We start from the raw sequence: 144,179 nt of genomic DNA on the forward strand, positions 1-144,179 counted from the left end.
TCACTGTCATGTTGGAAGTCAAAACAACGACAAATGTAAGTAGCGTCTCTATGCCCAGAGAGCTCTCGCTTCATCTCATCTGACCAAAAGCACTTGGGAAAATTTTGACAAAACCTTTACATTTCCTAGCACGGCTACAAATTTTATTGTGCCACAACACTCACTACTACGTAACCAATTCAGCAAATAAAGATGCAACGGAACAATTTGTATTGAACACAAGTGCTTTTTTATTGCAAGTATTTATTGGTACCTCAAATGGTTCCCATGCCAGTCACTGAACAGAAACCGCTCCAAGGTACTGAATGAGACAGTTGGGCTGCTGGTCAGGGGCAATTTAAGTTTTACATATTTACATTAAAAGGTGGAACTGTTACAAATACTGAACTAAACTCATGGCAATGCAAAATTAAAGCTCGTCCCCATATCCCTCTGAAAGTTACACTAAAGACATCATTAGCATAGCAATAAAGGCACTCTGCTGTTTGTTATCCACATACTGATCTTAAATAAGAGAAGTTCACTTCTGGGACTATTACAGTAAGACTGATGATAGAGTTGATATTTTAAAAGAAATAATAAATGGGAATTTCAATTTGTTAAATGCACAATTTACCAGGCAAACGACAACAGAAGGCTAACGCACTTCATATATTAAACTGACTTAAATTAGAAATCTAAAAAAAGCAGCATGTCAAGAAAAAAAAAGCAGGCATTCTTTACACAAGGTTCTACGCAACAACGCATACAATACAGCACTTTGAATTCAAGGCCCACGGGTCTTTCCATTACAAAGGAATACACACTCATTAGAGCACACTGCTTCAGCACAATGGGGAAGAACAGAAAATAAGAAAAAATAAAACATGGAGGCCTTGAATCTTAATGTCACCTTAGACACTCTAGCTGACTTTTTTTGTGTGAGATATTTCAGTATAAACCTGGTGCCATAATCAAAAAGTCAGAAAATACAAACAGGTGGAAAAACACCACTGTAGTTAAACTGTATTATTCAAATATATTAAAGCCTAAATGGTTTAAACCCTGTTACTTGGATAATACATTTTACATGTTTGTATATTATGAAACTGCCCAATCTTTTTTGAAGCAAGTTGCTGAAATCAAATCAATTCTGTAGGCTTTCACTTACAGCTATTTTGGAAACGAGGCTTCAACATTTATGAGCATTTGCCTCCTTTTCCTCCTCTTTGGTTTAATGTGTCCGTTGCAAATTTACTAAACGTCAATAAACACATCCTGTCAGGCACAATATGTGACTGTTATAAGCTAGAAAAGGCGATCGAGTAGACATGAGCTCTTAGTGCAGTCCCTTATTAATTTACCAGCCAACTACGGACCTCAAAGTTGAAAAGACAAAAAATAAACTTGAAATTGATATTGAGATGCTTTTTGGCATCACGATGTTCAAATAGATTCTGTAATTAAAAATTAAAAATTAAAAAAAAATTAAAACTTGTTTACCTCAAACAAGCAAAAGTTAGAATTTTAACTGGTAATATCAGTTTTACACAAGTCAATAAATAATTAGAACGAAAAATCTGCAAAATCTCGTGCCGTTTCAAATGTTGGCTTTATTTAATTTATTGATACTGACTTTTTATAGCCTGACAGATATGTGAAGTCTTTAATTATATATTTTTTTCTATTTAATGTGCTTATTTTGACTTAAAAAACGCAACGCCTAATGTTTTTTTTGTTGTTGTTAAGTAACCAAAATTATAAACCAAGTTGCATAGGTATTCACCTTGGGATTTTTAATCACAACTTTTTCGTCACTATTATTGCATCCATTTTCAACTGTTAAGTTTAATTTAGGATAAAAGCAATGTAATGGACAAATCTTAAAGAACATAGCAATAAGCCACACTTACATGCCATATACAGCAAATGTATGGAGGATATGGTTGTTCTCTGTTACAGTCACCTATACCAGGGAAAACAGTGGCTGAGAGACTGTGACAAAAAAAATTAATTGAAGCCACATGCAATAAACTTGTGGTCTTGTTGCCTTTGTAACGGTTGCTTCAACCAGATGTAGTAAGTTGCCATTTTTAAAGCAACTTTCGTTGGGGTCAAGTTGGCACGCAATAAATCGCCAAAAAGAGAAAATCTGTTTCCAACAACATACACAGAAATTCACATTAACTACTTACATTCAGAGTCAAGCCAGAACCTCACAGATATGAAACACAGATTCCTGCAAAAATAGTGACATAGTTTCTGTAGGACAGTAATTTAACTGCAAAATAGCATGGGTGCTTGACAACCTATCAAGTCCCCTAATGCAAAATGATGCAAGGCAGCAAGACTGACTCAGAACGACTGGAATATGTTTGCAGTCTGCATTTATAAATCAAATGGCAGATATTTGTCAGCCTTTGCTAATCTAAGAGTGACTGCAGTCAGTCCAACTCAAATCGTTACTGCTTGGCCCTGTTCAAATGGCAGAGGAGATCTAAAGTGGTCACCCACAGGTTGAGGGTGTTACACATTAAACCACTGGTGGCTTGTGACCATAACTACTTGCAGTCCAACAGCAAACAAATTCAGTGCAATCAAACTGTTGCAAGAAGGTTGCCATCCTACTTTTACTCATGTGTGACTGAGCCATAAGACAGACATTATAATCTGTTCTGTATTGGACTTTTTAAATATATTTTTAAATACATTAATAAAATTCCTACACTGGGTTGCAAGAATGGGTTCTTAAGAAGGTCTACACCGAGTCAGTAGTATATAATATAACGAACAAGCAGTCTGATTTGATGCCTCTAAATAAAGTTCTGAGAAGTGAAGTATTAAAAGCACTTTAAAGTCACAAACATTAGCGTCCAGAGGGCTCTTACAATTAATGAAAAAAAGCAAACAAGAATCAGCCCTATCGAGGAATCGGATCGTCTTCACGAGGGGCAACGCTTCAGCTTTAATTAGGCTTAAAAGTAGCAATTTAAATACTTAAATAGATAGAAATTTTTTGCTGTATTTTAACACAAACTGTACACATCTGGTATCAATACATATAAAAATTACAAGTGCAGTTATTTTAGAAAGCAAACCCTTTGATAAGTCATTATCAAAAATACGTAGCATTAGTAGCACTTTTTGTTCTTGTTTTCTAGTAAACTTTACAATGCTACATTACACTCCAAAAAGAAAATGAGATTTTTCTTCTTCAAGTCCAACTTCACTGCAGCCGTGATACAGAAGTCAATGACCACTACTATAATCTTCTGATGCTGGATCCACCTTTTTTCTTGCCTCCTTATCCATTCTCCTTTGTAAAGCACTTCCTCTTCACCATCCACTTGCTCCTCAGTCCATCATACACTGGCTACTCGGCTCTCTCCTCTTTAAAATTTAGTCAACTTTTTCTACTTTGCCAATGATCTTCTCCTCAAAGATGGGCAGGATAGCGTCATCTTCACGTACCTCTTCAAACACCACCCCACAGTCAAACTCATCGCTTACCTTCTTGAAATAATACCTAAAAAGAGAAAAAATAATAATACAAGGTCAACTTGACTTTCTTTGATACCAGAAGACACCCCACATGTTACCCAGTAGCACCGTGAGTCTCACCTGTAATTTCCTTTCTTTGTTAGCAGTTCTTTGAACTGGCCCAGCGTGACAACCCTCCCTTTGACAGAAGTCCTGTAAGGTATCAGCTCCTCACAGAAGTAGTACGCCACAGTAATGTTTTCACATGGCTGCTTTTTAGTAGCTTTGTGTCTGAAAAGAGTAAAGAGAGGATTTTTTTTTTAGAACATTTGAAGTTCTCTCATGTCCAAAGCTATGTAAAACATTTTTCACTTAAAAGACACACAGAGGGAAAAAAGTCTACTTTGAATAGAGTTTGCTGAGACTTAGAGTAGTGACAATTGTAAGTTACTCAAAAAAATCACAGCAATAGATGGAAGAACAGGGGAAAAAAAGACTAATTGAATTCATGGACTGGAAAGGAGGTTTACATTTTTGCTACAAACTTGATCAATTGTATAACTTGATTCAAGTTACGGAAAGTTTCAGATATAAACTGATTTTTGTCCGCAATTTATAGCCTGTGATTTCATGATGAATCAAGGCCAATAATCACAGCTGAGAGATGTCAATGAATAAGCAGCTATCATTAGTCAACACGTTACTGTAGGAGTGCATTTACATAGCATCGCATCCATCTGGCCTCTAACAGATGGCAAAATGCAGGTGGCCGTTTTTCCATCGATCTAAACACACAGCTTTCATTATAGGATACATACATTGGTTTTGATGCATTCGTATTAATACGTCTCTGCCGCATGATTTTCTCTTTTCTGCAAGAACTGCGGATGCAAATTAAGCCTGATATTCACAATTTGCTTCCAAAATCCTCATCCTTGTGAGTCACAGCTGGTCATGCAAACACGACACGCATGCTTTTGGATTCAGTGTCACATTTACCAAAGATGTCATTATCCACCTCAAACATGCTCCCTCAAGTAAACATCCATAAATCTAGTTAGAAATCACAGAAAGATTAGAGAGAAGATACTTATGACTCCAGAATTTCTGTGAGAACCTAGCCTTTAAGCTTCTTTAATAAGACACTTCAAATAATCTAATACCAGTACACAGCACAGAGAGCATAAAAGCTTCCGAGTCTCAAAAATGAAGAAAATCTAATCTGTAGAAATCTGAGGTAAAACTGCTCTCAGCTCTGACCTCAGTAAACACTTTCCTGATGAGTTTAGAGCAGCGGTGTCAAACATATGGCCCGTGGGCCGGATATAATTGTATCAGGCGAGTGAGATAATTTCATATGTCAATTATTAATGGCCCATTGGTATGTGCGAGCCGAATCTTCAGCCCTGCTGAGAATCCAGGAAGGAGTGGGACTTTGTTTTGATGGGCACACCATCCGGCCAATCACATGCAAACCTTTATGTGAAACAAGAAAGGGGTGCAGACGTTCTGAAGCCAGCCAGTATAGGCATACAGGCCAGGTACACAGAAGTAAACTCAAAAGTGTCGGGAAGAAGTGAAGAAAGGAGCAAAATGTAAAATGAGCATCATGAAGCCATTTATAATTCTTAACTTGTTTGATCTGCTGCTCACCACAAACAAGCACAAGCAGACATTTTGGACTTTTAACTGTATTTTCATATTTTTTGCAGCTTTTCCTATTGATAAAACCCTCCCTTGTAGCCATTCATACTACACAAAGTAATTAAACAATAAATAATCAAATGACAGAATAGTTTCTGCTTTTCACTTTCTACTGTAGACATTTTTTTACGACTACAGCTGAAAAAAAGGACAGTCTGGGCAATGAGCTAACAGAACTTGTTTTGTAATTTTACACATTTATTTCTTACAATTTAAGTCCAAAGAGTCAAGACAGATTTCTTTCTTTGTCGCAGGAGCCTTTTCGTTATCGTGTAGAAAAACGGACATGGAATTTCTTTACACTGACAGGAAGGCGGAGTTTCACTCGTCCGGCCCACTTAAGATCAAAGTGGGCTGTATGTGTCCCGCAATGTAAAATGAGTTTGACACCTCAGGTTTAGAGGCTCCGTCATTTTGGGTCACAGTGAATAAAGTTCATTTTGTAAAATACGGCCCATCTAAAAGGACTGGTGGATTCTCCAGTTTATGCTCATGTGCTAATGAATCGTGAATAACAAGTTCAGTTTCAAAATATTAAGACGGTGATGACAAAAACGCTTTCGAAGAAAATAAGTGACAACAGTGGCTACGCCCAGCTTTTATACTGCCAGTGATGCAGGGTTTCCAGTATACGCCCCAGCCCACAGCTGTCTCACCAAAAGTATCAGAAATTCTATATTTATAATTTAGATTTATGTATAATTATAATTCCTAAATACTATTATTATTAGTATCCTATTGTCCTTCATATTTTCTGTATTCCAATTTTGCTGTCATCTTTAAGTAATTTTTTTAGAGGTGCGTACTCGAGTTACGGAAAGGTCCGGTCAGTAAACGAATGCCAGACCTCGCAAATCTAACAGGAGGATTCAGGAGGTGGTGTCACATAATCTTTCTTTCATCTGCAGTTCTCATGCTCTTCCTCATCTGGTAGGCAGCTATCAGGCAGTCAGACATCAAACAGAAATACATGTTTCTCAAATAACATCAAAAACAGATCCTTTTTGTAACACTCTAGCTAGTCTGCCGCTCCGGGAACAGAGAAAACATACACTCCTACTTCCTCTGTGACCTAATTTTTTTTTGGTCTTCACAGAAACTAATCACCAAGAAATCTGATGATCTCAGCCTTCAAGTCTGATCAATTTATTTGTGAGCAGTTGAGGAAATGATAAACCTTAGATCATGAAAATATTCTGCCACATACAGTTAACAGTAAAACCATTGTTATTAAATCAGTAATAATCCTGCAATAGGGCAGTACTGCAGGAAAGTGCTATTTGTCCATTATTTTCCACTGACTTAACATGTCGCACACAATGTTAAAAGCTATTTGTGGAACACAGTGGACGTACTCGGGCTCGGAGAGCTCGCTGAGCTGAGGGAACTGTACGGGCCTGACTGCTGTGCGATCCCTCTGGATCACCTCCAGCACATACCTGAGAGACCAAAAAACCCCGGTGGTTAGACACAGACCAGCTTAAAAAAAAAAAAAAGAGGCACACGGGCTAAAGATTTTCACTAGATAACAGGGAAAGGACTGGCTTTCTCTTTTGTGGCTTAACTAATATATATAAATTACAGTCTGTGACATGCAAACCCTTTTCAAACCGTTTACACAAGCTTGTCTGTGCCTTTTAAATCTCTTTGTATTTCACAATATATTTGAGATTTCTATCTGCTGACAGCCAGCAATGACTTAGCTCCCAGAGCTGAAGAGGGGAGCAATTGTCACAAGTACGACAGAGCAGGGTACAGATATGGCAGAATATTATATTCTTTGGAAAAACTGAAGAACTAAACAAGTGGACATGAGTCATATCTGTTCTTTTACCTTTGCTTAGGCTGCAATGTTCCGGACTTCATCTTCTCCTCCTCGAGTCGCCGGCAAACCTCCTCCAGCTGAATGAGGGGGCTGGGAGCTGGGTTGGGCGGCATGGTGGGATCCTGGATGAAAGGGTGAGACGGCTGCACACTGTTCCGCAGCTGACCACTGATGCACGGATGCATCGACCCCGTTGAGCCGAGGCGGGATCCCTCATGTCCAACAGTCCTTTTGGACCCAGTGGTGCTCCTATGATAAAAAACATATCAGCAATTTATTTAATAAAATAAAGAAACATGCTTATTTTAGCATATTTTAGCTTTACTTGTGCACTGGTGACGTAGTGGCATGAGCACATGTCTAAAATGTTTTAGTTTTATTTAATTTAAAAAAAGGAAAAAAAATTATGTTTTCTAATAAAAGGTAATCACTGACCCATATGGGCTTCTCTTATGCTGAACCATTTCTTTCTGTCCTTCCATCAGCCACAAAAGGATCTTCTGGTTTTTCTCCATCTCCTCTCCAGGCCCCGGCATGTCATAAGGCCGCAATTCCTCACCTCTCTTTGATGCTCTTTTACACTGTGTGCCACCTCTGCCGCTGCAAAATAGAAAATAAATAACTGATAAGTAGAAAACAACAGGTATTTTTCATGTGTGAATTCAGTTTTTCTTAGTTTGTTCCTTACATGTACCCTGCATAGTCCATGGGGTTGGATCCCATGCCGTCTGCATAGCTGCGAGACTTTGATCCGTAATGACTTGACTCGGTGCTCCAGGGAAAGCTCCCATGCACATGCGTGACTAAATCAGCCTCCACCTGCTCTTTGGGCTTGCCCACGCTTGTGTGGTGGCCATGGTGTTTGTGGTGGTACAAGTGGCTAGTTTCTCCCTTGAAACCGTGCCTGGATGCATGTTTACCCTGGCCTGGCATCCCAATCCCTTTTATCCCTGGGAAACCGTCTGGTGAGCGCGACTTCGGAGAATGACGGCCGGTTCCCGGCGACTGGCAGCCCGGGGTCTTCATGACTCGCTGCACGTGGTCGTCCAAGATGCTCTCTGGGTTTTCTTCATGAGCATCTCCGACAAAAGGAGCGCTGTAGGTGTTGTCAGCATAGCGAGGGTTGTAATTCTGTGAATAAGCACCAGGGGGGAACCTGTGACTGGATAATGATGTTGCTGTGGCCATCATGACTTCGTCAGCCTCCTCTTCCTTTAGCACAAACACATATACGCACAATGTAAAAGATAAAACCTTGAAATAAAAATCTAAATAAAGATAAACACAACATATAACACAAAGAAAACACAAAAAAGGCTAACCTAATTTATAAATAATGTATATATACTCGTAGCATGGATTACAATGAATGTTTAAATCATATAGCAAAGAAATACAAAATATGTAAATGTGCATTTTATTTATTCACCAGCTGTGTTCCATGTGCACTATCAGCACAACTGATGCTATTCCACCAGGCTGCAGCTGCAGTACTTATTTCAACCTGAAGATGGCAGGTTTAACCTTAAGTTGAAATGTGTGTTCTCCTTCTTAATGCAGCAGTTTGGAGACAATCCATGAATACAACCGTTTCAGCATCCAAATAGCATATTTCTGTGGCTTCGTGTCATGACAAGCAGAATTGCTACAGCTCGAGCGCTGACTGACTGGGACAAAACTCTCTGACAGACTCGTCTCCAGGGGGATTTAAAGGGTGGGGTGCTGCAGGCTTTCATAATAGGTTTTGATAAGCAGGCACTGTAGGAAGTGCAGGACGTGCAATGTTAAACGGAAAGATTGAACGGAGAATGCCGGTCAAGAACTGCATGGTCATGTTGTTATTCCTATATGGCCCAGGATCTCACGCCTCTGTTAACAGAAATACTTTATTCTAAATGAAATACTGACATAACAAACCATCATAAAACATTACTAGATTTTTTTAATGTAAACTTCTAGGAGTGTAATGTCTCTAGAAATCCACACTTGAGCTCGAGCATTTTTATTTGATACTCGTGGTTGAAAAAATAAATCCCTATCAGAGATTACCGATCATGACAGGATCACGAATGATATATAATTTCCCCTCTTCTAACTTGTTTCCACATAATCCTTGATGTGAATGATATTTTAGCTTAGCACTAGCATGCTTCACTACTATACAATAAGGCCCCGTGGCTATTTAAACGAAGCAGCATTAAGCAAAGGGCAGATTTACATGAGCACTTTAAAACTATTTCTCCACCTATTCAAACACATGTTGTTTACACCAAACCAAAATGAGCACCTATTTACAACAATGGCTCTTGACTTGTGGTTAAAACTGATGACACAGTCATCATGTAATCCTACTGCCCCCTGTAATCTCAACAGTCATGCCAGTAGGTTGTCCAGGGTGACAGTAAAGACCTTAAGCATTCAGTTTTACCCTGATAATAATATATTCATCATAATTTCCCGGGGAAATTTGGATAAAGAGAAAACATTTTATTGTAGGTGGAGAAATGAGCACCATACGCCTTTTATTTTGCCTCCTGTATAAGGGTGGGAACATTTTGGCAGAGAAAGAAGGTAAAGGAGAGAATATGTATATATGGAAAGACAGATTTTACTTTTCATTTTTAACCAGCACAAGCTCAAACCTTTCATGCCAGCTATGTCAATAATTAAATCAACCTTCAATAGATCTCCACTTGTAAACATGCCAAACCATCTTTTGAGCGCTGCCTCTGTGCTCGCCATCCTCTTACTCCAACTGTGTGAAAAGGAAACTCAGCCTGTTCATACACGCAGTTAACTTTCTCATGCCCACGGCTTTCTTAGATGCAGCTGTATTGCAAAATATGACCCATGCAGGCCAAGTATTTTTTGGCAAGTTTTTAAGTAATTGATGTTTCTTTACATCTCCGCGTTCCATCCGGATATCTGCGCTAGCCGAGCCCACAAAATCCACACAGAACAATGAAGAAGAGACGAGCAGATATTTCGAGGAATCAATGAGAGCCCTGCTCACAATCTTTTGCCGATAATTTGCTTACTCCGTACAATAATTACATTATGTGAAGTCCTAATCAAATTTTGTGCAGAATGCATGACGGAGCTGTGGAAAGCTGAAAAGTTGCATTGTCATGGAATCAGATTTTGGATTTTTTAACAAGATGGCACACCCTTAAAAATCTAATTTTATGCTACAGACACCATAACTATATCACATTTTACTGCTTCTGATATCCTCATTTACAAGCTAAAACCCAAGCTCACATTTCCAAAGTATTACTTGATGAATGGCGTCCTCGCCTCCCGTTTCCACAGGCCAAACCTTCAGCTGCGTGATGGCACCTTCTTTCCTTTCATAGCTACCCACATAAATTGCCTGCCTTGAGACTTAATACTTGGCACCGTACACTGAGGGAGATTTCATTTGTGGTTTCAGGAACCATTTCATCAACATTCAAGTGACATCAAACAGGCGGCTCACTGTTCCAGGCTTACAAGTGGCGGAATGTGCAGGTGCTCCATCTGATTCACAGACAAAGCCAGATTGCTGACAGGCCAAGGACAGAATTCTCCAAGTGATTCATAATGTTTTTTATTCCCTATTCAAATGGTTGGCCTCATTAATTTCATTAAGGCCAGGTGGATTTAAGTCTCCTTTGTTACTGAAGACTTAAAGCTCAACGGCCGAGCACACACCTCACAGTCTGGCTCAGAAATAAGCATCGGTAGAATCTACTGTTACACTTCAACCAGCAATCTGCTTTTCAATAAGCTTTCACAATCTATTCAAGTATTCTTTTATTAAAGTAAACCAAACTTAGTAAATTGGGAAAACAGAGCTCTTTGATTTTACCATTTGCACTGTGAGGACTTTAAATGTGATCTTTAAAACCAGCCCTTCATGTTGCAATCACAAACAATCTCTGACTCAAGCTTTGCAAATGAAAAAAATGTTTTAAGTTTAGTTCTTTAGGTCACTGTACTGCATTTTTCATTATTAGCTGACATATTACTGATGATATAGCAAATAAAAAAGAATTGTTCCTTTGCCCCAAAGCATTTTTAACTTTAGGAACTCATACTTTAATTTCCCCTATCCCCTCATCACTAAAATTCTTCAGTTGTGTTACACAGTAGTAGCAATATTCAGCTCCTAACACTTCCTCACATGACTTGAATGTGTAACCAGTAGCTCTGCACTGTTGAGACTATATTAGAGGTCATTCAGTGAACACGTGATTCCATTGAGCCTGAACCTCTGTAGAAACCGCTAAAGGATGCTTCTTATTCATATAAATTAGGCAGAATTAACAAAATACAGCTTCTGATTGTTCTTTCAATAGTATACGCTTCTTCAGAAAACAGAGAGAACATACCAACTGTACTCTCTTCAGTCGTTCCTCTAGTTTCTCCTGAGCCTCCCTCTCTTTCAGTACGCCCTCCAGTCTCCTGATCAGCTCTGCAGCAAACCTTTCTGGCTCCACGTGTATATCCTTTGGAATCCGGTTTGGGCGCTGGAGAAAGAAATGTCAAAATGTAAGCACTGCTGCATTACTGTCAAAGCCACTTCAGCAGTCCCAGGATGTTTTCCCACCTTGGCCTCCAACATCCTTTCAGCAATCACATTAAAGTGCTTAAACATAAGCAGGAAGACATTAAACTAGATGGTGTTGAGTGTTAAAAACACCAAAGGGATAATAAATTTAAGTATTAGCAAATGTGCCACAACTTTACCACTAAATATCACTAATGCTTCATTCACTGCTGTAAAATACTCTTAACCTTGCAAGTCTGAGTATTTGCTCAAGACTGATTGGTGTGAACCATGAAAAACCTTAAAATAAGTATTAACAGTAATTATTTCTGAAGATGTGGGTTTGCTCCCCAGCAGTAGGGACTCACCAGTTTGGTATCTGAATCATTTAGTCTTCAATTCAGTTAATAATATTTCATTGACAAGTGTCTTGCCATATTGTACAAAGAACTTTTACAGAAGAATATCAGGGCAGCACAACCTTAGGAGAGGTTGACTAATGGAAAAAGACAATGACAGAAAGAACATAAGTATGAATGACAAGACGTTAATCTTATTGAAGTTTTAAGGCATGAACTAAAAATATTAATGATAATTTTAATGAGCTAAAACTGTTTTGTTGGAATAAAATGGCACAAAATTATTGTTTGTGCTGCTTAAGGAGGTTCTCTGACATAAAAGTAAGATAAGATAACTCTTAATTGTCATTGCACAGTCATACCTCGTACAATAACACAACGAAATTGGAAAACTGTCCCATGTCGGCACTAAACACAAAAAAAAAAACACAACACAGTAAACCTTAAAGTGCAAAAAAAAGATATGAATAATAAATTAAAGAATGAATGTTCATTGTGCATTATTGCCCCCCCCACAAAAATAGCTAATCAGGTCAGCTGTTAGCACTGATTAGGGCTATTGCCCCGTTGTAAAAACAACAGGGCAATGTAGTTCATATATTTAACTAACATAAAGATCAAATCACATTTTCTCATAAACACAGTTATCTTAGAAATACATCACTTACATTATTTTACTTACTTACATTATAATACATATATTTGATAAAGGTGTCTTTCTTTGTGAGGACATAAAGAGATTTAGACCAGATTTAATAACGGCCTCATTCTACAGATATGTGACAAATTCAATTTAAAGCAGGAATGCTTGGTCCCTACAGTGAGGGGGATCCACCAGAGCTGTTATGCTGTGGGAGCATTTTTCTGGCATAGCTGGGCCCAACTAGACCCCTGCTTTTCCGGGTGTTCGTCTTTCATGTCTGTCATGATGGAAGTAGTCTGCTGAATTGAAAGACAGTCATGCGTAGGTCTTGTGGGGGTTGGGATGAGTATCAAAATGATGTAAAACATATGCTACTGCTTTTACCATAGGCATATTTAAACCTTGTTAACCGACTGCAGATTTAACACACCACAGTCACAAAAACTCTAAATGGAGGCTTTGGGAGAACTGTCCAGTAGAGTTCCTGGGACCTCGAGAATTAACACCAATGAGCACTAAAGCTGTTGTGCCAGCATTCATTAGCCCAACACCTTAGAAAGACAGTTAATGTTGTTTTTTGTTCTTTTAAATAAGGTTTTAAATAATATTAAGTACTGCATGATTTCCTTCCACTTTTCCACCACTTTAATTTATTTCCTTGTTTGATTGCTTTTTTACTGTACCTACCTTTAAGTATTTGTATGTTAATATAATTACATTGTCATTTCAAATAAAATAAATTCTACTGAAATTCTACTTAATTACACAGGAACTGCAACTTTAGTCTTGGGATTTTTTGTAAAGTGTACAATTTCTTCTCCTGTCAGTGTATGCAATTACACTGCAATCTTACCTATTCAAACTGTGCCCCCGATTTGAATCCAGTAAGTGCAAAAATAACTTGACAAGAGACTCTTCTTTAAACATATTTAAAACATAATCTCTGTTTTTTCTTATTAAAAAAAAACTGAAGAGTAATTTGTTAGGGGTAGAGATTTGGGCTCTTCTATATAGTCAATTCTTACATCTTAATGAGAGGCTGGATGAGGCATTTTAATTTGACGCTTTACTCCAAGGCCTAATTAGAGCTCGAGTTTCCTACCAAGAGAGAGCAGGAGCTGCAGAGGGAGGCATCAGGCTGTCACAGGGAAAGGTTCATGTCTACTAGGCTTCAAGCGCACGCAGCTTAGGAAAGCATCAAGCTGCATTTAGACAGACTACTCTTTCACCATCAGCTATTCTTATACTCCATCACAGGACCCCGCGACACAGCAGAGCTTAAATATGCACATCTCCAATGGCGGAGCAGAAAAAAATAAGCCAGGAACCGACAGCTAAAGGTGTCGAGGCAGAAATGGAGAGAAAAGGGAAATAACCCATGAATAACTCACTGGAATATGAGGTAGTGGCACTAGCCCATTTGCTCTGGCACTTTCATGCATCTCGCGGCGATGCTGCTTGCGGTATCTGTAGGGTGGAACCCCATCTCTGGAATTAAACAAAGACATTTTCATAAAACATGCTCATGAATAAACAACAGAGGCAGCTTTGAAGTTGAAAGCTTTTCACAGAATTTGTTCCTAAAATGAACACCTAGATAGTGATTAATTCGTAAAGCAGGACAGGTATGCTCACAGGCTAATAGTGTCCCTTCTGCACAAGCGGCGTTGCACATTATGGTCACATATCACATGCAGAAGAGTGTCATTTTATATGATATTACTCATTCTGGGGTTTTTTTCCTGTTCTGGAAGTCCTGGATCAGTTAGCTGATAACAGCCTCTAATCCATTCAGCTTCAAAAACATTTTTGTGCAGTTGTGCATGCTTTGAAGCTTCGTTGGCTGAATTCCCCAGTGTCATATCTGCAACTAAAAGTCTTTATTTTGCATATCTTCATTCAAAAGCACACAACTGGCAATGACTTAAAAACACTGAAATCCAAGTTGCACTAAAATATATACTATTCCCACATATAATAGGATCCTGTCTATTTTATTGGTGAAGGTAAAACTGTCATTCCCCTAAAAGTTGTAACCTGCATAGCCTGTTTTAACTGGTACAACTGTGTGTGAAATGTTTGGATGATTGGATGAAGCCAAAATACATACACACTGCTGTCTGTAAGGGAAATGGTGTCTGCGTCACTGGACATGCTCTGTTGCTCACTGTCATTGGCGCTGGTGGCAGGAGCCATAACATGGCCAGTGTTGACGTAGTACGGGTTGATTGTCTCCCGACATGGTGCATGCCTGGAAAAATGAGGGGAAAAAAAGAAAGAAGAAAAAAACAAAAAACAGGACATGGTGACAAAAGGGTAACAAACAGAAGTAGACCGAGATATGAAAGGCATCCTCAAGTTTTTTGGATGATTTCTAAGGTAGTTAACATACCAACATAAACAAGATTAGAAATGCTACATCTTGTAAAACACCAGCCTTCAGGCCAAGAATCAGTTGAACTGAGTGCATTAATGAGAAGTCAGTTTTGTTTTGTTTTTTGTGCAGTATAGGCAGCAGTGTGCTGTCTTCACAACTTTGAAGCAAAGAATAAAGGAGCAGAGGACATACAATTTGCATATAAAAACAAATCAATACATGAATGAATATTTGTTGATTGATTGATATTTTATCTTGCTTTTTTTTAAACTGAGTTTGCCTCAAAGTAAGGATGAAGTAAGCAGGATGGATAAACTCTATGTCACTACATTCTGGAGTTTATTTGTTCCTGCTATTTATTTTCTGTAACATACTCATTTAAATGTTTTCCATCTGTCAGAAAGCTCTACTATTATAACAGAACCTGCAGCTCTTGTAGCTGGATGAAGATTTCTATCTTCAACCACAGGAATGAGGATAGGAGAACATGAGAGTCCTTCGATTTAATTCTTCATATTTGCTTAATTTTTTGCCATTGTTGGCATAAGTGAGATTGGATTTAAGTTCATATAGGCCCACCAATTATACACAACTTAGGTCATTTGAAAATACTATACAGTGTTTTCCCAAGTTTGACAGTGAGCCTAATGCTAGTTTATATCAATCCCCTGACCCCTCGCGCCACCTGACTGCCAGTGATTCACATCTGAAAAATGTCTGGCACAAGGAAGCAGAGGCTTCAAAGGCCATAAACAGCCATTAACTGCGAGTTATGAGTGACTCCGTTTGTTCATACAGTGTAAAAGGTTTTTATCTTTTTTATTTATTTTTTTGCTGCTGTAATATCCTGTCACTCGCACTTCTATCTCTTTGGCATGGCTTACACAAACAGGCTCTCAACCAGAGTAAAGTAAGAGCAACAGAGAGCAAGAAAGGCTAGCAACAGCATTTTTGATAGCATTTCAGCATGTAAAATACTCAAATGCCCTGTGTGCCCTGTGGCTCAAATCAGAGTCACAGGGCATTGGGGCCTATTCCAGCTGTCATAGGGCAAAAGGCAGGGTACAACCTGGACAGACCACCAGTCCACAGCAGGAACACAGAGATGACCATTCACGCTCACATTCACACCTACGGACAATTATAGGATCACCTTACGTGCATGCTTTTGGATAGTCGGGGGAAGCTGGAGTACTTTGGGAGAACATGTAAACTCCAGATGGCCTGATCAGGGATCTTATTGCTCTGAGGCAACAGTGCTGACTGCTGCACCATCATGCCATACTCTTCAAATTCAATACCAGAGTATTGGACAGTCAAATGTCAGACACATCCAGATGCAATTCTTCCTCATAGATTTAATGAAATTTAGGGAAACTTCTTTTAAAACCTTTTACATTTTTAGAAAACATTTCTATAAATGTTTTTCTGTAACTGTGAGACACCTGCTGCTGCCTATCTTGGCCAGGTCTCCCTTGAGAGTTAAGAGTTTCCTTGTTAAGAGCCAGAGTTCAAAACAAAATCACTGCACTCAACTTCATTAACATTTAGCTTATAAATATGTTATAATTATGAATAATTAGAACGCCAGGTTAGCAAAGGGCTAGTACAAGTATAAAAATTGCATTCTATCAAAACCTTTAAACTGGTAATTGTGGAGTATGTGGTAACAGTTTTGATACAACTGAAAGAAGAAAAGGTGTTATCTGTTTACTGGTTTCTTAACCCACCACCTCTGTTCAATGATAGTCATTCACTGGGTACATAGATGCTTTCTTTAAGGCCAGATTTTCCCGGCCCAATTGTCGCTTTTCTCGCCACTGTAACATTGTCTCAAATTGCAGTATTCTCCTGAATGATAGGTGTTGCAACTCAGATAATACTGGCACATAAATACTGATATACAAGGAAAATAAGCCAAAACCAGAAGCAAAGATTTGACTTTTTGTTTTTTTGCAAAGTTTTCGCAAATTCACAAATTCTCAAGTTTTCAAAAAGTTGCAAAATCTTCCTCTGTATATCTGTAAGTCTTTGAGCTTCTGTGCTGGAATATCATTAAAGTGGCCGTAAAAAACCCGACACGATCGTACACTCGTGTCTTCAACCCAGCTTTGGCACCCGGTTTCAAAAACGGCGAGGTACACGACCTGACTGGCTGAAGCGCCACAAAGATTTTGGCATGCAACACACGAAGCTACGTCAAAATCAGCACACGACACCCGCGATAATGAGCGTAGGGCCATTAGTCGTATCGAACCATCTCTGTCACCGAACACTGAACACTCGTCTCTTCGATACATTCAGGCATAGCTCTCGAAACATGTGCATTTCAGCATTCTTTGCCAGCCAGGAAGAAAGCATGGGTGGCACTGGCAGTTCAAGATTTTAACTTGAAAAATGCAATACAGTATCTCAGTATCTCTATCTAACTTACACAATATAAAAATTGTGACTAATATTATTATTCCATGTGCAACTCAACTCTACTTAAGCCTGGTGATTGTTGTGGGGTGGCTTTTAATATTACTCAGAGGCAACAACAACTTTCATTGAAAATAACAAATATAGTGAAGTCGTGCCTTTGAAATATAACTTTAACTTTAATGAGAACAAATCTGACTCGTTCACATTGCAAAAATCTCCCAAAACATTAACGCACTTAAAGGCTATTCTCTTTCAAGTCATCTGATTTCTTAAAGCTGTTCTGAAAGACTATTTAATGTCTCTTGTTGCCTGTCTCTGAAGAGATCTGACAAAACTGCTGTAAAATTTAGTTTCACAAAAACCCAATGGGTGATGCTTTAAAAATGAAATGCTTTTTTGTAATTCTGGCCAAATGCTTGATTGCTGAAATAATGATGTGGAAATAAGCTCACAAGTGTGTTTCAATCACAACTTAAAACCTCTTTATCAGTTGCCGTGTAGATTTTCACCAGCAAACGCCCGAAATGCCTGCGGCAGAAGCTTTTTTTGTTTTTTGTTCCTTTCTATATTTTGGATAAGATTTCAAACATTCATATCCTCCAACAGAGCCTTTTGCATTCTGCAATCTTCAGATATCAGCTAGTAAGAGTCTAGGTGCCCACAGTGAACGAATTTGGAAAGAAAGGGTAGTAGTCATGCTCACGCTATTTAACTGACCAAATGATTATCGGGATTTTTTCAGTCACAGATACATAGTACAGGGCTGTGTTCAATATTGCTGCAACAGAGAACTTTCTATCTGTAAGGTATTCTATGTTCGTCAGCTGATGTAAATTCCTCTCCCCACCATCATACCGCTGCTACTGCAGGAACAGAGGTCAAACATGGCAACATTTTTGTAGTCTGACAGTGATGCAAATTGAAAATTATACATAACAGCAAATTAGGCAAATTAGGCAATTGCGTTAAAGTCTTACAATGTAGCTATTTACGTTGTAGCAATAACCGAACAATGCTACAAGTGCTCCTTGTGAGATTTCAACAGTGACGCACACCAAACATGCTTCTGTTGGCCATTTTTACTGCAAGAGTCCTTAACCCTCCGCTGAAGCCGTAACCTTAGTTCACACTAAGTTTTAGAAGTTGACTTCCTATCAGCCCTTGTAACAAAGTTTCTGTTTCTAAGCTGCTTTTTTTTTTAATTTAACAGGATTATAATTTCCTTTGCCTTTGAATCATCTAGATCCTGGTCTAAATACTCAGAACCTACCAAAGCCAATAAAATATCACTTCCTTCTGCCAGTCTCTCGACTGCTGTATGTTGGAAAGGTTCCATGCATAAAATATCACTGAGATCTACCCACATATATCCAGTACATTCTGTAATATAACCAACCTTAAACCAAAGTTTTCTTTCCCTTCATACAGCTCCAAGCTATTAATTATTTGCACTATTATGCATATTTAAAAATCAAGGAAAAGATTACCAACAACCTAAGGCCAGCCTATACAAAAAAAAAGAACAAGAAAGAAATCCAAGTGTTGCATCAGTGAAGATTTGTCTTGTTTGATTAATCAGACTTGGTCTTCCGGGGCATTTCCAGTTCACTCATGCAGACATTACCAAATATAACAGCACATAGCTATAGGTAATTTAATAAACCACCAGTTCTGTTCAGCTGTTAACAATGCAATCAGAAATATCAGCACTGGAATAAATACTGTGAACAACAAGAGCATGTGCAGGAGCATGACAGGCAAACACAAAACAGTACACCTCGACTCAACACTTGACTGGCGCTAAAAAGCCAAGACTTTGTAGACCTGGACATTGGTATGCAGCTGATGTGCTTCAGAATACAAAAAATGAACTTTGTCCCAATTCTACATAACACATTCCACTTTTTATTAGCATATTTTCTTTGACTTTAAGCTGCACTATTGACCATGTAATGTACTGAAAGCTTGTAGCAGATGTGTAAACTGAAAAAAGATCATATAGGATTGTGCATTCCAACATGTCATATTGTTGTGAAGATTTTAATATTTTTGTGAATTAAAATTCAAAAAGGATCCCTACTTTAAGAATCTATTAACAGCCCTGGCTAACAGTAAAAAAATGTTTGGGAGCTCTAGACTAAACAGTCAAACAGGATTTTTGCAATATTTTATTATGGAGCCCTCATATACAGAGGAAAGGGAAGGCAAAGATTACAAACTCCAGGGTCAATGATTTCAGGAGAACTCCTCCTTAAACAAAATCATTGTTTGACCCTTTCAATACAAAGTCTGTTCCAGTGCCTAAGCAAAACACATGATTATTAGAGCGCCCTCACAAGCACCACAGAGATTTCTGCTGCAACCTCCAAACAGTCGGTAATGCAGCCTTATTATCTTCTGAGATTTGTTCACCACCATAAGTGCAAATACTTAAAACTCTCTTCACACACAGTCTTTGCCATCTCCTGAGCTACACTCACATTCACATCAGCCCAAGTGCTGGTGTGCAGTTTCAGGGCTTTTTTATTTTTCTAATTCAGCAGTTTTCAGAGGAATGCTGTGCAGCTAAAACTGAAGTGAAGCTTTTTCGATTGCTCAGAGGATTTACCTGTACTCGTGACTGTCCTGGAATCTTGTGCTGTTGGCAACTCGTTGCTGTGCCGTCTCCATCAGCAGCTTCTGAGTCAGACGGCTGCTTGGCGTGGGGTCGCACTCAGGCAGCTCCTCTGGTCCTTGGTCGCATCTCCATTCCTCATACTCCTTTAAAGGTGGTAAATAGCTCGATAGCCCCTTTCCATTGCCAGAAACCGAGCTCTGGTCACTGTACAACTTTGGGCTTTCACCCCCTGTCCGTGTGTATTCCAAATATAGGTCAGATTTAAGGAATAATGGATAGGTATTTTCCTCCATCATAGTCTGTATTTCAGTCTGAGCCTGATCAAACATGGCAGGATCAATGTGAAGCTTCATCACACAGTCTCTGATGAAGGACTTTGTAGCTGGTTTGATCTGTCTAGAGACAATCCCATTGTTGTCCAGGATGTATTTTTTATATATCAGCTTTGCCAGTTTCACCTTCTTCTCCTCAGTAACCTCACTGGCTTCAAGTTTCCGAAAACCACTGCAGGCAAACCAGAAGTCCAACATATCTGCACATTCCTCTTGCTTGAGGAACGTCCTAAACAGCAGGATGCCATCCTGGTCATCCAGGAGAGAATGAAGAGATTCCGCCCACTTTAAGTAGGGTGGTGTTGGCGAAGCGCTGCCCTCCGGCTCGTAACCCAGGTCCAAGTCAGATCGCCTGGGTGTAGCCACAGACGGCTCACATTTGAGGCTCTCATTCTTCGAGGAGAAGCTGAGGTTGCTGTGCTGGCGACCATCACTGCATATGAGCTCTCCTTCTTCACCGGGGACAGGAGGTCTGGGAGCATCCTCAGTGAAGCTGCCTCCTAGGTCTGCTAAGTAGCCCCGTTTGTCGCTTATGCTCATAGTCCCAGCATCCATATACCACGTCCCCGTAGAGCCCACACTGCACAACTATTCGATCCAGAGTTCTACTTATGCCACTGCAAAAGAACTCCTGCAAGGAGGAAAATTTATAATGAGATGCAGCTTCAACACGTCATAGAAAGGCAGTCTTTTGCTACTCAGTGACAGGGCACTAACAGTGTAACATTGCTCTGAGGTTTTTACAATACAATTTATTCCACACTGAGAAATTCACAATCAATAGAATACCAATGTGGTTTTTGGGCTTTTTCTTTTGCCGGATTTTTTTAAAGCAGGTAAATAAATATCACTTATTTCTGTGTCAGCTTTTGAAAACTACTCTAAAGCCCTAAAGCACATTGATCTCACATTTGAGTCATGTCCAATAACACACCCACAGTAAAAATCAGTACAGCGGTACTTTATAATCAAAAAAGCATAAAGTGAAAGAAAAGCATTCATGCGCTAGGATCAGATATTCGACATTCAATCTGCAAACCTGAGCAGAAATCGAAATCTACAGCTATTAGGCCTTTAATATGCGCCGAAAGTCTAGAGGCGTATTTTTACTAGACAGCAGTATGAATACAGTGTAGCAAATGCATATCATTAGCTCACACATCTATTCCAGTTTCATTCAAATTAGTATTGGAAGGGTGAAAATTCACTTGGGGTTTACAAAATTAAATTGATAATGAAGCAGCCCAAGTCTATTTCCCACTAGCTGACATAGCAGTACTGCAAATGACACATTCTACATCCTTATGCCATATTCTCGTTTTATATGATACCCCCTGGTGTTAGGGAAGGACCTGGGATGGTGTATCAAATGATTTTAGGGATCAAGGACACATCTTAGTCTTTGTGTAATAACCAAGTGTGCTGCTTTTTTGCTGAGGAAGGACACCGTAGAGCCCGGATCTCCACCTCTACGCAGTCCGGACTGCTTAGCTTATGGCTAAGCTTCCCAGATACTGTGTCAGGATTCAATTTAAGGTCTAATGCAGCCACAGCTGACCCTTTAAATTCACATATCCACAGCAGCTCCACTACATATCCACTACTTCTTGACAGCTGCAAGCAGATCCAAATCACGGGTAGAGAAGCTGAACGCAAATAGCCCTGACTTCAGCCTAAATCACTTCCCAATCGAAATCCCAGTGCAGCCTACTTGTTGACTAATAGGATTAAATATAAATGTTGCCAAATTATGATTTCAGAACAAATGACAGGTGGGTTTACTGTAGCAAGATCACCCTTCCCTTTAGGGCACACCCACTCTCTTGTCTGGTTCAGTACTGATACAAATCTTTTCTTTCTGATTGAACAAAGGCTGTATGAAGACAAAACTGGCAGCAGCGGCTCTGCTCGCTGCAGAGCCCTGGAGTGTGAGCAGCACGTGCACTGTGCATCAGGCCAGATGTGCTGGAATGAAAATTAGCCCTCCCCTCCAAGAAAACGAGCGTTTCAGGCCTATTAACGATGCTGGTAGGAATAAATCACCCGGGCAAACTGCTGCTACCTGTAAAGACGATGCATCCGCGTATTAATATATAAATGAACCTTCTGTGCTCTCAGGTGTGCGGCTCCGGCGGAGGTATATTTAGAAGGGATTCCATACAATTTCCGCCGGTCAGAGTCGAGTTAAAACAGGGGGAAAAATGACCCTTTTTTCTGAAACCGTGTCAGTTGGGTTGTTCCTTTGAAGTGAGCCTCTCATCACATCCATGTCTTGGCCTCTCCAGAATGAGCAGAACGACAGCGAGTGGGGGAGGGGAGCCAGAAACAAACTCCACACACACACACACACACACACACATAGAGGGAGAGAGCGAGCCAGGCCTATCAGCAGCCGACCGACAAGTGCACAACTTTGTCACACTAATAATATCTGTGGTGTACCCGCTAACAGCTGCTAAACTAAACACACAGCATAAGCACCCGTAAACATTTCCCCTACCGTCAGAGGACACAGAGGGAATCCCAGCAACCATTTCCGAACACATTTACAATCAGCAAAGCAAAGCGATGGTATATTTCCCCCCCGATTACCGCAATCCCAATCTCTGAGCAAGGGGGGAGCCATTAAAAAAAGTGACATATACTTAACCGGTGAAAATCTTTCTGCTTGCGAGTGCATCGGGCTATCGGACCGACACGAGTCCCAGCCGACAGTGTCATTGTTGCGAATTGCAAGAGTTTAAAAATAACAAAGAAAGCAGCCCGCTCTCCGCCTCTCCATGGCTGTCTCTCACTGTCTGTATGGAGCTGAGGCTACAGGAGATGATGCACAGCGCCTCGCCTGTTCACTTCACAAACTGCCGGTGTTAAGCTTCGGTACATGTGGTACACCGATTTTTCCTCTCCACCCGCCTCCTCCTCCCCTCTCTCTCTCTTTCAAGTGGTGAAATACATGAAAATTCATGCATAATGCACAGAAATACGACATAACAACACATTTAAAAAGTCAACCTAAAATAAAACCGCAGTGCAATACGACTGATTAACTGCTACACACATCAGCATCACTGTGCACATTAAGCTGAAAAGCCGTTTTTTTGTTGTTCACATCAGATCTACAGCCAGTATGATAACCTGTGATGTCAGCGTTGCCCTGATTTTTAATCCCTGGTATATATAAAGATTCAAAAATGCTCAAATGTTTACCTTAATGGGTTTGAGGAGCCTTATTTTGTCAGAGTGTGTCTTGCCAGGCAGAAACCATGACACAGACTCAGAATGTATCCACAAAAGACACTAAAGAACTTCTTCAGGGAATGAGTAGCACTTATCAGCAAGAGTAGACTACACTTCAGAGCAGGTTGGGCAACCACTTGTTTCGGAGTCAGAGAGTCTACAGGTTTCATTCCAACCACAGACTGCATCAGATGACTTTACTGATTATTCTACAAGAGCCGCTTTGATCAGTTAAAATCAGCAAAGGTTTACTCTTCCTGTTATGTGCTGCATTCAGGCGGCCTTTATCATAAACTTTTACCACCAGGAAGTTTCGCTAGAACATCTGATAAAGCAGACATCAAACGTACCGGTACATAACACATAATGATGAGGCCATCAGCTAAACTTTAACATACTAATAGTGTGAAAACAATGAATCTGGCTGGCCTCATTATTCATGACACAAAAAAATATGGTACATTTTCTGTGTAAATGCAATTTTTGCAAGTATTTTTAAAGCAACTGGGATAAAGAGATCTTGTTCGAGTGTCTTTATGAAGAAAACTGAAATGCATGAATTAACAAATATAATAAGCAGTTTGCAATAGCCAATGTGCAGCTGCTGACTGATTGTGTCATTTGAATTCCTCAGCTGTCACACTGTTTTACTGAGCCTAAGATGTAAAGCTAGTGGGACACTATAATAACATATTGTTTTTGATTAGTAAGTAATTACATGAAATCATAAAAAAAAAACTAGAGTAGGATAACAGGATACAGGTGTATACAACAAGAACACAAACATTTCACACTTTGTCTCAACGTATCACTCCAAACACCGGCTCAAACCTGGAAACCTTTCAAGTGTGAACTGTAGTTCTTACAATATTTATGCGGGCAACATAAAACATGAAAAAGGCCCAATGCACTGCAGCCTCCTCGAGGCAAAATTGATTTTGTGCAGAAGCAGTTTAAGCATTTTAAGTACCCTGACAGTTCTCTCTTTATAGCATCAGTTACTCTGTGTTATTGTTGTTTCTTCCAAAAGCAAATCAGAATAATTCCAGCACTGTCAATTTTTTAACTGGTACTTTCTTTGAGTGAAACAAAAATAATTTGGTCCTCTAGTCACATATGTAGATCTGTAGTTTAAATCTTGATGTTTTTATGGATTCATTCTTAGCTTTTAACAATCAAACAGGTAATGTTGTGAAGAACAGCTTCTTACGAACTACAAGTGCTAATACAAATAGTTATCCAAACCTTTGTCACTCCTCAGCTGGTTAACTGTAAATCCCTGCACATATTCGTGACATATCGATATCAGAATTTGTAATGGCCGATGAATATAAGATGGGAGATGTTGCATAGTCTGTCAGCCAGGGGGCACTGTGTAACTTCCCAGTTGGCAACACTTGTTTGGAATATCCCAATCATAACAACCAGTTTGTCCGAGCAGAGTCGGGCAGAGCGTAAACAGAGTGTACACAAGTAATCCATGGCTTGCTGTGACAATAATCAAGCATTGTGATGTTATCTTAATAAGGACTCGTGAATAACTACTCCTATCAAATGATAGGCAAATCTGTTTATGTTTGAAAGGGAAAAAAATGGCTGATTATATTTGTAAATGACCATATATCAGTATTGGCCTTAAAAATCTTGCATTGGCCAGGCTATAGTATTATAGTCTTATAGTATTATAAGACAACGCATCACTGTTGTTTTTACTCACTGGCCAGCTGTGAAATAAGGAACTGATTTTAAACATTTTAATTGTTAAAGCCCTTCATGAATCAGCTGCACAAAAATATTACAGGTTTTTTAATTCCATATTTTGCTCCTTAAGGTCATCCCAACAATTTCTCTTCGTCTTGTCTATAATCTAAAGGCAACCATTCTCTGCCACCAGACTCTGGAATCGTCCCACATAAGAACATATTTATGTGCTTATTTTAACTGACAAATTAATCATTTTATCCTAGGGTTTGCATACCATTTTATTTATTTATTGTATATTTTATTAGTTTTTTTTTTATTGTTATCACATTGCCTTGTTATGGGTTCTTGCGTTTTGTACCTGTTTTTGGAGACTTGAGAGTATACTATGAAGCAAGATCAATGGGTTAGCGATGATGAGTTTAAAGTCAGAGTTTTACATGAGCAACTTGCTAAGGCGTACATTACTAAAGCTATTTTAATATCCCCTTTAGTGGGCTACTTGGAATAGTAACATGTGATGTTACTTGTATCTAATCTAAAGTTTCCAAGCTCCAATTAAAAATCCAATTAAAAACAACCAGCAGCACCAAGAGTGCAATCAGCTTTAAAATAAATACATGAACTCCAGTCAAAATCTTTATTTTAACGCTCTTGTTGCAGCATTACTCTCTTTGCTTATTTCCAGTAGTGTTGTACTTTTTGTCGGATTGTTTTTGAATCATCATGACCTGATAATGTCTACGATTGGAATCATTTTGTGAAAAAGAAAAGTCATATGGCGAGTGAAACGCCTCCTTTTATGTCAGGACACACAAAGCCTGAACCAGAAAACCAAGTTTAACGGAGAAAGTTGAAAGATACCCCTTATCACTGACTGAGAGTTTCAGGTTTAGTCAAGCCAGCTAGCGCAAAGGAAGTGTTGCTATGTCAAACTTCTTTTGTAGTATACTCCTTTGTAGTGTTAACTGGAAATTTTCTCCTCCAAGGGTCAACAGCTTCTGGGTCTACATGTTTATATTTGGTGAACACACAGATGGAGAAAAGGCAGATCTGCAAGCAAATCCACCTGCATTACCTTGAGTTTGATTGACTTCCTCACGCATCCTCCAGTAGTGCATCCTTTTATTGAAGATTCCATTGTATTGTTACTCAGCACACATTTCTTCTGCAAAGGTAAAGCCCTTCTCACCCCCGTGAAATGGAAAGTCCTGGCTGAAGCAGAATGTCGCCATAATGGTTTGCCATTGCCATCCATTTGCTTCTGAAAAGAAAGAAATATTGGTTAAGACTAGTTCCTACATAACTGAAAAAATGCAGGAGTTCAACATTATGGAACAGTTACATTTTCATTTGAAGATGTTTCTGCTGCAATATATCTGAAACCAAAACCATTACTGATCTACATTCGAAATATTCTTGAAAAAACAAAGCTAAAGCTCCTAACACTAGGGTAGGGTGGCCTCATGCCCAACACAATGACCCAGTCCATTACACCGATAGTTTAAAATTGTAAAAAACTATAAAATTGTAGGGTCTTTACTTTAGATTATAAAGTGCCTTGAGGCGTTGTGATTTGGTGCCCTATAAACAAAACTGAATTGAATTAAAAAGCTCAACTTTTTACAGTTTAATGATTGGAGAGAAGAGTCATTCAGTCCCTCCTGAGATAATTTGAGATGTTTTCTTAGTCACCACCCAAGTAGGATCTGTTGCACTACAAAAACCACTGACACAAGTTGACACTGAGGAAAGTACAGGAGTAGGTCAAAGAATCAAGAAGCAGGCAAACCATGCACAATATAGCATCCTCTCTAACCTTAGCCCTGCTGCCACCTTTAGTTCAAAGATGAATAACAATCTTACCGTAAATAAATCTCCCCGTTTGTACAAACTCCTCTTGTACAATCAGGAGTTGTGCAACCACAATTGGCACACAGATACCTCTTGAGCATCTAAAGGTTCTTATCTATACCACATGTAATGATGTTGTCACATTGTCTTGCAACTTTGTAACAGGCTAAGATGATATGATGACAACATTACATCTGATATAGATAAGAACCTTCAGATGCCCAAGAGGTATCTGTGTGCCAGTTTTGGTTGCACAACTCCTGATTGTACAGGAGGTGTCTGTGAGTAATCAGAGAGGGATTTCTCATATTACAGTTAAAGTAAATAAGAGGAGGTTAAAGTCCCCAAAATTAACAGATTTGATGGTTCCCAGAAGTCAGTTATCTGCTTTTAACTTCAGCAATTAACAAGAAATAAAATGTGCCTTTCTGCATAGAACTGTCCCTAAAAATAAGTGTGCTTTATCATAAAAGACAAATTCACACTTTGACCTCTTTTGGCATGCTGTCCAAAACATAACACCACAAACTGTAAATAACTGCAACAGTGAAAAGGTTTAAAAACATAAGCTCAAGAAGTCCTGTAACCAGAAGGCTTTTCAAACTGGACCTCTTTGATAGTTTGAAACAGCTGGGTGTGAAATTTGTACAAAAAAAATGTTCTTCCCTTTCTTTTTAACTACAAATAAATAACCCTCAAGCAACTGGCTCGGCCAAGCTGCTTAGTGCACAGAGGAACAATAGAAGAGGCTTCTCTGTGCCTAACTCTGAAGTGTGAACAAGTTTTCACTAAAATCAGCAAACCTATTGTAAAATAAGCACTTTGTGTCAGAATTGTTATGGAAACACACTTGTATAAAACCTTTAAGGAGAAGATTTTACATTTTATTCTTAATTCCTTTATGCATGCACCCATCCTTCATACTAAATTCTAAAAATGCACATTCACTATTCTGTACTTTGCAGGGGGGATTTTTTTTTTCACAACCCTACAAAGCTACCTTTTAAAAACTGTTCTCATATTTTAAAATATTCTCAAATTACTGCTGCAGTTAAGCATTACCAGAGGACAACTTCATGTCTCCCAGTTCAGCTCTTTATGCATTCTTTTGTTCCACCTGTCAGTGTGGATTTAGGCTCTTTTGTAGGCTTTGGCTGAAACAGGCTTATCTCTGCTGAAGACTCTCTGATGAACAAAGCCACATTAAGATATTTAAATGGAAGCTCCCATTTTCAGTGCACACAATAAAGATTTTTCAAGCTGGCTGTCTTCAAAGAGTTTGCCAAAAGTTAAGAAGTATAAAAGAAACAACGAAGAGGACAATGCATCTTTCAAAGCTCTCAAAACTATAATGTAAAGCAATCGCGGGGCTTATGGACTAAAAACATTCAAAACCGTTGATATGACGAACGAATATTAAAGCTTTTCTGTATTTGTTTTAAGTTCTGGAAATGATCCAAAGAGTAATATCAAAAGACTGTCAGAAAATGTATTCTGATGTCCTGCTGATATCCTTTGTCCAGGCTGAATAGATCATGACTAACAAGTCTTGGAATGGATTAGCCACAGAGGATTGAGCAATTTGCAGACTTGAGTTTATTTTGCAGGATATTATAGCTTGCAGAGCACCATATTCCCAGAAAAAGGGAAAATAAAGCTTATTAAAAGGCCTACATTTCCCATGGTGATATAATACCAAAGACATACATGCAGAACCATGTACCAAATGGCGAAAATACATTGCCAGACATCAGCCGGCTGGAAGAAATCCAAATTAATTTAAGTGTTCAATCTATCGTGGTCTTCACTTGTCTGGTCATCCGATACACACTCACTGGTCAAATCAGATGATGTGCTTTGCTTTTGATGAGAGGGCTGACACAACAAAACAGTACAGCACAGACATGAAAGACGGTAACAGACGTAAGGGAACGATACACAAGACAAAGGAACGTAACACCAATTTTCATCCTCACAGATTCCAAAGCAAACATTAGACCTGCTGGTTTACCTTACTGTGTGCTTCTTGGTTTTGTTGTGCTGAATCGCAGACTACTCCCACCGCTTTTCTAGGCATCGAGTATAGTCCTTCATAGTCTGCAGTAAAGACAGCCGCCATCTTTAATCACAACAGAGTCCATCTGTCGATGGTTCTTCCCTTTCTACCCTCTCTTTCTCTGTTCCAGTCTCTCTGTTCCAGCCCTCTGTTTGTTGTGGGGGGGTTCTTATTTTCCATCCAACATCAAACCACCATATCGACAGGCTCATGGGCCGCCCAGTAGGGGAGCAGCTTGAACATGCTGCATTGGCTGTTGTCCTTTTCCAAGCTGCAGTTGAACTGACCGCATTTATTTTTCTCTGACTTATATGGATAGCTCGCGTAACATATTTCTGCTCTCAGGCCTTTGATTTCAACAAGCCTGGCCTCAAAGCTCCTCCATGATTGGTCCTGAATGCATCTTTTCTTTGGATGTTCTGATTGATGTGTTTTGGGGTTCTCTTTGATTTAGGCCACATCTGTGTAACTACAATTAAATTCATGTATTTTTATTCAGGATTCAGATCGTTTAAGCCTCAAATCTGTTTTAATGTTTTGGGTCTCTTCCCCTTATTTTCAGCTATTCCGTCATATGAAATGTACAAAGAACATCGTTCCTTTAAAGCAAAGCTCAGCTGAAATTCTTTGATCTCACCAACTGAAGCTCAGTTTGACTTAAGAACCTTCGGACACAATTATAAGTCTAAAGACTGTATCTGCCAGCTTTCGTCCAGCTAATGCATTTCATTTAAAGTGACATTTCTTTTTTGCTCCTTTTTGGCTTTCAAAGCTTGAATGCAAAGCCGTATATTGTTTACTGTCACTGTTGTTGCACCAAACTCTTTGAATGAACAATGAAAGGAGTTGAATTTCAAAATGGTAGATGCTCTCACCTTTCTCTCCTGCTGTTTGGCTCGTCGGATCTTATTTCTGTTGTCCGCCATGACTGGGCGCAGTCCCCTGTCTGCCACTCTACAATACTTTCTGCTCATAATGATTCTTACTAGTGTGTTGCTGAAAGATGAGCATCTTTACTTTATATTACAGCTTTAGCCGTGCGACCCTATTGGAGGAAACAAGGACCAGATGATTGCATGCACAATGGTATTGTAGCTATGGTAACAGACCCAACAGGCATGAGGACGTGCACCTAATTGCTTGTACAAATTTTAAAAAGAGAGAGACAGAGAGAGAGAGAGTAAGGAAAAGAGTGAGAGAGAGGGAGAAATATAAGTATTCAGTCAAATTGAATTGTTTCTTAGACGTCTTGCAGGCTTTTCAGCCATGAGAGGATTTGTTATTTAAACTTACACGTATGTGCTGTGTAAGGCGGTGGAAACAGCCCCGTTAATAAGCAAATGAATGCAAAGAAAAGAGAAGAGATGTGGGTGAACAGAATATTTGGAGAGAGAAAGAGAGATGATATTCCCTTTGTCATGCAGCTTAATCAGTTGCTTACCTTTCAAGTGGATTTCACACTTGCATGTCTGTTTGCGACCAGGGTCAAATTCGGCATACCCTTCGCACAATGACCAATTTTCCCTTCAAACTACACCAGCAGAGACCTGCAGCGTTGGCTGCCACTTCATCACATTTAATTTACACTATCTACGCTTAAAACTTACATTTAGGTTGCTCTATTTAAAAAAAACAAAAAACATATTTGTGCAAATCTGTCAAAATTACTATCACTTTGTTACTTTGTTCTTTTTCTCAACAAAATTCCAACCGCTTAGCTGTCCAAGTAACTTTACTGTGTATTGCTTTAACAGAGGTTAGTGCTCTTTTTATGTGATTTTCTACAAAAAACGGAGGAAACAATTATCTTTATTGAGGTAATCTAACATACTTCTGCACTTCTAAAGTTTATTTTATGGTTCTGCATGTATCTTCATTTCCATAAGTATTTGCCTATGCAGAGGGACTTACGCAACTTACGCAAACACGCTTGCATCCAGCTCTCCAAGGAACTAACAGTATGAAGCTCAGTCAATGAACGTGCGCTGACTGACTGAAAATTGGGCCATAACAGAAATGGGAGGAATAGAAGAGTTCACCACAAACAGTGGAAACACAAAAAAGCAAAAAGCACAGTTGGTTGCTACAGTGGATGCTTTTCCTTCTTTTTAACACTTCATTTCACATCAGCTTTTTGTATAACTTTGCTCTTCTCCATGGCATTTTGCTTGTGACAGTGACCCCCAGTGATGGGAAGCAGCTACAAAGTATCAACACGCAGCCAAAGATGGTTGCAATTACTGATAAGTCAAAGGAGCAATGTATTGACAGCATTTAGTAGAAGCCCTCAGGGATTAATGAAGGTCTGTTATCGTGATGGTGGTGCTAATGTGCATGCTCTGCATGTACATGGTTATTAAGGAAAACATCTCTAAGCGTTTTATGCATGGACAAGGAAAATAAGAGTCAACATCAGCTTTGACTGTGCATGCTTTTATCTAATTTTTAACTTCAGACTGTGCACAGTATTCTCGACAGCACTTTTCTACAGTTGACCACCTGATGTGCTACGATGTTCTTGACAGCACTTCCTTTGCATTTTTCATGGATGAAATGAAAACAGAAAATCCTTTCTTTAAAATAACTCGTGTTGACGTAGCCCTTTTTAAGGAACTATAAAAGATAGAAATAGCTACAGAGATGTCACCCATTGGTTTGTGAAGTCCCATTTTGAAGCCTTGAGATCAGCCTTTCCAGGAAAACAGATGTGATAAGAACAGGCGTGTCTGAAACATCACTTGCTCATTGGCTCATTGGCCATAGCTTGTTAGTAACAAGTCCTTAGCCAGAGAGTGGGGAGAAAATGCCACGGCATGACCAAAATTTCCAAAATAGATTTAGGTTTTTATTTAGTGTGACACAAAATAAGTTACTGAGTGCATAAACACAGCAGGGAAGTGTTTAACGGGCCAAACAGAAAAAAATATTTTCTGATAAAATTCTACAGGATCAGGAGTCTTTTTGCAATAATAGCCATCACCATCTAGAGGCACTTTTACATTGACTTCAAACTAATTCTATAAAACTAATTTTAAAGGCACCAAAGGCAATTGATTAGCTTTTCTGCCACAACAAAAAAAAAAGGTTAATAACTATATCGATCAAATCAAAACAAGAATGATAACTTTCTGGTTCGGTCGAATTTGTCAATTTGTTGGCTTTCTTTTATTCCATACTTTCTGCTAAAGTACAAGTGCAAACTTTAAACATAGTGCATAAATGGTTAGCACTTGTGATCTCTGCAATATGAAAGAATATACAGGGAATTATTTTTTTATGAAATCAACAACTTTTTATCAAAACCAGTCTAGCGTGACTGCCATAAAAATGCTTAAAGATGTAAAATAGAAAAACAACCAGAAGGTTAGTGCAGACTATTTATTTTTATATTTATTTATTGTCCACTTACTGTCAGTTACCAGAACTCAGACAAAGCAAATGTGCTTCAGTCTAGAGGGAAAAAAAATCTTGTCTGTTTACCACAAAAAATAAATAAATAAATATTCTCATAGTTTCAGGGCAAAAGAGTATTCATTCACAGGCAGCATAGCAAAATAGGATTTCTCACAGCAACAGACCAATAAATAATTAAACAGACTGCTACAGTGATACTACTTATTCTCTCAGGGAGTAAGATGCTTGGTGTTTCCTTCATAAAGAAGAATGCACACTGTAATCTTACACTGGAAAATATTCTATTTCTCAGGTTGTAATGTTGCAGGGGTTTATGATTTGAAAAAGAAGACCAGGGAAAAAATCATCTATGAGCTATAAAATAAACCACAGGCCCTTTGAGCAGTTTGAAATCCTTTTGATTCAATGCTGGATACTTATCTGGTTTTATTGTAGAAACCTGCCCGTAAGACAGTTACAGTCTGCTCAATAAAAGTTCATCTTAAGAGCATGCAATCCAAATCAAATCACATAATTCCCTAGATGGGAACTGTAGTTCAACAGTCACCTTTGTTAAATACTTGAGAAACTTAAAAAAATCTCACAGTCTGAAAAAATATATTAGTATATTAATAAATGTAACACTCTTGTTTTTAAGTACTTTGCTATTTATTTTAGATGAAAGTTTGCTGCTTTGGTCTACTAAAGCACAGAAAGAAACTGGCACGTTTCAAGGCACTCTGAATTCAATTTACCTGTGTGTTTTTATTCCACAGAAAGCCAATTTTCAGTCTGTAGTGCTGTATGTGCTATAAGCAGGTCAAGGTGAGTACTCTACATCTGCAGTTTCCACTGCTAACACACTCCCACTGGAAATGAGTCTTATTCATTTTTCAAACAGCCTCTAGCATATCTGATAAAATAAAATATAAAAAGCAGCTCGGCCAAGCATTCATCTTTGATGTTTTGCAAAGAAATACTGTGGAAAGCTGCAGTCTGATTTCATGCATATTGTATTCCTTGTATTCCTTAGCAACGAATTGCAAGCAGCTCACTGGTTTTTGTAGCTACTTCTCATTCATGTCCATCTCTGTCAATTCCATACTGACTAAAACAATAGGACTGCACAAAATTGGATTCGATTTAGATTTGTTCTGATCATACATTTTCTGTAGCACCACTGTTAGGCCAAGCTGGGAAATACAATGTTTTTGAGTTCCTGAGCTTGCAGACATTATTTCAATCACTTACACTTTATACATTGTTTGATAACAGTTTTTTGTTTGTTTGTTTGTTTGTTTGTTTGTTTTAAGAAAAATAACTTTATCAATAAGATAATTATTTATATATAAGAAGGGTAAACCTTCAGGTAACATCATCTTTACTTTTGCTTGACCCCATTGCTTAAATTAGTTCAATTCTACATTGTGTACTGTTTTAGTTTTGCAGAGTGTAGCAACATCACCATTTCTAGTAGCTTTCAACAGAAACAAAGAGTAACAAAGAGTAACAACAACAGCAAACCTACCTTCTGTGTAGCTCTCTGTTGCTAACACTAGTCATAGGAGAGCAGAGACCTCTGCCTGCCAAAGATTACAAACCGATCTTGTTTTCACGGAGTAGAGAACAGCGCCCTCTTGTGGCCAAATGTCGACAATACATTTGTACCGATTGCATGTTTTATCTCAGCAGCATAATGGCGCCTGTCTCGGGGGGAAAAGACCTGAAGTAGCAGCTCTCCACAATAAGTCATGGAATATAAACTCACAATGAAAATACAGCTATTCTTATAACTATTAAATGATATCTTGATGACGAACACAGCGCAGGCTCGGTGGCCAAGTGGTAAGGCGTCGGTCTCGTAAACCGAAGATCGCGGGTTCGAACCCCGTCCGTGCCTTTTGTAGTATTAATTACTTTTAAACGTTAACTTTAGTGAGAGTAATTGCATTTGGGACCTTTTTCATTATTTTTCAAACAGTATATAGCTAGAAAATTAGCCACTGTAATCCAGGATGTTGAATACTTGCATTAATGTCTTGTCATACATTGAAAATACTGTACAAATAATACTTGGCTTGAGCTTGATAACTAAAAAAATATGTTTTTTTGTCATTTATAAACTAAAATAGCAGTTCAACATTATGAAATTTGAAATTCTGTACCCCATATCTGCTCAATAATTCTCAATGAAACACATGTTGGTCACATAGCACTGTGATCAGCTCTGAGACAGAATTAAATTCAATTTGTTACAAAATGTATTCAGAATCCACCCTCTTTCCTATATAGATAAAAGGTCCATAAATATTTGGACATGTTGTTTACATCACCATGGCAAATTTTAAATGAAACAATCGAGGTGTGCATATTTTCATCTATTTCAAATAATGCATTGATGAAAGTATTGTATTGAATGTTTAAGAATTTAAATACATATTTTTCAAAAAGATTTTGATATTTGACTGACAAATGAGACCTGGTACTTTGTAATTCCATTACAAGCAGATAAAAGGTACTTGGCATCTGTTCATGGGAACAGGTCGTGCAATCAAATTCTTAATTATAAAAGACTATACTTACATATCGCGTAAGCAACCCAAGAGTTTCTAAGGACAGAGAAACAGGATATTCTTCAATAGTCAAGCCAGTCACTTGGTCTGAACTCAATATCACATTGTTCTCATGTACTGAAGACAAAACCAAAGACAAAGGCAGAGAGAGCAACAAACAAGCAGCAACTGCAGGAGGCTGGAGTAAAGGCCTAGCAGAGCATCTCAAGGAAGTAAATGCAGCATTTAGTCAAGTCTATGGATTCTACATTTCAGACAGTCATTGAGTACTTATATATAGCCCGTTATATTTAAAATTATATTAGCTTGTCCAGTTACTTTTGAGCATTCAAAAATGTATAAAGGCTCAAAAGTAACTGGACAAGGTGTGATGTCTCTATGTGTATAGAGACATCACACCTTCTAATTTGAATTTTGGGATAAGATCAAATTACTGGCGCAATCAGTATCATGAGAACTCATTTCAATGCAAGGCATAACTGCAAAGAGCCATGGATGAAGATTACATGGAAATGGAAAAATCTGTAGTAGATTTGCATATTTACCCATGTGTTTAAACAGCTCTAGCAGAGATCCACATTTTCTTATTGAACACTATTATGACATCACGAGTGTACATTTTATTCCCCAAAAACATTTCATTAGCTCAAAAATATATATTTGTATTTTTTATGCTCTGCAAACATACCACTGATGGTAGACTAGTGCAGTTTCCTGGGTAACGCTTCGTGTTGCAGCATCAATGATTCATATCTGGTTCATGTTGCATTGCAATCACGTTCTGTGTGCTGAAGTGACCCTTTGTGAAATGAGAGGTGATAGAAGGAAAACAACTGGAAAATGCTGCAGTGCTTTGCAAAAGCTTTAATCAGTGATGTTGACAACACACCGCTGACGGCTGATTTTCAGACTCTGGCTACAATCACTGAGACTCAGTGCTACACTTCCTTGGTCCTAAATCAGCACCTTTGTCACTAAAAAATATCACATGGCATATTCACTGGTTCTGGAGGGTTTTCTTGTCATGATTGTGAAGTGGAAATGTCTTTTTGACTCTATGAGCAGAAGTTTTCAGGAACATGTTTACGACAAATTTTCTAAGATGAGTTTTTACTTACATCCATCCAAGTATATAATGCTGTGGGCGTTTTTTCCATCCTAAGATTTGTTGCCTTCAACCTTGTGCTTAATGCTTTTAATTCAAGATTCAGCTCAAGATCTATACTAGTCACCCAAGATGACATATACCAGCATGTACGCATAATGACACAGTCTCACCTTAGTGCCTATGAGATCAGAAAAGCAATTATCGCCTTCAAAATAGCTTTGGCTTTCACAGCAGCTTTTAAAATCCTAATATAGTAAGTAAGATACTACAACCAAGACACTTAGTAAGCTCAAATAGCCTCTGGACTGCCTAATGACAGATGTTTATCGCTTTTCCCTCTAGAGTTTTCCGTCACAGGTGGAGGCTGTGTGGAGAAACATGGAGGAAAATACTTTGAAAATGCGTCTTCACACAGAATCACAGAGTCATTCATTAGTTTAAAAGGGCTGAGTCAGGGCTGTATTTCCAAATATAAAAAGTGCCACCCCAAGCTGAAACTTGAATAAATTCAGCTACTTGTTGCTTATATAATGACACATGGTATTTAAGTAGCAGGTTGTTATTACAAAGGGACTGTTAAGATTTCTACAGATTCTACTTTTCCCTAATTATAAACATTATTATTTTTGTGAATAATCCATGTGAAGAGCTGTATCATCTCTGTAATAGAATCCCTTTGAATTCATTTTCTGCCCTCTGCAATTTAAGCCTTAGAAAGAAGAAAAACACCACAAATGGAGTATAACAGGAGTAAAACAGGAGGAGGAGAACAAAGGAATCAGTAGCACGTGGCAGACTGGCAGCAGGTCTAGGCTGCGCTCACATTGATTTCCTTGTGGGCTGTATACTCTGCTTTCAAAAGAGATTTTTATACAGTGAAGGCAAGAGAAAGTGACCCATTCAACCTGCTCTTACATTCGGATCTCAGTTGGTAATTGTATTATGGAAATCAAAGTCCTTCAGTATCATCACTGAATTAGATGAATACAAAATCATCTGACATAGCATGTGGATAGCCTCCAGTCTAGCAAGGCATATCCACATATTTGTTTGTTGTTTATGTTTTGCGCCCTTTAAGCCAGACTTCACTGCGTGCCGTCTGGCTCTCCGTTGGGGACCCAAACAGTTGATTAAAGAATGCAATTAGCATGGAGCAGATTCTGTCAGCTCTCCTTTGGGGATTTAAATGCTATGAGTCGATGCACGATTTCTTCAAGAGGACCACATTGCTCTGCAAGATGCTAATATAGGGTCAGCTAAGACCAGGTTTTGCATTTGTATGCGCTAAAGGAAACATTATTTTCGGCAGTTTAAATGTAATGACTACCTAAAACTTACAGTGTATCTAAAATGTGTTTTAAAGAGAAACCGAATAAAATGTTTGTTCTTCAGAAACTTATAATGGCTAAAGGTGTTATTTTTACATATTTATTCATATTCATTCACCGTCTGTAGCAACCAGACCAGTGCGACCGAAGCTTTTCATAGTATTTATCTTTTCATTTTTACAGATGAAAATGAAAAGGAAAAAATAAAGAAGAAGAGTGGAATTTTGAGTCACTTTGTCTGCCATGCGGTGGATAGAGATGACTTCTTTAACCTCAGAGTTTACACATGGCCAAGCCTGGACACAATCACACAAGTGTTTTTGGGCTGTGACCCAGATTCTTAGTTCCAGTCCGGGACTTTGGGTGGAGCACTTTGGCGTCATCTCCCATTTCAGCCCACACAACTGAACTGCACTAATTCAAAGAAAACGTGTTTCCTATGTGAATTCCCTGACCAAGCTTACAGAAGTGTAATATCAGATAACATCAGATCAAGTAACGTTGAAGAAAGCTTTGGCTACTTTGATTACTGGCTGAGATACTCTTTACTGGACATCAGAGAGGAAATAAAGTTTTACCCCTTTTATCTAAAATTGGTCCCAAAACCAGAACACCAGTTGTGGATCCAAGAGAACATAAAACATTAATGCTTTTTAGTTAATATACTTTATTGAGTCAGTGACATGTTACTGATCATTATGAAGCACTAACAAGAGCTTTGTTTGGATGTGTAAAGATGCCTGCATAGCTGTGGATGTGGCTCCATCTACAGGTGAATATCAAATGTGTCAGTGTATTTACATATAGCCTCCTGTTATGAAGAGGGCTGAAGATGTAAAAAAAAAAAAAAAGTTTCTTTATTTCAGCGACTAAAGGAAACCATTGAAGAAACAATAAGATTCTGCAAGCAAAGTTTCCTAATGGCAACCCAGACAAAATCACCTGAGATCACCTTTAACCCTTATGAAAAGAAAAATTTAAAATTAAATATGTAAATCTTTTAATCAGTAACCTGTGTGGTATGCAGATGTGTGTACTTGTGGTAGGTACATTAATTAAGAAATAAAGCACGCAATATTCTAACAATCTCAAATTAGCTGGAGGAGAGAAATAAAAAGACTGAGTCACTATATACCTTAGATGAACAATCAAATCACAGACCAAATATTGCCGCAGCTGAGTCATTCTCCTAACCGCGAATCCAGGAAGTGGATATAGAGGCTTCAGGCCGTTGCACATGCAAAATCATTTGGTAGCTATTTAGGGATTATGAGGTAATCTGTACACATCATAGGAAAACACATGCAACTGTGACCATATTTTAAAACCTTAAAAGGAAGTAAACATGCAAGAGGTTTCAATTTTTTTTTTCAGTAATAAATACAAAAATAAAATTTGGCGCTGCTGCTGTGACTTTTCCCTCACTGGCTTTGGAAAAAAGTGGAGGAAGTCGTGTCAGAGCAGATTTTAAATATAAAGAAAACAACCCTCACCATTAGCTCAAGTGTGGGGAGTTTTTTTTTTTTAACTCCAGTAAATGAAATCCAGTCAAAAACACACCCAAAGCATAGAGTCAGCTTCACTGTTATGAAGCAGGCACTCCACTTCACAGTTCAGTAACACATGCTAGCCAATAAAAGTACTATTGTTAGGTCTGAGTATTTGATTGTTCCCTCTATTTGACTCGAGAAAGAAAATAGGTGGTGTTCATTTACTGTAATACGTTTTGTGTTTTTTATTAAAACAATTTCTGCAAAAGCAGAGTGACTGACTTACTGTAACGCTGCGTATATTGAAAGAAAAGGCACATAAGACACATAAAGATGTATTTATTGTGTCAGTAAATATTGCATGTAGGATGCTCATGGCCACATAGAAAATCTGGCCATAGTGCATATTTCCGAATGAAAGGTGCTTTTCTCAAACATTTGGCAGCATCTCTGTCACACTTGCACAGCAGCTTTTCGCATTGGTCCTTCAAATTATCTGCAATGAAGAACAGGATTTTCACTCATTTTCAGTCAATTTTTCATTAACATTGTGAATCTCTTTTTACGTTTGCTGTTTCATAGCTACGTATACAAACATTTGGAGAACTCCAGCTATATTTTTGTTTCATTTTTAGCAGTTTGTCTATAATTAGAGAAGTTCAGTAACCAGTTATAAATACCATTTGGGTCATGTTTAAACCTAATAATGTACAGTGCTTAATAAATTTAGCAGACCAACACTCGAAGTAAGGTTTATGACACAGCTGACCTAAATTAACACTCTTGGTAATCACCAAAATCATTTTTTATATATTTCTGTCATGGTTAATCTGCCAGTAAGTGCAAGTTCTTTAGTCAAAACTAGATTTTTTATGTGAAAATATAATTATTGCTGTTATCCACGAAATTCCAAGTTTACTGTTATACAAAAACCATGTTATTATTTTTTGATTCAGATGCCAAATTACAGTTATTTCTAAACAGAAAAAAATTTAGTGAATGAATAATATGCTTGATTCATTTCTGACCTCTAGGAGAAACCCAGTGTGCTAGGTATAAAAACATGAATTCAGTTTCCTATTTGCCTAATAAAAAACAAAACAATTTTAAGATAAGACAGGATTTTGACAGATTTCTAAAATATTTGTTTTGTCTTGTTTTTTTTTTTGGGGGGGGGGGGGGGGGGGTTTGACAGCTGGTCTTTTTGATAAGCAAATACTGTGCTTTATGCCATTAAGATATCCTGGATAAATCCTTCTTTTCTCCAATCAACTGTCTTCTTATTTGCTTTCTGTGTTTCACTATGGGAAAGCATGAGCAGCCTCATCCTTTCTGTGGCATAAACATGAAGGTGCAGGTGCCCACATGGCAGTTAAGCTGATTATAAGAGTGAGTGATCAAGGGCGATGACCATCTGACCACCAATTTCAAAATAAAATGAATAAATAACAGCGCTGCAATGTCAGTAATGGTCTCCGCTGGGGCATTCCTTTCAAAATTGTGTGCTTCTGCCACTGTTTGTCAGTAAGATTACACTAAAGCTATCTGTCTGCCTTTTGTGAATCCATCTAGGAGACATTGAGGGGTAGCAAAGGAAGATTTTATATTGGTACTGATCTCAATCTCAGTACAATTGGACTTAGTGAAGAACATCCTAAAATTCAAAGCCATGGAATTAATAAGAGCATCAGCTGTTTTAACTTTAAATCATGGATCGCAAAAAGAAAAACAAAAGAATGATAGAAATCGCAATACCACACTCAGCTGTCTTGTCCTCACAGGTCCACCGATACTGACTCAATTTTGTATAGCAGCCAAGACGTTCTGCATCTCCATAACAGCAATCATGTCTGTGGCAGCACCTGCACACAGACAGATTAACAACATGATAAATCCATTATTTTGAAAACTGAACTCGGCCCGATCTCAATCTAGGAAAGGCAGGGTAAAGAAAACAGTAGGTGGGTGGTTGCAAGGCTGTGGTTTAAATCACACCAGGACTATTTAAAAGGCAGGGCAGGATCACCACATGAGTTTTCACAACAGATAGTTAGGAGTTAACTGGCTTGAGGGGGTGAGATGTCTTGTGGTTAAGAAGGAAAAGAAGGAGACGGTAATTAGGATTTGGGTGTGGAATTTTTGGAGTAAGTATTGGACCGTGTGAGTCTGCTGAATTTACACAGCATTCCCTCCTTCCATCCCGTCGCACTGCATTTGTGGTTCACTCGACTCATTCAGAAGCGGAAACTATGCGTACACATCAGGATGTGGATAGACTGGGAAGAACCAACGGCATTTAGGAGGAGAAAATAATATGTACACATTATTTCCTCCTCCTGCGACGAAAGGCTAAACTTGACCTAAGTACTTGGAAGGATATTTTTTGCGAAGTGTAATGCCTAGGTTGGTTATATATAGTGTCAGCTGACTGTTTACATTTTGGAGTGCGCTATCTTCAGGTGACCAGATATACTATCCTCACCAATTTGTATTTTCTTCTGTCAGGTTCTTAAGGGAATGTGATAATAAATGCTGCCTCACCAGTCTGCCCTGTCCTTGGGCCAGCCTTGGCCGCCCAGACCACAGTAGCATCCGTACACCATATAAGCCAAAGCAGATCTCCCGGTGCTGCATTTGATTGCTCCTGCCAACTCAAGTAACCCTCGCTTTGTCCGCTGCGATCTGCGTGTTGCCGCAGAGGCCACAGTCACTGCAAAGAGACACAAACAACACAAGAGAAGGAAAGAAGTTATCTCTCTGTCCCTACACCGGTCCATGTACTATATATGCTTTAGTGATTTGGTATGCAACACAATCTTGATAAAATTATACATTAAAGAGTTGCAAAGACGTTTGTGCTGCTATTTGCTGGCTTTATATTGTAAAATGTATCTGCAAATTGGATTTAGGATATAAGAAACTTTCTGTAGCTGGAATTGAAATGTTCAGATGTCCGTTGCAATAGGTAACAGTACTCAGAGGACTGACTTTCCTGTTACTCTCCCTGAACACCATACCTAAGGCTTAAAATCACAGACAAGCACATACTATTTTACAGCAAAATCAACACAATTTGCTCCATTTCAAGTGCTCACTGAATCACTGTTCTTGTGTAAACACAGGTAGTTTTCCCCTCAAACATGCACTGACTACCTCTTGAAATAACTTCTTAAGCGTGTAGTTTTCACTATGCTTCCCTGTGGAGCTCTCTTTTAAAGTAAATAATCACCTTACCAGATAGCAGGAGAAGTATCCGATAAAATACTGCCATGGCATGCAACAGGTAGTTAAAAATCTCATCTGTAAGTGCTCTTCACTTCCACCCTCTGAGTGTAACATTGAAAGGAGTGGAGAGCTTTTTATAGACGCTGTTTGAATAATCTCCTGAGCGTAACTATTGGCTGGAGGCTAATCCAGTGTTTGTGAACTCCACACTGTATATAAATGCCACTTGTTTTGCACATATTCAACTCTGTATATTTTATATATTTTATTATTATTATTATTATTATTATTATTTTATTTTATTTTTTTACTATTTAATTTGTAAAAATGTGTACACACACACACACACACACACACACACACGTAGGAAAATATTTAGTATACACATCCAGAAATGCATACACTATTATATATTGTACATATATTTATTAGTTTCAGGTTGGCCATTCTTGTATTTTGCTCGTTTGTGTTGTTGTGTTTGCACATCTCTGTTGCTTGTGGGGCTCGCACACAAGAATTTCACTCGCATGTGCTGTGCCAGTGTACCTGCACATGTGATGTGACAATAAAAAGTGATTTGATTTGAATCTATGCTCCCCCTAGTGCTTTATTGAAGTTGGATCAATGTTTGTGTTTTTCTTTCGTTTTAGCATTAACACTGCAATATTGAGAAAACAAAATGTTCTGTTTTTAGATTTTCTAGAGGTGTAAGATGAGTCGAAGTTTTATGGAAAGACACATATTATTGTTATTATCGTTATTATAAGAATTTTAAACATAGAAAAAAAGATTTTCAGCTTTTTTGGGGGGTTGACAGTGACATATAATCATTATTACATTCCCCTCCTTTGCCTTTGGAAAGCAATACCACCTACCCACTCAGAACATAGGGAGCATCAGGGGCTGCTAGGTGGGAAAGGTTTTAAGTCTACCGTAATATGTTAGCACTCGATCTCAGACAAAGAAAAACTTGTCCCTAGACCCTCTGAAAGGGTTTTTTTTTTCTAATTGGATGAATTGCATCCACAAACCAAACCAAACCAAAGCAGTAATGTGTTATAAAAGCAATGATGTTTTTATGTCTTTTTTCCCTGTTCCCTCTTTTTCCCTCTTGTCAAATGTCTTCTATCTGTAATAACAAATATGGCCGTTACTGCACTGGGTTGGATAGTGATGTTAAGTGCTTCTGACAGTGTTTTAAAAATCTTAGACCAGTATGTTATTAAAGCTGGGCATGACCAAAACATGTGGGTCAAGTGTTCTGACACCTGTTGTAACTTGCATATCTTACTCACTTCGCCGAAGTGAGTGTGATGTAAGATTTTGAACTGTCTTATACTTCATTTGGCACAGGAAGAGCTGTAATTCGGGCATTATAGAGCACTATTTTCAGCTTTTTAAATGTTCTGTCTCCATACAATAGTAAATAAAAACTAATAAAATATTTGTTCTTGGAGAATAAAAGTATGTCTTAGATCAGCTCCAGCACTCCCAACCCACTGAACCTACATGTTCCAAATGAGTTCAAACTTTTTAAACTTAAACAGTCATTTCAATACTATTGAAGAGTCATTGTATAGTCCACTCATACTTATGCATTTGTGTTAGTATTTGTAAGCTAAACCTGGACATTTTGGCCATTTTCCATAATTTCAATATTTTTCCTGAACAATTCGAGTTTTTGTTGCCAGATGATCTACCAATGTATAATAGGATCATTATCCAATCATTTTCTATTTTCAGCTGGCTATTTTATATGTATTGTTTGGAGTTATTCAGCTAATTGTTTTCTATTTATTTATTGCTTTTAGATCAATTTTACACTGCCACAATCTTCCTGTCCACTGGTGACTCATTTTTCTTTTTAATCAACTTGTGCTTTACAGTACATTTCTAATGTTTTTCTGATTCAGCCATAACAAAAAAGAAAGAAAGAAAGAAAAGAAAAGAAAATCCCCCCTTAGCTGTTAACACACCTGACCTGCAAACTGCTAAAACCTCTGCCTTTTCTTAACAGTGTTCACACTTGGTGGTGATCAGTTATTAAGTGCATTTGATTAGCAGCACCTGGCTGCTATTTCGCCTCCTAATTCTTATGGAAGGGTGTACTTAGTTTTTCACACATTACTTCTGCATTTTGGCTCAGTTTTTGCTCAATAAATAACGATTTTGTGTAATGAGTCATGTTTTGTAGTTTCCTAATTTTAAGGACCCAGTTATTTTTATTTAATCCTGACATGTAAAAATGTAGAACTGAAAGAGGGTGTGCTTTCTTTTTACTATGACACTATCTGTTTTATTTTTTTAAACGCCACACAATTGCAACTTTTCAACTATCCCTTGGAAGCTACAAAAGCACCATCTAAGTTACAATTACCCTTGGCTGAGAATCACCGTCTTAAGGTATAGAAGCTTTCAAACAGCACATCATTATTCATACGTCTCCACTTCTTCACAACAATTGCAACCAGACAAGCTAATTACGGTCATTAAACCCTAATAATATACCTTTTCTTCCTTAATTATAAAGAGATGTGCTCATGTGTCTCATCTGTCACTCTTCTTTTTCTAAATAAACAATTCAGTGAGGAGAACAGAAGAGGCTTTCACTGCTTAAAACTCTCAGCATATATTGCAGCTATCATTATTGTCTGTTTGATTTACAGAGCAGCACTTCAAGTGTCTAACTTCTGAAACTGTTTCAATGACAAATTTCAAGCCCGATTTGAAAATGGCACTGTGTTGTATCACTGCTTCTCATCTTTTTTATTATGTTTTTCTGAGAGTATTTTTCCAGATCTGTCACACTTGACTCTGTCGTCATCAATAATGTGCCAATGTCAGGGAAGCTAAATCATAAAAAGGATAGCTAAGACATACAGTATTCTTCACTTCTTTTGTGATTCGGCTCCTCGGGGATGCTTCTGCACAATATGAGATAAGCGCCTCCTCCTGGCAGTTATTACACCTGGCAGACTGCTTCCTGAGGCACACATCCTTCAGTTCTTGTTTATCCGATCAGCCTTATCTCAACGTAGCCATTGCCACAAAATATCCAGCCAGCAGTAGGATCCCATCAGGCTCAATGCACACTGCTGAAGATGTTAATGTTAAACATGAGCAAACTACAAATGTAAAATGAGTCAAATAGCACTAAGCACAATGGTGACATTCAGTGTGTTGCTTCTTCTTCTTTCTTTCTTTCTTTTTTTTTTTTTATCATAAAACTCCCTAAAACTGGAAGCAATACTAATACATGAACAGCATTTCATCCTGGTTCAGACATTACAGTTTACCCAGTTAGGACAAACCTGGGTTTGTTTGATGAATGACTAGATGTTACTGTGAGTTACTAAACTGGTGTTATAATGAATTTGACATTTTAGTCATCATTTAGAAACTGCAGAAAGATGAAGGCACTTTTGAAGGTTTCCATGGTACCAGAGGATTACTGGCTTTTTACTGTTATTTAACAAAGAAAATGTCTTAAATGTTAAATATTTAAATGTGCGCTGTCTGCCCTGCTGACAACCTGTGGTCAAAATTTCCTGAATTCTCCAACTGAGTTTGGAAGGGAAAAAGAAGCAAATAACAGGTTGTGTGCTTGCTCAAAAAGATCTGTGCAGCTATGTCTTTTTTTTTTTTTTAATCAACCAACACTTAATATATACACACTAAAACCACTTTATGTCCTTATCACACACACTTTATGTGTGTGTATATATATATATATATATATATATATATATATATATACACACACACACACACACACACACACACACACACACACACACACACACACACACACACACATATTGGTGTACTACTTGTGGTCAAAACTTCCTGAATTTCCTGTATATATTATCACATCCTCTTCCTTTACAAAAACAGAATAATTAGTGTGTTGTGCAGACTTTGTTAGTAAAGTAACTTCGAGCTTGGTTTGTTTATAAGTGTGAAGCTCAATGTGAAGCAGTGGACCACTAGTAGTTATTTTTTCTTTTTTTCATTTACAGTGGAGTAACATATTTTTTAAACTGCTTTTTAGTCTTCTTCTTCTTCTTTGAAGTTGTTCCCATCCTATCCCTAATGTCCTCCTCTGTTACACCAATCATCTACATGTCTTCTTTTACCACTTCCATGAATCTCTGTGCTTATCTTCTTTTCCTCCTGCCTGGCAGCTCCATATACAATGTCCTTTGTTCAATATATAACCACCATCCCTCCACTCCACATGTCCAGAGTACCCCAACCTTGCCTCTCCAACTTTGTCTCCAAATCACTCAACTTGAGCTGTTTGCAGGTTGCTCCGAGAAAAAGTGAACCTTATTTTACCTCTATCACATGAAAGTCTCTTATGGGCTCCTCCCTCTAGTTTTTGAGCCACACTTCTATTTTTAAATGCTCTGTGTGCTGATAAATTCAAGGAGGAAACGCGCTGTCAAAGAAAGATTTGCACAAGGGTTGATGGAGAGGAGCTGTGGATGCCTCGGGCTCAGCGGTCTGAAATGTTGTGCTTTGTAGATTGTAAGGAGATTGAAAGTGGGTGCCTTGCCAATGTATATGCATTAGAGAGAGTCTGAAGTACTGACAATCTTAGAATTATGGATTGAGAGAAGGGGAAAAAAGAAAGAAAAAAGAATCAATCAGTTTATTATATAATATATTGTAAAATTATATGCAGATTATACAGTTAGCTGTAATTTCTGCATATGTATATTTTAATGTATTGGTTAAAAATCACAACAACAACAAAAAAGATTAAAAAACAAAAAACAAAAAAAAAAACCTTAAGTCTAAAACATAAAAGTTTATCTCTGTAAGCTACACTGATTCCAATGATTAGGGGACTATTCTAGCTGTAGGGTACACTTTGGACAGGTTGTTGTTAATAAGAATAAACAAATATCCACGTGTTTTGTCTTATTATTAATCGCCACACACCTAAATCCTACTTGCTACAACCTTTCAGTGCCTGTAGGGGCACCAGAGCTAATGGACTCGATGTTTGCGCTCGCTTGCATCAGAGCAGAAAAAGAAGCAAAGGGCGGCCTTCAGCGATATCCCACATTTAGCCAAGTTCTTTTAGCTATAACGAAAAATCACTTTCCCTCCCTTTAGATAGCCGATGTAAGGTTTGTGCGGAATAAAGACTCATTCATGTAAGTGTGAACGACAGCTACTTCTTATCCATTTCTTTGATATTTATTGTGTGTTAGCTACAGCTAAACAGCTACACCTCGCTATTGTTTGCGTTGAGGAACTAGTTTAACTTAGGCATGCCTATGCTTTGTTAGGTTCAGTCTACTTCCTAGAAACTTAGGCGAGTAGCGTCGTGTTTTTGGTAACGTCCGCGTATTTCTGCATACATAGAAGACGTGTGTTGTATCACTTCGGTATATTTTGGAACAGTATGAAAATTGCTAATATTTGCTAGCCGATGGTGATGGCTGGTGAGAACTGGACGGTCCCTGGCCGCGGGTAACACACGTGCGCTAACTGTTATGCGCCCATTATCGGACATATTCACGAAGCGCTTTCCCTCCTCTCCTGTAAAACTTTGTTGAAATAAATGTATTCTCCACACAGTGCTGTCTTCATATAGAGGAGAGTGCTTAGTGGCTAGAAAGAAAAAAAAAAGCGTGTCTAAACACAAAAGCACTGCAATAATAAAGTTAATTTCGGTCCGACTGTTAAGTTAATGGAACATAACGGGTGACTGTCTAAAGCTAGTATAACCGTCCGCATGACTCGGTAGCAGCCCATATTCTCTTCCGATTAGCAACCACAATTAAGAAGTGCCTTTGAAAATGTTTAGAAATGACAGGTGATATCATGTTATTTATGACCATCCAGGGTTGACTGCTTCATTTACCGGGTTTATGCGCCGTGGCCGCAGTACTGTCAGAAGGTGATAAATGCTCGAAGACTTGTGCACATTGTTTAGCACACAGTGTGCACTTTGTGTTGATGAATTTCGTGACAAACCAAAAAATATTTACATGAGGCAATGAGCTATCCGATGATGGAGCGCTTGATTCCAGATGCTAAGTTTAAATGGGTCCTAACGGCTCTGCTTATTGTCAAACTCTTCAGGTGTGTAGGTTTTGTAGCTTTCTATGGCTTCTACATTATACTAACCCGTATCTGCTCTGTTGTTACTGTTATTACCTCGCAAGCTAACAAAATGTTTAGCGTCACTTTCCGGAACTAAAAGCATGTCGTCATTACTAAATGCGGAAGCTAGAAATAATGGAAGGCAAGCGGCAAAGAAGCCCCTGATAAGTTGAAATCATATACTGACGGTTAACACTGAGCAAAGGAGCTTTTTAGTTAGTACAATCTGCCCGTGTCCAGTCAATGATGAGAAGTAATTTTTTATTTATTTCGTTTTCACCTGTCATTTTAAAATGACTCTACTGAATCTTCTGATTCTGATACAATTTCAGGTGCTGACTGAGGGAAAGGGACAAAACACGCAGACATGTCTGGAGCGTGTCTGGACAGAAGGACCCGCTGGCAGGAGATTCAAAAGGGCCTCCAGTTCATCCAGTAAGTGTCCCTGGTTTGTTTCTTTTTCTTCAGTGTGTGACTGTTTTCCTGAGCCATTTATTAGTTAGTCTTGGTCAGCTTTGGCAACTATTTTGATAATCTGATAATCATCTTATTGGTTTGTTTACATACAAAAAATTAGGGTCTGTGAAAGTGTGGTTTTTCATTCTATTATGGTTTTGCATGTGATGTCATGTGCATATTGCTCAAGAGCTGTCCGCCTCATTAGATGTGATAACCGGTAGAGATCACATCCAATAACTTGTATATATATATTTTTTTTCATATTTATATTACTGCCTCTTCTTCATCTGCTTCCTACACCATTACTCTCTCCTGCTCATTGCTCTCATCCTCTTTCTCCCCACTCCTGAACTGACGTTAGTTGCCATACTTAAAAGTAAACATAGGGTTCTAGCATAATAATGTTTAGTAGGTTATTCACTTACTTGACGTGTCAGGATTGCTACACATCTAAAATGGCCGAAACGTTCATGTCACATGGGAAGCGATCACGTGTCTGCAAAACCACAATCTCTCATTTATGTTTTAAGATTCGTACATTAAAATTTTCATCATCTTTCTCTTCATCCGCCTCCTCCCTCGTCTCCACCTTATCGACTTCCTCCTCACTTCAAGCCTTGATGTGAGGAGGAAATCTCTTGATTTCAAATTAGGGATCTAACAAAAGAAAACTCTATATAATGTTTATTTATAATGAGTGTTGTCACAGTAAGTTATTGTCACTAGCTGTCATCAGACTTGCAGCCCTTCTGTCTCTGGACAGCTAACGATAGATGGCTGTAAGCTAATGTTATGCCAGTGTCCTAAAACACTCTGACTTTCACTCACATTTTGATTACATTGTCAGACCGTATGAGAGTTTATTTGCTAAGTTTACGAGTCATTAACAACATTACACCCACTTCAAAGAAAATTTGAGTAATGAGCTGTGCTTACTTAGGTTCAGGAGATCCTCAACAACTCTCCTCAGTATTGTTGTCAGAGGTGAGGTTCATTGACTCATTACTCCAGGTTAAGGCAGAAACAGTGGGAGAAACATGCTGGTACAAAAGCTCAAAATTCATAGGCAAAAGGAATCAGTGACAATAATAGTTTATATCCTTGTATCAGAATATTAGATTACTTGGGTATTCAAACAAGTTACTTTTGAATTTTTACATATACATACATACATTTTTTTAACATCAGTTTGACTCACTTTTTCCTTCTTTGAATTTGGGTATCATTGACATTAACATATATAGTGATGCCACGATACCAAAACATTTAGTAGTCAGTACTCAATAGAATCGCATGATTCTCAATACTCAAACAAAATGATCCTCTTATGTAGTTAAACAAAATATGTATTAAAAAGTTGTTGTAAAACATGGAGTCAGATCTTTTATTTAAAATGCATGCATGTTGTGTTGACAGAATACAGACTGAAATGTTAGGATGTTTGCAGAATAGCCTACTAATATTACAGCTACGTTACATCAGCATTAGGGCTGCAACTAAAGGTTAGTAATACAAATTAAATTGCTAGTAGGATTTAAACAAAAGTTAATGTGCAAATAGGAAATTAAAAACGGCTTCTGTCCATAAGTTAGGGTTTAAATTAAATCAAAAAGATTTTCTTTCCAGCTCATGAATTCACGATTGCAGTGAACATGCTCTGGAGTGACGCTTGCTCTTATCTTTGAGATGATGTTCCCAGATGCTGATAACCATCCTAAAGATGCTCTCTGTCATTACTTCAGCCATTTGAGAGGTGCAAAGCCTGGAAACTCATCTTAATACTAGTAAAACAGAATTAGAAAAAACTGTTACTTATCAGAAATGTAGTTATATATCATAGTTTCTCAGATGGCGTAGTGTTCAATGTCAATTAAACTAAATAATTATTGACATGATCCAACCTACAGATTAACTACCTAAAGATAGGTGAAAGACTATTCAGAAGAAATGTTAATGTGTGAGGGGGGGACTTAAGTTTGTAGCTACTTCTGTTTAATTGTTTCCTCTTGCGTATCACTCATTGGCTAACAAAATTTACATAGTGTTCGCTTAGCAAGCATCATGCTGAGAAGTTTTCCGACAGGTAAGCTAACATAAACATTACTGTAAAAACCTAAACATTATCGTACAAACATTAACATAAATGAGACATCAATGCAATGCACCAACTTAACGCCCTAAATCTGATCATTCAGAGTTGACATCACAGCTCCATTGTGTCGTGGAAGGTTTGGTTTATTTGAACACTGCTTTTTAAGAGTGAACCATTATCCCTTTGTCAGCCACCCTTGAGTGCAAAGTACTCTCATAGCTGAATCTGCCTTTCTTGAGTTGGAGCAGAGCTGCACTACTTGCCATCTTCCAAGTGTAGTTTTTGCTGTCCCATTTGTATTTTTCCCTTTGCTTGTGGGCTTTGTTTCTAGTATTCTACTTCAGCATGTTTGGCTAGATTAGAACACTTGTATCCTTCTTCAGTTTCAGAAGAATGGCCACCTCTGTGCATACATCGCCTGTGGATGTTGGTATGGAATCATAAGTAGTATTGATTCTGGTGACATCCCTGACGTCCCCCCTACAGTGTAATCCTGTCACACAATATAAATACATTTCTTGAGGTTTTAAGCATGTAGCACATGGCTTCTTCATATGATATTACACTATTTTTTTTTTTTTTTTTTTTTTTTTTTTTTAAACACTATTTTGCTCTTCACTCTACTCTGAGCCCCTCCCAGATGGCCAAACTCCTCACCCTATCTCTAAGGGAGAGGCCAGCCACCTTTTGGAGAAAGCTGATTTTTAACGCTCGGATCTGCGATACCGTTCTTTCAGTCACTACCCAAAGTTCATGACTGTAGGTGAAAGTAAGCACGTCAACCAGTAAATCGAGAGTTTTTGCTTTTACACTCAGCTCTCTCTTTACCACAATGGACCGGTACAGTGTCCGCATCGCTTCAGCGCCAATCCGTCTGTCGATCTCGCGCCCCCCTCTCTGCTGACTCACAAACAAGACCCCGAATACTTAAATTCCGCTACTTAAAATACTTAAAGTCAGATAACACAATACCCATTGGATGATTGTAAAGGAACAGATTGAAAATAAAATCTTGTCTTTCTACCCCCCCTTTAAGAGTAACTAACAGTCCACCACAATCTCATTGGGTTGTTAATATCAGTTGGAGGTAAGAGAGACAGCCGATTACTGGTATTACTTCAGTTTTGTTTCTAGCTTCGTATTCAAGCATCAGGCAGAATTCCTTTATGACCACATGTTGTTTTAGAGCTGAGCAAAGCAGTTTAGCTTTTCATTTCATCTAATCCACCAAGGGCATTTTGTTTTAAAACAAAAGTGATACTTAAAATACTATGGTGAATGCCGTCACTGTGATGTAGTCTGTGTGTGTAAAGTTGACAAAGATGAATGAAATAGGTCTGCCACTTAGATTTTTTCACACCGAATCATTAAATACTTAATTGTTCAAAAACATGGCAACAAGCAAAGTGGTATTTTGTTGTATGCAGAGGAGCTCATCATGCCTTGGTTGAAAGGACTGCCTAGAATATATCGCCCTCCTACTCCACTGTTTAAAAGAAGAAATGCAACTCTACATACCAGGCAGCAGCTGTAGTGGAAAACAGCCTTTGAGAAAAAAAAAGACAAACTTTTCCATGATAGCATTTAATGGCACAATGGAACCTTTTAGTGTAGCAATTTATCCAGCTAGTTTAACATTGCAACAAATAATTGATGACTGTTGATGATATTAAGCTTGATAATGACTGTAGGTCTGTGTTGACATCTAAATGAAATGTAGGTTTGTGAACTGCTTGTGACATAAACCACACCCTGATTAGAATCGTAATACAATTTTACTTCCTGGCAGTCACTACTATTTAGTATAACTTAACAATACAGTCAGAACCAAACCAGTAGATGATGATGATGATGATAATAATAATGGATTGCATTTATATAGCGCTTTTCGGGACCCCTCAAAGCGCTTTACAATTCCACTATTCATTCACTCTCACATTCATACACTGGTGAAGGCAAGCTACAGTTGTAGCCACAGCTGCCCTGGGGCAGACTGACAGAGGCAAGGCTGCCATATCACGCCATCGGCCCCTCTGGCCAACACCAGTAGGCGGTAGGTGAAGTGTCTTGCCCAAGGGCACAACGTCCGAGACTGTCCGAGCCGGGGCTCGAACCGGCAACCTTCCGATTACAAAATGGATGGTTTGGTTTCAATACAGTTTTTAGGATGTTTTACTTAAAAAAAAAAAAAAAAGGGTAAAAAAGATCAGCGTAATTAATGTAATTTACAGTTTCTCACACACATACATAATTTATTTAATGGCTGGCACTTTGTAATTTCATTTTTATTTATTTCTTCTAGATCAACCCTTCCATTTCCTGGGAGTCAGGAGCAGTATGAGGTAAGCAGTGTAAATTTGAATGTACGGTGACCCAGTTCCATCAAAATTTGAGTTAAACAAATTTGACGTTATTTTAATTTATTGGGTAAAAAAATAAAAGGCAACATGTAATTTCCTGCATCTGTGTAAAGACGTATTACTATATTACTGGACTTTGTATGTTTTGTTTTATTTGTATGTTTTAAATTTTCCAGGTGTTCATAAAGGACCTTGTGTGGAATCTGTTTGGAGAAGGAAACGACGTGTTTAGGGAAGGAGAATGGACAAAATCCATCGAGATGTTTACTGAAGCACTGAATATAGCAGATTATGCTGAATCAGAAGATATCTGTGTTCAAACAGGTTTACTAGAAAAGCTGTATGCAAATCGAGCTGCGGCATACCTAAATATTGTTCCGGTAAGTTGTGAGCACGACATTGATCACAAGTCACTTTCAAACTTTGCTCTTAAATTTTACATATTAGTTTTGTTAGTAAAATGCATAATGGTGAGAAGGAAAACTTTAAGGATAAGATACTGTACTAAAATTTTGGATGTGAAAAACAAGCTACCTTATTGTTTGGTCTGTTTGTGCTGTTGGCAAAGTGATTTACTTAATCATATTGAGATAATACAGTTAAATATAGTTACTGCCCTTTTTTTTTTTTTTTTTTTTTTTTTTTTTGTTGTTGCTCCCCTGCTCTGCTGTGTAATTGTTATTGTAGTCTGTTGGTAGATGGTTGCTATGACACATGTCATGCACTATTCAATTTTTTGTGGATGGGAAGATGTTGTGAAATTAAAATGACAGAATGTTTTAATAAGGTTTCTTAGGTGCATAAATGCTAGAAATGGGTCATTTTAACCCAGTGGTATGTGGTTGCTAGGCAGCATGATAATGTCATTATTTGCCATGTAAATAAGAAACTTAATGGGTTTAAGATTTATCTGTGTGCCAAATTTGGTTGCTCAACTGATTGCCAGAGCAATTTGGTAGTGAAGGAATATAAACAGTGTGTTCAGATTGAATTCAGTTTGAATTCAGACTGCATTGACAGGAGAAAGTTTCCTCTGTAAGTAAGATGGACACATTCCAGGGGCTCAGCACAGTCTAAATGCAGTCCAGAAAGTGTAGCAATGTCTCTCTGGAGCACATCATACTACACTCACCATATTCCTTCTGGAACTTAATCACTGCTCTGAGCTCATCCATGATATTGTCCAGGGTCCTTGCATTCCTCGTGATGATAGCTGTACAGACGGTTTATATTTCCCCCTGTTTAACCCTGTGCTTAGCTCCTCTGAAAACATGTGGGGTTTTTTTTTTTCTTTTTTTCATATCTCTTCTTGAATGTGGGGTGTTTAACTTTGATAACCAGGTCGATTTATGCCAGATATATATTTTTGGTCTTTATAAAAACACATCCAAGAGTTCTGTTCTGTACTGGTGAAGCTGACACTAGATTGATTCGATTTTGGACAGTGATTTAATAACACGTGCTGCTTTTAACTTTGATTTAAATTGTTACCAACACTCTGCATTTAGAAAAAATAAAATATATATAAAATGTCACATTTTAGGAAATATGCTCATTTGCTTTCTTTCTTTGTGAGTGTAATACCTCTCAAGTCTAAATACAGATAGCAACTGCTTAGCACAAAGACAAAGAATCTTAAGAAATGGCTAGTCTTGCTCTAAGATATTAAATTATAGTGTATGTCATGTATTAAATCCATTTGAAACTAGTTGAAAACATATAACAATACACCAGAAAGGTGTAGGTTTCATTCATCAAAATGTAACTTAGTAATGGGAGAGACTGGGTTCCAGTAAATCAAACTGGTGGAAAATCAACCCTACTTTCCTGTTAGTGTGTTTGCCTGTATTGAGTCATGTTACATGGCAGTAAAAGCACTCTGCTGTCTTCAGGGAGGAAAAACAACACACCACACCCTTACCTGAGTCAACTCACTGAACGTGTAATGTCAATTTAGGACACAGGAAACTTTTGTTTTGTGCACACAGACCATGCCTCAGTATTCTTACTATGTAACATGTTTTTTTTCCATAGGGACTCTATGACCAAGCACTAGAAGACTGTGAAAAGGCTCTCCGGTTGAATGAGGGCAACTACAGAGCTCTGTACAGAAAAGCAAGAGCCTTGAAAGAGTTGGGGCGACATCAAGAGGCCTATGAGGCTGTTGCCAAATGCTCTCTAGCAGTGCCTCAGGTAAGGAGGCCCAATCACCCCACCTTTTTTTTGTCATGGACAAGTTAGCTAGTAATTCTCATACTGGATATATATAGAGGATACACCAAATGACTGCTTTAGCAAATGAGCGGGACTTAAGAAAGTTTCATAGACTGATATACCCTGGTCTTCAGTGTAATTAGCAATCGGTTTTGCTTTCTGCCATCTTAATTTACTGATTTCTCTTCCTTTCGTACAAATAGTGCTCAAATCTCAGCTCAGGAGAAGTTTTAAATTACCAAATGTTGCCAAATCACTCAACCCCCACTGGTCGTGGCAGATGGCCGCCCCTCCCTGAGCCTGGTTCTGCTGGAGGTTTCTTCCTGCTAAAAGGGAGTTTTTCCTTCCCACTGTTGCCAAAGCGCTTGCTCATAGGGGGTCATTTGATTGTTGGCGTTTTCTTTGTATTCTTGCAGGGTCTTTATCTTACAGTATAGAGCACCTTGTGGCTAATGTTGGTGCTATATAAATAAAATTGGATTCAAATGAATACTGAGTTATTCCTACTTAATGCTGTGAAATGAAAACAATACTCTGCTTTAAGTGTTACGAGTGCATAAATGCTAATAAGGCCTGACTTAGATTTCTGTGGGGAGTCTTTACAGTTTCTTTACAACTAAACCTACATAAATGGCTGACATTGTCGCAGGTATTTATGTTTGTGCTGGTGCTTTGTGTTAATTATCTTGTGGTTGTGTCCCAGCTGAGAGAAATAAATAAAATGCTGGAACTTTATTTCCCCCTGGGTCTCCCTTCTTTCTGGGGATTTATGCTTCAGCAGGAAAAATACGCCATCTATGTCGTAACTACAAACCGCTCAAACGGCATAGCCTTACGTACGCCGCCCGAGAAATGTAGCTACATGTCAAGTTGGCACAGCCTCAAAATATTGTGATTGGCCTGTTCATCATCGTTTCCTCCTATCTGCTTTTTTGCTGCACTTTTTGAATTTATCAATGAGAGGATAACAATCATCCTCTCAATAAAAGGAATAGCAACCATAGCATCAACATAAGGATTCACAAATGTCAGCAAATTCTTGAAGGGTAATCGTGGCAATTGTCGTATACGAGGGAAATATACAAAGATGTGGAAAAGCGTGAGGGACAACAATGTTAGCCCCTGAAGGGGGAAAAACCTGACCATAACAAAGGCCTGCTTTAGACTTCCACAGGTAGACTTTGTAGAGCGCAGAGACCATAGGGTTTTTATAGGAGTTTGAGGTTACGACGTATCAGAAGCATAAATCACCAGTAATTGGTCATTTTAGCCTAATGGTAGGTGGTTGCTTGGCCACATGGCCTATATGACAGAGAAGCACCTTCAGGGGCAGACATACCTGTATGCCAAGTTTGTCTGCTTAACTCTTGATCGTGTAGGAGTATTTTGCAGACAGATTTTAAAGATTTTGTTATAGTTAGTTAGAGATTGTTTTCATAAAAGGTGTATTGTGCTGCATAAACCATATACCAGAAGTATGAACATGTGCTGTTACATTCACTGGATCTTTGTAGGAAAGGTATAAAAGTAGTAATTCTACATGTGCACTTTGAATCATCATAGATAATATAAAAAATGAAGAAAGTTTGGTCTGTAGCCAAATTTTTGTCCACCTCCACCCACACCCTTTCTTTCCCCTAACCTCTGTACGCATTCTGGTACAGAAATTTGCTTGCTTGAAGGACTGCAAATGTAACCTTGGATACAAAAAATGTCAGGAAGACTTTGTATTACAGCCATGCTTTAAGAAGCTCTGCTTTATAAAGTAGTGGTCTCAACTGCACCATGTTTCTGTCATGTATTTGTATAGAATACTATGAATGGAGGGGGGTATCTGTCAGATTTAATTTTAGATAGACTCTCCAGGTTGGTAAAATAGTGCAGTGAAAAATTTCGAGAAAAAAAAAATCTTAATTTAACATGAATAGGATGTAGGAGATTATTAATAGCTGTAAAACATAAAGAATCAAAGGCGGTAACTGTCCTGTGTTGTTTCCCCAGGACTCCAGTGTCACACAGCTGACTCAGGACCTTGCCAAAACTTTGGGGTTGAAAATCCGTAAAGCTTATGTGAGGAGTAAGGTATGGATGTATGATGACAAAGGGGACCTGTTAGGTTTTTCAGAATTTTCTTTATTTTTTTGTATATCCGCTAATTAAGCAATGACTTACAAACCCTGCTTCTGGGTCCAAGCTCCTACTGTGTTCATTAAGGCTGTTCTCTTTTTTACATGTTGCAATGCTCTGTATATTTTTTTTATTTATAAACAAACCCCTTAAAAAATTCCTGTGATTGTTGTATGCTTCTCTAGCTGTTCATTAGCACAGTTCATATGTATCACATCTTTAGGCTTAGTTACATCGCAGGGTTTTAAAAACTATTCTTCACAAAAGAATATCTCTGAGGCTCAGTAGGTGCATGACTAACCCTGTGTTGTGGATCGATCATCACAGGCATTCTCTTGACTGAAGTTTGGTCTGTTTTCAGCATCTTTTTCACTGCCACATGATTGCATCTGTCTCTGCCCAACAGGGACACTCAACTTAACGTTCATCCTCCATTCCTGTTTAGTTTTCAGTCTCCATTGATGTTCAAAGAGAGAGCAGAGCTGCACGTTTTTTGTTTTTTTTGTTTGTTTGTTTTATTTATAAATCCCTCTGTCAGAACAAGGTGGATCAACTTTAGATGGAAACTAGCAAGCTAACTTCCTGCTGACTTTAGGTTCTGTTACACTTCAATCCTGTAAAGCCCCTTTTTCATGGATACCTGGATGTTAAACTTTATCGTAACACGTGGGAGAGCAACCACACGGAACATTTTATTGACAAGTTAGGGCAATTTTAACTCTGCGATATCAGTGTTTGTTTGAGTTTGGACCTGGAAATGATGATGATGTCAGACTTAAGGCAGCTAAAATATTTGACATAAACGTGTAATCCCTACAATCCAAAAGCTCAGGATTCAGAGTGCACTAAAAGTTAAGCTTGAGTCAGATTTTACAACTTTTGGCTTAATGTGATGCTAATCAGTTGCTTTGCTTACTGCAGTTGTCCCTGTCTGTGAGCCCACACCTGCTCTCCACACATACTCCACCTGACCACCTGTTGTTTAGACTTTCTGTTCACAATGGAATAGCCACTCAGAACAAAGTTTGCTTAAAGGAAAAGGAGCTAAAACTGCTCTGTCCAAAAAAAAACCCCAGCTTGGAGCATAATGGGTCCCCGGTTACGCTCAAAACAAGTAAAACCACTCTGATTCATGGAGGTGGTTTTCAATGAATTGCTGTGTTAATCGAATGATAAGGAAGTGAATTCATAAAAAGATTTTATTTATTTATTTACAGCCTGCCTTGAATGTTTTGAGAGGATCAAGTTATCAAGATGCGTCATGTGACAAGGTAAGCAACCTCAGCCACACAAAAGAAAATACGTAGCAGTAGTTTTCCAAGACACAAGGTGATCAATAACAATTTGTATTTTCCAGTTTTCTTATGGCTCAGATTCGGTTGAAAATATAGAAATTGGTAAGTTTTGGTCCTTGATAACCTTTTTATTTGCATATCAAAAGATGCCAGGGCTAAAATCACTCAATCTGTCCATCCTGTTATGTGTTTTTTAGAAGTGCCTCAGTTAACCCAGGATAGCAGTGTTTTGACTCCAGGACCAGCTCCCATCCAACTTCCGGTGGCAGTGCACCTACCTCTGAATGAAGCAGTGGTGGATGAACTCCCCTCTACCAACAATATTTCATCTGTCCCCTCATCTGAACCTCCAGGCTTCGAATCTGTCGCCCTGCCTGTGTCTGCATCCACGTCCGATCCCCTCCCTGCACTCACATTCGTAAATGGTTGCCGAGCCAGTAAGCCTTACCCAATTCTTGATACTAGTCAAGATTTTGATACGGACATCATTGGGGACGACCTAGATGATCTTCTGGACCAAGCTGGCCCCGAATCTACTATGGTTAGTTAGCAGAATCCCTGGCAAATCAATAAGACAGTGAGTTTATATTTGAACAGACGTGTGACTTTCCCTAATCTCCTCTGTCAGGTTATTCCTACGGTGAAGGGGCCTCTTCCTTTACCTGCCAGTATTGCCTCAGGCAGTTCCATGTCAAGTCCATTCCTGATGCCATCGCACATCAACCCTTTTCTCCCCAGTGGTCCACATCAGTGCACTGTAACGCTGCCGCCTCTCTATCACAAATCGGGGTCAAGTGCGTATTTTGGTATGGACACTTTTGACCCCATTTCACCACCACTGGACTCTCTGGATAGTCTCAGCATATCAGACTTTAAACCAGGTATGCTACTTCACCTCTTTACTTGGGCTAAGATCACTATTTTTCCATCTGTATCAGATACACAAATAAGCATTTTTTCCCCTCCTACTGTCACAGTTTCAGATTATGCTCCAAGTGGATTCCTTCCACAGGTAATTACTGTTTATCAATAATATCGAACCATCATCAGTTCAATCTTTGTTACAGGCTCATATCACATTGTTTTTCTTTGTTATTACAGATCAACAATAATCACACCCCAATGGGGATGGCTGTGGGTATGCCTGATGTAAAAGGCCTCCCCGCTGCTGTTGATTTAGCAAAGAACCCCCTAGCTGAAACGCATGAATTCAAACAAGCCTGTTCAGTGTGCTATGTCAAAACTGGTGAGGAATTGTTTTGACAGTACACTTATTTAACTGTCTGCTTTTTGTTCTGCTGTAAGCTCAAATTTGTCACCGTCTTTGAGGATGGGATGGGAAGTAGGGTTTGGTGCAACTTGTTTCATATTTTCTCTATTCACAGGGCCTGGAGTGTTGGATTACACACTTCATACAGAAGACCATAAATGCAAAAAGGATGTATTACTTGGCAGAATCAAGCATTTGCCAGACAAAACATGGAAACTCATTCGACCCAGACCAACAAAAACTCAATATGTTGGACCTTATTACATTTGCAAAGGTTAGTTAATTTATTTTTAGTGTAAATGCCTTTCTCACAACCTGTTTCATTTATTTATGTTGATTCCCCAAAGCATGGATGGGGAACTCTTGGCCTCATGGGCCGGTGTCCTGCAGGTTTTAGATGTGTCCTTGATCCAACACAGCTGATTCAAATGGCTAAATTACCTCCTCAACATGTCTTGAAGTTCTCCAGAAGCCTGGTAATGAACTAATTATTTGATTCAGGTGTGTTAACCCAGGATGATATCTAAAACCCGCAGGACACCGGCCTGGAGTTCCCCTCCTTTACACTAAATCAAAACATTAATTTACGTTTGTTTTGCCAAGAAATACCTGAATTATCAAAGCTCTTTTTGCACATTTGCATTGTTACATTGCGCTTATTTTGTTATGTTCATCTTCAGCTCTGCATTGTTATTGTTTGATAACTTTGCAAAAAAACCTTAATTATCATATAATTACCAGTTCAGCTCCTCTCCCTTTTAAGGCTACGCTGTCTTTAAACTTTCTTCTGATTGGTCGCCACTCCCAAATAGAAGTTTGGTCTGTATTTTATTTGATCATCCACCATTTTAACTGTATACATGACATAGAAAATAAGGAAAAGCTTAATAGCCCCACTTTAAACTCGAATCATTTACCACCTTTTTACAGAGACTGAATAAGATGAGAAATCCCTCTTAGTAGGTCCCATTCCCTCTTTGCTTGTTTACACTAAAACCAACAAATGTGGCGTAATGCTGTCCCAGTGTGCGTTTTCAGAAAGCTTGCCAGCATTCTGAAATCAGAGGCATGACGTGTATTACAACAGTGTCAGTGTCTAGTGTAGCGTGTCCCCCCCCCCCCACACACACACACTGGCTTTCTCATGAACACAGATGTCAGTTCAGCTCTGTGACTAAGTCTGCCTCTGGCTTAAAGGAGCAACAACAATATGCCCCATTCCCTCTCTGTACCTTTCACTCAGAAAAGCAAGGCAGGAAAAAATCATGCAACAGCACTGCTATTTCCTGTTTTATTTTACCTACTTATCCCTACTGAACATGTACACATTTATCTTCAGAGGAACATCTGTAACATGTTTTATGACTGACTTTGCTTCTAGCACTCTTTGTGATAATAAAACGTGACCTTGCGTGTTGCAGAGGTGGCTGTTGGAAAAGATTGCTTGTATCCTGGCCACTGCACATTTGCATACTGCCAAGAAGAAATTGATGTTTGGACTCTGGAGCGGAAAGGATTTATTTCCAGAGAACTGCTCTTCGATCCTTTTGGGCCAAACTCCAACATCAGGTTGACTGTTCCCAAGATCTTGCAGGAGCATCATGGGATATTCATGTTTCTCTGTGGGGTGTGTATTTTGATTTAGTGTCTTATCCAAAACTAGTGTGGATGTATGCAAGGCATGACCAGTACTTCTGGTTAAGTTATATTAAAGTGCCAAATCTTCGCTTTAAAAAGATTTATATTTTCGGTTCAGTGTTTTAAAAGTAATTGGAAATACAAATTCAAGGGGGAAAAATCCTCACATTTAATATTATGCTAAATGTTTTGGTGCGAAACTGTTTTGTTTCAAATAAATGTGCTGATGCACAGATGGTGAAGTAGGATATCTATCAGTGTGCATTCATCTCATAGACTGTAGTGATAGTGTTGTAGTGCTGCTGCATGTGGCCATGTGGGGATTTGTTTGTTTTTTCCTTGTGAGTTGAGGAGAAAATCTTTGGCCTCGTTGTAAATTGATTCTTTTGCTCAAATATGTTAAATGCAGAAAACAATGCAGACATTTATGAAATGAATAAACTGGCTCATTTAACCACAGTAGTAAATATATTTTTCATTTTCATTGGAATGGAATGAGAGACACTTTTTATGCTGCTCACGTTTTATAGGTGATCAAAGTGTGTATAGCATAAAAGTGTGTATATATAGTTTATTGTCTTGTTAGTTTAATGCCTAAAACAGATATTTTATGGGAAATGTGCTGTTCTGCAGGTGTGCTTTGACCACAAACCCAGAATAATCAGCAAGACCAACAAAGATGACCCTTCAGTTTGTTCTCATCCTGTGACAAAGCATGACTTTGAGGATCATAAGTAAGTCAATCACCATTTCAGCACATGAAACCATCCTCATTTTATTTGTGACTTAAAGGATTTACTCTTACAGTGTTTAGATCTTAGAATATGAAGATATTCTGGAAATGCATAAGAATTATCAGATTGCGAGTTTGATCACTCTGTTTCTTTTTGAAGGTGCCTGGTCCACATTTTGAAAGAGAATACAGTCCGGTATTCCAAAATAAGACCCTTGAGTCCCCATTGCCAGCTGGATCTTTGTCGCCACGAAGTCCGGTACGGTTGCGTGAGAGAGGATGACTGTTTCTACGCCCACAGCCTCATCGAGCTGAAGGTCTGGATGATGCAGCACGAGCTTGGTAAGACTATTCTTTGAAAATGATACAAGAACTGGGTGGTATTGCATCTGAAATGCTCCCTTTTCTTTCCCATAAAAGATTGTCATTTTAAATGCTATGTTTTTAAAAAATTAATCAAATTACATGGATATTTGGTTTTCTGGATTACACAGGTATCACTCACGAAAACATTGTCCAAGAGGCTAATAAGTTTTGGAATGCAACAGCTTCATTGCAGGGAGCTCAGGTAAAACCAGTGTTTGTTTGTTTTTCCCTTTCTCTAGTAGGTATTTCTACATTAAACATACATAAAATAACAATAAGAAGAATTTTATTGATCCCAAAGGAAAATTCCTGTCTCTGACATATGAATTTAAGGGTTAAGTGTAAAACATTTCTGTTTTACATTTAACAATAAGGAAATGAAGAACCCGTATTTTAGACCGTTTTTTGCCCTGAATTAAAGTACAGTGGGGGAAGTAATTGTTTGATGCTCTGCTGAATTTCTTTTTTGCTCACAAAGAAATAAACAGTCTCTAATTTTTATGGTATATTCATTTTAATGGAGACAACAATTCAATCAAAACAAAAAATCGATTGCATAAATTGATTTGCGTGTCAATGAGTGAAATAAGTATTTGATACCCTACAGCCCAAACAGAATTCTGACTCCCACAGATTGGGCAAACAGCCATTTAGTCAGTTACAGATACTTGTGCTCTCACAGAGAGCCCTTTTTCACTAGTAAGTACTTGGGTCAGCTCGGCTCAACTCAACTCATTTTTAAGGGCTTTCCATTAGGTGATAGTACCTGGAACCTTTTTAGTACCTACTTGGCTGGGATTCCAAGCAATCTGAGGCAATCCGACCATGTGACCGCATGCCACTGATTGACGTCACTTGATCAGTCATGAGAGCGTCTCCTTTATGAAAATAAAAACGGCCATTTTTGAAACCCGGCAGCAAGGGAAATTGCTACAAATAAAACAACACCATGGTCCCTACATACACCAAGCAGCAGGTATGCCATCTCCATCGTTGTGGTGTTTGTGTTGCATACAAATGACGTCATAGGACTTTTCGCTACGTTGCTATAATGACCCCATGCACATTTAAGTGGTGCGCCGTTGAAATGGAAAACATCTTGAGTCAAGTAAGTACTAGTGGAAAAGGGCTATGAAATGTCTTCCATTACAACCTTTCCACCACCAAGACCAAAGGGCTGTCAGAGGATGTCACTGACAAGACTGTAGACCTGCACAAGGCTGGAAAGACCATCAACATGTACAGGCCTATCTTAAGTTTGCCAGTGAACCTCTAAGTGTCTAAGAGAAGGCGAGACGAGAACCTCTTTCTCTCAACCAGAACACTGAAGATGGGTAGTGGATGGGTCTTCCTGCATTACAGTAATCCAAAACACATTGCCAACAGACAAAGAAGTGGCTAAAGAATCATATTAAGGTCATGGAGTGGCCTAGCCAGTCTCTAGTGCTAAATCCTATAGTAAATCGGTGGGAGCTCAAGCTTTGAGTTGCCAACTGGCAGCCAAGAAGCCTAAAGGATTCAGACAGCTTCTATAGAGAGGAGTAGGCCAAAATCCCTCCTGAGATGTGTGCAAACCTGGTGACCAACTACAAGAGGCTGCAACAGGGGTTTCTCCACCAAGCTGTAAGATGCTTTGTTTGGGGATTCGGTGTTATTTTACTCAATGATATCCAAATCAGTTTATAACTTATATGTAATGTGGTTTTTATGGATTTGTGGTTGATATTCTTTCCATTAAAATGACAGTACTACAAACATGACACATTGTTCATTTCCTTGTAAGTGAGCCAACTTACTTGATCTGCTGCTGAATTTGTAATTATTTTCCCCACGCTAAGCTGTTGCCATTGTCATTAGCCTTGCAGTATATACATTCCTTTAATTCTTTTAGTTGTTTCATTGTCGCGAAGGTAAAATTTATATTTAGTCACAGATTTTAACAAGTCCTTCAAAATATAATCAGCAGCTTCCCAGTGCACTGAGAAGATTTGGACCTCCGAATCTGAAGATGATGTTTGTTTGTGGCCAGTGCTGGAGAAACGGCCAACTAAGTGAAGCTGACAAAAACAAGAAGTATTGCACAGCCAAGGCAAGACACACGTAAGTATTTGGATGTCTTTGTGTATGTGGGGGATTACAATCCATTATGTCATTATTGAGTCACGCTGTCTTTCTGTCTCAGGTGGGCAAAAGACAGGCGGGTGGTGCTTGTAAGTTCCCATGAAAGGAAAAAGTGGACAACTGTAAGACCGCTTCCAACCAAAAAACCCATTCCATCTCAATTTGAGGTATGTTTCCAGCACAGTCTTCCCATCTTATATTTGCCAGACATATAATATATTCAGATTTCGAATAATGGAGACCAAATGTTTTCTGGTCTCTGTTTAGATTTGCATGCATGTGACAGCTGGCAAGAAGTGTCAGTACATTGGGAACTGCACATTTGCTCACAGTGTGGAAGAAAGAGACCTTTGGACCTACATGAAGGAAAACAACAGTGAGTTTTGTTGAAGCGATTGGCTCTCTTAATGTGTAAAATTTAATTGGTGAATGTGATGTGGCAAACACATTATATCCCCTCATTTAGTTGGAGATATGGATCAACTTTATGAGCAATGGCTGCAGTCTCAAAGGCCTGGCTGGGGTGATGAAACTTCCACTAACTCAGTCAGAGAAAATGGGAAACAGATCCACATGCCAACTGACTACGCAGAGGAAGTGGTGAGTTGATAAGTTAGTGGATATGAAATGTAGCTCAGTGGCATCTAGTTAATATTGTGCTCAGGGATGTTTGCAGCTAGACTATTAAATTGTGGTTCTTTCCCTAATTTGCAAGTAAACTACACTACCTGGTAGTTTAATCATTCCTATTTCATTAATGTATAACAACATGGTATTTGTGTGGATGCTATTTCACCTTGTTTTTTAGATTGTCCCTAATTATTCCTGTTTCCTGGTGAGTTCTGCCTTTTAGATAAGTTAGCAGTTTTTAATCGACTAGTACACTAAAGTGTACTTGGACTGAGTGATGCATACATGCCAGAATACATTTTAACGCTGTGCATTATGTCCTGGCTCGCTTTTCGTTTTGGGCCCAGGTGTGGTGTGATAGGTAGTATGAAGGTTAACCAAGCCCAAGCGTGGACCAAAAATTGCCCAAATTAAATGGTAAAATGGCCTGTATTTATATAGCGCTTTACTAGTCCCTAAGGACCCCAAAGCGCTTTACATATCCAGTCATCCACCCATTCACACACACATTCACACACTGGTGATGGCAAGCTACATTGTAGCCACAGCCACCCTGGGGCGCACTGACAGAGACGAGGCTGCCGGACACTGGCGCCACCGGGCCCTCTGACCACCACCAGTAGGCAGCGGGTGAAGTGTCTTGCCCAAGGACACAACGACCGAGACTGTTGGAGCCGGGGCTCGAACCGGCAACCTTCCGATTACAAGGCGAACTCCCCACTCTTGAGCCACGATCGCCCCATTAAGTTAAGCCAAAGAGTGCATAAAGTTATGAATCTCATTGTGTTCATACATACTTGGAAGGGGTGTCTGAAAGAGAGAGTGAATGGGCGATCGAAATGGGAGCTGAAATAGTAAGAATTATACTTGGGCATAGATCCTTAAACAGAATGTGAGTTTGGGGTAGAATTGAGAGGAATAGCTATGTGGGGACTGGAGTACAAGCCTGTGCTTACTTTAAGTACACTCTTTTGCCTGGATTATATTTCCTGCGTCCGTGTGATCGCTAAAGTCTGTGTGATATAAATTAGTCATCAGACTAGACTGAGTTATGAGGATGTGGATGTCTATATTTTTTTTGTGGCTGTGTGGATTCGTATATAAAGAATTTGCATTATAATGCACTAGCTACACATGCGCCCCAGGCAGCATACTTCAGAATTATAAGCGGAAAGTCTATTTGTGTCCTATTCAGTAGAATGTAATTGAGGCTTTGTTCAGTGGCAACATCCGTAATTATGCATCCTGAATTATGAATGTTTTATTTAATTTTTTTTTTTAACTGGAAGCAAAGCCAGTGCTGAATTTCGTTAAATGTGCCTTTTTATTTATTGGCCATGAGGTCAAAGGTCAAATCCTGTATAAGTCTATGGAAAACTATCCTTCAAGCTGACCTCTGTAAAAGGCGTTCTTGTCGAATTCAACAAGCTCTGTCACTTGTTAAGTTTTACTGTATAGAACATTAAGTTCTTTTTGGAAATGTTGGTTATTCTAAGCATTGTGGCAATTATCCAGGGTTTCTGCTTGAATAGGTGTTAGCCAATTAGCATATGGTTTTACAATCCTATTCGGACGGCACTCGTCGCATCCAGCTTTAATTGAACAAGATGGCCAGTGTGAAAGTTTTATGTAACAGGGCTTCGCCAAATAGTGGGTGATACCATGATTGCTAAATCCATCATTTATCCTGTCTTTCATGAAAGTGTTTTCATTAACAACAATGTTATTCTGTTCGTGCTATTTATTGATGAAGCAGAAAATAGTTGGATCTAGTGTGTCTACTCTGCATATTTTTGTGAAATTTCTAAAATGTATTTATTTGTTAATTAATTAAATGGAATTGTTTCTGCAGGCTGGCAATCATTGTTGGCTCTGTGGTAAAAACTGCAACAGTGAGAAGCAGTGGCAGCAGCATATCACTTCAGAAAAACACAAAGAACGAGTTTTCAACTCTGAGGATGATCAGAATTGCTGGCAGTATCGATTTCCCACAGGCACTTTCAAAGTTTGTGAGAGGTAGGTTTATCAGAAACAACGCATACTATGTGTCTTGTTACGAGTCTGATTGTTTTCGATGGTTGACATTTGCTGTCACTCTTTGGCAGGTTCCTCAAAGGCACGTGCACAGAGGATGACTTGTGTAAGCTGGCTCACGGGGAGCAGGAACTAAAAGAATGGAGGGAGCGCAGGGAATTCCTTTTGATGAAACTTGCCAAAGCCACAAAAGACCATCTTATAGCACCAAATGACAATGACTTTGGAAAATACAGTTTTCTGCTTAAAGACATTAAATAATGACGTGATCACAATATTCATGCACACTTGCAAATGATGCAGTATTCAGTCTCAAATCAGGTCATCTTTGAGGGCCTCTGACGTGCACAGGAAATAGCCTGATCACAGCATGATTTTAAAGGAGGGCATACAGGACAGGCCCCCTGAATGATGGCTGTTTGCTCTGATCAGAATTACAGGAGTGTTATCATTAAAAGCAAATACTGAGTGTTAAAACACTTTCCAGAAGCTTTGCAGTGCACCATTCTGTCATACCTGAAAATGGTGGGGAGGGAGGAAGCACGAGTAAACCTTGATCAGAGTCATGTTCAGATTCTTACAGTTGACCTAAACAAATTTTTTTTTCCCCCACAAACAGTTTGTATATGTTAATGACCTTTTACTGTTTTAAGTATCAATTACTTAAATAAAGAGTTGAGTTGACATTCTTTTATTTTAATCAGTAAGCATAGGTCATCTTCACTTTCCATTTATCTAATAGTGTTACCAATGTAATGGGCACCACACCAAATAAAGCTCCTTTTTTAATCTGTTTTGAAATGGCTTTTATTTAAGCATACACATGCCCAATTCCAGTAACTAAATACAGAAAAGGTGTCCATCTCACTGTAATCATTATGAAAGCAGTTTCATACATTGTTGATTGTTGTATTGTCTTATAATGGTCCATATATTACAAGCCTGTATGTTACAGGTAACATTGTTAGAGTTGAACTAAAATCATTTACATTAAACACAAGTTCAGAGCAATCCTCAGTGATGGCTTTATACACAATGGGGAGTTTTGAACTCTCATGTCAATACTGATGCAGTGTTTTAATAAAGACCTGATGCATTATTGAAAAGTTATTTGACCATGTTTACTTAACAAAGGTATTCTGAAAAAGAGTCAAAACCTCAAAACGGTACTAGTACAATGAAGATAGTTTTTTTTTTTTTTGGTCAAGGTTAAGTTATCCATCTAACAGCTCCAGTGACAACTTTGGATTAGGAGCCACACACCAGTTTTCTTAATCACTTGACCTCCATCAAACAAGTCCAGCAGAAAGGAAAGTCATCTTTTAAGTCTGCTGAGGTAACATTTGACACTTCAGTAGTATGTAGCAAGCTACAGGAGGAGGAGCACTTCAGCCCAGCATTCAAGCCAGCACCTGCTGCAGGTCATCCACCTCAAGCTTCCACATTCGTCTGTGAAGTGCAGCAAGCTCCGAGAGGTCTGCCATCTTCACTGCACGGATGGCTGGTTCTGGTGAGATCGCCTGAATGATGCCCATCACCATGACATATTTCCCTGTAAGAACAGCAGCAAGTGGTGAACTGTTGACCGACAGTGATTTCAACGGTAAATCGTGGTTGGAGAGATAAATCTGCCAGCTTGCTGCTACAGATTTTAGGATTAATGCTCTCCTTTCAGCCTAACAAGCTGTGCACTGATGAAAATATTCACATTAACCAGGATTCTCATGAATTCAATAACAGGCCACTAATATCTAGAGTGAAAATGATCTCATTTAAAAATTGTTGTTCAACTACAGCTTTTGAACTTGCAGTGTGTTAAAACCGTATTAGAATTTTAAAATACAGGTCTGAGTTCATTAACAATAGTAGTTCTACTTTTTATTTGTAATTAAAAAAAGAGTATCCTGTTGATTTTTTTCTTCTATTAAGATACTTCATAATAACTCCTAGAATGTAATGTCATTTTGTGTTTGATTCTGTCACTAGATAAAAATGCAGTAAATGGGGACAAAGCTATATTTTTCTCTTTAACCAAACAATATACGTCCCCTTTCTAATTGGTCCCAATAATAATGACTAAGCAACAAAAGCAGTTTCTTTTCACTTACCGGTATATATGCCTAATAGCCAATAATTGTTCTCGGGGGGGTGTAATTAAATTTTAGCTTCTGTGTGGATTGAAACAGAATCTAGCTTGGGTCTGGGTCAGTTACCTTGGGACAAGCACGGTTTCCCTTTGGGGATGTTGTTAACACCCTGAACAATGAAAGTCCCCGTCTCATCCATCAACAGCACGGTGTCTCTGTCCTGCTGGACTTCCAGCACAGTCCCCTGCATCCACACCAGCGAGACAGGCAAAGAGCGTCCCCTGCCCAGTCTAATTACACAGCCGGCCCCGCTATCAGCGGTGCCCCAGTTCCCTGCCGCCCTCAGCTGTCCCGACAGCACTTTAACAGGCGGGGGACGTGTCCTTTCCACGTCTGTCTTCTCTACTTTGGACATCACTGACAGACTGCTGCTGGCGTCAAGCGACGGACAACTTGCGACAGCGTTTTCATTTCCCGCCTCCCCACGAGCGGAAGTCGTGGCAGCACTCTTTTCCGGCAATAAAACACGTCCTCGCCTGATTTCTTCAGAGTAAAAGCATCAAAACTGAACTTCAATCACAGGCAGGTGAATAGGAGGCAGCATATGATAGAGGGGAAATTCACAGATAAAACACATTTAATTAGTGTAACTGTCATTTCCGTATTGTTTGTAAGCATCACAGGGGGGATCTCTGGGCATCAGGTCCATTTGTGAATGTTACAAAGTTTTAGTCTGCTGTGATAAAGAGCTAAAACCTTGTATAGAAATCAGCCTGGCAAACTGTGATAATGAATGAAATGTACAGTAGTGTATGTTTACAATCCGACAATCCTGAAGCTATATTAAAAAAAAACATGTTTTTTAAAATGGACAAAATAGAAAGTGTCTCCATTGGTATTTTTGTTTTTCTTTTAAATACTGATAGCCATTTAAGAAAGAAAAGAAGAAAGAAAGAAAGTGTACTTTATTGGTCCCCGTGGGGAAAATCCCTCTCTGCATTTAACCCATTCACTCAGTGAAGCAGTGGGCAGCCACTGGGCGCCCGGGGAGCAGTGTGTAGGGACGGTACCTTGCTCAGGGGTACCTCAGGGTAGCTGTTCAGGGGAATCGAACCCCCGACCTTCCATGGGGCCACCACTCTACCTACTGAGCTATCCCTGCCCTTATAATTTATGCAAGATTGCTGCAAAATATGGCTTTAAAACAATTTGTTAAATTGAATTTGTGTTTGATTTCTTCAGTTTATGCATCTTCGTTATAATGGTTGTGATACTTTAATCAAAAATAATAAAGAAGGGAAACCAAGAAAAAAAAATGTACATCTGAGTCCAAGGAGCAGCTCATTTTGTTATTTAAATCTGATGCATACTCCATTGATGCATAGGAATAGCTCTAACTGCAGCATAATATTCACTAAAGCCACATGGGAGGGGGGTCTCAACAACTGCTTTAGTTGCATATTATAGGGGTGAGTGATGCTGATTAATATTACTGTGGAAAAACACTGCTTGAATAAACAAAATGAAAAACCACAAATTAATACTAATTAAACATACCAACAACTGCTGTTGTTCAGCTCCTAAAAATACAGAGCTGTTTATTAATCTGCCAAAAAGTGTTGAAGACTAATGAACACTACATAATGCCACTCTGGACATGACAATAATCATGACAAATGAGTTTATTACTAGAATTTATGCAACTCACCTCCGCTATGACAAGACTAATAAGTCATTTTGAGAAAGTTGCATAATGTGGTTTATAGATTCAGCTTCACTTCCACCCCTCATCGTGTAACTTTTCCTTGAAAATTAAGGGTTAGGAAGTCTGAACATTTCAAGTCCATAATAAAACTTTTTGTTGGCTGTTTAATACAAGGCAAGCACTTCACATCACTGCAGGGCTAATAACAGAGCAAAATCCTGGAGGAAAACATGCTGCGGTCTGCAAAAAAGCTGCTACTCTGGAGATTTGTTTGTCTGCAAGACAATGACCCACAACAAGAAAGCCAAAACTGCACAGGATTGACTTTAAAGGTTCTGCAGTGGCATATTCCAGACCTCAATCTAATTCACAATTTGTGGCAGGACATGAAAATTGCTGCTTGTTCACAGCCTCTATTCCACTAGACAGCACGAGCAGTTTTTTGCCAAGAGAATTGGAAAGAACTGCATCTGTTCTTAAGTGTAAAACTTGGAAAAATAAAATAATGCAGACGAAGTTTGCGTGGATTTAATACTGAATGGAGAAGACAGACAGCAATGATCTGGCACATTCAATTCATTAAATATTTTTTTTTTATTTCTTTAAGAATAACTGAAGAAAAGTGTTAGCAATTTCTGTACATTTTTTTTGTAATTGTTTTCCCTTGGATTTGCTGAAAACCTTGAATGATCAACAGGGCTGAGAAATGTTATGCTGCCACATAGTGCACTTTAAACCTAAAAAGAATATGATTAGTCCACAGGCATCCGTCAGTGTCCTTGGAATACACTCCAAGAGGTTCCTTAAACTGCTGACACTGCTGACTCCAGTTTCATGTTATCATCTCCTCTCAATCCCAGTTCATCATTGTCAAAAAAGAGGCACATTAGAAATACTGCCATTTTCCAAGGACTGTGTCTTTGATTGCATCGACAAACTGTGCAGGCACCCAGTAGACCCAATACTGCGAAGCTTCCGTTGGACCCAGCTGAAAAGCCTGCAAAGGTGGAAGACAAACCGGTAAGTACATTAAGTGGTTTCAGAGGCATTTGCAAATGTAAACATGTATTGAGAATAAATAAACACATTGTGTCTTGTATAGATTTTAAAAGCAAATTTAATTTATAGAAAAAATAACTTATTTTGCAATAAATAAAATTCAACCACTTGCATTATGAACAGATGTTAAGACACAAAAATCTGGACTTCAGGAAGCCTTAAATGTCTACTGTCATACATACTCACTGGATACTTTATCAGGCATACTTATTCTAATGCAACTCAATGCATTTAAGCACATAAACATGGCCAAGACTAACACCAGAAGTTCAAACCGAGCACCAGAATTGGGAATAAAGGTGATTTAAGAGATAGTGAACGTGGCATGAATGTTGGAGTGATGCTGTCAACTGAATATGACATCGACCAAAATCTCCAAGGAATGTTTCCAGTACTTTTTTGAATCTGCACCACTAAGATAGCTCTAAAGGAAAAATGGGGTACAACCCAGTACTAACATGTTGAGTGTGCGCAGTGCCTCTTAGAAGCCCTTTCAACACAAAGCGTCATTTATTATAATCCACTAAAATGTTATTTTGCAATTTAATATGATATAGTATGCTTAATTTAAAAACAGCCACTGTACTGAATCTTTCTTTTATTTTAAAGTAAACAACCTGGCTAACCAAATCCAATGTTTGGCTTTTATCTTTCTTCTATCTTAAATCATTCCCATCTCCTCGTCTATCTGCTTTGAATATGTTTTCAACTGTTGAGAGATGCAAAAACAAACTCGGAGGAAGCTGCAGGCATCACTTTTCATTTTTGAGCCAAAAACATGACAACACAAAGCACTGTTTTGACTCCACTATCATACATTTGAATATCTCTGCTCTACAGCTGTAACATTATCTGCATTTAGATCTGTTACACTGAGGGTGATATCTGATGAGGTGGTAATAAAGCTCAATACCAGGGAAGTCCCTCAAAGCCCCACTCATATGTGCTCAGACATTATACTATTTGATTGGATGCACTCATGTGAAGCTGCTATGGAATTCAAACAAAATTACACAGAGACATACTTTGGTCTCAAAGTCTTTTTTGGTGTATTGATCACTTCTATACACACACAAAGTATCTGCTCGTTCTGATGTTGTTAGCCATTTCTGGGTACAAAGACTCCAGAACAGCAAGATACTCCTGAGAGTGAAAAATACTTCAGATTTGTTAATCTCCAATAAAATAATCAATGTGGCTGTTTGACTAGGTATTACAATAAAAAGCAACAATAAAAAGCAATAACTGGATGAAGAAGGAGACTTGCAGCAATACAATTAGCAATACTGTTAGTTAGCTAAAGATGATATACCATGTCCTGACGAACATTTTATATAAAAAAACAAACAATCAAGAAACAACTGTAGCTAGCCAGAGATCTATTGTCAGGCTATTATGGACACTGGACAGGAAAGATGTAGGATGACAGGATGAGTATTAAACTGTCTGAGGGTCCTCCATCTTCCAATGGTTATCCCAGTCTAAATAGAGACCTCCCTCTCGCCAATACCTCTCCCAGCTCTTCCCCTGGCCACAATGAGGTGTTCCCAAGCCTGCAGAAGACATAATCTCTCCTGAATGTCCTGAATCTACATTGGGGCTTCCTCCCAGTGGAAAATGTCCAAAGCACCTCTCCTTTGAGGCGCCCAGGAGGCATTCAACCCAAATGACCAACTGTATCCTTTTGATATGAAGTGGCTCTACACTGTGACCAAGCTCCTCGCCCTATTTCTACCACTTGTATCAACAATCTTATTCTTTCAGTCACTACCCAGGGCTCACAGGTCATAGGTGAGGGTAGGAACGTAGACCGACTGGTAAATAGACAGCTTTGCTTTCACACTGAGTTCTTTCTTCACCACAACAGACCAGTACAGCACCCACATCACTGCTGCCACCACACTCTGTTAATCTCCCACTCCTTTTCTCCGTCACGTGTGAACACAGCTGAGACATGTGTTGAGGGTCCTGTAAGTGACCCTTTTGGGGTTTTTGTATCTATTCGCAAATCAAAAGAACAAGAGACAAAACGCTACAGCACTTTAAAAAGACAAGAACCCTAACCCTAGCTAGGAACAAGTGTCATTACATCACTACTTAAAAAAATAACTGAAAACCTTCTATTACAGTGACTCCATCGTTGAGGCACACATAGTTCAGTCACTTTAGTGAACAGCCACACCAGCTTTTTACCACACAAAAGATAGTTACCATCATGTGATAGTCCTCATGGCCTTCGATGGGTTCAGACACTATGTTTTTAATGGAGCCCATTGGGACTTTCTCCGTCCTCTCTGCAGATGAGAAATTTAAATTATCAGCATCTTTATGGTACAGTGCAGCTAGCAAAAGTAGGTTAGCTATAATCTTACCTTTTGTTCCAATCCACAACTGATCTTGCTCCAGCTTGAATGTGAGTCTAACTTTTCCTCCGGATTTGTTATACATTCCGGATAAAGGCACTGTTGGTAATCGTTCCTGTTAAGCGGCACAAGACAGCTGTCAGTTGTGTTTAGTTGTGTATATTCAAACACACTGTATCACTGTAAAAGCACCTTTATCTACAGCTAATAACAGGTTAATTTTCCTCTTACCTTTGTTCCTTTAATAGCTGGCATGATGTCATCAGGTTTACCTTTGTCCAAAACTTTCCTATGTTGCTGAGATAATAGTGCAGATTTAAAATGACAAATAAAAACAACAAAAAAACTCTTTCTACAATAAGGCGACAAATCAAACCTTTTGCCTGCATAAAGGCTCCTTCTTGTTTTCTTCAGCTTTAACTTCCTGCTGGATGACTTCTTTGGGTGTATTTACAGCTAATACATCATTTATTGTAGATCCTACTACCATTATTTTTGCACCATTTGTAATCTTTATTTCACGTAGCGTCTTGTCCTCTGGAAGCAATCCTTTATACATCACTTTTTGCATTGCCGGTGGAAGACCTAAAATAAAAAGGAAAGAAAGAACTATCTTTGAGTTCTTATTGTTTATGCGTTGCTAAACAACACTCATTGTAACAATTAATTTAAAAGAAGAAATGTATGCTGTTGGCTCTCACCAGTGAGTGAGTGAATGCTCTCTTTTAGTTTGGCTCCGGTGCTATCAACAGGAATTTTCAGATCATATTTATTTTTGTTCCAAATGATCTTCAAGTCCACTGTTTCCTTGTCCTCTGTATCATCCCCATTGCTAATATTAGAGTCCTGAGTTGTGGAGTTTCCTGCATCTGTGTGAGACGTCGCTTCTGCACCACCTTTTTCAACATCTTCACCTAGTGATTCAGCTTCTTTTGGTTTTGCCTCAGTTTCCATTATGACTTCTTCACTTCCTGGAAAAGAATGAAATCTTAGACTTATGTTCCTTTAAAGTAACCCTTCCAAGTTTAAATTATTATATCTCAAATTTTCCATATAAGAGTGCCTATGCATTATGATACTGCCTATAGAGATGTGGTCAAAGGTCTCCATACACTCACATGTGGTGGTAATTTGGGGATTTTAATGATTTCTTTGAAAATTTATTTTTCCAAGATCGAATGATAGTACAATATACATCTTTAATGGCAATAACAAAATAATAATTGGGTGCTAGAGCATCTTAACCAATTTCCAGTTTGTTTCTTCTTCCAGCCCTCAGCAAAGTAATGACACATCTGACTAACTTGTACTAATGTACAATTGTTTGAACTAATGATGTTCAAATCTGCAGTTGTTTAGAAATGGCTCCAAGAGACCTTTACAACTTGTGTACATCTACAATTCTTCTTAGATCTTCCCTGAGTTCCTTGGACTTTCCAATTGTTCTGGTTATTGGTCACTCAAATGAGTGCTGTCAGGCAAATCTTTTTATGCTAGCGAAGGGAAACTCCCAGTTATAGTTAATCACATTCACCATAATCACCAAAGAGATGTTAAAAGACACACATAACAGAAGCTGATTACAGGAAGGCCGTCAGTGCCAGCAACAGCACTGCAAAAAACAATGTATCACAATAACAACCACAAAGTTTTCTAAAGAGAGAAAGAAATGTGTTGTCTCAGCCTATCAGATGATTACACTTGTCTCTCTTTTACAACAAAGAAACTTTTTGCATTAAAAATAACAACAGACCAAAATGTTGATATTCCTATTATATTCACTCTACCGTGACATTTGTTACAAATGTCTTTCTTTCAGGGAACTTTTTTATTACAAGTGTTTCTTGTGTTTTATGCTGGAGGTTGACCACCTTGCCTTAAATGACAACCACCTGCACTGTCGCAGTCTCCTATGAATTAGATTAGTATTAGGGCAGACATACATATATAATATCAGATTTTTACAGAAAGATTAACATAGTGATGATATCTTAGTTGTCAGAAATTGTGGCTATTGTTCTCATTGTTAGTGGGGGGGAACAATCATCCTCCCAGCCTTGTTACCGTAAATTAATAAGACATGAAATGCTAGTATCTGCAGTAAATGAGTTTAACCCAGTCATTGCATAACAAAATGATAACGGCAATCTATGAGCAGACCAGCACATAAATAGAACTATCTCAACTAACTGTATGTCGACCGCTAATCCCTGCACAAGAACAATTGAAGAATGATAACAGCCTCAAATCATGATATTTTTTTCACAAAACGTCCACCGAAATATCAATATCTGTTTCAAAGCTTGAATCCAGTTTTGTCCGAACTCAAAGCCTCATGTCAACCTACTGCCTTTGGATGACGTGTCAGTTTCTTTGCAAACTGCAGCAAAGTTTACAACAGACTTTTTTGCTGTTGGTTATAGCAAAATGCAGCCATAACATCTTTAACACAATGTCAATTAGTCTGGAAGTGACTCAGATTAAACGTAAACAGAGCTGTGATGCTGAACTTAAGTTTTTTTCCACAGCTCTTTCCACTGAAGGACTTGTTTTGAAAGACTGTTGGTAAGCATATCAAGGAAAAATGACTGGCTGACAAAGAGGCTACAGTCCTAAAAATTCCAGGAGTAAAGTGCCAATTGAGTTGTTTATTATGTATTTTGACTTTCTGGGATAAATGTGGCGCTTCCCACAGAATCAGACTGTATCTGCTGCGGCAGAACACATATATGTATACTTAAGCGAAAGGTAGCAATGCTTTCTTTCCATGGAAGACTCAAACTACATACAATTGTGCAGGTTGTATTTAACACAAATAATTTACCAAAATAGTTGTGAAATAGCTGAGTGACTAAGTGTCAAAACTCTGCTCATTAAAAACTAACAATAAAACTAAATGAGGCTGAACCTAGACGGCTTACTCACAATGGCTTAAAACGAAACAAAATAAAACGGGGAAACCCAGCTCACCTTTATCACTTACAAAATACATTCCTGTGAACTATATTTAGCTACCTATCATATCTATGTCTACTTTGCAACTTTAAATAAGACTTTTGTTTTGTTTACCTTGATATAATACAAAACATCGACGTGTTTGGAAGCGTTTAAATCAATAAACTAGAAGTTGACTTAATACTCTTTATTTTATATATATATATATATATATATATATATATATATATATATATATATATATATATATAGAGAGAGAGAGAGAGAGAGAGAGAGAGAGAGAGATAATAAGAATCTCACTTTCGTGCAGTTCCCGATAGTTTCACACAATAAGCAATTATGTATGGAGCTATTATGAGTTAATAACAAAGATGTAACGAAGTCTAATTTAGTCTTATCTGCTAACCACTTTCCCCCTCGTGGTTTTTCTAGGTCTTTCCACCGCTTCTAGTAAGCAGTCTTTCGATGTGTGCTGAGAAATGGGATACATAAAAGCGAATAGCCGCCAAAAGAAAACAGAAAAACGTTTTTAAACAACAATAAGCACTCGCAAAACAACACATCTCATAACAAGAATGGCCTTACTGCAAAACTAGTAAAGTAAATAGGCTGTATGTTAGTGTTTGATCGCTACAATACTTAATCCTATACAGTTAAGTCTTTAACAGCTTAAGTTAACTTGATAAAACAAAAAACATATGTTAAATGACATCACGTTAACCGCAGTGCTTCACACATCCAGCTAAATGTAAATGGTAGTTAGCAACCGTTAACATTAGCTAGCCGCAACACTAGTGAACGTTAAAAAATTACCCTGCGGAAAGACGAAAATGTCCATTATTAGTTCAGTATATTTACAGTATATTTAGAGGTACGTATAATTTCATTAACATTATATGAGCTCAATTTAAAGATATTATTGAAATACTGCTGAATTTTCTCAATACTCACCATCCTGCGTCGCCATGATGATTGTGTACAATCCGTTGTAGGTTGTGGCAAAGATACTACAGGAAGCAGGATGGGTCCAGTATTCAGGAAACAACAGCTAAAATTGTTCTTCTGTCCACACTCGCGCGTGACAACGTAGAAACAGAAACAATTTAATCATTTATTTTGAAAACGCATTATTAATATAGCTATACGCAACCAAACAAAGTTTAAACGTTAATAGTTTCAGTTAGCTCGTGGGCAAACAGGGATAATGGAAATGCGCATGCGCACGCTGAAACAACTGAAGATAACTTTTTCTTGTTTTTGTAAAAACTGTTACAGGTTAGCTAACGCTACTGTCGATATATTATGGCTAAACATAAAGGCAACAAAACACTTTTTCAAGCACGAACAGTCCAATGTACATACGGCCAAGATAACGGACACGGAAGTGAAGAGACGTAATACTCTCGCTTGGCTTCGTTTCTTTGTTGTTGTGAAAGCAAGGGAGACACCGGGAGGTGGCACTTTAATCAATGGCTATTGGCTAAGTCTTTCCTTAAAAGGTGTAAAGGTTCGAAATTTAAAATGACTTTACCTCGCCAACTCTTTTACACAAGATTTTCAGTTATGGAAAAGTAAAAATTAAAAGAAAAAAAAAAACCCCAAGCAGATGGTGTTCATGAACTCATTTTACAACTGATGGCGTTGGACAGGATCGTAATATTTTTTAAGATACTGTTTTTATATTATGGTAACACGTACCAACATGCATATCTTACTTATGAAAATATTTTTGATACATTAACCTACAGTGTAATATATATATACATATATACATAGATATGAGTTACTGGTTTCATGCTGAAATAGTGTCACGGATGCTGGATAATTAGTCCACAATGAATAATCTGACTTTAACAGTTTCTGTAGACTTAATGAACTTTCTACCTTTTTAAAACTGCGGCTGTGGTTATTCTACAGTCTCTTACACAGTGTGGAAAGTAATTTCTCTCTTTTATGTGCTGCTTTGGTCCCTGATTGCAGTACTGTGCAAAAGTCACTTGCTATTTCTTTATATTTTGTTTCCACGGAGCCAGACTTGCTTGTAATTTTTTTTAAAGTGGCAATAGTTCTACCAGGCCTTCTGAAGGTCTTTCAAAGTATTTCTTTGGACGTTGTCTGCTTTCTCGCACATTTATAGTCCAGACCTTGTATCTGATTTTCAGAGGAATTGTTTGTTTGTTTGCTGAAGCACTCAACACTGACCCATGAATCATTCCATCATTCAATAACACAGAGCACCTCAACAGATGAACCAGTGTTGTGTCTACATATAAGAGAAAACTTAGCAAATTGTATAGTTAGGCACTTCTTTTCACTAAAGCCTGTTGCAAAAATATCACTTGTTCCTATTTCTTTAGTTGAATGTATGAAAAATGCTAAAGAAAATACAGTTTGACAGGCATAAGATAGTATTTTTACACCAACATAGTGATTCCCAAAAAGCTATTAGCTGAAAACGTGGCATATCTCAGCATACTGTGCAGTGTGTCCTTAAAAAAATGGATTGGACAGTAGAAGTGGCAAGCATAAAGAAAATCTACAGGCTCTGTTATATTGGGAATCTTGTCAAAACTGATGGATTTATGAAGGCAGAGAAATACTGTTGGGATTTTATTCACAATGCAATACCATCTCGAGAGTAGATGATAGCAGGGGCTTCATTTTTCCTCATGATAATAATCCCCAATACAACAGCAATGCAGTAAAAGTATACCTGGATAGAAAAACACACATTTGAAGACAATCGGTCGTAGATTGCTCTCCCCAGAGAACGGACCTCAACATTATTGAAGTAGTGTGAGATCATCTGTAAAGAGACCGGAAGAAAAATCCCCGAACATCCAAAGAAGAGCATTGAATGTTATCCAGAAAGCCTGGAGAACTATTCCTAAGGACGTCTTAAAGGAACAAGAAAGTTGCCTAAGAAAGCTCAGATTGTTTTGAAGAATAAAGGTGGTCATACCAAATATTGATTTTTAAGCTCCTTAGAATTGTGTGAACTCTCTTTTTGCCTCATATAGTGTATTTCCCTGTATGTCAGCAGAATGTTTCCGTAAACCACCCCTTATCCATTTTCCTAGCAAAATAGGAAGAAATGAATGGTGCAAGACTTTTGCACAGTATTGGATTACTTTGTTTGATCATGTGTTTTGGTTTTTTTGTGGATGTGTGGATTTTTTGTCTTTTAGATTTAATACAATAATTATAATACAATAGCAAAAACATTGTGTTGATCAGTCAAAAATGAAATATTTAGGGATAATAAGGATGCAATGCGAACTAATCTCTATTTTCCACTCCAACGTCCTTATGCGTGGAAGGGACATGTACTCCATAAACTTTTTCCTATTGCGTAATAGCGCAATAAAAAGTCATCTATTTCCCACGGGGAATGTTTCTCCTGGTCACCTCTGGAAGGCAGCAAAGATAAAATGCGTGTAAATGTCCGCAAATTGCACAAGAAGAAGAAACTGAAGGCGAAAAGGAGAGTGACGAAAGCCATGACGAAGAGGTCACAGTAAAAGGAAGATCTCAAAAAAAAAAAAAGAAAAAAGAAAAAAATCCCCAGCAACTTTTAATTTAAGTCACAAGTTGTCATGCGTACTTTGGGTAATAGGAGAGACGTGTTCTCGTGACAGTGCTGCTCCTTTAACTGTCTGCATATACGCCACACCGCTCATCTCCGGCCGCTGTTCGCTCACTAAACGCGAACTTTACAAGTTTGTGAAGTGAACTTTATTTTCGCAGCTGCTGAAATGGATCCACGCGAGTGAGTGCACATGGGAGGCTTTAGGCTTATAGTACAAACTTAGCGACGCTACTGAATCGCGAGTCTGCAGTGAATTCAAAATGTGTCTGATTTAACGCGATTAAGAAGACGCCATGGCAGACAGAAGGACTTTCAACGTTGTGATTTTGGGTGTGGGATTTTTGTTTATTTTCACCGCCTTCACCACCTGTGGAAATGTTGAGGTAACTTCGTAAACTTTGCTTTTTAAATTACATTTCATTTTTACTTTGCCCCAGAATGTTAGAGGACAGCGCATTGAGTTGAGATTTGTATTTAAGAGACAGGAGGTTCATTTATGTTGCTCGTATACAACAACGTTTTTTTCTTGTCATAACAGCTTTTAAAGTAATTTCTAAAGAAAAAAAATTAACCGCCTCATGGGATGTATGAAACAGATCAGCCAAAGGACTATATGAGGCGCATCTCGTGTTTCTAATTTTCTTCAGTGATCACTGAACTAATCAAATCTTATGAATGACTTAAGGACATTACTGTGACTTAATATGTAAATTCTAACCCTGTGGTTCACATAGACTTTTATTCTTTTCCTATTTGCAGCAAACTGTAGTGAAAAGCCTGGGAAATTCTACTTTCACTGGAAGTGGGTACCACAGGTAGGTCATGGTGGAGAAACAGGGGGAAAAATGCTGGTGTTCAGTTCACCAACTTGCATTTATTTACTTACTGCTACTTACTGCCCCCACTTTACAGCCTTGGAATCATCTATGGAGTCTTCTCGTTCTCCAATCTGCTTGCACCAATGATTGTTACAGTTATTGGACCAAAATTTACCATGTTTCTGAGCGGCCTGCTGTACAGGTAAATACTGACGTGCTGTTTGCATAAAGGAAACGAACAAAGATGCTGAGACATGTTCATCATCATTATGTTTTTCTCTAGTGGTTACATTGCGATGTTCATCGTCCCCTCGACATGGTCTTTTTACTTGACCTCCGTTCTCATCGGCATAGGAGCAGCCAGTAAGTCGCTCTCTCCTAAACTGTCTTTGGAACTTCAAGCCTGGCTTTTAAATGTCTTTGAATACATGCTTGCAATTGCATGCAGATTATATACAAAGTGAGAGTTAGTGTCTGTTTAAAAGACATACAGAATGGTGTGAAACATTGCAGTACGGTTATTATCATTATTTAACTGAATAATTATTAATATAAATTTGAAACCTGAGTATGTCAACAATTACTGATTGGACGGGGTTTTTTTGGTCGTTATTCTGGTGTTTTTACTGGCTATTTTATTTTCACAGCTGGGTTGCAACTGATCAGTTTCATCATCGATTAATGTGTTGATTTTTTCTGCATAAAATATCTTTAAAATAACCCAGTCTTACCTGGACTGATCATTGCTGCGACATTGCTAGGGGTCAGAATTTGGCATAAACCACATGAAAGCCGTGTATCAACAGTTCAGGCTTTCATGTTTTATGTTTAATTTTTGAGTATATATTTGTATTTTTGATTTGTTTAAATATTCACCTTTCAGAGTTTTCTTTGTCACATACATCACATCACAGCCCACTTACTAAAATGTGCGTATGAACACTGAGGCAGGATACAGTGTAGTAACAGATGAAGACTTTCAGCAAACATAAATACTTGAAGGTGGCTGTTGTTGGCTTTTGCAGTCCATGCAAGCTCAATTTCTGTGCCAAAATCCAAATGCAGTTTAATCATGCATACAGGGATTATCATGGCTGGGATATGATGATGAACATAAACAGTATATCCCAAATTAGACCTTAAATGGGTTAGGGGCTGATTCTGTAAAGAGTGCTTAACACCTTTGGTTTGCTTGTAAATGTTAGCGGAAATACAGAGAAAGCAGACCTCATGCTGAGCATGTGCTGGAAAAATGAAGAAAAAATGTTTTTAATGCAGCCTCAAATCACTGCAGAGCAATGAATTTTTATCAAGTCCTAGGGCTACTGTATGGTATGATGCATTACTTGACAATGTAAAAAAAATTAAAATTATATATTTATTAATGTGGGCAATTAATTGACCTTTTTTCCTACTTCAATGACCCGCCCTCATTCACGTTCCTTCAGTGCTCTGGACAGCTCAAGGACAGTTTCTGGTGGAAAACTCAGAGGCCTCCACCATCAACAGAAACACTGGAATGTTCTGGGCTCTCCTACAGTGCAGGTATGGAGCTCAGTCTTTGTGTCTTTTAAAGACAAACCTTTAACATTTTAAAGTTTCTTTAAACCAGAGAGTATTTCATTTCATTTCATTGATTTAGTTTTCATTTGCATCACGCTGTATATGAGAATTTTTAACTTTGGGCTGTGTGAAGTAAATAGTAATGTTTTATTTGAGAATATAACAGTCTTCCTGCTCATCTGCGCTCTGAACAAACCCAAAGTTACAATTAATTGACCTTGCATCAAAATATTTATTTCCACCAGTACATCCGGTTCATAAAACACGACTGATCACCGTGTTTTCGCTTGTTATCGTTTTGTTCTGCTGTTTGATGAAGCTGCTCCAGTTGATCAAAGGTGTAACTGCAGTGCAGCTGCCAACATTTTGTTCTGTCTGTATTTTCAGCTCGAAAATATATAGTGCAAACTACAAAGAAAAAGAAATATTTAGTAGATCATTTTATAAATGATCTTTTCTTTAAACCAGTCATAAGTTTCTCTGCAAAATCTAAAAAACATGAAAGCCTCTTAAAGTTCGCTAGGTGACAGTTATGGTCTTTTCATCTTCTCCATTTGGCCCATTGCTCTCGCACACTGGCTCGGACGACTAATTTGTATTTGTTAAAATATGCAAATTGAATTAGTATAATAATAACATTGGCTGTCACCTGTGCCAACGCTCCCAATAGGGCAATGCTAATCTGACTCTCCAGTGGTGATCACTGCCACAGTAAACTTATGAATCAGTTCTTCACAGCCTGCAGACACAAACACAGAATACGACTGAAAATCACTGTTATCTTTCATGACTAACTCCTTTCATCCATTGCTGTGGCTCTGGGACAGACTAATTGCTCATCTACATTTTTTAGTTTAGGTAGATATGTAATTAAAGACAGAAATAGATCACAGAATTCCAGTGTTAACCGTGAAAGGCAAATAAACAGCTTCAAAAAAACGAAAGAAGAATCCTCGGAGGCAAAAATGCAGATTATTATGCCTATAAAGTCAGTGTTTGATCCAGCCAGTAAATAAACTTTCTCCACATTTTCTGTCTATCATACATGATTTCTCAAATGATTCAGCTAACACCATGTCCACGGTCTTTTCTTTTAATTACTCTGATTGTCCAAATGGGAGCACTTTAATTAAAGGTCACTATTTTAAGGTTTGAAAGGCCCAGAGAGGTTTGGTGCATAAAATTTGATGTACACATAATAAATTGCACAGAGAGCAGAGAAGAGAATGTTTAACTGAACTAATAATGAAAGTCAATAGTGGTTAAACTGTGATAACTGTGATAAATTCTGAAGGAGTTTCTGTGTTCCTCATTGGCTCGCATGGTGTATTTGCCTTACCAAACGCCAAAAACAAATGCGTCCCCATGAAGCTTTTCCTTACCCTATTTATACATATACACTATATTACCAAAAGCATTTACTCACACATCCAAATAATTTCATTCTGGTGTTCTAACTACTTCTATGGCTACAGCTATATAAAATCAAGGACCTAGGCATGGAGACTGCTTCTACAAACATTTGTGAAAGAGTGGGTCACTCTCAGGAGCTCAGTGAATTCCAGCATGATACTGTGATAGGAGATAGGATAGGATATATTTCCCTGATACTAAATTTTCCACAGTCAACTGTTAGTGGTATTATAACAATGTGGAAGTCGGTGGCAATCTCCATTTGCCAATCAGATGGATAAATCTGGGTTTTGATGGTTGTCAGGAGAACACTACTTTCAATGAAAGGAAGTCTTAATGCTTCAGCATACCAAGACATTTTGGACAATTTTATGTTTCTGACTTAGTGGTAATAGTTTTGGGATGGCCTCTTGCTTTATCCACCAGTGCACAAAGCAAGGTCCACCAAGACACGGATGAGCAAGTTTGGTGTAGAAGAACTTGACTGGCATGCACAGAGTCCTGACCTCAATCCGACAGAGCTAGAGCAGATACTGTGAGCCAGGCCTTCTTGTCCAACATCAATATCTGACCTCACTAATGCACTTCTGGAAGAATGGTCCAAAATTCCCATAAACACACTTCTAAACCTTGTAAAAAGAAAGCCTTCCCAGAAGAGCTGAAGCTGTTATATCTGCAAAGGATAGGCTGACATCATATTAAACTTTATGAATTCACACGTTCATAGGCGTGTGAAGGAAGATGAGCGAATACTTTTGGAAGTATAGTCTAAATGATATCTTTTAGTTTATTTTCTCAGTAAATCACCATCATGATCAGACACAGATGTTCTATCAGCATCATTTTTACATCTATAAATGCAGCTCATCCACAGTAGAGTCCTTGTCCACCTAGTACATTTTGAATGCCGCTGTGGAGATTTTGGAGGGTGCTGTACGCAATAAATTATATTTGGACGACAGTGAAATGAAAATAATTTGGCATGCAGCATAGCTGCACCAATCAGCCACAACATTAAAATAAATGGCATCTCGCTAAAATGCACCAACTAGCTGAGAAACCTTGGCATATATGTGGAAGTTGATACATACCTATTAACATGAAATTAAGGAGGAGGCGGTTTATTAACTTTATCAAAATAAAGGAAAACAAGAATTTAACCTATCAGAAAGTCCAGTACATCCCTGCTTTGTTTGAGAAATGTTCTTTTACTTATTTTCTTTGCACCATTTTTTTTTGTCTTGACAGCATGTTGTTTGGTAATCTTTACATTTATTTTGACTGGAATGGAAGAACAGAAATACCAGGTAAGGCCAAACTTGTGTAAGTTAACGGCATGAAAATGCTCTTTAGTTTGAGTATGCTCCAGCTTAATGTTATTAATATTTCTAGCACATTTTCATTAAGCAATTTACTTTAATCTTCCTGTCTCAGACAACAGCAGGAGAAACATTTTTCTGTCCCTGCTGGTTATATCCATCCTCGGCACACTTAGCTTCCTGGTGTTGAGAAAGAGCCATCATGAAGAGGAGATGCTCTCTGAAGAGGAAGGGCAGTCACTGCTCTCAACTCGCACGATGTAAATGAATATCCTTTAGATAATTACACATTTTTCACTGCAGACCCACAGAATGACTCAGAATACATAAAGTGTCTGAACTACTGCTCGGATAGGATACACAACGGCTAACATGGCCAAAAATGTCCTTTTTAATCCAGTTGACCTTCTTAAGGTGTTTTCAGACCTCCCACGAAACAGGTTTTTTTTTCTTAAATCACCCACTTTTTGACTTACTGCTGCTCTTCTACAAGACTTATAAATCACTCTTGTCCTTCACAAAAAATGGACTGATCCTTTTCTCTAGATCAATGCAATTTTGACAGAGTCTTGTCTAATCACAGTGCTTTACTTAAGTAGGGCGCAATCAGGCGGATTTGGGGAAGAGAAGACAGAACATTTCTCTTTGAGAGAGACAGCAGTTAAAGACCCCAACCTTCAACATTTTTAAGGCATATTAAAATTTTAATGTCTTGAATTATGAACAAAGTTTGACTGAAATCACAAGATGGGGGAAAAAATCTGTAAAAAAAAAAAAACTTGCATCAAAGGCAAATAAAAGTCATAGGGAAAATTAAATTACATTCCATAAATGTATCATTCACAAACATCCATCGCAAAAAACAAACCATGAGACTAAAAGTCTTGTTAGCAAAACATACTCTTTCCAGCACTCTTGTGGCAGCAGCTGTGTGTGAAAAACAGTTACGGGTATGCGTGATGCATGTATGGGTTTTAGTGTTTATTAGCCAAGTCTGGAACGAAACAATGACTCCAACAGAATAACAAAGAATGCCATCGGGAGCAATCCTTCCACTGTCTGATTTTTAAATTCCTCCACCTGTTCTTTAGTTGAAGGGACGTTTGAGATTGTCTGTGTATGCAGTTTATCTCTGTTGATTAATTTCAGTGTTGTGGAAGTTGTTATTGATTTAATTGTTGTTGTCTAGGTACAAGCACAGAGCGAACACTGCCATGCAGGATACTAAATCGGAGTTCAGTAAGTTTTATCTGCACTTTTGGAAAACCACATTGAGGCGTACCTAACGAGCTTTGCTAAAATGATACTTGCTCATTTACATACATTTACTGGATTCATTATACATCCATATAAATGTGCATATTGAATGCAGTAAATGCATGCTGGTGCAAAGTGTAATTGAGAAAATCCCATATGTGCTGTATATATGGATACATAAGGAACTTTGTGTAGTAACAAGACTAATGTGCTCTAAATGGATACTGTGAGCTCATTCAAGGTTTTTATAATCTGTTTTATTCATGCTGGAAGAGTGAAAAAGTGACACTGTTGAATATATTCCTGACAGACAGCATGGATAATAAATGTTCTTTCACAGGAAAATAAAGAGCTCTACACACACACACACATCTATCTATCTATCTATCTATCTATCTATCTATCTATCTATCTATCTATCTATCTATCTATCTATCTATCTATCTATCTATCTATCTATCTATCTATCTATCTATCTATCTATCTATCTATCTATCTATCTATCTATCTATCTATCTATCTATCTATCTATCTATCTATCTATCTCTCTCTCTCTCTCTCTCTCTCTCTCTCTCTCTCTCTCTCTCTCTCTCTCTCTCTCTCTCTCTCTCTCTCTCTCTCTCTCTCTCTCTCTCTCTGTTTGCCTTCTCTATTTCAAGCTATTCCCTTTGTCACTAGAGATGGTTATGTGGGAAAAATCCCAGTAGAACAGCAGTTTCTAAAAGACCAGCCCATCTGGCACTAATAACCATGCCACGTTTAAAGTCACTTAAATCACTCTTCTTCAGTGGATAGTTTTGACCATGTCTACATATTTATGCACCAAGGGCTGATTAGATATTTGCGTTAATGAGTACACAAACAGGTGACTTAATAAAGTAGCCGCTGAGTGTATATTTGTAAGGATAACTGCAGTGACATTTCAAAGTCATTAAATTCCAACACTGTAGTTCTCTCTTCCTGTTTGTACGAAGGAACATATATCAGTTTGTTTGTTTGTTTGTTTTTTTAAATCCTAAGGGGTACATCCGGATTTCCTGGCAATCAGCCAATATTGAACCAAAGAGTTGAAATTCCTGCCTGTACAGCTATTCACTGTTCCCCCCCCCCCCCCCTTGCACTGTAGATGGGTATCATCTGATATACTGAGCATTCAAAAGGAATGTAAGTTCCTACCGAAGTATTTATTTTCCCTTTCCCTCTCTGTTATTTGCATTGCTTTTCATTGCTCTTTTTGTGAAACTAGCAGGCACTCACAGGCGGTTTTGTTTTTCTTGAAGGCGAAAATCGCTTTCATATGGATAAAAATCTTCTAGCATTACAACAGAGTACATAGAATCTGCCTATGCGTTAGTTTATTTCAGATTCTATCTGTTTGTCAACTGGAAACTCTGCTGCTGCACTTGCACCTGCCTTCAGTGCAGCCTCAAGTTGTTTGGATGATCAGATTGCACCTTGTCTCGCGTGTATCTCTGTGTGCATTTAGACTCGTGCACACCTGCCTTAAAGGTATCAGCTTTTATCAAAGATGCAAGCTGATTCATGTCAAGAAGGGCCATCCAGGCATATATAAACAAGCCTAGTGGGATTTCCTCTTTTAAAATCTGAATTTTTCTAACAGCCAAGTCTCTCTTGGCTGTTTTTTTAAAATTAGCATTTATATATGGCTTATTATGACAGAATATTTTCTTTCTGCATTGGACTGTGTTAAATTCTCAGCTCAATACCGAGCTAAAGGAGATTGTATTAGTGGAAGAACGGCATTTATTAGCATTTTAAATCATTGTGTTGTAACTCTCCCTTTTAGAAACCATCCTACGACTGCTGAAGACTAAAACTACCCTTCTTCTGAGTCCTTGCATGGCGTACAGCGGTAAGTCAAATACTTTTGCATATTAAATATTTTAGCCTCCAGTAAAAATGCCTGCAGCTACAGCATGCACTTCCTGTTCTCCAGGCCTTGAGCTATCTTTTTACAGTGGAGTGTATGGGACGTGTATCGGAGCAACTGCACAGTTTGCAGAAGCAGCTAAAGGCTTGATTGGGATCTCAGGGATTGTTGTAGGCATTGGAGAAATAGTAGGTACGTTCACTTTCTGCTCTTAGCAAAGTTATTTAAAGTCATTCAAGGCCGTGCAGATTGATTGATTTATGCAGAATATGCCCTTTTCCATCAGGTGGGGGTTTGTTTGGATTGTTGTGCAAGAACAGCCGCTTCAGACGAACTTCTGTGGTGTTTCTGGGAATGGTTGCCCATTTTGTTGCTTTCTATTTGATCTTTCTTAACATCCCTGATGATGCCCCCATTGTTTTTGAAACCACGTCCCTAAAGAAGCCATATCTAACTCCAAGGTATCCAGTTTTTATGATAATTTAGCATATAAGAAAATACTGTTTGAGATTATGCTTTGATTTTATTTCTTCTTTTTCTTTCTTAGTGTATCCATTGCCCTGCTGTGCAGCTTTTTGCTTGGACTCGGGGACAGCTGTTTCAACACACAGCTCTACAGCATATTAGGCCATGTTTATGCTGAAGAAAGCACGCCGGCTTTCGCCATTTTTAAATTCATCCAGGTAATCCTGAGTTGCCAGTTCTCAGACGTTGTTAGCAGAGCGGACCAAAGCTGCTGCAAAATGTGTTCCTTCCAAGTGAAATAAATTCACCTGAAGTCACAGTACAAAGAAAAAAGGCAGATATGCTGGATATCATACCTTCTTCCTTTTTTTTTTTTTTGAATTGAAAATTAAGCTCTAGAAATTAATGTATGCTTTATAACTATTCAAAAAAAATCTTTTTGATTTTGTCAAGGCGTGGAAAATACACCACAATGCAATGAACAGAAACAAACTGAGAAATCTTGACATGGTTGTGCCACCCAGTTGAAGTCCAGCTCAGATTTTGCTGTTACTGGGAAATTGTTAACAGTAAATCTGAAAGTGGGGTTCATGAGTTTGAAAGTAATAGTATGTTTAGTGTCTTTTAAAGCTCTCTGATTCTGCCCAGAAAAATGAAAACCACGTGTGATTTAAACACATCTCATCTCTTCTTCAACGCCATCTTCAGCGCTGCACTGCTACCAGTGCTGGTGCTGTTTTTCATGCTCTCTGTAGGCCACACCTCTCCCACATGTGCATTTCCACTTGAGAAACATTCAGACTTTTATGGGGATCAGGATATAAACCCCAACCCAAACTGACAGTGGAACGCATGCAGAATCCAAACTTTAAGACGGAGCATTGGGTCAGCTCAGGAGCATGTTTATGGTTGATTTAGGTTCAGACTGTTTATGAGGATTTCTACGACAGTATAATATCCTGTGGTGTATGAGGGAGAGCATCATGTGAAAATGAACTGAATGGTGTGGTTTGCCTGTAATATCATGCACTGGCAGACAGCAAATTGAAAATACAGGAACCCCTTTGGCCACTTCACCATTATCGTCACTCACCACTGGCCACATTTTGCTCACTGTGGCTTTTTCCACTACTCCTAAATAAAGCTTAAGTTGAAGGGTCATTGTTTGGATTGTTTAGAATGGCAATGATCTGAAAATAGCAGACATTACAGAAGTTGTGCTGTGCTACTCAAGGATATGACTTTGAGGGGGTGATTGGTGAAGCTGGAAAACGTAATATTTTTGTGTAATAATTTGTGCAACTTAGTTTATTAGATTTGTAAAAGCACTTTATCATATTAATCAACAACATTAAATCTGTCTGTCCCTTGTTAGTCTGTCTGTGCAGCAGCTGCGTTCTTCTACAGCGGTTACATCATGCTGATGTGGCAGCTCCTGCTGATGGTCATCCTGGGCTTCACTGGAACACTTTGCTTCTTCGTGGTGGAGAGGATGCAGAACTTCTCTGTAGATATACAGGAATTTTAGGATTCATCTCAGCATTAATGGCTTTCTGAAACTCATTTTCAGGATAAAATGAGGCCATCAGAAATCCTGTAATTTAAAAAAATCTCATTTCATGAAGCGCTTTTTAAAAATCTCTTTCTATAATGAAGCACCGAGGGTCATGCAGATTCACATAGCATCGACACTAACGAGAGTTTGAATTGATGCCATAGCTGAAACCAAGCTGCCTTACAAGTCTACACTGTACTTTGCACAATCCTTTTTTCCTCTCACTCTACAAAGTGGTCATCGGACATCTTTAAAGTTATTTTTCTATTACTCTGTTGTACTGCACATGGTCTTAATATGGAATTTTAATAACTTACCTTATCATCTGCTTTGCATTGCTTTGGAAGCTCATGTTCGTAATAACGGTGCCATTGTTGAAGTTAATTTATGAATCTAAAGCGTTACTGCAGGATGTTTAGTGCTGTTTATAATGACAAGAATAGATGACACTAATTAATGCTTGACAATCACTTCATTTTTTTTTTTACATTCTTGCATATTAATGTAATGTTTTCACCAATTTTGCTGAATAAATTTTAAAACACTGGGGGGGCTCAAGTATAGACTGTGTTGTGGTCTACATGATTATTATAAATCATCATTTAAGTCAGCGGTGCAAATGTTAGAGTCAAGGCAAGTGGTAACAGCTGACAAAAGGTTTGATCTGTAGATAAACATTAATGTGCTCATGTGTATTAATTAAATTACATGTGACCTGTAAACAAGTTGAGAGCCTGCACTTTAATTTTTGGGTTGTTTTCTTTCATTCTTCATTCCAATTCACAAATTCTGGCTCTTAAAACAATGTGGCATTATTGAGCTACTTATATTACATATCTGTACAGAAATAATCTTGAGCTTTTTCCAAATCTGTGTTTCAGATTTATTGGGGTTTCAGCATTTTCTCACTAAAACTTGTCTATTGCCTACTGTAAATCGAATGGATCTAATCCTGATTTGCCAGATTTATTTGAAAATCAATTGCCATTAATCAAAAAGAAGGCGAAAGCGAGGTCTAAGTTTAAGGGAAAGGGTTACAGGCCCAGAGGTCCCACATTATTTCACTGGTAATTGAGTATTGATTACATTATAATGAGAGTAAGCAGTTTTGTGTGATCTTAAGTCAATTGTGCCACTTACTTGACAACAACAAAGCACTGAAGGGCTAAGTGAAGTGTATGGCATTTACTTACAGAATTAAATCCTGGCAGGGTTCATATTATTAAGTTTGGAGAGATAAGCTTGTGAGGAAAGTAACCAACTTTGGATAGGTCTATTACCTGAAATTTGCAGAAACCAGGCCAAACACTGGCATCTTTAATGCAGGGGGCATTATTTATTATGCCACCTTATCTACAGAAACAAAAAAGGGAAAGAGGCCTCGTAGCTAAACTTGCATATTTTTAAATATTAAAACTACTTTTGCTTGGTTTTACCAACATTGCAATACTGCAGTGTAGGTTGGGAGAATTTAATTGACCCAGAGACAGACATTTTAAGTTTGGTGTGTGTTAACAATGCTACAATATTCCCAGGAGTGGACATCCCAGCAAATCTACCCCAAGGTCAGATTGTGCAATGCTCGGGAATCTGCAAAAAAAATCCCAGAGCTACATCTCAGACTCTAAAGGGCTCAGTTATGTTGAATTTTAAAGTTCACAACAGTACAATTAGAAGAAGGCTGAACAAATGTGGCTTGTTTGAAAGGTTTGAAAACCCAAAGACAGCACATCTGCACAAACAGCTCAGACTAACTGTCAAACGTGGTGGTGTAGGGGTGAGGATTTGGGCTTGTTTTGCAGCCACAGTACCTGGGCACTTTGCAGTCATCGATTCATCCACGAATTCCTCTGTAGGCTGAAGTATTCTAGAGGCAAATGTGAAGCCATTTGTCTGACAGCTAAAGCTCGGCCAAAACTGGGTCATGTAACAGGACAATGATCCTACGCACAGGAGGAAATCTACAACAAAAGAAAAGAATCACGGTGCTGCAATGACCCAGTTAAAGTTCAGGCTTCAACCTGATCGAAATGCTGTGGGGGGACCTCAAGAGAGCTGTGCATAAATGAATGCCCACAAGCCACCATGTTCAAAGGAATGTTTCACATGAGTGTTTATGCTTTTTTTTTTTTTGGCAAAACCACTTTCGGAGTCAGACAGTATATAGCTTGTGTTTTCAGAAAAATATTTTAGCTTGTTGAGGCCACTTTGTTGTTTTGAACTACAATTCCTTTGTATTTTTACCCTCTTAAACTGAAGGAAAAAGTGTCTATTATATATCCTTTCCTTGAGCTACAGCGCTTTATCAAAGCATTCCCCACAACTCTTCAAGTTCACCTGTCTGACACTGCCTTGATTTCCCAAAACGCCGCTACTTCTGACTCAATCCAGATCAAACACGCACATTAGGGCAGATCTGCTTAATTTTGTCACTTCCTCACATCATAGTTGTAATAACCAGGCTTGACTGAACAGGACCTACAGGATACACGACTGTGGCTTGTCAGAGGTCTGAAATCCGCGGCTCCCTTTGTTGTCAGGTTTTGCGTTTCTGGTGCCAAACAAGAGTTGTGCTGTCAAAGTACTTTACCAATGAGATGGTTTTAATTTCAAAGTCTGTGTATGCCCAGGGGATTAATTCATTTAATTTATTAATTTTCATCTGTGACCTGCTTCATTAGCTCAGGCTGTCAGTTTAACCAGAGAGCTGTGTTTATTACCACATTTCTGTACCTGTAGCTCACTTGGTTATTAAATTTGAAGACTTGCCTCATTTCGATGAATTATGGAAATCACACATCTGAGAATATTTGTGGGAATAAGGTTGAGAACACAATTAAATAAGCCAATTTGAAAAGAGAAACATACCCTATCAAATTAGATGACTAACAACCCTCTGTAAATTATATGCAGAATGAAATGAGCAGAAACACTTTTAACTGCTCATTTGTTGTTTTCTGTGGCTGCCGGTCGGTTTCCACATAATAGATGTTGCAATCATCAGCAGCACAATTAAAGTAATCATTGAGCAATGTGTGTGCATAGTTCATGGATCAAAGGTTTTTGTAATCAGAGGTCGTCCTAATACTTTTATTAGCCTCACATTAGTTAAAAGCTCTCCAGTGACCTTCTTCAACAGCAGGAGAAATCAGGCTGAACTAGTTTCATTACACACATGCTATATGGTTTTTTATTTGGAAACTGCAATCACGACCACCAGAAGCTGACAGAGAAGCTGAGCTCTAAGGAGCGGACGTAGTGCCAGTGTCGGACAGGGATGAAAAGAACGTCTCCAGGCTGTAACACGCATTCGAGATACGGAGCTCTGGCAAACTCCGGGAAGCGCTCGGCATCTGGATTTTCCACCTGCACCTAGACGGAAGAAGTCAGAAATTGGAAATACTGCATACATTTGCACGTCCGACATGTGCTATCTCCATGGACTGTCAATCCTACCTGACTGGTATTGTGAAGCAGCTGTGATTGATGAGGGTACAGCTTGCCTGTGTCCTCGGGGGAATATAGGCGAATGTATTTGCTTCCCACTACCTGTATATACAGAGGGAATCCCATGTGGTAAGGAAACTGTTATCACATGATCAACCTTTGACATTAATTTAATTCATAAAGCATTACAGTTAACAGCACCTGCGCCAGAAAGTTCTGTTGAGGATCTTGGTGAAGAGGAGAGACTGTACCCCCGGGACCAAACCACGCATTCACAGTAATATCCTCTTCGTCGCCTTCACCAAGACAGCAATAATCAGGGAGGCGGATATCATCCTTGAGCTCTGGTATCTAAGGTATAATCAAACAGTAATAGGGCATTTAAGACTAATTTTACTTACTAAATAGTATCTTTTTTTCTCATGAGAACTTTGCCAACATTTCCTGGCAAGTAAAAAGAATTGCTAATTATTTTTCCACCTTCTGCCATGCAAACTAAAAAAAATGCATGACTTCTTTTTGTCAGTATATCCACCATAGTTTTCCAACTGAAAAATATTCATAAATACTTGATGGATTTCCATGAAAACTGGCACAGATATTCTGCCATAAGGTTGGTTTTTACTTAACTATTACTGATGAGCTCCCGTACAGCCTCAGAGAGTCACCCGAATGTCTGCAAACAGTCTGTTTATTTATTGGAATTTTCAGTCTCATTACAGCCCAGAGATATTTATCAGCCTGATAAATATCAGTCACAGATTGGCCTCCCCAAAGCCTGGACCTCAATATTACTGAAACAGTGTAGGATCATCCTAACAGGGAATTAAACAAAAGGCAGCCGACATCCAAAGAAGAGCCTTGAACGTCCTTAAGAAGCCTGGAGAACTGTTCATGAAGACTACTTAAAGGAATTACAAGAAAGCTTGCCTAAGACCGTTCACACTGTGCCACATATTCACTTTCAAGCTCATCAGAATTGTATAATCTCGGTTTTTGCCTTTTACCTTGTATTCCCATGTATGTTTGCAGATGTTTCAACAAATCACTGCACAGACTTTGTATTTTCCAAGTGATATATAAAGAAATCAAAGCTTTTGCACATCAAAAATAAATGTTTCATTTAGAAACATGGCACTATAAAATCCCCAAGAAATGTAAAAAAATATAGATGCTGTGTGAAAATCGGTCTAAATGGTGACTCTGTGGCTGTGATCCTTCTAATCTAATCATAGAGTCCAAAAAATTGATCTTAATTATCCAGCCCTGATGTTGAAATTACTGCTAAAAAATACCACTAATGTTAAAAGCAATCTTGTGTTAGTATGACAGCTAGAAAAAGAGTCCCGTTCTTTATAGTGCTGAAAATGTCATTTTTAAAGAAGTAAGTGTTAAACTGACAAAATTATTCACTTTTATTTTGGTGTTTCAAAACTAAAAATCTGAACTCTACCTGGTCAAAAAGCTGGTGCTGAGCCAAATAACCCAAAGCTTTCACTCCATCCTGTTCAATGTTGATACACAAAACAAACAACAAAAGCCCAGATATCATGTTAGAAATCCCAAGGTCTTCTCTTTCTCTCATTCACATAAATCGGCAGTCCCCCACCTCCGGGCCACAGACCGGTACCGGGCTGCGAGGGTTGCGTCTTGGGTGTGAAATTTATGGTTTCCAGGGTTCTTATTGTTTACTCTGTTTCCCTGGGTCTTTTTCCTGTGTTGTAGTTGTGTGTCTTATTTTGAAAGAAATATTTACGTGTTACCATAGCGACCAGAGAGCATTAAGGGGCAGAGGGGAGCGTGTTACTCTCAATGTTGTTGGCGCATTTCAGGAGGACGCTGCTAATAAAGTTACACAATTACACAGTGAATTTGAGTTAGTGTTATATTTACAAAATACTGCAGTTTTTGTCTTGGTTGTATCATTTTATTTTGTTGCATTTAGCCGCGACACCTTCAAGCCGGTCCATGAAAATATTGTCTGACATTAAACCGGTCTGTGGTGCAAAAAAGGTTGGGGACCACTGATATAAATAATGTGATTTAAAGACTTGCTCAAGATGCACTTACTTTATTCAAAACATATCTATCAATGAATTCATTGACCGTGAGCAGCGTTTGTGACCAATCCTCATCAGTGTACCTGGATCCCACCTCAACAGGAACAGTCCGGCAGCCGGCCACAGACCTCAGGTATTCTATGCTTTGCAAGAGGGAGACAGTTACTTGAGTGAGTCACACATAAATGTGGCGATCCTGGTTTCAAGCGATGCTTCAAAACATCTTATATATAAGCACGTCAGGATGTGACTGAGGTGCCAGAAGCTGTATGTCAGATGCCAGAGTGAATAGGCTGCTGTCAGGAGTGAGCAATGAGAGGGAGGACAGTGAAGGATATTATTAAATTGAAAGAAAGTTATATCAGACGCTGGTGTCAGACTTGAGAGTCAGGAATCACATATGCAGAGATGAGTAAACAGACCTGTTGTCCCTATTTGTTCACATAGTTAAGGAAATGACAGATAGATATCAAAGTGATACACACTGCATACTACATGTCAGCTGCCTCTCTGTACCAAAGTCCTTCAGGTTTTCTGTCCTCTCAGCTTGATAAGTGCACTCTGCTGCTGCCGCAAGTGTAAAATAGTCTGATTACAAGGCTGGACTGGATGTAAGTGCTGCATTTAACCAAGGTGGAGGAGCGCAAACATGGTAATACTGTGAAGCTTATTGTCACAGACAGAATGTACAATTTTGAGAGTGGTTTACAAATCGACTTTAACCTTTTCAGTGCATGATTGAGATTAGCATACTAATGAGAGTAAATTGGTTCATAGTTGGGGGAAACAGCTGGCTGAGGTCATCCGGACAAAAATATGCAAACCACAATGATTGATAATAGCCAATTAATTAATACAAATAGCAATCATGAACTGAACAACAATACATTCTGTACAAACAAACCTCCAGGGGTGTTTGTTGAAAGCAGGCCAATGGTCGATGATTCCTTCTAAAATCACCGGTTTGAGGGGGAGCAGGAAGTTTGTTTTGAAACTTTCCAGTGAAGGACACTTTATCCTGAGAACCGCCGACTCTTCTTTGATTGCAGAGACAAGCGGGCTTTCAATCTTTATTCTCTGGAAATGATTTCAAAATGAAAAAAAAAAAAAATCAATTCAACCTTTAGAGGAAAACGATAAGAAAAACAAGTCCTTGATTATATCTCACATATGTGAGTAAACAACTATCAATTAAGTCTTCTCTGGGTTCCAGCTTATACTGATTTCAGTGTTCTTTTGTACTGTAAGTGTGGCAGGCAATTTAATCATAGTATGACTTTAAGCTTCTGGGAAATGTGGTGCTACTTTCTACCATTTCCTTGCCCTGATTAACCAAGAACAAATTAAAGACAACATTTCTAAATACTTGTTAGTTGCAGCCCCATTCCCCACTGTGCAGCTCGTGACAGATGGGTAGACTATTTCAACAGCTTTTTTAAGATGATAGCTTTTAAAAGGGGAAAAAAAGCACGAAAAATCCTGCCAGCCCTGCACTAAACTCTCCATCTCTATTTAGATGGTGTCTAAACAAAGTGACCTGACATTTGAAAAGTTGCTGCACTTAATCTTCAGTGACATCTGATGGAGTGCAACAAAATGAAGGTCACAGAGGAATTTCTTTTCCAAGCGTCCAGAAGATTTACTCTGAAATGTCCCCATCAGTCACTATTAGTTCGAACTCTGAATCAGGTTGAATGAAATGTACAAGAATGTTTTCTCACAAGTAGAACTATCAGTTAGTAATTACTAAATAAACTAAAGGACTGACAGAAAATTGTGCATTTCAGATGAAAGAAAAAAAAATCGCTGACCTTGACCTCAGCATGTTCACTCTCATCCTCTTCTTTAGTAGAGCTCAATGTCCTTACGTGACTTTGCAGAATCCGAACAATAACCTGAAGTATATCACCCATGATGGCCGCGCCCATGATTAGACCCATGTCACAAGTCCGAACAGCCTCCAGGATCTTGTCTTCGGAAGGACTTTCACAACACAGTGCCGCCACTTTGAAGAGGCAGCCATATGAGTAAACGCGCCTCCACTCCTTGTCCACATGCCGCCATGTTCCGGTGTTGAGCTTCTCCCATGAAATGTCCAAAATAATCTGAGCATTAAGCAACCGGCTGGAACTTGTGATGTCTCCGTACAACTGCTTCCTGGACTGTTGCAGCATTTCCACCACACTCAGCTCCACTTTGTCACTGAATTTCAGTGGAAACTGGTCTTCATTAGCAGGCAGTACTGGAGAGATTTTTGACCACAGCGATGCCATTGACAAGAAGGTCGTTACTTTTACTGTGAAATGAACAATGAAAGTGAGTCAGGGTTAACAGTGAAGTGTCAACTCAAGTTTTTATAATGAAGCACTTAGAAGTTAAATTTGCTCAGATTTAGGCTCACTTTCACCAATTCACTGACTCTTCTTTTTTTAAAGGGGAGGGATGTAATTTAATGACTCCTTATGTATTTAGCTGGTTATTGAGCCCACCAACTGTTAAAACAGCCTGCCATTGTCGCACAAATACACAGTACGCTTGTTCAGCCTCTTTGGTGCTGTGAAACAGATGTATACAACTAATTACTAAACTGGCAACAACAGAACACAGGTGAGGGCATCCTGAGCCAGAACCGGGGGGGCGAGACACATGCATGAAAACAACACTTTTGCCGCATTGTTGCTGGAGCCGCCAACTCCGCCTCCATGTGACTCCATCAGCGTTTGGATGGTCTGTGTTGCTGGAGATGATGCCAAAGCAGGAGGCAGCCAACTCCGAGGGCCTGATTCATTTTAGTACAGAAACGCAGCCCTGTGAACTCAGAGGCAGACTGGACTAAACAAAGAAAGCATTTGATATGCCACATGCCTAAGCCATCCACGACCCTGGAGTGCACTCCAACTGATTTTTACACAGTCACATGGGCTGTGCAGCAAACCCAAAAATCCAATGGAAACCCCAACGACTTAGGATATTTGGGGAATTACAGTCCCTTCAGTGAGATTTCATTATGGAAGTCATCAAAGTATGAGCAAAGAGTGAACTTTATCTCATTCATTTTTTTTCTTTATGCAGCAGCGGGAGAAAGCCAATTATATTTTTCGTTAAAGCCTCGGAGATTAGACTCACGCAGTGCAATTCACTCTATGCTCAATTTTATCCCAAAATCTCACAAGAAACAAAGATGTAACATGAACGCAAGGCTGTAGCTTTAGAACGTGGCTACTTACACATACACACAGAGAGATATATATTTTCCTATAAATATAAATGTTCCTATTTTTTGCTACTAAAGCTTGCCGGGAATTTCCCATTTAAAGCTATGACGCAACGCACTTAATACCTGAAACAGGTTTATGGACACAGAAATAGAGGACCAGACCTCATGAAAATATTTAGTTTTCCATATTTATCTCTTTCTTCCTTCTGTCATTCTTCGTCTCTTTCCTGTTACTAGCAGTCTGTGAATTTTGCACACTTGTGAAAAACGTTTTGGCGGCAATGTTTCACGATGACTCGTAAACACGGAGACTTAATTTAAGTTCAAATTAAATCCCTAAAATGCCACATTTACCTTTTACTAAGCCATTTACACCAATAATCCGATAATATCTGTGAAATTACGGAACAACTCCACACACACGCGCGCGCTGCTCTGACGCCTGTGGCACAACAAAAACACACCGGGAGGAAACTCGAATAGCTAAACATATTGGTTCCACGCTGCAGTGTAGATATTAAAAGCTGTATATAAAAACTGATCCCATCAAATTATTAATGACAAAATATTGCTTTTATGGTTTATTTATTTTCAAGAACTTAAGCCTTTTCTTTTCCTTCTCAAAAGGCAGAAACTGGGATTCCCTTTGTGGTCCAGTAGATGGTGGCAGCATCTGCACTTCCTCTAACCCGTGAGGTTACAGTCCCACTGCAAAGGCAGGATGGCATTGAATTAAATGGTACTTTGCTAAGTCCTTGGACTTTGCGACCCCCCCACCCTCCCCTTCTCCAAGTCAAGCTGGCGCACTGCACACCCCTGTTTGTTTGTCATGTGCTGCCAGTTTCCTGCCAAGCATACACACTCCCACGCATATCCTACTCCTACACACACATTTTTGCTCACAACCTCTCAGACTACTGGCTATTTAAAACCTGTGTCTGTCTCATTTCTGTCTTTTTAGATGATTAACCAGATGCTCTGAAGCTCAGTTAAAATGAAACAGCGCTCTGGTGACAGCACCACCTCATTTACATACAATTATAAATTTGGCTTAACAGGTGAAATGACAGAGTCCAGTCAATAGACTGTCTTGCAGTGAGACCCCAGCTCTTTTGTCACATTAAATGACAGCACACAACTATTTGTTTTTCCTCCCTTTTAATTGCTCCCACTGCTCGAAACGATTTATGTAAACACAGATATTCCAAGAAGGATGATTGATATTTATCAGCTCAAGTGAAACCATAATTGGATTTGTCTTTTTGATGTCACACAGAGATATTTGGAGGGGCAGGGCAGTTATATTGCTTTTTTAGGGGGTATGTAGCCTGAACAAGCATGATAGGAAACCTTCGGCAGGGAAGTGTAGAATCTATAAACACAGTGCACTATTATCAAATGTCAAATACTCTATGAAATTCAAATATTCTCTCAGTGCAAACTGCACAGCCGCTCTTGTATGTAAAGCAGATGGAAACAAGAGAGAGACAGCGTGGCTTTCCAGGAATCACGGGGGATTTTAAAATGTTTCAGATGTTTCTATTCATTCTCACAGTGTAAACAGCAGAATCCTCATTGCTCGATCTTTTGTTCACCTCCTGCATGGAGGTGAGAAATTACTGTGACAGCCAAAAAAGGCTTTGTGTTTATGCTTTTTAAGCTTTTCCCAAAAAAATTAAAATTAAAATTAAAATTAAAAGGACTAATTGCAAAAACAGGTAATTACAAATTTAAAAGAATAAAGAAAATCAGTATTTGAGTGCTTGACAAGATACTTGTGCACAATTGCCTAAAACAATGACCTTTTGTAATAATGTTAAAGGTTTAAAAAAAATAAAGTAATATGCCAACAAGCATCGAAGATTTAAAAAAAAAAGCCACTCAATCGGATAAGTTCCTATAGGCAATAAATATTGGACCAAACCTCAGCTCTGCTCACTATTGTGTAGGATGTCGAGGGACACAAACCTTACACTGTGGATGTGAATGATGTGTTTCTGAACCTCTGCTTGTGTGAGCAGTGAGGGTGGTCCCAGCAGGAGAGGTCGATGTATTATTCAGATGTGTCTGACTCTGGTTGTAAGACAGCACAGGGCTGAAGGTCAGAGGCCCAGCACTGTTGTTCGTCCCTGTGCTCACAGCACTGACTTCATGTGCAGGTCGTCCTTCCAACACTTCATCGACAGGGGTCAGCAACCTTTCTCTTCTTTATGTAGAAGGAAAGGCCCATGACTCTGTTCCTCCCAGGGCCTAGTTAGAGCGTGCCATTCAGAAAATATCTTGGAATTTAATTTCAAAATATTTTTTTTACACCTGATTTGAAAAGATTTCTTGATTTCAGCTAGTGAGTCCACCGATATGTAATCTAACACATACATGTCAGTAAAACCAACAGCATGTTGCTCATCCTAACAATTAAATTTAGGGCAAAGACTGTTTGTGTGGACAATGTGGAACATCTTAGCAATTTAACTTTAAAAAATTAAAACAAAATAAACAATAACTATGCAGGTCACATTGTCATTTAGCACGTTAAGGAAACATATATTTTATTTGAAACAACTTGTACAACACCTTCACTCCAAAAAGCACAAAAGGCAACTCAAGTGTGTTGTCATGGCATCGTGTGATAGTCTTAATAATCCTGTAGCAAAAAGATTTGCACGCCTGTTTCAGCATTTTTTAACCAATTATCACACACACACTGCACATTGCAATATATCTCCCCTTATGCAAAACAGAAAACAAAAAACTATAACAAAAACTATATTTCCCATTATGAAAGGTTGTGCATAAGTTAAATGCATCCTCTAGGAAGCTCAAATGAATAAATGGATGTGTCCTGTTGTGATTCAAGTTGCTAGTCTTACCAATACAATGATTATGTCATTTTGATGCTTCCAGATTGATCAGTGGCTTTCTCTGTTCCAGCATTGGCATCAAAACACACGGTAACCTGAATCTGACTACAGTTAAATGCCTTCCCTGTTTTCTTCACGTGGTTTGGGTAAAATCCAGATTTTAGAAAAGTGAATTCCCTTCAAAGCTGCCCAAAATGATATACAGTGTCTCCATATATTTGTGCAGTTCCATATAAAGGAGACATCTGGTAGCGCCACCTAACTTAACGTCTTTGAAGACCAAGCATGCTCTCCATGGCAACAACATCCCCCAATGGCAGTGGCTCTTTTAAGCAGGGCAATATACCACCGTTAGTAAAGCGTAAACCATAGAAAATGTGCTATTAACTATTTAGTTTTATTTTTTTAACACATTTTTTGGTTGCTGAATCTGGAAGCATTAAAATGACATAATCATTGTATCGGTAAGACTAGCAACCTGAACCACAACAGGACACATCCATTTATTCATTTGAGCTTCCTAGAGGATGCGTTTAACTTATGCACAACCTTTCATAATGCCCAGAGCGACATGAACCAATCACACAGATGCAAAACAAAAACAACTCCTCAGAGCACAACAGAGTCTGAACCAATTCAACAACAACCCTGTGGGCAGTTCTCGGCTTGCAGTTTCCTTGGATTTGTAGTCTTCTTTTCAAGAAACAACTGATAAGTCAAATAATTTTAGAAAGACTGCAGGAGCTCTGTTGAGGTTCAAGTCATCTTATATGATCTTCATTTGCAGATGAAGATACAGGATTTACCAAGGAAAACGACAATGTGATCTAAAGCTCCAGATCCTTTTGGTAAGACTGATTTGTAAACAACTGTTTCTGACACTTCAGTTTTTTTTGTTTTTTTTTAAAGTTAATCCACTTTTCCTAAAAAGTTAAATTATTTTATAGTGTTCTTAGTCCCTTATAACATATTTCAGCACCTAAATTTTTCTGAATTACATTACCACCAGATTTATATTATATTATCTAATATAATAACGTAATAATAATACACGTACTCTATATCCGTTTCCTCTTTTGGTCAAGTTGAATGATTTCATTTCATAAAAGTGCTCTCCAAGTAGCTTTATTTAATTCAATTTCTTTCCAAGTAAACAGTTTTAATTTTATGCCTCTGCAAGTAGGAGGCTTTCCTGATACATTGTTTGGAATCTCAGCTGTGCCCGGGTTTGTGCAGTAAACAATTAATTTGGTTTGTATTATCATAATTCCCTTTGAACCTGGGCTTGTCTCAGCAGTGGTACAACAAAAAATCTCAGCAGCAGCAGCTCAGGGTTTGCCAGCAGTCAAACAGGGCAGCAGGGCAGCATGGACCGTGACTGTCAGTAGCATATTCCCAGAGGCCGTGAGGGTAGAACCACCGAGGCACCACAGGAGGGATGTAATCACCACCATTACGCTCCAGGTGCTGCTGAAAAAAAAAGGAAGATTGAAACAAGCCTCCGGTGGTGTTGCCATGGATCAGAATCCAATTAAACACTGTTTAGCTTGACACAAACTGCCAGTCGTAGCCTGTTGACTCATGAAATTAATGTATTGTCATGGCACAAAGAAATTGTTGCCACAGAGAGTGCAGCATGACCTGAGGCAGTACCCATTTGAAGCGCTGCAGCTTCATTCTGAGGTCATGTAAATTTCATCAGGCAATTCAAGTGTCAGAGAAATCACACAATATTGCATCTGTAATTTCACAATGAGTATTTTTTTTGTCACTGCTCAGTTTTAGAGGTCACCTGTTTGCTTAACCTTGCACAGGAAAACACATCATGTCACAACTACCAAATTCAGTGTCACATTTATCCCCAAGGCAATTTATGCATACATAAAAGCTAGCAGAGGTTAAGGGTTGCTACATTCCTTGGAAACCTGGTAATGGATATTTGGAAATGCCCTGGAGAGGTAACAAATGAGAGGTGTAAAGTTAAATGTCCTGTGAAATCATCAGGAGATCTGAAACAAGCTGCCTTTACAGCCTCGGGGAGGTTTCCACAGACAATTATCTCTGGCACACCCGGCCGTCAGCTCAGTGTGACTACAGGTCAGCGTTGCAGGGCTGCTCACTTACAGATGTTCCTGGTAAGTCAGAGGCAGGGATGACAGAGCCGTCCCCTGGGTCACTGCGAAGACATGGGCTTGCCAGCTTGGCATACCTCCACAAAGCAGTGTTAGCGAAGCGCTCTTGCCCACATGCTCCAAATAGGTGCTCAGTTCCACTGGCTTTCTGTGGGACGCTAGAGTGCAGACAGTCCGTCAAAACCACTTTGGATCAAATTAATGCAACCAGGTGTGCTCCTGCAGTTGGGGCTCAGGTGACACCTGCTACTTCCCTTTAATTAGAGCTCAAACAGCTGTTTCAGGGTAGACAGAAAGGGGGAAAGTCCCCAGGTTACTCTGCTTCCTCAGTCACCACTTGATACTGGTCATGTTTGATTATTGATGGAAACTTGGGGTGATGCTTATACGCAAATCAATACCAGGCGGTGGGGAAATATACCGTTTCAACCTTTCATTGGAATAGAAAAAAATAATGACACTGAATGTGTTTGCCTGCTTGAAAAATCCCCCCCCTTTTTCAACTCTTCCCTCGGTGCATTTCTAAGAAGAGCATGGCACTTCTGGCCAAAAAGATTCACTTCTGACAAATATGACTCACTTGGTAAGCAAGGTGGAGATAAAAGTGGAAGCAGTCTTCACCTCGTTATTCTAGTACTGTGAAAAATCTTCAGTGGGCTGCAAGCTCTGAGGGTAGTTTAGGTAGCTTTGATCTTTCTTGGATGCAGTAATAAGCATAGTATATATGAAGAGAAAGGGTATCATCTTGAAATATGATTTCCCTTTGGTTCTTTAACAAGGCTAAAACGAGGTGGGTGGTCACCTCCAGGGGTTCTGCAGGAAATTCTTAGCTTCTGACAAGGTGCTGGTGTAGAGCTCATACATACAACCGTAGCATCTGAACAAAGTGATATTACTCCAAATGTCTTGGAGGCCCCTGCAGCTGGAGAGCCTACGAGTCATTAGTAAAACTGCCACTGCTATGCAGCCTTTAAATCTTCAAGTCACAATGTGGATAATCTGTAAATGAGGACAACACATTTGCCTATGTTCTACAGTGCATGTCTGATGTACTGCATTTCTGAGCTACAGAGAAAAAAGACGTTAATGACACTGGTTTGATTGATTGCTCTCAGTGCATACATATGCAAATGTGAATAATATGCATTTTTAATAACAGGTTAACAATGAAGAGTTGAAGGACTGGAATGATTTCAGGAGGTTTTTGCTTTTTCTGCCCGGAAATCGTACCTCTTTTGCAGCTTTAAGCCGTTTTCTTGAACAAATACAACCTCGACTCCTTAATCTCTCCTTATTCTAGCCTGCAAATGTTCAAAGGTCAGTCCAACACAAGGAGTTCATTTACCAGCAGAGAGCAGTGTTGTGGCAGCAAAGTGCTCCTCCTTCACGGCTTAACAATTTAGTATGCAAAGAGGAAACAGAGATAGTTGCGTATGTCATGCTTTCTTTGTTGACAATTCTTGACTCCAAAGGCTTTTCATCAGGTCAGATTTATGAACGACACCCCCAACATTAGAGAGAGAGGCTGTAGAACAGAGATTAAGACTTCAAAAGCGAGTCAAGACAAAGAGGAAAAAAATAGCTATGTACACCACAGAAAACTCTCAAAATCTTTTTCATCGCTTCACGCTTTTCAACGCACAGAACAATGATTTTATTCAGGTTTATGAATATTATGGTTGACCCATGCAGTCAACAGATCATTTTCAATTGAGAACTCGTAGAATTCTGCTCATTTTCAACCGCGACTTGAATGCATCCAGTTATATTAACAAAGTATTTAATCTTTTCTGCTTTCTCCTGTTTTGCATTTGGCAAAATTAAAGTTGGAACATAAAAAACAAATTCCATCCAAAGACCAAAACTGTGATGCACAGTCGCTTATTCCTGTGTGTCTCCGTGTAAAACAGGAGAATGCTTTTTGTACCTATTACAGGTTCCAGAAACATCCCTTATCCTTTTCTTCGTGTTAGAAAAAGGTTACAGAAGATCAGAAAGGCACTCAGAATTGAAAATACATGCACTCAGAGACTCCATAACAGTGCATGCACCAAGTCAACAATGCCTTTTGGTGGTTTGTGAACAAATAAAAGTTGTGGATGTCTGACCTTGGCACACATTACCTGCTTCAACTGGGTTAGCAGTCACCTCCACTTGTGAAGAGGAGTCTATTCTTCATTTGTGCACAAGCGGAAACCTAATGCTTCGGGAGAATGCATCCACAAAGTTCTATTTCAGTATAAGGGAGGGTAAATGTTCACACTTGTTTGCAGTGAAGGGAAGAAGATGGTTAATTTTCATGGCACCTGTGACCTGCCACCGTCTCTGTCACAAACAACTGCCTCGGTAAATAAGGAGGAAGAGAGGAAAATGTATCATGGCAGATTCAGTGACAGAGCGGTGTTCTTTGTCCCAATAGTCCTGGTTGTAACTGTGTAGAAATGTTGTCACATTGTATTGATTTAGGAAAGCAGAAGTGTTGATGGATTATTTCACTTTGGGTTTGCATGCGTGAAAGAGATGCTTTATATGAGAGGAAAGCCTCCGTTTATTCATCTGCATCGCTATAATCATTTTTTATAATCAGCATCATTCAACATCCTGCTCAGATTGCAAAAATATTAATTTCCTTGCATTATATGTTGTGTGGGAGCCGGAACAAAAACACAAATAAAGCAGAGGAAAGCGATTCAGTTCTTCAACCACCTGCCTCTCTGATGAACAAATACACAGAAACAACTCTGAGCATACCCAGGGGCTCTTATCACATCCTGCTGTCAAATGGGTACTGATCCATCATCCAAGTTCAGTGTTCACATTGTGACACACTGACCTCTTTGAATCTTTAATATGAATGAGCTGGATGTCCGGGGTTATCGTGCTGAAATATACAGCGAAAAATTTCCATATTAGAAAACTGCTTCTTTTTGAGCAGCTGCGCTTGAAAACCCATTTAATGTACACGTTGTGCCAGTGTGAGTGTCTAGATGCAGTCCTTTATATTGCTTTTATTGTCTTATTCAGGGATAGTTAGGAGAGCGCAGACAAAATGTGGCCAGTTGTTCCCAGCTTCCCTCCACCTTTCCCCCCCCACCCGACACAGCAGACTTTCACAGATTTCCTATTACAAGTTTTTCTTCTTCTTTTTGCTCCTCATCCAAGAGAAATTATGATCTATTCTCAAGTCCTACAAAGCTACATTTCTGGTAACCTTGGAAACTGCAGCTTTGTTTGAAATGGCTGTAGCACTGGTCTTTCGAAATGTCAGATTATCCAACCATCCACAACTTCTGTATTTTACGTTAGTTGACATAAAATATGATAAAGCACTTTTGCACATTTTCTCGCCTTGTCAGATTTGTTGGGCGGCAGCAGTGGCTAAACTAATGTATGTCTTTGGATTCTGGGAGGATACTAGAGCACTTGGAGAAAACCAACACAGCCACAGGTAGAAAGTGCAAGGTCCCAAATGACCAGCAGGTGTGAACTCAGCACTGTCTTGAGTGTCAGTGTTTGTCAGCTTCTCTGTATTAGTCTGTGATGGACTGGCAAACAGGATGCACATCCTCTACTGCTCCATAGGCAGGTGGGTTAGACTTTACATTTTCTTTAATCCTTAATTAGATAATTTGACAAATGTGTTACTCTTATTCTCTTTGTCAAATTTTCTCAAAGAGGGATCAGTGAAATGTCTGAAAGAACACCACACAGATGAACTGGCTGAAGGCGTCTTGTCCTCTGTAAGCTTCTTACATTTCATTTGAAATCAAACTCAGAGCAATTCATAAGCTTTCTATGTTAGTTCTGAGAAGATTTGCCCTGAGGGGGGATCTGTCCTGCATAGCCACTGGGCTGCAATTTAATTCGTTTTCATTTGATTGTCTTTTTGACTTTGACAATTAAAAAAGCAAAATCTTATTGAATTCAAAGTCATTTTAACTGCCCATCAAAGAATACTGCGTATTAGTAAACTGGTGCTTTTTTAAAATATACATCAAAATAGTTTAATAATTCAGAAGTCAGTATTACCAGCAGCTCTGACTATTGCACTTTATTGACTTTATTTATAAAAAACAAAACAAAATTTAAAATATGAGCAGGAAGAAACCTTTGATTGCCTGTCTGGCCACTGGAAGGATTTTTTTGTTTTTCATATTTTCTGCAGTTGAAAGCATGTGATGAATCCTCTGCTTGTAGGATGTGAAAGCTTTGGCAGTTCACTGACTCCAGGCAAACTTGGCAAGCCTCACTAGGTTATGTTTTAACTTAGACAGATTAAAGTCTCACACTCAAGCCTCTCCCTTGATATGCTTCTCTAATCCTGATGGTAATGCTAAGTAAAACATAGAAATATTGGGATTCATTATGGTAATATTGCACATTTGCAGAGTCTGTGTGAAATCATGGAAATAATTCAAGCTGTTCACTTTATTTCATTTTTCAGTGCAGTTTATGACTCTTCTCCCAAATTAGAAAAGGGGAAAATATAATTAAACCCTGTATTATATTGAAATATAATGATGTGAACAATAGGAGGATAAAAATACAAGGTAAAATATAGCTGTATTACATTTTGCCAGCATTAAATGCCATTTTTTGTATTTATACATGCATGATATGCCTGTGTGGTCACTGCAATCATTATGATAGTAATTTACATCAGTAAATTAAATTTATCCGTATAAAATAAAAAACTATTGATATTAATTTTACATAAAGAATATAAAACACATGCATGAGTTAATACATGCATATATGCCTGTACATTTATACATACTCATCTACTTATTGCAGTGAAAACAAATCTAAATACTCAGAAAATATAAACAACATATTTAAAAAAATAAATTGATAGTACATTCAGGCTCTGTCTACAATTTTAGCAGCAAGCACCAAGTTACTGTTATCTTAATCTTGCCTAAATTACCACTGTGCAAAAAATCTATTTTATTTGAATTCTCCTGAGACACTCTCACAAAATTAAATTTGGAGACCCTCCAACCCTGCTTGATTTGTGCTGGAAGTGCATGATGACTTCGACTCTGGGAGAAAATATAAATAGCAGAGGCTGTTGGATGAGAAGAAGAATGATGCATATCTCACAACTATCTCAAACCAGCGAGAGAGAGAAAAAAAAAAAACAGCAGCAGATCTGATTTCTTCTGTCAAAATGTATTTCCCCAGTGATTCATTCATAAAATGATTGCACCTCAATAGATAAGGCTGGTAAAGCTGTTTTTCCAATATTTTTCCTAATGTCAACAAAACATGTAATAAATCCTGAAATAAATACAAGGGATATTTTACTAAGCACGTTTAGTATATCATGAATTACATGTTAAATAATGCAATATTAACAGTTTTTTAGAGTAAACACCCCAGATGAAGATATCTGCCAGCCATTTATTTGTTTCTATTTTCTTGTCTTCTTTTTTTCTTTTTTTATGTTTACAGGTACAAGAATAGTAGACTCTTAGATTGTAACTATGTAGATTGTATTACCCCTGTAACGATTCAATAGCTGTGACTTATCAGGATGAATCAAACAGAACATTAATGACTGACAACAAGTCAGTAGTTTGTTGTTAGTCAATAATTCTATGCTATTCTATATCCATGTATGTCTATTCTATTCTATTCTATTCTATTCTATTCTATTCTATTCAAGCTTTCTACAGCTACTTGACAATAAAAGATGAATATAGAATATCATATTTTCCAACATGCACCCCCAAAAATCCATACTGTTTCTTAAAATATTATCTTCCATTACCCCACATTTGCTCTGCATTCATAAATCTCATTGAGTTCTCATCATACATTTATTGTCCTGTCTATCCAGTTTCTTCAATTCATGGTTTCAAAGGCAGTCACTGGGCTACCACAGACAAACAGACAACTATTCACACATAAGTCAAATTTTAGAATCACCTGTTAACCTAACGAGTGTGCAAACACCGACCAGCAGATTCAGACCCAGGACTTTGTTGCTGTTAGAGTGACAGCCCTAACCAGTGCACCGCAGTACCACTGATCCACCCTGCCACACATACATGTTTGTGCATATTCTAACAGGAGAACACAAGTGCCTTCAGACAAGCTAATATTTAAATCACAACTCAGTTCAAGGTTGAAGATCGGAGGTTTTTCTGCCTCTTTTTCAATTTATATGCTTGGCATTGTTGCCACATTTTTTTCCCAGAGTACAGTACACAAGGGCATGATTGCCTTCCTACCTGTGTGATGGAGACATTTCCTCTGTGACTTGAGGTCCCTTCATGCTTTCATTACAACAGGACCATACATCTTCCCTGTATCTTGATGGTGCTCAGGGAGTGCAGCAACCATCTGGGGAAGCATACAGACATACAACACTGTATCATTTGTGGCAACCTATCAACACCTGCCTCACCTTTTTTAATTCTGATTTAGAGGGCGAAGCAAGCAGCTATGAGGCAGTGCTGATGATACAATCCCCTTCAAACTGGGCCTGCTGAACAAAAGAGACCATGGAGACCAACTCTCCTCCAAGAGACACATGAATCATCACTGACAAGGCTCCTCCCCTTGCACTGTTGCCGCCATGAATTATCTACCTCTTGTAAAGGCCTTGATCAATTAGTCAATCTCTCAACTGCGGCCCTCAATTAACAAGGTGATTCCCAATGCTGCTAGCTCCTAACATGTTGTGCATTACTTGATGCTGCCAATTAAAGTCGTGCACTGCCACAGCACTCAGAGCCGATATGAGTATACAGAGGGATTCATCTATAACCACTCTGAGCCTGTGAAGCTGAAAATGAGGGGGTAGAAAGCATCTTTCTTAGATTGATGTGCTCAGGGATGCTGTTAGAGAATTGATTTTGTTATAAATTCAGCAAGAAGGTGCCAATCACCTGTGCTGGCAGCCAAAAACAGCCAGTATGAACAGAATCTGAAACGAAAGCAGGGCTAAAAGGAGATGTGTGCGGGTTCAAACAGAATACAGATTGGCATTGGGATATGTGGGCCCCCAGTGCTCCAGAGCAACATGCCACTACCCTAAGTCCACTCCAATAGACCGTTGCATGTGTCAAGGGGAATCTGGTGCGTGAGGCTTGCTGTAATTGGAGCAATCTGTTCCCTTGGCCTGAAGCTGCTGAGGCTGTTACATGTTTGAAGTCATAACCCTGGCAAGATGTCCTCTATTTCCCACTACTGGTGAGTGGCTATGCTGCTTGTTCGAGAAGCTCCGGCCCCTGCATGCTCTTCACTGCACCAAAACGCCCTTTGACATTTGCACTCCTGAATTGCCAGATTGCAGCCATCATGTCTGAATGCTTGGTCTATCCCAATTCCCTTTTCTGTCTGTGAGGTAAGGTACTTGCTTGAAAGGTAATTTCAAGCAAGTACAAAAGAAGCTATTAGAGCTTGAAGAGGATTTCTATTAGAATGTGTGGATTTCGTAATCTTTGCACAGAACTTGAATTATTCTCGACAGGTTCAAACTAGCAGCAAGCTAACTCGGGTGCAATAGCTTTTAATTATGAACTGTCCCTGAAAATTTGAGAACGTTTCTGATAAGGTGAATATTCTTAAGCTATACAATGGTCATTACTCAAAAATAAAGTATTACACATTAAACATGACATTTTTGGGAGTAATTAATTGATCTCCAAGACAGTAATTTGGTACACTATTCGTTACATTACTTTCACATTACCACACACGCTCATAAATCACTATCTTAATGAGGACATACGTGTTTCCAGTCCAAAGAGACTTTAAAATGATCGCTACAGTTGTAGTCAGTATGCTGACTGCAATACAACACATGTTATGTAAGAATACATATTTTGCAAAGTTTCTTTAAATAATGGTCCCCGGTACCGGTCCATGAGTTATTTGGTACCAGGCTGCGAGAGTTGAGTCTTGGGTTTGAAATTTATGGTTTCTGGGGTTTTCAGGGTTTTAACTCTGTTTTGTAGTTGTGTGTCTTATTTTGAAAGAAATATTTACGTGTTACCATAGCGACCAGAGAGCATTAAGGGGCAGAGAGGAGGATGTTACTCTCAATGTTGTTGGTGCATTTCAGGAGGACGCTGCTAACAGTTACACAGTGAATTTGTGTTTAGTATTATATTTACAAAATACCACAGTTTTTGTCTTGGTCAAATCATTTTATTTTGTTGTATTTATCCGCGACATCCTAAAGGCCGGTCCGTGAAAATATTGTTTGACATTAAACTGGTCCGTGGTGCAAAAAAGTTACACCAGTTAGCATGTCTTTATCAGAGACTGAGGTTTGTGTTAGCTTTAGCTGATTGTGGCTCATAGCTACAGATCAACGGCACTGACAAAAGAATGATATTAATATTCTCATATAACTCAGTGTACTAAGAAGTATTAGGCAGAATTATCTTCTAACATGTGAATTAGTGTCATTTGCTTCATTTTAATGTGCTATTTTGAACCAGAAAATAATCCCATATTTTTCTTGTTAAATCAACTTTGGTGCTGTTACCATGTCTACAAATGAGTCTACTATTTACTAGAGATGGACCGATCCGATATTACGTATCGGTATCGGTCCGATACTAACCTAAATTACTGGATCGGATATCGGAGAAAAATAAAAAATGTAATCCGATCCATTAAATATCACGAAAGCACCTCACAAAACTTGCAACACACCATAACTCACCTCAGAACGTAGGAGCAGTATGCATCACGTGATAGAGCAGCTGTGGCATGCGGGACCTGTCGGTGGTCTGGATAGCATTTGGAGCTTCGCTAGCAACCTGGCATTTCATCTCCGACAAAGTTATCCCCGAGAGAAGTAAAGCAAGTGTGTAAGTCCATCTCTGAATGTTTGTAAAGCATTCCCACGTTAAGCTTGAGCGACTGCCTCTCGCTCTCCGGCTGCTACTTCAATCGTGAAACTGCTTAAATCAGCTGATCGGCTTTTCTGTCGCGAGTCTGTCTCTCGTTTGTTTTTGGTCCACTTTGCACCAGAAAGAGGAAACCAGCGGCTGAACAACAGCAGCACGTTTAAGCTTGATAAGCTGTTGTTACAATTTATTTAATATTACTTTCTACACCAGGATCTTTTTCTACGTAGCTGACGGCTGGTAACTGTGCAGGGGCGGATCTAGCAAAGTTTAGCCAGGGGGGCCGATAGGGCATTAACTGGGAAAAGGGGGCACAAAGACATACTTTTCTTTCTTATTCTCATTTAAAATGTCTAGCTTTTAATAACTAATTATCTGACACCCAAAGTTTTAATTTGATGTAAAATGAATAGAAGTCAATTACTGTATATAGTGACTATTAAGTCTAATATATATATCCTAGTAAGCTATAGTACATTTTCCTTTGGGAAGGTACCATCTGTGCAGTCTGCAATTTTGTTGAAGAAAGATGTTGAATCTATTTAATATTTCTTGAAAAATAATTGATTTCTGTGCATTTTTTTTCACACTGCATCAAATTAAGGTTGATTACGTTGATTAAGCATCATGAGGTGGAGCGTGAGGGGTGGTTCCCTATTTTTTATTTATTTATTTTTGTTGTTGCTGGGAGTTGGAACCCTATTAGTTAGGTTGCTTAATATTTACGCTAAGTACTCTTTAAAATACCAGAATAGGGAGGATGGTGTAGGTCTAAGTTTATTAGATTGATCAGTATTGCTGAACTATGAAATATTTTTTTTGTATACAGGTATAACAGAATAGCTTTAGTGTAGTTGTTGTTTTAAACTTGAGTATGAACTTGCAGACTTGCAAAATGCAGCAAGATATTTTAAAAAACAGTTTTGTTGATTAAAAAACACTATATCGGATTCATATCGGTATCGGCAGATATCCAAATTTATGATATCGGTATCGGTATCGGACATAAAAAAGTGGTATCGTGCCATCTCTACTATTTACTGACCATGAAAAAAATACATAATTTGCCACCTGATGACATCATGACGGCTCTTAACCGACTCAAATATCAAAGATTATATTTGCTATTTCCTCTCTCATCTGGATAATCTAGGTGATATTTGTTTGACTTCACTCAGCACAGCAGTGACAATGCGGGAGAGGATATGGAGGGAAAATGTCCAGCAGGTCCGAGGTGATCTCTGTAGAAGTGCTAACCCATGTAATATAAAAGCTGCGTTCTTTCTCAGCTGGAGAGTATGACACATGAATGGCCACACAAATCCTCACATTCATATTGCAGCTGATAGACTGCCATCAAAGGTGCTGGGCCAGATGCATTACATTTCCTGGCTCATTGAAATCTCTCCCCCTCCCTTCATTCTATTTCAAATTAGACATGCTTTGTTGGAAAAGTGTCTTCTCTCAGATGAGAGCTGTAGATCTTTTCCAGAGCTGACTACTAAAACAATCCCGACAATATTGTGATACATCAGCCTTTTGTATTAAGTAGCTGTGATTCTTTGAAGAGACCTGTGTGTAATTTGAGCTAATGGCTAACTCTGTCAGCTCATTTTGCGCTTTCAGATAAATAAGGAAGAAGAATCCCTTTCAGAGATATTTGTCTTTTCTGTATTTTACTCTCAGTCAGAGTGATCCATGGGAAGCCCGGACAATTTGATGTCAATTTCTAACTGCATCACAATGCTTGGCCATTAAACTTTCAATTTGTAGTAAGTTGTCATTCTCTGGTGCTCTTTGACGCATTTGAATACTCATGATATTTGTAGATCTGGAGCAGCTGACATCCACAGGGCTCCATATAAGGGCATCTCAATTATTCTGCAGATGTATCCACGTGGCCTGAACTGTACCTGACAGCCTGCATAATTGCAAAATTCCTATGGGTCTTCCACGGTGAGATGAAAGGAAAGCTGGAAAGTTATTTTTTCAGTAACTGCACATATGTTTTATTTTTAAATAAAAGAGAATATTACAGGTGTGTAATGTGTTAATACATGCAGTATAAATATGCTCACACCATTACATCAGGACACCACTGATGCTTTGCCTTTCATCCATCTAGTGTCTGGCCTCCCAAGCTCTGATCATATATGTCAAGACAGAACCTAGTTTGTTTGATTTAGCTGTGCCTACAGCTCCGTCACATAATGAATAAGCTTAAAAATCAATGTCAAATTAAGCTGCACACGAGAAAGAAGATTGCACTACAGTGACATAAAGCACAAAGTTCAGATCTGACTTGAGAAAATCAGTTCATTCCTGTGTCTCTTGCATCATTGCGCATTATATTTAATGTGTTAGGAGTTGTAATTCCTTGAGTCATGTTAAATGGCTTAAATAAATAAATGTAGATGGAATAATTGAGGAAAATTAAGGAAGGGAGGAATAAATTAAACAGTGCTGCAGTAAGATAAGTAGGTCAAAGGAAGTATTTGTATCTAATGCAAAGGGGTTTTGCATTCAACAGCTGAACATAATATTATAATGTACATAAACACTTCTATATATAAATTAGTATATTAATATAATGGGTTTATATAATATGTAACTGTATACTTGTATATAATAATATTAGTATATCTATGGCTCTGTAAAAATGAAGGATACATGAAATCTTCATTTAAAAAATATATAATAATACATGTTTATTGTGTGCATTATACTTTGCTGTCTTAGGAAGAATAAGAAATTTATTCAAGCAAGTTTTTGCTTAAATTGATGCATATAGTGCTTTTCAACTCTTACTGAGTACTCAAAGCAATTTTAGACTAAATTCACACAGCACTTCGTTTTATGCACTTTTATCTAGCACACAAACACAATAGATGCTTTGCAGGAAATTTGGGGTTTAGTTGCTTAAGCAGAGGTATTATTCAAAGCTTGGTCTTAAATCCATGAGTCAGATCTTTTCCTGCACTTTGTTCTTCAATCCTATAAACAGAACGAATGTGTATCTTCTTTCTGCCAACTGGTTCTCCAAACTGAATATCCAAATGGGTTTTTGTCCCTTTCTTTGATAAGCACCATAGGTTTCATAATATTGGTCTCATCCTTGTTATAATAATAAATAGATAGATAAGGTCATGCCGTGGTCTTGGTAAACAGAATAAAGCTACAGCTTTGAAGCAGAAAATGAGCAGCCACTTCGAGTGTTAAAGTTCAATGTTTTGTCAAGCTATTGATTTAACTTGATGTGCCAACATTTGAAATGTAGCTCTTTATAACAGCTCTCTCCTTTGCTCTCAACATAATTACTATACCCACAAGTAGGCTTTGACACAATAAAATGTAACTGTGGGTCATAATAAGGAACTTGGACAAACAACCTATGGGGTTATTTTTTATGGACTCTCTCTTCTGTGCTCAAAGATATTAAATTTGTAAAACTGATGCAAACATATCACTTTAGAAATTATGCTAAGGTTTAATATTTCATTAAAAATACTGCTAAATTGCAAGGGATTACAATAAGAGCATGTGCCCTGCCATCAAAATTCAAATTTTATAAATCATATTTCAGCCAACCAAAGGCCTTTCTCATGCTAGAACCCAAAATGATCAAATGAACTTTATTAACTATTTCTTGCAGTTTTTGGCTAATTATTAATAATTATGAGGCACAGATGCAGCATAACTCTAGACAGATGCATAGCCTAGATGGATCTCTGTACACAATGGATGATAAGCAAGAGAAGGAGGCTTTACAGCATATAAAGAGCACTGAAAGCTGGTTAGAGTTTTTCACCACTTTTCACCACTAGTTTGCTAGCCAAACAGATAACTTGCCCTTCATTTGAAATGTAATTTAAATTTCACTAGGGAGAGAGGGTGGGGCACATAAACGAGAATGAACAGCTTGCAGAACTGGGGGAACCTATATAGATGACAACCGGAAGGAGCGTGTTTGGAGGCGTGGTCTTGCTCCTGAAATTCCGATACATAATCTCCAATAGCTCTAAACATCCATTTAAAAAATGTATATATAATTTTTGGGCCAGTTTTGTCTAAATAGTGGACAGGAATATGGGAAGAGAGTGAGGTGAACCAAGAGCCTCAGATCAGACTCAAGCTTGCATTCTTACCCTGAGAGCTAAACTTGCTCCCACAAACATCTTTTTGTACTCAAAATTTACACTTTTTGAAGTCACTTTTGCAAAATATGTCCCCTGCTGAGACCGGAACATTTACCCATTACTGTTTTGTAATCTTCAGTCATTTTGGTCTACAATGACGAACACTTTCCCTGTTGTAAAAAATCTTTAGACTTTAAAAGTATGCCTGATGACGCAAATGAATAACCACTAACCATAGTTAGGGTCAGTGTAGTTTACAATTATAGTCTTTTACCAGAAGGTGTTAATGATTTAGTAGCCACTTACCTGAAAGGGCTGCAAAAATCATATCCACATGTCGGCTCTCTAATGACTGTGAAGCTCTCTGAGTGGTATTTGCATGTTACCTATTTTATTCATTTCTGTTTCTATTAAATCTAAATTCTGTCCTGCCATTTTCTATAATACAGCACTTTTTTTATGCCAGCTGTCAGAGGAAGGAGAATATCTCATTCTCTTCTCATAAGGGTTCTTCTTTTTTTCCTTTGATGGTTACCTTTTACTTGTTTTTTTCTTGTCTTTGGGAGTTTGGGCTTGGTTGGGTAACTGTTGCTGTTGTGAGCCTGTTAAGCCCATTGAGACGTTTTATGTGATATTGGGGTTGTACAAATAAACTTGAGTTGACTTCACACAGCTTTTCCTCTGGGTGCTCCAACATCCTCTTGCAGTCCAAAGACATGCAGGTCAAGTTGACTGCATCCACTGAATTTCCCAGATGTGTGAATGTGAGTGTGAAATTGTGTTAGTCTGTAAAGGACTGCTGACCTATCCTGAGTTTTCGGTGCCTTTTGACCAATGCTGCATCTTGACAGAGGATGTTGAGTATAGACAATGGATGGATGAATGGGAAATATGAGGCTAATTGTTTGCGCTTTCTCCTTTATGAACATGAAGAGATTGAAATCAGCCATGTTTCTTATAACAGATGGTCGGACATATTAAATGGAGAATCTGTGAGCTGGAAAGCAAATAGATTCATTTAGTTTACAATGAAATGACTGAACAAATACAACTCACCAAATCACTGGTGTGGTTCAGCTCACAGGCCTTAACAGGCATTATACTGTAGTTTAAACAAACAATTCAGTCCTGCTTTGTCTGTCACTCTGCTGCACATTTGATCATGCAAATTTTCAGAGGCGTGTTATTTACTGTGGCTTCTCCGTTAGCTTCACTAAGATAATGAGCAGTTGTTGTTAAATAAACATATCTGGTATGTTGTTACAAACATTGACACAGAATGTGTCAGAGTGCCCGATGGCCAAAATGTCCAACGAGGTATGATAAATACACAAAAATGTTACGTGTCAACACAGTTGAGGCAGCGATATGTCTGTCACCACAATATGTTTTGGAAAACCATTTTGGAAAATCACCGTTCATCCTTTGGAAACAGACTTCCAATGCATTCAGCTGTGTCTCTTCTCAATATTTTTTTTTCTCTTTTTCTCAATTTTGACTACAATTCTGATTAAAAATATAGGCTTTTTTGTTTTATTTTTTTTTATCCACTGAAAGCGTTAAATTCATTCCACATGCATTAATCTGTGAATCTGTAAAACAGATTAATGAGTACACATACATATGGGCGGTCCTATCATTCAAGCTCGGGTCCTCTACCAGAGCCCTGGGAGCTTCCTGGGATCTGCTTGAGCCACTTTGCCCAGCTTGGAGGTCACTGCTCCGAGTGCTTCAGTTACCATGGAGACTACTGTTTCCTTCATCCTCCACATCTTCTCTAGCCCTTGTCTCAGCCCTTGGTATTTCTAGGTATTTCTTGAGCTTCTTATGTTATGTTAGGTCACTATCACTTGGTATAATATGGCCTCCTTCCTCTGCTTGTCCACCATTACTATGCCCGGTTGGTTAGCCATCACCAGTTTGTCCATCTATATCTGGAAGTCCCACAGGATCTTAGCTTGGTCGTTCTCAACCAACCTTAGGGGCATATCCTATTTTGACCTCAGGACTTGTAGGTCGTACTGGGCAAAGATGTTGCTGTATACTCTGCCAGCCATTTATGGATTTAGATATGCCCTGGCTGCTAGCGTCTTGCAGCCCGTTGTTATGTGCTGAATTGTCTCAGGGGTATCTTTGCATAGCCAGCCTGGGGTTAGCCATTCAGTTAGCCATTGCGGGTGCATTTCATCCATTAGTAGCTTGTTTGTTTGTGCTGCCAGATGCTCATGAAGTGCAGTTAGCTTCTTTTGCCAGTAGGTGATGATCATGTCAGGACCGTTTTCTTGGATGTCTGCTACTTTGATGGTTACTGTATCCTGCTCAGGATGGCTGCTGTGGTCCACTCTTACATCCACTAGCCACTGAGCATTATTGTCATTGTTGCATCCTCCTATATGCTCTTCCAGTATCGCTCCATCTTCAGTCTTGGTGGTTCTTGTATTGTTCTTCTGCTACTGAGAGTACACCTTGGATGTTTTAGTGAAGAACAGCTGGTTTATGGTACTGCATGATCAACCATGCAATACCATCTGGAAAGTGTCTGATTTGCAACAGGTTCATTTCTGAGAATGACACCTGTCAGTTATTGATTGGCCTCCCCAGAGCCCAGACCTCAACATTATTCATGCAGTTCATCTTGTCAGAAAACAAAAGGCAGCCAACATCCAAAGATCTCTGAACATCCTTCAAGAATCTTGGAGAACTTTTCCTAACAACTACTTAAAGAACAAAACATCTTGCCTAAGAGAATTCAGACTGTTTTCATTTATTTTGCATTCTCCCAGTAAAATATTAAGAAATAAGGAGTAGCTTGAGACCACAGTATAGTAAATATGTTTTGTTTGAAAGGAGTATTTTCAATTATTATTAAATAGCCTGTTGTATTCTTTTTCTGCCTTTGCCATACATTACTAATGATCCCATGGGCAAGAAGCTAGAATGGAACTTCTGGCCCAAAACAAAAACAAAAAACCTAATTTATTCTGAAAATACAGCCCTTCCCCTCCACCTCTCACTATACTAGCACTTCACACCCTATATAAAAATGAGAAGAAATTACCCCTAGTTGCAGCCAGCTGACCTTCTCAGTACAGTTAACAGCAGGCTAACCAACGAACAAATTACACTGTATATTATGAAGCGTGTTTCATATTATGAAAATACAAAGAGAAACCCAGTCAAGAGAGCAATTTTGCAGAAATTATTAATCTATAATTGGTATATTTATTTTGTATGCTGTTCATTCTAGCATTTATTTCTAACATGAAAACTGCAAATTTCAGTTCTGATACATACATTTTTGATACGTCAGTGCACTCATGTGAGATATTTGTTTTTGGCCAGTTTAATTGTTAGTAATATAAGCCCATAAATAGACAGATCTGTTAAGATCAACCATTAAAAACATTTATTTTCTGCATAAATGACATGTGAATTCCTCCGACTCTCTCACACATTTGGTACCAGTAGAGTGTAAGCCTCTACAGGTATATATCTATAATTCCTTCAACAGAGAATCTTCACTGCAAATACACCAAACAAACAAGCAAGCAAAGTGAAATGTGGTGCTTCAAACCACAGTTAAAGCAGAACTCTGAACACAAAAACTCCTCAAGACAAGGTTATGTGTTCAGCATAAGTTGCTATGATGACATAACTAGGTAAAAAGAGCCACTTGTGTGACACTAAAAACTGAAAGCTCAAGATACCTCACTAACCCAGTAATCTAGCTTCGTAACACACCTCTTTGTTTCATCATCTACTCAACTTATCCAACCACTACAGCAAATATACTCCCTATATTGCAGTAAAGTGTAGTTAGTTAAAATGCAGCAGCTTACCCACCCAAGAAAAGAATGGAAAGCAAGGGATAATACTTCTGTAAGTATGCTTATGCAATATTGACATGTTGTCACACTGTCTTTCATGTTTTAAGTTCATCTTCCTTTTGGGAGGAGGGGTTAGCAGGTTAGCTGTAGCCAGTGTTGGAAGCCAGTGTTGGAATAGCAATTTTTCCTGCAGGTGTTTCTGTCATTGCATTGGAATTTCAGCTGAAGTGATTGATGTGCACATGCATTGTAACACCCATCTCTGATAAAAGCTGATAAAAGCTATAAAGACTTTAAATTGTATTGCAAGTTAGATGTTTAAACAAAGAAGAGAGGAAACAAAAATGAAAAGGAGGATTGCAATGAATAAAAAAAAAAGAGTAATTATTTTTACTGGAAGAATAATTTGTTCAGGTTCAGGATTCTATAAAGCAGAATTACCAGATTTACAGACTACATGCTGTCTGTTAAAAAGCAGCTAATTTGTTTGGAAAGCCAATAAAACACAGGTAAAACTCTGGCTATACAGTTAAAGCTGTAACAGAGTTTGGCCTTTGCAAGAAATATTGCAGGTTTAAATATACTGAATCTGGATTTATATCTTCAGATATTATCCTTTGCATAAATGTAGCTTATGAGGGAATGAATCATTGTGCTGGCAGCAGAGGCCAGCCCTGAGCACAGGATCAGTCAGGATCAGTAGCTCTCTTTCTGATTCCTGAGGTGTAATGCTAGTCTAATAGCCATCATACTGCATACTAAAGAGACTCTTTTATTCATCCAAATTACTATGCGGAGAAATTCAACAGCTCAAATTCACAGCAAGTGATAAGCTAAATATGCCACCCAAAACATAACAGATTTAACAGTAATCCATTTAACAGGCCAGAATGGGACCAAGATAGTGGCAGATAGCATGACCAGCAAACCCTGATAAGAAACGAGAGCTGACTCTCAACCTTTATCCTCTTTAGAAAAATCCAAATATGCATACTTGGTCTACTTAAATTTGGCTGGCACATTTAACAGGAGGGTCTCACATTCAGCGGAAATCCTATTTCTATTAGGCAAATTAAGCAAAGCCCAGGCCTGATGTTATTATAAGCTAAAAATACCTCTTAGCAGCGTAATGTGTGCTCATTTATCCTTACTAGCTGACAATGACATATGTAGTTTTCGCCATGATATTATTGCTGGTGTTGTTTCTTCCACACTGACATTGGTAATTAAGTCTTGTCTTAGGATTAATGATTCATGAACATCAGCATCAGAGCAATATGACTCAATAAATAGGTATATTTAACTTGATACATTTAACCTATTACGTCTTCTCTGAAATTAAAGGTCATCTTTGTAATTTATGCTTCTTTTTTGGAACTTGGTGCTCTTCAGCTTGAAACTGTTCATTTCAGAGTGTATTAGTGTATAGCCTGTGGAGTATTTAGAGCATAGAGGGGATTTAATAGTTGTATTCTCTTTTCCTCCTGCCTAAAGATTAAAATGTATGTGACCTGGAATTACGTTTTTTAAATCTTCTCATCGTTTCAGTTTTGTCACGCTTATTGACTGTATTCATGCGTCGTCTTTACTTTATAGTGGGCTTGCTGGTGCACTAACGTTTATTAATGTTTACATGCTCTGGTGTTTGCACACTCTCGCTCTCTGCGAGTGCAGATTTGTGCCACCATCCAACATGGAATAATTAAAGTCATTCAGTTTACTGTGACTATCCCATAAATAAATAAGGCACTGAAACAGTAAACACAATTTGCTCGCCTGCAACAGTGTTGCTATGTATTTAAAAGAGCCAGTGAAACTGACACTTGAAAATTTGAAAAGGCGGGGCTCCCCTACTTTCAGCTTTGAAAACAACACAGTTTAGAATATTATTTACAGGTCATGAAGCTTGAACAGTGAGCATGAATAATAACAACCAACACCATCTGGGGAACTTCAAAGTTTCACATTAGCTAGTAATGAACATTAGTGTTACGAAGAGGGTCACTGAGCAAATCTATCTCACACAGCATGTTCCATCATTCGATGCAGCCTCCGAGAAAGCACCAAATGCTGCAATAAACCAGTGAGTAAGTATGAGCCTTATAGCATGGGAGTGAAACTGCATCTATCACAGCCATTGTGGTAGTGGACCCACCCCCCTCACTCCATCTCAAACTACCATCATAAAAAATCCAGACAAAGGTTTCAGATGCGTTATTGTTTGGACTTAATCTCAGATTGTACCCTTGGAAAAATCCCAGGGTACAATGTGATAAGTATATAATTAAAAACTAGTATGCAAGATTTTGTTCAGTTAGATATACACCTGTATGATAAAAGGGGAATTCGTAACTTTATTTTCATTGTGTTTATCTTCATGTGTTATGGTTTACCTATATAGTCATGTAATAAAGAAAGGGCTGCCATTCCAAACGAGGCGCACTTGTTCTGTGTTTGTCTAACTGCACTGTCATGAACTTTAACATTTAACCAGCTATCTCAGGCCTTTAGAGTCTCAGATATAGCTCTTTCCCCCCCATTTTTTTCAATTTCTCTGAGCATCTGACCTTGCAGTGAATTTGCTGGGATGGTCTGCTCCTGAAAGATTGCGGCATTGTTGTTAACACACACCTGCGTGCTACGCCTAAATGGACGTCTGCTGCTGGAAAGATTGTGGCATTGTTGTTAACACACGCCTCACCAGCCAAAAAGTTCACACTTGCTGATGATAATTAAGTGCTTCTGGTCAGCACCTGGCTGCTACTTACCCTCCCAATTTCAGTGGAGGCACAAAAGGTGTACTTTTTCTACCCAAATCAGTGTACATGTCAGTAACACGCTCTTGCAAAATGCATTAAATGACATACTGGAAAAATTTTAAAGGCTAGAGTAATTCACCTGTCTTTAAATCATATTACCATGAATATTTATGCATTAAAATTAAGATAATGTGATGCAATATTGACACTGTAACATAAAAACTTGGAGCTATCAAAATTGAATATATTCAACATTTCCTAAATTAGATGCTGCTGTAGAGAAATAAAAATCATACAATTTTTTGATATGGTACATAACACACACACACACACACACACACACACACACACACACACACACACACACACACACACACACACACACACACACACACACACCTGTCTCTCATTACAAACAGACCAAAGGCTAAAAAGTATCAAAGCAAAGAAAAAGTGAAGTGATTTTTCTGTTTCATGTAGTTTTTGCACACTGACTCATGCTGGCACTCCTGGTATATTGATTCATAGATGATTAGAGAGGCAAGACAAGTCTGTTTGGGAATACAGTGCAGGAAATTTGGACATCATTTATCCCGCTGTATCTCAGAAGAATTTTGCTTGAACTTGTTTGGTATCATAACTCTGACAGAAGCCCCTTGTGCAGAAGTGAATGTGTGAAAATAGTCATGTTGTGAGAGGCAAGCAAGAACAAGTACAAACTGCAATGCTTCTAATATGTCATGTTTGCACTCTCCGAGTCCCCTGCAACAACTAAAAACAATATATTATTTATGCTTGTGTATGATATTGCCCCCCCCTCAATGAAGAAAGATGACATTATGAACAAACGCTTGAGGGTTCCAATGCTTCTAACTCAGACATGCAAGACATTTTGTAGAAATTTTATTTAGGATCCAGCTTTAGGTTTACAAATTTGACTTAAAATGGCAACAAAAATATTTGAGTACATCTCTGTTTATTAATTTGCGTGTCAATCATAATTTTTGCATGTCATTATCGCCTCCAAAAAACTGCTAATTCCAATGTTGATGAGCAGGAACTGTTACAGTTGAAGGTTTTTGAGCTGATATTACTCATTATCAATGGAAACCTTGGTTATGTAATGTCGAGATTAGTTTAGTTTTAGACCAGTGGCAAACTCCTTCAACAAACAGTAGTGGGCTACAATGCAGGGGTCCCCCTTAAGATCCAACATAGCAACAATGAGAAAATAAAATTCAAATTCAAATTCAAATTTTTATTTGTCACGTACACAGTCATACACAGTACGATATGTAGTGAAATGCTTGGACAACTGCTCGTGACCTAAAGAAAACAAAAAAGGAAAAGGCTATGAATAAGAAAGGAAATAAATATGAAAAATTAAAAAGGGTAAATTTAACTAGGAAGGAATAAAATATAAATTAAGGTTAAAAATGAAATAACTGTACAACACAAATTAGAATGAAGGGTAAATTTAACTGGGAAGAATAAGATAAAGATAAATATATAAATTAAAGTTGAAAATAAAATAACTGTACAACAAAATACACAATACACAATATAGAACTATATAAGAATGTATGAAGAAATCTAAATATAAATAAATATATACACAATAACAGCAGCTGTACAAGTATTAACTGGAAATGAAGAATATAGTGACCAGTGTTGTGCAAAACCAAAGTCCAGAAAGTCCAGTGTGTGTGTAAGAACTAGAGATGGACCGATCCGATATTACGTATCGGTATCGGTCCGATACTGACCTAAATGACTGGATCGGATATCGGAGAAAAATAAAAAATGTAATCCGATCCATTAAATATCACGAAAGCACCTCACAAAACTTGCAACACGCCGTAACTCACCTCAGAACGTTAGCATGTCGGAGCAGTATGCATCACGTGATAGAGCGGCTGTGGCATGCGGGACCTGTGGTCTGGATAGCATTTGGAGCTTCGCTAGCAACCTGGCATTTCATCTCCGACAAAGTTATCCCCGAGAGAAGTAAAGCAAGTGTGTAAGTCCATCTCTGAATGTTTGTAAAGCATTCCTGCGTTAAGCTTAACGAGCGACTGCCTCTCGCTCTCCGGCTGCTACTTCAATCGTGAAACTGCTTAAATGATCAGCTGATCGGCTTTTCTGTCGCGAGTCCGTCTTTGTTTTTGGCCCACTTTGCACCAGAAAGAGGAAACCAGCGGCTGAACAACAGCAGCACGTTTAAGCTTGATAAGCTGTTGTTAGAATTAATTTAATATTAATTTCTACACCAGGATCTTTTTCTACGTAGCTGTGCAGGGGCGGATCTAGCAAAGTTTAGCCAGGGGGGCCGATAGGGCATTAACTGGGAAAAGGGGGCACAAAGACATACTTTTCTTTCTTATTCTCATTTAAAATGTCGAGCTTTTAATAAATAATTATCTGACACACAAAGTTTTAATTTGATGTAAAATGAATAGAAGTCAATTACTGTATATAGTAACTATTAAGTCTAATATATATACCCTAGTAAGCTATAGTACTTTTTCCTTTGGGAAGGTACCATCTGTGCAGTCTGCAATTTTGTTGAAGAAAGATGTTGAATCTATTTAATATTTCTTGAAAAATAATTGATTTCTGTGCATTTTTTTTCACACTGCATCAAATTAAGGTTGATTACGTCGATTAAGCATCATGAGGTGGCGCGTGAGGGGTGGTTCCCTATTTTTTATTTATTTATTTTTGTTGTTGCTGGGAGTTGGAACCCTATTAGTTAGGTTGCTTAATATTTCTGCTAAGTACTCTTTAAAATACCAGAATAGGGAGGATGGTGTAGGTCTAAGTTTATTAGATTGATCAGTATTGCTGAACTATGAAATATTTTTTTTGTATACAGGTATAACAGAATAGCTTTAGTGTAGTTGTTGTTTTAAACTTGAGTATGAACTTGCAGACTTGCAAAATGCAGCAAGATATTTAAAAAAACAGTTTTGTTGATTAAAAAACACTATATCGGATTCATATCGGTATCGGCAGATATCCAAATTTATGATATCGGTATCGGTATCGGACATAAAAAAGTGGTATCGTGCCATCTCTAGTAAGAACCATATGTGTGGGTCAGTACTGTGTGGTGGTGCATTGTTGGGTGCAACTGCATTGTTGGGTGATTTTGTGGCTTTATAGAAGGGATAGGGAGAAGGGAGTGGGGAGAATCCAGCCATCTGGGAATTCAGAATACTACAAGTAAGATGACAGCATGGCATTCAGCTACTGAGCCAGGTGTATCTGGATCGACAGGTAGCAGTGGTTCTTCTGACAACTTGTCCAAGAGGAGGTGCCTTAGCAGTACGAAGTTACAAGTCAGTAACATTGTAGGAAAAAGGAGCAAGGTGCATGTGCAGAACAGACGCATGTGATGGACCATAAGCTCTCTTGTTATTGGCGCTGATAGGCCAGGCCTCACTATGCCGAGCTCATGTTTCACTCAGTTTATACTGACTTTTTCAGCTTCTTCAACTTCTCCTACTGAGTGACAATTATACCCTGTGTGCCTCAAAGGAGAACGGCTGTAAGACATTTAAAGCTCTAAGCACTGGGAGGAGAGAATCATCACTGATGTGACAGCCAGGTGCTGAAGGCGAGATCTTTCAGCAAGGATAGCGTGGCTTGACTATCATCAAAGCAGAGTAGAAGACACATCTGAGAGGCTCAGCTATGTTGTTAAATGCACCCAGTTCAAATTGTGGGAGGATTTTCAGCTAAAATTCCCATCAAAGTGTCCATGTATCCAAACACTGGGCTGTTGTCTAAAATATCAGCACAGGTGCCTAAAGTGACTTTATCCCACGAGACCACCCGGAGGAAATTCGGTGATGTGAAGATGACAAAGTATCAGAGCTCAGCAGCACAGCTAGGAGTGATGTACACGGTGTTTACTCATTCAGGAGTACACACTGTCTGCAAACAGATGTCTACACAACTCGGTGTTTTTACAAACCCTGCCTATTTCTAGGCCTTGAATAACTGAGTGGTTTTTGCAGGACATCTCTCCCTGGGGAGTGGGACCACCAAGGAGAGGTGGATGTACAGGGCAGTAGCTCAGGGATCTGTTACAGGATCATTTGTGAAAGTCTCTTGGGGTATTGCAGATGTGCACAGACTGCAGCAAAGGCTAGAAACGGTGTGGCATGATGGTTGTGGATTAAGAGGAGTCATCCATAGAGTCTACATGATGCCTGGATGGATTCCAAGGCTTGATCAATCCTCTCATCCAGCTGAAAGCGACTGATTCAAAAAGAGCAGATACTGTCTGATCCTCAGATTACTCTGATTATGTAGCCAACTGAATGAGTGGATAATGAACTACTCTGCACTGAAAACCACTTTCAAAAACAATGTATTGAATATGACAACCAATTAAACAATTTGCATAATACCAAGCTAAGTTAAGGATCAGAAAGAGAGAAAATGTACTCAAGATAGTAAAATTGAGCTTTCAAATGTTTTAAGTGATGCACAACCATTCTTTCTAAATGTTTATTTTGGGTATTTATGATGATGATGGGGGACAAATCATTCTAAAATTATCCGTAGATGCTTCTTGGTTTGAAATCTGGTGATTGTGAAGGCTATATGGCATAAGAGTCACATACTTTTTATTCTCAGCACAATGTTGCATGACCGCTTTTGCCCTTTGTTTTGGGGTATTGTGATACTACAAGAGATAGAAATGAATAATAACAGGATAAGGATCGTCACTCAAGAGAAAAGACCCACAAAGCTAGATCTTTAAGCTAGATCTGTCCCCTTAGAACAAGGGGACAGATGTAGCTTAAAGAGCTAGCTTTGTGTCCTTAGATCTTCCCTTAGAAGAACTTGTTCTAAGAGGACAGATCTAGCTTAAACATGGCACCAAACTCCACAGTATATAAGACACACTGTGGCTCAACTGAATGTAAAGGGTTAAGGCTTCAGGCTTTTTCCTTGAATTTGTCACTGGGCTTTACTTAACACTCCTTTTTTCATGCTAAATGTATCTTGTATTGGATCTTGGTCACCAGTCTTAATATATAATGCATGGGTGGACAGGACAACGCATTCAGTAGCAAATGTTCAGTAAACAGGAGAGTCCATCTCCTCAGCTCTATCGCTTCATGTTGCCAAAGTAACTGGGCACCTGGAGCTCTACAGGCTGTGCATCCTTACAGCAAAAGACAAGAATCTACTCAAACCTCCCTCAGCTCAAAGCTTATAGAAAAACAACAGCTCTCTGAGGTTTTTATTGCAACAGTGTGTGGATAGAAATGTGTCAGTATTGTATTTTGCCCTGGAGAGCTGGAGAGATGGAGTTACATTCATATCAACTGATTGCTTGATGTGATTGTGGTCAGATTTTCTTCCACAACTTTTACACTTTAGGAGGAAAAACTGTGAAGATTCAAGCAAATATCTGTGAAGTTATCCACTCAGAGCTCTCTGAGTATTCAGACAGTGCACATTAGAAGGTTTTTTGGCCTGATTTTCCACATACTTTAACTGTGAAATAGGACTACAACTGTGATGTTGAGAGTTCACATTGTCAGCTTTGACCGCTGGAGGGGATTTTCAGCTATATCAAATGGACTGTTGAAGAGCCACAGACTTTTTTGTATGTCTGCCAAAAATATTTTGAAGGATTAAGATTTGATCCTGTTATTATCTGTCACCCTTTTTAGTTGATTCTTGTTGCAAACTGCTGGATAGCAGGAATGGAAAACTGCCAGAATAACAGTTACACATCAAGTAAATATGAGTGCATAGCTCGCAAGCACAACAACTTTAGATCTCAATAGCAAATATAGCTAACTGAAATCAATACAGTATCATCAGTATTATAGCCAAATTTATTCTGAGCTCTGTGGCTTCAGAGCAGTGATATGAAAAGATCAGACTAAGAATGCCATGTTCCAGGATGACTATGCAAACAACAATCGGTCTGTGGTGTTCGCGCTGTCTCTCCGGTTTATTTAACTAATTTAGCCAAGTCACTCTGAGCCAGAGAGACAGCAGGTTGAGTGAGGCAGAGGCTGAGGTGAATGACAAAAGGGATTTCAGCAGAACTGGAAACAAAACAACTGGTGCACCAGAGTGTTAGGGTGTTCTGTGATCCAGCAGTATTATAATACACCTGACTGTGAGTGTTGTCACAAGTATGTAAGTCACAATTCCTTACAGTATCCTGACAAAATGTAGAAAGGTGATATTTCTTGATTATGGGAGCAAAGAAACAGCAATCCCACATTTATTTCCCCCTCTTGGATTGCTTTTTAAATTATACCCTCCTAAAAACTAGCCTTTTCATTTATGTGCTCTGTAATGGACATTTGTTCTTGGTCTATATCTTTGACTTTATTTGAGCTGCCCTACCAAGTCCTGATGTACTAAATAGAGGACATCCTGGGTTTTCCATTGATTGGGTGGCCTCTATTACCTCCAAAGAGGAAGGAAATCAGAAAAAAGTTCAATGGGAAGATTCTCTTTTCCTCGGTTCTCAGGAGGATATGACGGTATTTGATCTTTATTTATACAATTCCTCTCAATTTGAAAGTACGTGTTTGTAAGTTTACCATTAGGAAGCACTCAGTTCAAAATTGTGAGCTACACATAAGTGCTATAAAAAACACAACACATTTGTGACAATCACTCCGACATTTCTTTGAGGTGTTTCGAGATGTGTTAAAAATATATTTGAACACTGATATTTACTTTCCTGGATGATTGAGAATGCATCAAGACGTTTGAACACTGAGTAACTTTTCAGAAAGGTTTTGACAAAAGGTCAGTGTTAAAAAAAATAGTTATAGAGAGAATCTAAGGAACTTGAAAAGAAAAGTAACTGGACTTCTTTGAGTTTCTTGAAGATGTTCCTTTTATTCGAGAAGCTTCTTTCATTCTAAGACCAACTGGAAGAGAGTGCCAGATTCGAAACCATATTGGGAGTTGTCCTTATATTGGCTCATTGACCCACTATTGATCATGTGTCTCATCACATGAGGAAAGGTGGGAAAAAGGGTGTGGGTCATTATCAGCAGACCTTGCATCCTTGAGTCCTTGCCTCACCCTGTCATGTGACCTGTTGAGATCAGCTGACACAAGATGTGAGTGGGGGTTAAGGCGTCAGGGAAGGGATCTCAAAACTGCATTATAGGTACCAAACAGTTGGTGTTGTAAGCCACCCCATCTGTTCTGTGAATGCTTGTTCACAGTGGACATAGATGGCTTCTTTCACTCCGCTTTTCATCTCCTCTTTTGTCTTCTCTGTCCAAAATATGAACATTGGCATCCTTGAAAGAGTGACTTTTACCCTTTAGGTGCAGATGTGCAACTGAGTCTTGTCCTGTCGAGGTGGCTCTTCTATGCTCTGCCAAATGTTTCTGAAGTGGCTGTTTGGTTTTTCCAATGTAGAGGTCTGAGCACTCCTTGTGTGTTCCTGTTCTTTCTCTTCTGCCTTAGTGGAAACATTTTCGGCATGCGGTTGCAGGGTCCTAAATACTTCAAGTTTGTGTTCCACAGGGTGGTGGAGTCAAACATTAGGTACTGGTCTATGTAACGTCTTCAAGAAACTCAAAGAAGTCCAGTCGCTTTTCTTTTCAAACTCAAGTTTGGATTTTTGTGATTCCATTTTGCAATTTTGCATTAATAGTTCATGTGGAAGTTAAGACAGTTTGATGTAGAAAGACGTATGCTGTTCCTTTCATATTTTTTTTTTAATTTGTAGAGATAATTTAAACTTTTAGTTTTATTTCCTGGTATTTTTCACTTTCTGTGGTTATTAAGAACAAAATCAATAGGATTGTAAACAAGGGCAATAAGACTGCAGATCTCCAACAACATCGTATGTATTGAGTATTGAGAGTTATGTATGGTGGGAAAGGGGCCAGACACCCTCAATGATGCATCACACCTAATTTATGGTGACATCTTACTTTCATTGGGACGGAGGTACAGTGTGCCCGCGTTGCGAACATCTTGTGCCCAGAGGTCTTTTATAACTTATACTATAACTCCTTTGAACAAATCCAGGTGATATATGATATGGTATGATATAGGTGTCACTCACACATACTATTTGATTTAGGTGATGACTGCGACACTTTCTTGTTGTTAGTGTCTTTAATGTATGTAATTGTGATGTCTTTTTTTGGTTATATTTGACACTCACCACAAGGCGCAAATGGAATTTCTGAAAGGACTAATAATGTATTCCTGTGGATTTTGCCTACCCAACAAGCATATATTTTATAAAAATACATCAAACATTGAATAACTTAACTTGATAACAAAAATTAGAGACTGAAAATAGAATAATTTCCCCATTGGATCCACGAGAAAAGACAATTCTGTGACAGCAGTGACATGAACAAAATCTACACATTTTTAATTACAAACCAAATATTTAAACTTTAACTGCTTGCCTAACAGCTTCTGCACAGTCAGGCCTGGAGGCTCTACAGTGCACCCACAGTCTCAGGCTTGGCTACTCAGCAGGATTAAATTCCTTGCTCAAGGGCACCTCAAAGATGGCGAATGAGTGAAAAGCAACGAGTATTCATTAACTTGCTGCTTGCCTGCTGCTTTAACCTTTGGGCCACCATAAGCCTCTGCTCATTAAGCTGTATTTTATAAGCTCACACTGGGTCAAGTAGATGCACAGTACATTGTAAATTCTATATGCAAATATATGAAAAGAAACTACTGAAGTATCTCAATCTTAAATGCTGTTATTGTATTCTGTACTACAATGAATCTGACCTGCTGCTTGATACACAGGTGGTGCCCAGTTTTGGTCAATAAAATCAAATGTGATTTACACATTTATGTAAAAACAAGTGTTGAATTTACTGCTAAAGAGAAAAAAGGAAAACAAATTTGGGGCTATAAGGTTGCAGATATTGGTGCATAGAGCTCCATGTGTGCTTGTAATTTATTTCTACCCACAGACACACTGACAGGCAAACCTGGAGTCATCCAAAAAAACACAGTAAAGGCCCTTGAATTAATAAAGGGCTATGAGCTTTTACCAGAGTTGTGAGACGAGAAAGCTGTGTTTATTTTAGCTGACTTCTCAGCCAGCACAATGCTGCTCTGACAGAACAAGTAGAGCCTGTGCAGTCCCACGGCGGCTCCAGTGCATTTTACAGTACATATGTTCCTGCACTTGCCTTGTTTGTTTTTGGGAGACTTATGTGTTGTATACTATTGTCGCTTTCAGAAAAAGGGTTTTGCACTTGCAAGAGTCAAGAACTGAATTATAGAGCACTTTCAAGGTATGGAACCAGTGATAAAATATACAGCATATATTCATGTTGTTTGCGTTGCTGTTTTTTTTTTTTTAAGTATCCCAACTTCAATTTCCTCCACTCCAGCTTCAGTCTGGATGTTTACATAGACTTATATGAGAATGCCAATGCAATTCTGTTTATAAATGCAAAACTGTCATGGGTCCAGTGTTTCCTATATTGGCTAAGATGACTTTTATTTAAATACAGCACGTCTTGGAAACATTGTCACAGTCGAGGTCCTTCTCTCTTTTCTCTGAGGAAGTAAAGTTCCATTACAAAGTCATATTCAAGCCAAATACAGATCAAAAAGCCATAAGTATCCTTGTAGTCATCTTTTTTCCTCTGAAAAAAAAAATCAGGAGTATAATCCGCAGAGCCCAGCTGAGGTGGTGGTGTCAGCAATAATGCTGCTGTTTTAATTGCCTATAGTCGCCCTATCCTTCGGACTTTAATAACTTACGAATGGTGAGACTTACTGTGGTACATACGATATCAATTATTTGTTATGCATTTTTCACTTCTCAGCATTAAAGATTTAGAAGGAACAGTTATACTCTTAAACCTGTATTTCACATCTATTTGCTTTATTCAAACAGAGTGTGGGCACTCACTCTTCTCATGCATTGTTAAGGAAGAAGAAGGCCTTTCTTATCTGTTCAGCTAAGTAGAGTCTAATTATTTGAGGTCTAAAAATTTCAAATAAACAAACTGATAGCATTGACACATTTTTATTCTTAAATTCGAGCCAGCATTTTAATCCCACAGCCTTCTAATCAAAATCCTGCTGAGACACTGACAGACCTTTGAAGTCACAGTCAAGGTTTTCAACTTTGCTGAGGACAGTCGCCGCGTCTCTGTGTCAACCCCTCTCCTCCTACTGGCTCTGTTTCTTCATCCCCTCACAGGGTCGGCTCATGGGTATCTCCACCAGTCAGACCAGCAAATGCCCGGCCTGCAATGACAGAGAACTGAAAAAAAAAATCATTTTGATGTCAGAGGGAGAATAATGCAGACTTAATTACCGTGAGCTAATAACTTCGGGCAATCAAGCCAAACTCAGCTCAGTGTCTCCTTCTAATTGTGAGGGCGGCTAAAACCTTTTCTCTTTCATTTGGGTGATGCTCAGCAGAAGTCCCGGTTCTGCAGTACGAGCTGGTTTGAACAGAATGATAAGGGCACCTTCGATGGTGGCAGCGTGTAGGTTTAATTTTGTGATTTGTCTCTTCAGTGTGTGTAATTACACTGGAATTTGAGCAGACCAAAGATAAAAAGGCTGTACGGTTAAGCCGATCATTTCCAGTAGCGTTTTGAAATGAAGGTTCTTAGACGACACTAAAATTGTGTCGTACAGAGAGCCGAATGTTTGAAGGGAAGCGGTTCACAGATATCTCCCTCTCCTTTATGTTCCTAACCTTGGCTAAAATAATTGGTGGCACGCGTGTGCTCTGACCAATCATTTTGATCAAACGACTGGAGCACTTTATTGTTTTGTGCTGAAGGAAGACGTGTGGATGCTATCAAAAGGCCAGAATATTTACTGGACTCTTTGTTGATTAGAAGGCTTACATCTCAAAGGCTGCAAATCAGTTCCTTTGTTTTGCTTTTCAAAAAGACTAAAGGGAGAGGATTAAAGTCATTTCTAGACCCTTGGGCAAAATCTTAAATAAGGTTCAGAGAAGTAATCAATGTTTTCCTCAGACAGGGCAGAATAATTGGAAAAGGACACTATGACAAAAAAAACCATGTTACTTATTAAATAATGTTTCTTTAAATTCTGAGTCCTTTTTTTGTCTTAGTCTGACAAGTTAAATTGATACCAAATGACATTTTACTTTATTTTATAACATACAATTATGATTAGAATTAGAATATTTTTGTGAAAACCTCAAGAACATGACAGTTTCACAGGTAAGGCGCGACGAAAGTGAGCTTCAGAGCTTGGGTATCAAAGACATTAAACCAAAGAAAGCTAATAGCCTAAAGTCATATGCGGTGCTCTTAGAAGTGTCTGACAACAGATCTGTTACATGTACAATCATAACATTTCAACACATCAAACTAGTGTCCACTTTTCTGTCAAAGTTTCCATCCCTCACTATCGTTGTTTGTTGAGCCCTATGTTCTTCAAAGTGCAGTGAAAAACCATCAACTAAAGTGATCGTGGACTGAATTTTTGCGAATAAGAAATCTTTACCAGTTCTTTTATTTATATATATATATATATATATATATATATATATATATATATATATATATATATATATATATACATATATATATATATTTGGGCAACCCTATATAATGGCTTTTCTATCATTTATCAAGCAAAAGATGTAATATTGTTAACATAAACATGCCCCAAGAACTCCGGCATGCTCCCCTTATCAGAAACATCATTATGTTTGCATTTAATTTTTTTGTCCAGTTTGTAACGTTCGCTTGCAGGAATTTTTCTTGCAAGATATTTGATAGTTTTATTGCCTTACATTTTAATGGCATCTAATTCTGGACATCTCTCTTTTTCTTTTTTTGCTTGACTAAGCCATTTCATAACACTCCATTTCTTTTTTAGAGGGATTCCTCTGTGGATCTGCAGGTGTGCTCAGGATCATTATCCTTTTAAAGAGTCCGGTTCAACTTAAACTTCTATAAGAACCCACATTATCTTCAAGGACTTTTTTTTCATATCACAGAGAAATAAAAGCTGAATCCGTAACTGGAGGCTGCCTAAAAACCATGATGCTTCAAATGCTTGGGTATGTGGATCTTTTTTTTTCCTCTTTTGGACGCACAAAACATATAGTGTTATTGTGGCCTAATAATGCTTAGAGCATGTTAATCTAGAAGATGTGAAAGTCTTTGTCTGGCAAATTGTAGTTTGGGTTCTGTTTTGCTTTTTATACAACAAATGCATTTTGTTAGGATGCAAGTAATTACAAAAGTTACCTGCAGATCTTGCGATGACATTTTTGGGATTCTTGGGTGTGATGATGAAGGGGTCTCTTCTTAAGTTAAGTTTGCTGGGGTGCTGTCCTGGACAGCTGGCATTTAATAGCATTTAAATTGTAACCTATTTGTAGATACATATTCCACCTACTACTCTTTAATTATTGGTCCCTAATGTGGGACTGATTCTCTTTTAATCTGATCATGTCATAAATCCACGAGTCTACATACTTTTTTATTGTTAGTAAAAAATGAGTTCAAAATGTCAAATTACATTTTATTTGTTTGTTTCTGCTTTTCTAAAAGGCAGATTAAATGCTTGCGTTTGTCAAAACAGGCAACAATTTACATGAAAAATTTAGATGACTTTTCCAGGTTTCTCCCTGTAATATGACATATGGCATTATGCTTGCCTGAGTAAGTCTTCTTCTTCAACATTCACACCCCTCTGAAACCACTCTGTTAAGCATCTTCCTCTACTGTCTGTGTACAATGGGCTCTGGGTGTTTTCAAGCCCAGATCTCTCTGACATGGCGACTGTCGTGACATCTGCAGTGATGGAGTAATCAGACTTATGACACTAGTGCACAAACAGTTTGAAATATGCAGCTGTCCACACATAGATTGGCTGCTGTGTATATATATACATATATATCATTGTTTATTGCCCTTTCATATGTGTTGCTTCAGTCCATGAACTGTAGAAATAAACAGTCAAGACTAATAGAAAGTAATTGTGATTTATAGCCACTGATGTCTTACTTAGTGTTTAAGAAGTCAACCTCAGGCCCCAGACTGCCCCTAGATTATCCTGTTTTACTTTATTAAACCCTTGCAGGGTGTTTAAAGTACAGGATGCCATTTGGGAAATATATGTTGTCTCTTTCTAGCTGAGCACTACATATAACAGGTATGCACAGCTCATAGGCTATAAAGCTACAACCAGTTAACCCAGTCTAGAAAACCCAAAGTGTAAAATAACCAGTGAGCTCTAAGAACAGGAAGTAATTTACTGTAGTTACTTTAATTCTTTTTTACAGTCAGTTAAAACTTCCTTTTAAGATCCCTCTTTTCCAAATGATTCCACATCATGACGTCACCACCCCAGTTTTAACTGGTCGAATCCTAAAACGTCGGAAACAGACTCAGCTTTTTAATGCAGACGCAAATGCGTGAAATGGAGGCTGCTCTGAGTCATGCCATCAACGGATAGTGGCTGCAAATTTGCAAAAAACATAATACGCAGTGTGGTCCGTTCCTGTGAAGATGGACACTTGGATGTGAAACTTGTGGAAGCAGTTACATGGATGAATTCACAGACAGTGCTGGGACTAGTGGTGAAAGAAGCATGAAATATGAGAGTTCAGTCTAAGGGGTCAAATTGTCTGACATCATTTTTAAAAATATCAGATTTATTGTAAAAACTTATTTTAGCGTGTATGTACTGGTAAGTATTTGTAGATAAATATATATTGTAATTTAATATAAAGTACCATTGAAATTCCATTTAATTCTAGGCAAATGACAGCCCTTGTTGTGAGCTGTATTATGAAGTACTATTTAAAAACAAGATAAAAAGCAAAACTGTAGAAACAACTGATAAAGCTTGCACAAGTATTAAAAAAAAAAAGTTTATTTATAAAGGATGGACACAGCAATGAAGTCCACTTGTGAAATCTCAAGTTGAGCCTTTTCATCATTACTATCTTGTTTTAGAAACCAGACATGATGAGAGACTGGCTGACTGAGAAACCAAGAAACACTGCATGCTAGACACTGGATGGTAGTGCTTATCATTCAAGTTATACCCACCCGAAGTCTCAGTTTATCCTCAGTTAAAACTTGCATATCAAACTATTAACCTCAAAAGTGTTTAATGAGGTCAGAAATCAAGTTCCTATAGACTTAAAGAACCAGAAATCTTTTACAGTTTATGATTTTTATAGTTTATGGTCTCATCACTTCAGCTGCACTGGGATATCAACATGCCCACAACCTGCTTGCATCATGTCTCAGAAAATATTGGATATTGGCTAATGCTAACACGGTGCCAGCAAGCTGAAGAGGCACTTGGAAAATAAACATATCTGCAATGTTTTAACAAATAGTTGGGCTGCCTAGACCGTAACCACAGGCAACTACTGCTTTTTGGACATTTAGAGAATTGTGGAGCTTATTGCAAAATAGAAGAAACCTTGTGCACTTGTGAAGACATACTTAGATGCCCCCTCCCGGAGGCTTCTGTAGAGGCTATCTTAGACACATACGAACACAAGTTGTAGTTTTGGCTTGCCATTTGGTGCAACATAGGTACAAAAAAAAAATCCCAAAAGAAAAAAAATCCCTATATAAGTAGCATATCTGTATTTAGACTATAACACTGTTATAGTTATATAGTTATACTGTTATAGTTATAGTGCAAAAAAACCCCCAAAACTATTGTAGACATCGATTAATCAATCATTTGAAACTTATTTAATCTTTGTTAAATATACCACTGATGGGATTAATGCATGGAAACCCTACATAGCAGTATTTCTTTCTTCTTCTTTTTTTATTTGTGAAAGGCAACCGGAGTGTGGGTCAATACTGAAGGGTGATGTGTTTCTCAGAAGGACCTCCCCTACATGTTTTCAGGCAGAACTAGTGCACAAATATTTTCCAACTTGTTTCTCTTGCTAGTACCTGTTGCCCCCACCTCCACCGCTAACACCTCCAGACTGTGTGCCAGAACGTACAAATACAAACAAACCATGATTCACCCTGGCAGTTTGGCAAGATTGAATAGGAAAAGACTGTGGATGGTGGGTTGTGACAAACAGTATTTAAATTTTACAGAATGCACTGTAACGCACTGACTATGTTGATACAGATTCAAAGAGTCAGCTTCTACAGGATAATAAATTGTATGCTCCCAGCAGGATTTTCTAAAGATTTAAATTGCTTGTTCTAACCTGAAGTGTTTTCAGAATTTACTGTTGTGTATTGACTGAACAAACTGATCCAAACTAATCCAATAGATTGTATTTAAAGAGCCTCCTCCAGATCCTTTGTCATTTAGTAACAGCGACATTTATACCCTTATCTGAAATGCACATATGTTCCGATCATGAAAAATACCTAAACGTAAAATACATCAATGCAGCGGTGTATTACACTCACACCACTGCATCAATACCAATTTGAAATACCAAGATTTTACCTATGGCTGCTGGCAACAACTGTGAGCGTGTAGTAAATCTCCATCCTTATTCCTGATCGTCAACTTGATTAATGATACGCTACAGAGTCAATTCTTCGTAATTTAAGGTTGGTGGTAATTATCATTGAACATCATTTTACATACACAGCAAAAGAAAAAGGAAAGGGGGGGAAAAGGAGTAAATTAATCAATAAGGAAACAAATCTTAAATTAACAGAATCCTATTAACAAGATTCTGTTAATTTACAATTAAGTGAATCCCATTATCAATTCCCCCATTCACTTTACTCTGTGTCCAGGGCAGAAAACGATTTCACCTCTCTGATGGCAAGCCCTTACACTCAGTGTTATTGCACTCCGGAGGACTTGCACAGCACAGGAAAAATATATAGTGCAGCCATTAATTTGCCATCTCCAGAAAAGGGCATCAGTGATCTGTGAAATCACTTTGTTCGTTTGAGATGGTTGCACTTTCTGTTCATTTACGTCTGATAATTACTTAGATTATGTGAATCTCCCCGTCTGCCTGTCTCTTTTTTGGCATCTGCACTATGTCAGACTGCAACGTTCCCATGACCTGTGCTGTCTGTCTAATTCTACTCCTGACAAAAGCTTAAACAGCGTCAGCTTTAAAGTAATCAAAAGAGCATATTGGAGAATGGGAGCTGAGACACTCCCTCTGTTGAATGAGCCACAGTTTTGTTTGCCGTGATCCATGAAATAATCTGTCAATGGAATAGGAAATGTGAAGCACTCCCATCGATTCTATTTTTTATTGTCAGTGTTCAGTTCTGCTCATGTGGTTTTATTGCACCATGGGAAGTCTCTGGTGCTGCTCTGACATCTATTGTTTCTCAACTTCTGTTCTGTGTGGGAAGCTGTAGATTCCTGTACAGCAGCTACTCTCTTGCTGCATGATTCTAGTTTAGCAGCCGTAGCCTTTTTTTTTGGCAAAGCCAACTGGTCTCCACAGATGCTACCTGGGCTTGAAAATGTAATTAGTAAAATGTAATTGCAGTTTTACCCCATGAAACCCACTAATGCTCACAAAACGACACCAGGACTGTGTAAAACCACCAGAAATGTTGTGCTATATCAGTTTTATCAGATTGCTTGTTTACAAACTGTTCACTGTGTCCTTGTATTATGACTCCCACCTTCTCTTGCTCCTGGATCTCCATAAATCACAGTTAGTGCTACAAAACTGTGCTGCCTTTTTTCCTTAAAGGTGCAACAGTCACTGGGTTTGGCAGCAATGACTATGTGAAGTGTGAAAGGTGATCCTTGTAATGACAAACTAACAGAAAATTATCCCATAGTCTTCAGACACTGAGCTAATGCTGCTAGACGTTTAAATCAACCTGTTCTCCACACCCAGGTCGTCACATACTAACGCTTGAACAGTGCACTGCACCTCTTTAGCATCATCTTTCAAAGTAGACGGTCGTTCCAGAGTCAAAAGAAGTCCCATAGTGTCTGAAATAGAAACCATGAGACTGTAAGCAATAGTACTCTGATTGTTTCGTCACAGTTGTGGGACGCATAACCATGGTGACCAAGGACAGGTAACCATAGTAACCGAGGAAATGTCTGAGGAGCTCATCACAGATAGGTGATATTCACCTTTTAGCATGATTAATGTTGTGAAAGTGGATATTTCAACTCCAAATATGATTTTTTTCACATAAATTCATAATCACAGTCTTGTTTCCATTTCTAACCAAACAGTGATAAAACATGGAAAGTCAGAGACAGCCAGACATTACTTTCATCTTATTTTTTTAAAAATATTTTTTCTTTATTTTATATTATTTCTATTTTTTTACTTGTTCAATGTATCGTTTCTGGCATGTCAAGTGTGCAGCACTTTGTGTTCAGCTGGGGGCTGATCTGAAAGCGCTATATAAATAAATTGCTTGCTTGCTTGCTTACTTGTCTTTTTGCTAGAAGTTGTGTGCCATCCAACACCTTAGCTGCTTATAACATGAACTTTTGTGTTTTGCTTCTTCATTATGTGGGTAAATACCGCTAAGGGGGTAAATCTTGAGTACATGACAAAAAGAATGGCAATAAATTGTGTTAAAATACACTACTGCATGCCAGTGTGTTATAAGGTATAACATTAAGTGTACCATGTTATTTTTATTAATGGTATGCCACTTCAGTTACCTTTTCATGTGTCATGTGTCAACATTTTAAGCTTTCTCGGTGTTATTTTATGGAATTAAAAGGATCAGGGTGGTTTTTCTGTCAAAAGCACATGGCCTGAAATGACACCTGAAAAGCAAAAAATGTGTTGCAACAACCCGTCAAATGACTTGTTATTCATAGCCAAGTTCATAATATCAAGCTAGGTTTTCTATAGAGATGCTGTACATTAACACCCTATTCTATTTTTTAAAAAGCTCACAGTTTTATTTCTTGCCTGTCTTTGAGTAATTTTGAAGCACTTCACAATTCTAGCATTTAAAAAAAAGTGTTATACTTTGCTGTTATTGTTATATTATGGTAGGAGATATTGCAATTTAAACTTTTATTGCCAGCTAGTGTAAGATAATGATTTTAAAACTTATGACTGCAGACATGGTTAAATATAGACTGGACTAGCATATGCATCTGAAATGTTGGCCTATTTTCAGAATTGGCAGCTTTTGAGTGGAGGCAACATCCTTAAATCCATGGAGGTATTACAGTGAGCTGTGCGCAGCATTAGCTGTTTTTGAGGACCCAAGTGTGGTACACAGGAGTCTGAGGTAAAAACAACAAGTAAGAATTTATTGCTCATTGTCCAGAAGAAACAAAAACTCCAGACTATTTGAATTCATGAAAGAATAAGGAACAAAAAAGCAGGATTCCCAAAAGAAATCAGAACATGAAACCAAAATACACAGCCAGTGGCACACAGCCTACACGGACAAAGCAATACTGAACAAAGGAATAACAGGACTATTTATACACACACACACACACACACACACACACACACACACACACACACACACACACACACACACACACACACACACACACACACACACACACACACACAATGATTTAACGTAGGAATGAAATGAGAGGCAGCTGAACACGATAAACAACAGGTGAACACAGTCAAGGAAAACAGACAGGAAGTAAAACTGAAACGGGACATGATAGAAAACAAACCTTCAAAGTAAAGAACAAGTACTAACCAAAGAAGAGTAACAACAAGTAGTGTAAAAGGAAGTCCCAATTTACTGAGGCATAAATACAGAGCAAGACAGAGGCAGGACAACAACACTTTGCACAGTAAATTATAGACATCGGGGAAACAAAGAACTAAAATAATCCCTAGAAAAAAGATAAAGAAAAACCAGATGAAACAAGAATATTGATAAAATCAAACAGTAGTCCAGGATGCAAGAATAGAAAATCTAAGCATAAATTCTTATTTACTAAGAGTTAAACAAAACACAAAAACTCTTCTAAGGTAATAAAGATGAAAACAGAGAAAATTTGCATAAAGCAGGCAAAGGAAGCAAACAGAATTCAAAATACAACACACCACTAATAAAAACTAATAAATATTGGGTGCCGCCAGTTTCACCCCAGGGTATAAATTTGAAAATCCTAGGTGATTTTCATAAAAGTTGACATCTGAGCTTGAGCTTGAGGTCAAGATCATCAGGATTAGAACTCATCTGAGA

General features: G+C 38.5%; 7 protein-coding genes and 1 non-coding gene across 15 annotated transcripts; 3 read left to right on the plus strand and 5 right to left on the minus strand.

Annotated features, from left to right (window-relative positions):
- Positions 1–206: 206 nt before the first annotated feature.
- On the minus strand, positions 207–29,309 carry axin1 (axin 1). Of its 4 annotated transcripts, XM_026164481.2 has the most exons (12): positions 29,075–29,309; positions 26,288–26,473; positions 19,931–20,902; positions 14,632–14,772; positions 13,913–14,009; positions 11,362–11,499; positions 7,677–8,200; positions 7,424–7,588; positions 6,998–7,237; positions 6,519–6,602; positions 3,601–3,750; positions 207–3,505 (listed from the first exon to the last, which is right to left on the minus strand). In XM_026164481.2, the coding sequence occupies exons 3-12, from the start codon at positions 20,824–20,826 to the stop codon at positions 3,379–3,381; spliced, it is 2,562 nt and encodes an 853-aa protein (XP_026020266.1). In that variant the 5' UTR covers positions 20,827–20,902; positions 26,288–26,473; positions 29,075–29,309; the 3' UTR covers positions 207–3,378. The 4 variants fall into 4 exon arrangements, with proteins under 4 accessions (XP_026020266.1, XP_080156324.1, XP_080156323.1 ...); XM_080300198.1 differs by lacking the exons at positions 26,288–26,473; positions 29,075–29,309 and adding an exon at positions 22,922–23,131 and having other exon boundaries at positions 7,683–8,200; XM_080300197.1 differs by lacking the exons at positions 26,288–26,473; positions 29,075–29,309 and adding an exon at positions 22,922–23,131.
- A 5,031-nt stretch (positions 29,310–34,340) lies between these two features.
- On the plus strand, positions 34,341–34,412 carry trnat-cgu (transfer RNA threonine (anticodon CGU)). The gene has a single exon. It is a non-coding gene; the product is annotated as a tRNA-Thr (tRNA).
- A 4,921-nt stretch (positions 34,413–39,333) lies between these two features.
- pla2g10 (phospholipase A2 group X) lies at positions 39,334–42,402 on the minus strand. Its single transcript, XM_026163671.2, has 4 exons — positions 42,246–42,402; positions 41,553–41,721; positions 40,767–40,873; positions 39,334–39,507 (listed from the first exon to the last, which is right to left on the minus strand). Exons 1-4 carry the CDS (start codon positions 42,280–42,282, stop codon positions 39,359–39,361), a joined length of 462 nt encoding a protein of 153 aa, XP_026019456.1. The 5' UTR covers positions 42,283–42,402; the 3' UTR covers positions 39,334–39,358.
- Positions 42,403–47,255: 4,853 nt separating this feature from the next.
- On the plus strand, positions 47,256–68,484 carry zc3h7a (zinc finger CCCH-type containing 7A). 3 transcript variants are annotated; one of them, XM_026164485.2, is made up of 23 exons: positions 47,256–47,401; positions 48,689–48,791; positions 53,210–53,249; positions 53,444–53,647; positions 55,302–55,460; positions 57,483–57,563; positions 58,826–58,879; positions 58,966–59,005; positions 59,101–59,444; positions 59,532–59,784; positions 59,881–59,915; positions 60,005–60,149; positions 60,289–60,447; positions 61,595–61,800; positions 62,445–62,545; positions 62,705–62,886; positions 63,039–63,112; positions 64,874–65,010; positions 65,093–65,198; positions 65,299–65,407; positions 65,498–65,631; positions 67,514–67,677; positions 67,767–68,484. In XM_026164485.2, the coding sequence occupies exons 2-23, from the start codon at positions 48,724–48,726 to the stop codon at positions 67,954–67,956; spliced, it is 2,985 nt and encodes a 994-aa protein (XP_026020270.1). In that variant the 5' UTR covers positions 47,256–47,401; positions 48,689–48,723; the 3' UTR covers positions 67,957–68,484. The 3 variants fall into 3 exon arrangements, with proteins under 3 accessions (XP_026020270.1, XP_026020271.1, XP_080156326.1); XM_026164486.2 differs by having other exon boundaries at positions 64,877–65,010; XM_080300200.1 differs by lacking the exon at positions 57,483–57,563 and having other exon boundaries at positions 47,264–47,401.
- rmi2 (RecQ mediated genome instability 2) lies at positions 68,477–70,287 on the minus strand. Its single transcript, XM_026164487.2, has 2 exons — positions 69,909–70,287; positions 68,477–69,247 (listed from the first exon to the last, which is right to left on the minus strand). The coding sequence occupies exons 1-2, from the start codon at positions 70,195–70,197 to the stop codon at positions 69,096–69,098; spliced, it is 441 nt and encodes a 146-aa protein (XP_026020272.1). The 5' UTR covers positions 70,198–70,287; the 3' UTR covers positions 68,477–69,095.
- A 1,775-nt stretch (positions 70,288–72,062) lies between these two features.
- ubfd1 (ubiquitin family domain containing 1) lies at positions 72,063–79,337 on the minus strand. The gene is made up of 8 exons (XM_026164488.2): positions 79,227–79,337; positions 78,816–78,935; positions 75,611–75,880; positions 75,286–75,494; positions 75,141–75,206; positions 74,919–75,024; positions 74,758–74,840; positions 72,063–72,484 (listed from the first exon to the last, which is right to left on the minus strand). The coding sequence occupies exons 2-8, from the start codon at positions 78,829–78,831 to the stop codon at positions 72,374–72,376; spliced, it is 861 nt and encodes a 286-aa protein (XP_026020273.1). The 5' UTR covers positions 78,832–78,935; positions 79,227–79,337; the 3' UTR covers positions 72,063–72,373.
- A 1,998-nt stretch (positions 79,338–81,335) lies between these two features.
- LOC113020475 (UNC93-like protein MFSD11) lies at positions 81,336–92,297 on the plus strand. The gene is made up of 13 exons (XM_026164490.2): positions 81,336–81,836; positions 82,213–82,268; positions 82,366–82,473; positions 82,555–82,634; positions 83,720–83,816; positions 86,496–86,554; positions 86,682–86,826; positions 87,756–87,805; positions 89,631–89,696; positions 89,781–89,906; positions 90,001–90,175; positions 90,262–90,397; positions 91,555–92,297. The coding sequence occupies exons 1-13, from the start codon at positions 81,747–81,749 to the stop codon at positions 91,705–91,707; spliced, it is 1,341 nt and encodes a 446-aa protein (XP_026020275.2). The 5' UTR covers positions 81,336–81,746; the 3' UTR covers positions 91,708–92,297.
- A 2,497-nt stretch (positions 92,298–94,794) lies between these two features.
- On the minus strand, positions 94,795–100,923 carry kdm8 (lysine (K)-specific demethylase 8). Of its 3 annotated transcripts, none has more exons than XM_026164492.2 (8): positions 100,813–100,923; positions 99,053–99,537; positions 98,146–98,318; positions 97,252–97,384; positions 96,635–96,685; positions 95,383–95,532; positions 95,191–95,283; positions 94,795–95,106 (listed from the first exon to the last, which is right to left on the minus strand). In XM_026164492.2, exons 2-8 carry the CDS (start codon positions 99,512–99,514, stop codon positions 94,942–94,944), a joined length of 1,227 nt encoding a protein of 408 aa, XP_026020277.2. In that variant the 5' UTR covers positions 99,515–99,537; positions 100,813–100,923; the 3' UTR covers positions 94,795–94,941. The 3 variants fall into 3 exon arrangements, with proteins under 3 accessions (XP_026020277.2, XP_026020279.2, XP_080156328.1); XM_026164494.2 differs by lacking the exon at positions 100,813–100,923 and adding an exon at positions 100,621–100,729; XM_080300202.1 differs by lacking the exon at positions 96,635–96,685.
- Between the last annotated feature and the right edge of the window lie 43,256 nt (positions 100,924–144,179).

This window comes from Astatotilapia calliptera, chromosome 4 (assembly GCF_964374335.1).
Source record: "Astatotilapia calliptera chromosome 4, fAstCal68.1, whole genome shotgun sequence".
Lineage (NCBI taxonomy): Eukaryota > Metazoa > Chordata > Actinopteri > Cichliformes > Cichlidae > Astatotilapia > Astatotilapia calliptera.

Excerpts from the sequence above, each read along its gene's own strand:
- axin1 (XM_026164481.2), bottom strand. The coding sequence starts at position 20,826 with ATGGATGCTGGGACTATGAGCATAAGCGACAAACGGGGCTACTTAGCA. Across the intron at positions 7,238-7,423 it reads CATAAGAGAAGCCCATATGG|GAGCACCACTGGGTCCAAAA; the intron begins GTCAGTGATTAC and ends TTTTTATCATAG. Across the intron at positions 3,506-3,600 it reads ACAAAGAAAGGAAATTACAG|GTATTATTTCAAGAAGGTAA; the intron begins GTGAGACTCACG and ends TTCTCTTTTTAG.
- pla2g10 (XM_026163671.2), bottom strand. The coding sequence starts at position 42,282 with ATGGCAGTATTTTATCGGATACTTCTCCTGCTATCTG. Across the intron at positions 41,722-42,245 it reads GATACTTCTCCTGCTATCTG|TGACTGTGGCCTCTGCGGCA; the intron begins GTAAGGTGATTA and ends GTCTCTTTGCAG. Across the intron at positions 39,508-40,766 it reads GGACAAGACAGCTGAGTGTG|ATAATTTGAAGGACCAATGC; the intron begins GTATTGCGATTT and ends TCTTCATTGCAG.
- zc3h7a (XM_026164485.2), top strand. The coding sequence starts at position 48,724 with ATGTCTGGAGCGTGTCTGGACAGAAGGACCCGCTGGCAGGAGATTCAA. Across the intron at positions 60,150-60,288 it reads AGTGTGCTATGTCAAAACTG|GGCCTGGAGTGTTGGATTAC; the intron begins GTGAGGAATTGT and ends CTCTATTCACAG. Across the intron at positions 65,632-67,513 it reads CTGACTACGCAGAGGAAGTG|GCTGGCAATCATTGTTGGCT; the intron begins GTGAGTTGATAA and ends TTGTTTCTGCAG.
- rmi2 (XM_026164487.2), bottom strand. The coding sequence starts at position 70,197 with ATGTCCAAAGTAGAGAAGACAGACGTGGAAAGGACACGTCCCCCGCCT. Across the intron at positions 69,248-69,908 it reads GAAACCGTGCTTGTCCCAAG|GGAAATATGTCATGGTGATG; the intron begins GTAACTGACCCA and ends CTGTTCTTACAG.
- ubfd1 (XM_026164488.2), bottom strand. Across the intron at positions 75,495-75,610 it reads GAGCATTCACTCACTCACTG|GTCTTCCACCGGCAATGCAA; the intron begins GTGAGAGCCAAC and ends TTTTTATTTTAG. Across the intron at positions 74,841-74,918 it reads GTTGTGGATTGGAACAAAAG|AGAGGACGGAGAAAGTCCCA; the intron begins GTAAGATTATAG and ends TCTCATCTGCAG.
- LOC113020475 (XM_026164490.2), top strand. The coding sequence starts at position 81,747 with ATGGCAGACAGAAGGACTTTCAACGTTGTGATTTTGGGTGTGGGATTT. Across the intron at positions 81,837-82,212 it reads CCACCTGTGGAAATGTTGAG|CAAACTGTAGTGAAAAGCCT; the intron begins GTAACTTCGTAA and ends TCCTATTTGCAG. Across the intron at positions 82,474-82,554 it reads CTGAGCGGCCTGCTGTACAG|TGGTTACATTGCGATGTTCA; the intron begins GTAAATACTGAC and ends GTTTTTCTCTAG.
- kdm8 (XM_026164492.2), bottom strand. The coding sequence starts at position 99,514 with ATGGCATCGCTGTGGTCAAAAATCTCTCCAGTACTGCCTGCTAATGAA. Across the intron at positions 96,686-97,251 it reads ATAGATATGTTTTGAATAAA|GATGGAGTGAAAGCTTTGGG; the intron begins GTAAGTGCATCT and ends AACATTGAACAG. Across the intron at positions 95,533-96,634 it reads AGCACCAGCTTTTTGACCAG|ATACCAGAGCTCAAGGATGA; the intron begins GTAGAGTTCAGA and ends ATTATACCTTAG.